General features: G+C 39.6%; 1 long non-coding RNA gene across 1 annotated transcript; it reads right to left on the reverse strand.

Moving 5' to 3' along the window:
• Positions 1-44,980: 44,980 nt before the first annotated feature.
• Positions 44,981-109,162, reverse strand: LOC122800025. The gene is made up of 2 exons (XR_006364520.1): positions 109,005-109,162; positions 44,981-45,364 (listed from the first exon to the last, which is right to left on the reverse strand). It is a non-coding gene; the product is annotated as an uncharacterized LOC122800025 (long non-coding RNA).
• Between the last annotated feature and the right edge of the window lie 35,017 nt (positions 109,163-144,179).

Here is a 144,179-nt window from a genome sequence, read left to right on the forward strand (position 1 = left end):
AGGCATTTGTTTTACACAAATCAGAAACCAAGGAAAATATTTGCAGCTTGTATAACTAGAAACTGAGCTAAAATGTGTCTGCCTGATCTAAAAGATGAGCTGATACAGGTTTATATGGGGTATTAACAGTGCTGCTGTAAAAGTTTACTTTGTGACAGTGATTTTAACTTTGAGTAAAGCAAGAGGTTCATCAAATCCATGAGGTGACCAGCATGGTTTCAGTCCAGAGCAACTGTAGACTGTGTGCAACATGTTGCAAATAAGAACAGGCCTAAGCATGTGGCAAGCTACAGGATTTACAAAGAAGCCACAAGGTTTTCTAAACTTCCAGGAAGAGTAGATCTTCAGTGCCAGCTCAATGCAACAAAAACATTAGTCAGCAAAACCCAAATCAAGCTTTTATTAAACATTGCAATTTTGCAAATCATGAGTCTAAAAGCGAAGTGCTTAGCATTTAGTCAGCAATGTCACAAGAATCCTTTCCAGACTTTTTTTGCAAACAAAGTAGCAATTGCACAAAGAGCAAGTTGATCAAATAGAACCGATGCAGTCTGCTTTCTATGTAGATGGTGCATCAGTGATTGGTGAAAGAGTTGATGCAGTAAACCTAATGTGAATTTGTACCATCCGGATCAATGGAAAATTCAAAGTGTAATGTTATATCAGCAGACACATTTCGAACAACTCCATGTAACCAGCACTGAGACTTGCTTATGGAGGTGAAGAAATTCAAACTGAAGGTTCAGTGATCACCTAGAAATATCTCAGAACAGCTCAATGAGAGACTCTTGACTTTGATGTCAAGTGTCTAATTTTTCCACCACTAGACACAAATGATCACACTCCTCACTAATGTCAGATGGCCGTCAAAGCAATCTAGTGCAGGCATGTTTTCCTTGCAGAGATGAATTGATGGAAGATGGCATTATTTTCAAAGGTCTTAAAATTGTTGTTGCTGCTTCCTTACAACAAGAAATACATTCAGATTTTGCATTGTGGTTACCAAAGATCCACATCCACTAAGAGAAGAGTAAGAATGTTGTATTTTGGCCTTCATTATCAAGACATGTATGCAATAGTACTAGATCATACTTGCAAAAGAGAACCACTTCAGCTAATTCAATTCCTGAACTACCTTGGTCTACTGTAGTATTGATATCTTTGAGTGGAACAAATAATACTACTTGGTTTTGGTAGACTATAATCTAACAAACGTAACCTCAACTACTGTTATTACTAAATTGAAACAGCATTTCTCAGTTCATGGTAGTCCACACAACTTTTTGACAATTATACTCCATTCACTGGCCAGTTGTTTCAGAAATTTGCAAAAGAATGGGACTTAAGTAGTCCTGAATAATATGTAGTCCTGAATACCCTCAATCCAATGGTATAGCTGAATGTGCAGTACAGGGTGCAAAGCAATTTAGTCAAAGCATAACAATACCCATACAGGGTGCAAAGCACTTTACTCAAAGCATGACAATACCCATGTACTCTTGAATCTGCTTAATCTCAAACATACCCTGTGATATTCTGAGCTCGCCTGCTCAACTACTTTCCAGGCAAACAACTACGCTATCTATTTCTTGGTTTGTTGCCTAAACCAAAGAACAATAAAACCATCAAGGCTCAATTGTTTAAGAAGCATACTATCTAGAAATCTAGTTATGACAGATCGAGCAGATTACTCAGTCTGAGGGGAAGGAGAGACTGTGAATCCATATAACAAAAGGTTTTGATCAAATAGGACAGATTGCAGGAATTATATACCAAATAGCATCTCTGCTCGGCATAATCAGACATCTTCCTGTACTAGAATCATTATTGTTGCAGCCCCATTGCATCTGTGATGCAAACTCATTCTAGTCGGACACTGTTTCTAAACCAGAATGTTTTCAAAAGTCTGATTCTGTTCCAGAAAGTGTTTGACATTCTATGACATTCTATAGGTCAAACATTTTGTGGAAACTGTCCCAGTTTATGTCCCACAATACATTTACCTGGGATTTCTGCATGCCAAATTAGTCTCATATTGCATCATCTACCCCTCGGAGGGGGGATATAGATCAGTGTGTAAAGTGTGTGTGCTTTATCCTTGTAGAACCATGTGAGGCTATATATGCACGTATAATCCCTAGTGCCATTTTGTAGAAGCAGCCAGATAGTAAACTTGCATGATCGCATTTGTTTGCATATGTTACTTTATAGTCAGTAAGCCTCTACAGTGATGTTTGTATGAAATAAAGCTGCTTGAATAGAACCCACAAAGACTTGTTTATTTCTGTCCTAACATGAAAACGACACTTGGTGTCTGTTTAGTATTTCCCCAGTTTATTAATACCCATATTGTCCATTGATGCTGCAAAAAGTGTTAACCCAGTGTGATATCTATACTATGTAATGCACCAGTCTATTCAATTCTTAGCAAGCAGCAGCCATATATTAATGGTAATAGCACTGCAAACAAAGAATGCAAATTGCGTCTGGATAACAGCAGTAGTCACTAACCAAATAACCTCTCTATTCTTTATAAGAAAAATAGTACTACATTTTTAAGTACACTTGCACAAGTGCTGTAGTGGAATATCTACACCACTGCTACCAACTAACATGTTGAGATGCAGCCTTTAAATGTTCTCCAGTGACTTGATATGCAAGAGCTTGGTTGTAGGTACAAACCCATGTCACCCGGTGGATAGCCAACTGGCTCACAGGACCCAGGAAGTTAGAATTGGGAAGTCCACCTCTATATAAAAGAGGCCAGTCACAAGTGGAGTGACTCGGATATCAGTCTTTGGACAGCTCCTTTTTGGCATTTACTTCTCTGAAGTCAAGGCCAGTGTTGGTGGTCTTTGCAGATGATGGCAAATGAGCTGTCATTGAATGTCTGTCTGTGTGGGACTGGGACACATGTTCTCCAGGAGGGGCTGGCACAGACAAATGACTGAGCCATTGACTAAAACTAAATGCCAAGAAATGCATAATAGTACACAAAGTTGTCTAACCCTGGCAACTATAATATTGACAACACACCCCTTAGAGTTGACCCAGTAGTTTGGGACTTGGGGATACGCAAATCCCAAGATGGTCATTGTTCCACTGTATTCAGCAGCCATCAGACCTAGCATTGAGTAAAATGCCCCTTTTGGTATGTACCTAACCAGGCATAGCCAACAACTGGAACATCCACAGAGGTTCCACACTAGGAAGACTGGGCTTAAAATGTCCTATGCAGACCACCTCAAGACAACCTCCTGCATATCCACAAAACAAACTGCACTATAATTACCCATTCTAAAGACTTAAAGACCTAAACCTTGCCTGCGATATGTGAGGCAGGGATGCATCCCAGAGATTACCCTGTCTGTAACAAGCTTCCCATCCACGTGAAGCCGAGGTCAAAATGCAACTTGGACAATTCAATGGGGGAAGAGGAAATTCATCCCTGGTTTGGCACCTCTGTCTCTAATGGACACGGGCAACCTGTAAATGGTTCATCTGCCAGGCCTGAGTTTGTAAATGTTTCATCTTAATCCCCATCTGACCTTTAAGTGTATCAGAACTTGCCAGAGAGTTGGGATGCATGGCTAGGCTTAAAAAGGCCTTTGTGGTCATTGGCCTAGTAAACGCCTATGAACTATAAAAGAAAAAACAGTTTTAGAAGTCCAATGGGCTCCAGTCTGAAGTCCGTTCTAGAACTTTTGAAATCTTGAAAGAATGGAGAAGTCCTGAAATGAGAAACTGAAAAACCCAGTTAATGTAGTTCGGATAATTGTTCTAGTGCCATATTAGAAATTTGAAAGTAACATTTCCTGTTGCATCATTCCTCAGTATGGGGGTGGGAGGAAGTACTGTTAATCCATATGAGTGTGGAGTATCTGAATGCTTGAAATCAGTTTCACGGGCAATATTCAGTAGTATAGAAAATACTTGCATGATTCCTGTACATTCCTTTGCAACTTTGCTGCATGTTTGCTATTGGGATAATTGCATTTTATTACAGGTGCTTTTTGTTTCTTAAAAACAAGCATATGACGTTTACTGGGACAGTCCGAATGGGTATGAGCTCCTTTTCAGTAAAAGAAAAATAAGCAAAATATAAAAGCAAGCAGTAAAAAACCTACATGCTTGTAGTCCTCTAAAGCTGTGTTGTGTATTTTTTACTGTCTGTAGTAGTTTAAAGCTGTTTAAGTGTAGTTTTTACTGTTTTTGCCTTGTCTTTTCAAAAATATTTTTTCCTTGTTTCCCCACCTTTCTAAGCTAGTGTAGTCCAGTTTTCAGGCTAGTGCTGAATTCAGGGCTGTTGCAGTTTTCTGAGTTGCCCATACCTTAGTTGGTTAGAGGGAGGTTTCTGAGTTCACCTGTGAGTGAAGGAGCTTTGAGCAGCCATCTGTCCCTGGAGGAGTGGTTCCAGCCCAGACGTTTGTAGTTTGTGGGCCATTTTGGGCTATTTCTTTCCCTGCTGTAAACCTGCATTTGCATGGTTTTGCACGTTCGGGCAGCACCGGTTAGCTAGGGCTAAATATATCCCGGCTGCAAGTTTCCTCTTCAGTTTTTCCCTTGAAAGTAGTCAACTCTTAACCTAAGCACTTAAAAGCATCCTACAGTCCAGCACCTGCTCAGACCTAATAGCAAGCACTAATATACCCCGACACTTGATTGCCGAGCAGGGCAAGGCCCATTATTCACCCCTCACCAACCAAGTGACTAAGCAGCTCACCCTACTATTCAGACATAACCAAAGGGCAATTTCAGGTATACTCTCCAGTCCAGCTGGTGAACCTGGGTATCCTGAGGCAACTGCCTCATGTACACAAGACAACCCTCTCCTCCTACATTAACATATGTGAGAGATGCAATTGTATAGCTAAATTGGAGGCTAAGCTCTCTCCACCCAAGACTGGAACAAGCAGTCATGAGGAGAAGGTTAAAACTTGCACCACACCTCCAGCCTCAGAGACATACTAAACCAGCACTGGCAAAAATAAACATAAATACACGAAATCTTTACTCTTGAGGCTCTAAATAAAAACCTACAAAAGCATTACAGACCTCCAAAGCAGACACCCAAAAAAACCTGCCCCTCCTGTCCCAAACCAGACAACACATCGGTGTGCCGCACAATCACAGCCCTTAAGGCAAAAATAACATGCCTAACACACTAGTAATAGGTGACTCTATAGTCGGGCACACTGACGTCCCACTCACTAGGCTGGACAAGGAGGTTACTGTTAACTGCCTGTCGGAAGCCAGAATCCGCCACATAACACAAGCACTCGGGTCACTCCTGAACAAGTACAAATATGACTGTCATTGTTAATGTTGGTGTGAATGACCTGAGACGTACCTCCCTGGACTACATGGAAAAGAGACATGGAAGAGCTCTCTGATGGCCCAGGTGGGTATGACCCTGACCCTGAGTAGCATCCTGCCCTTACCAAGAATGATACCACAGTATAAAGAAAATATCAATTTCAACAATTGGCTAAGCTTCTGGTGTCATTCAAAGGGGATCCAACAATTAGCTAAGCTTCTGGTGTCATTCAAAGGGGATCCAGTGTCTGTCAGCCTGGAACGACATGCTCGTCAGGTCTCATTGCTTTGCAAGAGATGGCTTGCACCAGTCACCCCTAGGCTTTCGAATACTGGCCAAGGCTCTTGCTGCCCCCATAGTGCCTTTTTTAGGCAAGGCTCAAAAGTCAAACCCAGCTCCATAAGGGTTATGCTACTCAACGCCAGGAGTTTAAATCTCAAAATGCATGCACTTGAAGCACTCCTCAGTATCAACATCTGTGCAGTAACTGAAACCTGGTTCAAGGCTCCACAGAGCACCCCAGCACTACCGGGCTAAAACTCCTACCACACATTTCAGCCACAGAACATGGACCGAAACACTAAAGGAGGGGGTGTATCCATATTCATTAAGGATACCTACACCTCCAGGTTGGTGGCACAGCATGATGCATCCGAGATCATCCATGTGCAACTGACATCAGGCAACTCTGCAATGCAAATTGTGGCCTGCTACAGATCACCCTCCATGACCACCACACTGCCTTTCTGGGGACACTGGAACATGAAGGTCCTACCAAACACCCTGATATTGGACAATTTCAATTACCCTAGCATTAACTGGAAAACTACTAAGAGTACAAACTCCCAGGTCCAGCGCTTCCTGGAATTTATCAACTCAAATGCCCTGGATCAGCTGGTAAACTCCCCTACCACAGGTGAAAACATATTGGACCTGGTCATCGCCAACATGGGCAACAGGTGTTCCACACACCAGATCACTGGTTAGATCAGACCATAAGCTAATCACTCTGGATGTCCACACCCCACCACCACTCCCAGCTAAGGAAACCACAGTAAAAACTTTCTAAAGCAAACTTCACCTTACTTGGAGGTGATAAGTTTCATAGCCCCCACGCTAAAGCATAACTCTGCGCAAGATGCAGAAACCTTTACAAATGCACTCTGAGCACCTACAAGGATGCATGGATCGTGTCATCCCTAGCAAAACCAAGACCATCTCCCCTAAGAGAAGAAAACCAGTCTGGTGGACCCCTGCCATAAACAAGCTATACAATAGGAGGAGGAAACTAGTTCAGAAAAAAAAAAAGCAAATCCCAAGAAGGAAAGACATCCTGGTCAGTATTGGTAAGAAACTAAGGTCCCTCATAAAATCCTCCAAGGCTAACTTCGAAAGATAAATAGCCAAGGATTCAAAAGATCACCACAAAGCCTTTAGCTATGTCAAGAATCTGAGGCAACTCGCAGATATGCTCTGAGCTAGTGCAAAATAACGCAAAATATACTGAACCCACTGATATTGCCAACATCCTGGCAGATTCAGTGCAAACTTCACCCCCAAAAGGGCCCACAACAATACCAGAAAAGTGTAGTATCCCGGAAATCGGACGCACAGGTGAACAGCCCTTCCAAAAGTACAGCGTCAATGGGGCCAATGTCCCAGGCTGCGTTTTGCACAAACTAACCTCCCACCTAAAAACGCTGTTCAACCTCAGCCTCTCCACATTCTGCGTGCCCATAGAATAGTGCACAGCAATGGTTATTCCACTCCACAAAGGAGGGGCCACAACTGACCCTGGTAACTATTGCACCGTAAGCCTGACTAGTCTGGTCTGCAAGACTATGGAGCGCATCATCGTGGAACTCCTTAAAGACCTTGGGAACCTCCAAACACTTGACCCGACCCAGTTTGGCTTAGAGCAGATCATGCCTACTAAACCTGGTTAACTTCTTCAGGACTGTCACAAAGGCCATAGATGAGGGGAAGGTAGTTCACACAGCCTACCTTGACCTCGCCAAGGCTTTTGACACCAATCCCCAGTCGGGGAATTATAGAAAAACTCACCAGCCTGAATATAAACCCCCTACATCACGAGATAGGTTGCCAACTGGCTTGCAGACCTCGCACAGTAAAAATAGCGAGCTCCAGGTCCGACACTAAACCAGTCACAAGTGGTGTCCCACAAGGCTCAGTCCTGGGACCCCTACTGTTTGGCATATACTTCTCAGAAGTACAGGCAAACACAGGAGTACTATGGCTAACCAAGTTCGCCGAGACTGCAAACTGGGAGCCATAACTGTCCGTGTCAGCCAGAGCCCTTCTCCAAAAGGGCCTTACTGAGATGGGACACCTGGTGTGAAGTCATGGTCTCAAGCTAAATGCCAAAAAATGCATAGTCCTCCCGTTTGGGAAACAAAACGCCCATGAATTGCCACATAGGGGGAAGCCCCCTTTAATACAGAAGAGGTAAGGATCTGGGGACCCAGGTAGATAGTAATCTCTCCTTTGACAATCATATTGCCAAAGTAGTTTGGGAAATCCTATGTAACCCAATCTAATTACTAAAGGGTTCGCATCTAGAAGTTATAGTGCCCCTCTACTCGTCACTCTGAGTACAATGCCCCGTTTGGGATGTACCTCACAAGACACTTCCAACAGCTGGAAAGACCACAAAAGTACCTCGCTAAGAGGATTATTATGTCCAATGCAGCCAGACTGGAAAAACTCCAGCTGTACTCAGTGGCATATTGCTTACTCAGAGGTGATCTCTGCCTGACTTGCAAAGCCATGTGCAAATCAGAATTGATGGACATGCACCACCTAAAGATATCCAAGTCACTGTGAGCCACTTGCTCCTAGTGAGTTAAACTTTTCCACAACAATAAATAGAACATCCAATGAAAAATGAGACGTAGATGGCTGCAAAATCCAGAATAGGCCTTTTACTTGGTGCAAACACCTGAAGAAGCTGAATTGTGAAAGCGCTGGTGTTTGCACCAAGTAAAAGGCCTATTCTGGATTTTACAGCCGTCTACGTCTCATTTTTCATTGGATTTTATTCACTTTTTTTGTGGAGACGCATTGGTGGGTTATCTTCTGTTGGAAATTTTTTCTTTGAATAAATAGAACATGCTGGAGGGATAGATTTCTGTCAGGACTCCCCATGCTTTGGAACAAAATTCCTAACTACATTAGGCAGAGCCCCTCACTAACATTCAAGACAAACCTTGACTAGTGGATGGATCACAGAAAATACACCCCTGGGATCACTTCATTGGCTCTTCTTGAGTGGCGAAAGCTGAACACTCTGGCAAGGCTTATAAATGCCCTCTGGCAGCCTAGTACCTACCTATAAACATTATGTACAAGGTGAGAATTGTAGCAAAGTGCAGTTTATTTACTTGGTTGGATGTAAGTCATTCTTTTAGGCAGTCAGAATTTTAGGCAGTCTGAAATTGTGTATTGGATGTCTCCATTGTGCAAAAGAATGGAGCCCTGACAGCAGCCCAGAAGAACTAGGTTTGCCTAGTGGATTAGACTCCTGAAGAGCCAGTGGGAGAAATGGAGGAGCAGCAGTTTTGACAGATCCCTCCTTAATGGGGAGGGATGAGCTTTCCAATTGTAATGCCTTACAGTGGATAAGTCTGCTGCAGAAAGTAATGTGGAACACTTGCCAGCAGACTGTGCGGCTTGCCTGCAGTGGCATATGTTTCGCAAGGGACGGCTTGCACCTGTCACCCCTGGGCTTCCGGATATTGGCAAAGGCTCTTGCCGCCCCCATAGTGCCTTTTTTAGGCAAGGCTCAAATTCTAAACCTACCACCCTAGAACACCAAAAAGGAAAAAAACTAAGGGTAATGCTGCTCAATGCCAGAAGTCTCAATCTCAAGATGCACGCACTCGAGGCCCTTCTCAATATGGAGAACATCTATGTCTGTGCTGTGACAGAAACCTGGTTCAAGGCTCCTGAGAGCACCCCAGCACCAACAGGTTTCACCTCATATCATGCGTTCCGGCCCCAAAATCCGGACAACACCAAGAAAGGAGGGGGGGTGTCCATATTCATAAAGGACACCCACACCTCAAGGTTGGTGGCAATGCACGATGCATCGGAGACCATCCAGGTGCAATTAACCATAGGCAAGACTGCTCTGCAATTTGTAGCATGTTACAGGCCACCCTCTCAAACTCGGGAACCTCACATGGCCTTCCTGAAAACATTGGAGGGGATAAATGTATCTCCAAACACCATCATACTAGGTGACTTCAACTACCCTAATAGACTGGGAACACTACTCAAGCCCGAACACTCTAACCCAAAGATTCCTGGAGTTCATAAACTCAAATGCCATGGAACAACTAGTCACCATCCCCACAAGAGGAGAAAACATAATCTCATCATCACGAATATGGGATCAAAATGTTCAACACCGGAAGTATACCCCTCACTGGTGAGATCAGATCATAAACTAATCTCGCTGGAGGTCCTCATCCCGCCCCAACCTGAAACGAAAAAGACCACAGTGAAAAACTTCTCAAAAGCCGATTTCACACTTCTAAAAACTAGTGTGGTCTCCTTTAAGGCCCCTGAGCCAGTGGTAAACATTACTCAAACCGCTGAATCACTTACAAATGCCTTCTACCAGCACCTACAGGACTGCATGGATCAGGCAATCCCAAACAAAACTAAGACTCTCTGTACCAAAGGCAAGCGTCCAGTCTGGTGGACCCCAGCCATAAACAAGCTCTACAACAAAAGGAGGAAGCTACTACAAGATGGAGCAAAATCCTTGAAAGGTAAGACACCTTTGATCATTATAAGAGCTCTCATAAAATCATCCAAGGCAAATTTTGAGAGAAAAATCGCCAAGGACTCTAAAGACAATCATAAGGCCTTCTTTAGCTATGTTAGAAACCTAGGAGGAAACTCCCAGATATGCTCAGAATTAGTTCAAAATGATGTGAAAATTACTGAACCTACACACATTGCTAACATACTGGCTGACAGGTTCAGTGCAAACTCCCCCCCCCCCCCCCCAAAAGGAGAGAGATCTATTCCAGAGGATTGTAGCCCCCCAAACATCTCCAACGCCCAGGTGAGAACTGCCCTCACTAAGGCAAAAAACACAGCATCCATGGGACCGGATGGTGTCCCCGGCTGTGTGCTTCATGAACTCAACGAGGAATTAAACCCACAGTTAGGACAGCTGTTTAATCTTAGCCTCACCTCAGGATACGTACCCAAGGAGTGGCGCACGGCGACTGTGGTCCCACTTCATAAGGGCGGTGCCTCCACAGACCCTGGAAATTACCGCCCCATTAGCTTGACGAGCCTTATCTGCAAAGCCATGGAGAGGATCATAATGGAACTCCTAAATAAAGACCTAGGGAACTTGCAGACTTTGAATCCAACTCAGTTTGGCTTTGTCAAAGGCAGATCCTGCCTCTTAAACTTGGTTGACTTTTTCGAGACAGTCACCAAGGCCATTGATGAGGGAAAGGCAGTCCATACAGCCTACCTCGACCTGGCAAAGGCCTTCGACACAATACCCCACTCAGGTATCATCGAAAAACTCATCAGCTTGAATGTAAACCCATACATCACAAGATGGGTTGCAAACTGGCTAAGTGACAGAACCCACAGGGTCAGAGTTGCTGGAGCCATGTCAAAAGCCTTTCACAAGTGGTGTCCCACAGGGCTCAGTCCTGGGTCCACTCTTGTTCGGCATCTACTTTTCTGAAGTACAAGCAAACACAGGAGGGTTATGGCTGACAAAGTTTGCAGATGACTGCAAACTGAGGGTTATGGCTGACAAAGTTTGCAGATGACTGCAAACTGGGTGCCATAGTCGAAAACACATCTGACACAGATATCCTCCAGAAGGGCCTCACAGAAAACAGATAACTGGTGCCAGAGCCATGGCCTGAAGTTAAACACCAAAAAATGTATAGTCATACCCTTCGGGGAAAAACAAGGTTACCCCTAGCTACCATATAGGTGGCAATCCACTGAGCACAGAAAAAGTCATCAGGGAGCTGGGGACCCAAGTTGACAGTAGCCTTTCGTTTGACACTCATGTTGCTAAAGTAGTTAGGAAAACCTTCTATATCGCCCACCTGATCATGAAGGGATTCACATCTAGATCAAGGGAGGTCATCATCCCCCTGTACTCATCACTCATTAGACCTATGATTGAGTACAATGCCCCGTTCGGAATGTATCTGACCAGACACCTACTGCAGCTTGAAAGGCCCCAAAAGTTCCTCACCAAAAGGATAAAGGGTCTCAAAAATATGTCTTATGCTGCCCGACTGAAAGAACTCCAGCTCTATTCAGTCTCATACCGCTTGCTCAGAGGTGACCTGTGCCTGACATATAAGGCCATGTCAAACCCAGATTTGATGAATATGCTTCACCTCAAAAATCTAGATCCCTCAGAACCACAAGGGCGGAGACTTAAACCTTGACATGGTTATAAATAGAACGTGCTGGAGGGACAGATTCATCACCCAGAGACTCCCTATGCTGTGGAACAAAATCCCGGTACATGTGAGGCAGAGCACCTCGCTGGCCTTGTTCAAGAGGAATCTTGACCGATGGATGGGAGATCGCAGATATACCCCAGGGATTACTTCAGTGTCACTGCTTGACAGAGGCACAGAAAAATGATAGGCATAGTTTTTATTCAAACTAAAGGGGTGGCGAAAGCCACATAACTATGGGCTAGGCTTATAAATGCCCTTTGGCAGATAGCCTAGTATGAACCTGCATTCTAGATATGGCATGGGACAGGTTTGGGTAAAAAAAAATTTCTAGCCATACAAGGATGATGGGCTTGCTTCAATTTGAGTCTCGCTGCAGGTAGAAACATGGCTATGGTCAGCCAGTGGACAAGCAAATGGTTCAGAAGATGGTAAAGGAATGAAGACTGTTAATGGTCAAAGAATCTTAAGGACAACTATATATACAAAAAAAAAAAAATTTGGGAGTTTACTAAATTGTGGTCCTGTTTACCATCTGAGTTCTGATGTGCATTTTAAAGTTCATAGTATTTACTGTTTCAGCTGAAAGGAGTCCACCTGGACTATGTGGATTATGAAAATTGACAGACCTCGATCCAGTCCTTCATACAGCACATTTTTTCTTTCGTTTCTGAATTGTGTGCATTTTATCATTGGTTAAGCAGGGTTATTCATGTAATAAAGTGTAGGAAAGTTAAGTGGTTGAATGTGTGTGATTGAGTGAAGTCATAAGGATTCAGAACAGGCTGTTTGTCCTCCACTGTTAATATAGACGCTAATTACCTGCTGTATTTCTCATACAGAGGCAAATGGATAATACTTGTGTTGTGAAGGAATAACACAAAGAGCTCTGTTTTCTACTCCACAGTAGAAATTTAAATGCTAAGGATATAATCGGGGAGATCATCAGCGGCCTTCCATATTACTGTGCGTGTTTTAAATCTTGGTCTCTTCCAGAAATAAAGCATTACAAATGTATTTCTCTAAGGATTGGGGAAAGTTTGCATAGTCCATTCAAATTCTTTCAGCGTTAAAAATATATATATTTTTTCTGGCTTTGAGAAATCTCAGCCATGATTGTGGAAAATCTGGTAGTAAGAGTATAACTATTGGAGATATCATTAATATCCAGAGTCAAAGTTGTTGCTGAGCTGGAATTGTAATCACAGAGGTGGAACATGGGAAGTGCTGCCTGGATAAAGGCTTCTCACACTGGTGTCCTAGAGGCTATGACTCTCCCAATTTATGGCAATAGAAATTGACGTTTTGAAGTTTTTCAGACTGGATTTTTATATTCCTGTGATTTTATTACATGATTGGTATATAGAACAACTACTGTAGATCCCTTTGGTATTCTCTGAGAACTTCAGCAAATGCAGTTTTTTTATTGGGCTGTATTAGTCAGAACAGTGCCATTACATTCTGTTTCACTTGCAAAATGTGTTGGTTTTTGTACCATTACAAATACAGACAAATTAAATGGACTATAAAGCATCTTAGTGCCTTGGCACAAGCCAGAGGGTTAATAAAATGTTTAGTGTTTCCTACTTTTTCTACTTCACCTTGAATAGAGGGATATTACAGTTGGACTGTTCTGAAAGTGACACAATGTTTTGGTGATTTAGACTGGGTGGGGTTGTATGATTACATTTACAAGGAGATTGGGCAGGCAAATCATGGGTCTAGTTCAGTGTAGCAATGCTGCACCTATCATGACCTATCTGATGGAGAAAGCATGCCACCACTCACTAAATCCTAATAAGATGTATAAGGAACTGTAAATTAAGAACACTTGTCTTAATGTGCATAAAGACCCATTGGCATAATGGTTAAGGTCTTTGCCTCTGAGGTACAAGGTTTGATCCTGACCTCCAGCCAATACCTGCTTGGAGTTTGCATGTTCTCCCTGTGTCTCTGGGGTTTTCTTCCCACCTCTGAAAAAAAATGTTTCCATTTCATATTCGGCAATGAATGCTGCTGTGGGCAGCAGCACAGATGCTTCATGATGCCCTTTAGGGGAAAGAGACTTAACAGCATTGAGAATCTATTGTGGTGTGCAGTACCCTCAAGATAGGAGAACATGGATCACAGACTGTGTGCCATGGCTAGCCACTCAAATATGGTTTGGTTCTAGGTCGTTCAGTCATGAAAAGTGGGTTTGAAGACGCATGTTAATGGTGGAAGGGGTGTGTGCCTGCCATAAAGCCCAGCAGCCCTGGGTCAATAAGCTACTGGCTGGATGGTGTCCAGTTGCCCAGCCTGGGTTACCTGGATTAGCTCAGAGTGAAAGCAGCTGGATGTAAAACCAATCAACTTGCCAAATATGAACTAAGAATTGCTACACTGAATGTAGGTTCACTAACAACATGGAGCTTGGTAGTGGATGACACAACAGTACAGCATCCTATTTAGCCAAGAGACAAGACTGAAGGGCAATGCAGCAAAACCACTTTGCTTGGGATCCAGAGTTAGCTACTCAAGAGCAGGAGAGGCTAGATATGATGTGGAAATTGTGAGAGAGGCTTCAGAAGGCAGTGAGGGATATCCTCAGAATTGGGGACAGACTCCTGGCAATTGGACTCAAGTGTAATAAGGCAGTATTCATAATCTTCGCCTATGCCCCACAGCAGGAGTGCGATAGTGAGGAAAAGACTGCATTCATACAGAAGTTGAAGGACCTACTAGATAAAGCAGGACAACAGGAGTTGGTGTTGATAATGGGTGACTTGACTGCACACCGGGAAAGAACAGGATATGAGGACTGCCTTGGTCCATATGTGAGTAAATGGGAATATAGCAGAAGCCATTTCAGACTGTCTGGCAAAATGACTTGATAGTAGCCAACACCTAGTTCAGAAATGGGCCACACTTTTTTATGATCTTGTGACTAACATGTAACTCTGGTGGACTTCCTCCTAGTAAGGCTCAACCGTGAAACAGTCTGCCCACAACATAAAACGACTGGCTGCCACAATCGGCTGCAAGCAATAGTCAGAGACCAGGCTGAAGATCTGTGACTGGAGAGAGTTCAGGAAATTACTCAGGACTCTAGCACCCCAAGAAGAGGATGAAATATCACCCCAAGAAGAGGATGAAATAGCTGGAGTTGGAAGAATGCCAGTGCCTCAGCATGGGAGAGGACTACAGAAGAGATGTGGCCAAGAAGAAAGAAGGTACACAAGGAAAGCTGGTGATAGAATGCAGAAGTCCAAGAAGTCATCGAAAGAAAGTGCAGGAAAAAGTAGGAGATTCTTTGTCAGCCAACCAGTATTCCTTCCTAGCCTGACCCATCATTTCTAAGAAGGGAGTTGATAGCAAAGGAGGCACTCTACTAGCTTCTGGAAAATGACTCTGGTGGCACAAAAACTAATATTAGGTTGCAAGACAAAGCTAGTCCGACACCTTTCATAAGGGGATTTTGGCAACAACCTGCTCACCAGTCCACAGGACATCAAAGGTAGCTGGAAGGAGTATTTCCAGCAGCTTCTGAAATGAAGAAAACCCACAGAGGCTGTACTGCCCCAGAAACAGCCTAAGATGAGAGAAGGAGCCCACCCTAGAGGGAAGGAACCCACCCTAGAGGAGGTAGGGACAGCACTAAGGAAGATTAAGTTAGTGAAGCCAGCAGGCTCAGATGAGGTCACAGCAGATGTGATAAAGATGCTGGGTAAGATGGGGGAGAAATGGCTCTGATACTCTTAGCAGTGTGGAGAAAGTCATATCCCCGATTTGAGAATAAGCATACTTGTGCCACCATACAAGAACAAAGGGGACCTCCACAACTGTGGGCAGTACCCATGTTGCATGAAAGTTTGAGTGACTGGATACACAGCAATAGAAAGTAAGATGTAAGATGAGAGAGGAGATTATCTGTTTAGAATTTGGATCCGGATGTAGCACAACTGACCTGATGTTTGCAGTGAAATATCTGAAAAGCTAGAGATGAAGAAAGAGTCCAACTGGACATTCCTACACTTGGAAAGTATATGGCAAGGTCCCAAGAAATCTTTTGGCATTAATGTGGTGGTTAAAGTCCCAGCCTATGTACAAAGTGTTCAGTCTCTGTGGCGTTCCCAGTGGGTGTGGATCAGGGTTCCGCTCTGAGCCCACTGCTCTCCATACTGGTGATGGATTACATTAGCAAAATGGGTCAGATGGGGCAAATCAACACAGTTGCATTATGCAGATGGTGTAGCATTACAGACAAGACTCTGAGCAAGAACTTCAACAAAGGATAAGGGAATGGAAAACTGCCTTTAAAGTACAGATAAGATGGTGGCAAATGGCAGGAAACTGGGGAAATCAGAAGAAACTGAGATAGAAGGGAAGATAGTGGAACAGGTTAATCTGGGAGGGGTGGTTGAAGAGGGAAGTCTGAAAAAAGAGGTCAAAGTTTAGAATCTGAGGGGCTGCAGCCAACTGGCCTAGAGTGTAAGGTGTAGTGTGACAGAAGAATCCTAAAGAAGCTGAAGTGCACTAAACAGTGGTGCAGCTAGTACTTCTGTATGGTACAGAAACCTGTACCGTAAAAGCTGAGCCGATGAGAAAGCTGGAGATAAGTGCCTGAGAAGGCTGGTAGGATGTCCATTATGGGACAGATGGACACTGGGAAAGATGGAGAAATTAGGACTTAAGAGCTGAAGACAAAGTGGATCAGAGAACAGATTATGGTGGTTTGGGCACATGAACAGAAAAGCAGAAAACCATCTAAGATTTTGGGACAGACAAATAGCAGTATGGGGAAATGAGGGTATCCAGAGAGTTGGATGGATTGTGAGAGAGATCTGTGACAGTTGGGCATGAGTGTCAAAGAAGGCAGGAGTGTGCCATTGAATGGCACTCCAACCCCATGTAGACAAATGGGTGGAGGGGTTGATGCCTTTTCCAAGGGTGCAGACTAAGGCACTCTACATCTCATGATGTAGGTCTGCCTTTGCCCCCTTAATCTGTACACATCATATATGAACTCCAAGGTTGAATAATCATATATAGATCAAGGTTGTGAGGGAAGACCTCCCCCTTAACATATGTGGAGTACAGGAGCACTATAAAATTCAACGTTAACATGCTTAAGAAGCGGCAGTTAGACCCAATGGTATCATTGTATGCTTCACCAAGGATGGCTGATCCCCATTCCAAGTTCTAATTCCCATGCATAAAAAAAAATACCCTCTCCCCAACCATTATGCCAAGGTCTCCATCCCTGACTTGAGTTAGTTCTAAGGGGTTTGAGTGTCAGCACTGGAGTCTGGGATCAAAAGAAAAACAGGAAAGCAACAAAGTCCTGTGTGTATATGTGCATGATTGCTTAAGTTAAATGACACAAACCCTGACTACCAAATGCTAACATTGACATATTACTATGCATGCACTGTGAAGCAACCTTGGTGTATGCAAAATTAACATTTTTTTGCAGAGGGTAACCCCCCCCCCCCCCGCACATCCCATATTTGCTAGATGTGCTCAAAACCATATGGGGGGGGGATGCACCCCCCCCGATAATTGTATACAGACTTTGATCTCACAAAATTGAGGAAGGGGCATATTCCTCAACCCTGAGAATTTTGCAGTCTTGCATACCTGTTGACATTTGTTTAGTCTAGCAAATATCAACTAAACAAATCCTGACCACAACCAGTTTCGCACAAAAAACAGTGCACCCATTTTGAGTGTGTGTGTCTTGCAGAAGTTGCTTCTAAAATACAACACTACTTTATTTGGTTCATGGAATATTTCCTGTGACATCATGAGACTCCTTTACTGTGTCCAATCCAAAAACACTTAACTACCTTCAGGCAATGCATTTTATTTTGTATGAACTGACATGACATATTTTTCTGTGTAACTTTCAAAACATGAAAGAGGAAAATCTCTTTACCATTGCAGCTGCTTTTGTGGTTATGACTTAGAGAGAATTTACATTTTAATACAACGTCTGCATATGGACTCTGTTCTATTGCGTGTAAATTTTAAAAACTGACAAAATAGAATTTGTAGGACCTCTGAAGTCACATAAGTTAAATGTATAAAGGCTAAACTTTTGAAGCACCAGGCTTGCCAACTTTGCATGGAAAGTAAGCCTCCCTGAAATCCATTTGCTTTTACTGTACAATTTAATATCTTCTGAAATGTAACTGTTTTAATACTCTTGTATTCATTTCACTATGTCTCCATGTTGTAATACTGGACTGACTCATCTTGGTTTCATTTATTATAGTATGAACCTCCCACATAGTGGTTGACAATTCTGTTTAGGGTCGGCACACTATCTCTTATCAAACTGCGAAATAAATGGACAAGCAAAATGTTTATTCAAAGTACTCCCGATCAATACATTCCAGAAAGCCAGAAAGTTTTTGGTGTAAAACATCCTTATGTTTTTCTTGTGCAATTTTGTATATGCAAGTAAAATATAAGATTATCCATAATCACCCCTAATAGTTTGTTATGAGAAGTATGAGAGGACATTGTTGCATCTAACCCCTAGAGTGACCTTGGACAGCCATCCCTAGCTGTAGAGTTTAAGATAAAGGGGGAGACGTAAGTTGCCAGTTCTTTTTGGGATACATTTACACAAACTAAAAATATTGCTACAAAGGTAATTTTGTAATGCAAGTGCCAAGTTGCATTTTAAGACAGAAGTGTACAATGACTATCTATAACCTGTGGCTGTATACATGGTAAGACTATTATGCAAGTTCAGATTATTCCGTTCCCAGTCTTATGTAAAAATTTGAACCTAAAAGATTTTTGAGCAGGCATTTGGAAAAAAAATTAGATTGCCAGACAGTTTGTCTGGACTATTAATGGATGTCAGTCCCAGCAATTTCTAGGAAATGCATGTATAGTACCCAATCACCATTCTAACCTAGAGTAGTGTCTGTGATCACACAAGACAGTATGTCTGACAAATGCGCTATTCTTCCCTACACTGCTATTACTATACAATAGTACTCTTCTGATGGTAACACAATCGTACTCCAACTCCATTGTGGCCTAGAATACTGTCATTGTTTTCTAAACATTATACCGGGAAAACCAGCTGGGTAGAAGCCCATTTTCACCAGAGGTCTGGTGAGAAAAGCTCCAAATTATTACAAAACATTTTAAAAACACTTTTTTAAAATCTCCAAAAATAAAACAAAAACCTCTGCTGTTTAAATAATAAATTCAACATAATATAAAAACGTTGGTCAAGAACTGATGCAAGGTATAAGGCAATTTTAATTCGAGAAATTTTACAGTTTTATAGACAAATGAGAGCCAGATTTTAGCTAGGACGTCTTTCAGAGTGGTTTTTGAAAGATGGGAGGGCGGGTATATACCTGATGGAAACTGATAAGGAGTTCAGGCCCTAGCAACCTTGTACACGTACAGACAATGCCCAGAAGATTTACTAGGCTTGTAAACCAGGAGTTTTTTGTGACAGACTGGGAACAAGTTGGCAGATGGATGCTGGATAATTTTATAGGTTGTAGGAAGTTGTGTATGTTGTGGTAGTTCTAACCAATTTAGGCTTCTCAGTGGTAGATTCTGAAATGGGTATGTGCTGTAAATTTAGCAACTTGGTTGTAGCATTGTTCAAGTTTTAGGTTTTGTGAAGCCTGGAGGTTTGTAAGGATGGAGGCACCATAAAAAGATTGGGAAGGAGAGAAGTAGTGGCAAGTGTAGTTTTAGTTGCATCAGTGAGTTTTTGGTGTAAAACCTTAAGCTTTTCTTGTGCAATTGTGTATATGCAAGTAAAATGTAAGATTATCCATAATCACCCCTAATAGTTTGCTATGAGAGGACGTTGTTTTTCCATGAGCGATGGATTTTGGGGGAAAAGTAGTAGTTTGCTCTTTGAGTTGAGCATGAGTGCGTTGCAAAGCCATGTTTCAGTGGCTGTTGCATGCCTTTCCTTTATGTAGAAAGCTTTATCACTTTCTAAATCTGTAAGAAGCTGAACATAATGCCAATTTCTTTACTTGTTTTGCTATCATTTCATTTTTCCATTAAGGAATCCTTGTTTCATGTGCCATATCCAAAGGGTACAGATTGCAATATTCAATAATGAGTCAAATCAGTGAGATAAAGTGATAGTGATCTTCTTGACTCTAAACACCCTTTAGAATTAGATGGTGTATACATTTCTAACCAGAAGTTTTAAATTATTTGCTCTTAGAGGTTTAATGATGGTGCTATTTTTGATTTCACTAATATATATATTTGTGCCTTTTGTCAAGTCATTGCTACTACACCACATACATTATTTGCAGACCATATTGGAGAATTATTGAAGTAATTTTGTTTGCTAATTTGCAGTTTATCAGCATATTTGGTTGTCCAATCTCCATTTCCTACTCTTTTATATCTAAGAAGAATAAATCAAAATAATTAGACTCCAGTTATGGGACATGATTGGTAGCCATCACTGGAAAGAGATGCCTCCTACCTTGACATATTGTATGCTAGTATTGCTTAAACAATATTTGACCCTCTGCATCAGATATGGATTGACAAGTAACGAATTTCAGTAATTCAGTTGTGAACAGTGCTGAATGCCTTACCAAGGTCAAAATATTCAATGTGATCTGTTAGCTGTTACCTCTTCAAAGAATGGCACAAGACACAGACAGATGGCAAGACCTCTATTTAAAAAAAAAAAAAAAAAAAAATTGTATTGTTCCATATGTAACATAACTAAATCCCATTTTTATTTTGTAGTGTGCATGAGAAAAGCTCCAAATTATTACAAAACATTTTAAAAACACTTACATTACAACTCTGACTTTGCATGGAATGTTGGCCACGCTGATGAGTCTTAGCATTCTTTGAATAAATGGTACCATTGCGACAGCTTATGACACAGGCATTAGAGAAATGTATCAAGACTGAGAAAGTTTTAGGTTTTCCCTAATTTTATCATGGAAAGCAAGCACATTGCCTGCTCTCAAAGAACGTTTTTTTTAATTTTATTTATGGAAGTAGTTATTGTATTTGGAATTATATAAAGGATCTCTGTGTGTTTACTTTCTCTCTATGAAGCTGAGACTCTGATCTCCAGAATGAAGCCTGATAGCAATCCATAGGCTTGTGCTTCTCTAGCACAATGTCGGAATGACACACTACATTGTGTCTGAATATTTTGTTTTTAGTGCCACTTTTGTTGAAAGACACAAAACATGCAGTTTGGGAAGTTCTGGTGATAGTAAATATTGTGAAAGGGATAAACTGCCGAACCCAGAATCTTGACTACTAAAATGATGACCCAAATGATCGACACATTTGAGACATTGTCACCATGTGATTATCCACATAGGAGCTGATTTTAAGTCAAGCTCCTATGACATATGTTTTTGCAGGGGGCAAGCCCCCCCCCCCCGCTAATATATTCCAACTCTTGTAGACCCCACTACAGTGGGGATATGGATGAATTTTCAATCCCCAGTGTACCACGATCTCCATTTTTGTCGAACACACACCCAAAATACATTCGGATAAGTGTGCAACACACCCAAAATACATTCGGATAAGTGTGCAACTTCCCCATACACTTGACAACAACAATCTACAGCTTTTTCTCACAAGTTTGATAGTAAACTGATGGTGATGTCTAATCCAAATATTGGTTTGTCAAAATATTTGTCCTTTGACAAATTTTGATACATTTCAAAAACATGATGCATAACTTGCAGGATGTTAGTATTACTGTAGTGGATTTTTGTCTTATAAAAACTTGCTTGGAAAGCTTGCATATTTGATCCAGACAATTCAGAGTACATGACAGCAAATGCACACTTCAGCACATTAAGTGCCAGTATTTGCAGCTGGTTCTCACTCATTAGTGTGGCACCTTAAACACCGGAATTTTAAACCAAAGAGGCAGATTGCACACTTTCAGGAGTTTAGACAGATCACATAGTCCAAACGGTATCTATGTACATACAGTTGGAGAAGGTTGACCTGACCTTAGACACTCAAGCCTGAGTATGGACATCAGGTCAAATAAAGACTATTTACATTATTCAGGACAATCGGAAGGTATGTGCAGAAATGTTAATAATATTTAGCAACACTGTTCATGAAGACAGTATTCAGATAGTGTGAACATTTAATAAAACCTTATTTGAATGAACTACAGTGTTTGGAGAATTCATTCTGAAAAGTACACAAGACTTACAAGACTTGGTCCGTAAAGGAGAGACAGGCACCTGTTCAGCACACGTTTGCGTAATTAACAGATAAGACTTACAAGTCTCGTATCAGTTTTAGTTTCCATTTAGTTACGGTACAGTATCAATTTTTACATTAACTATTACAAGGCAATAGTTTGTCTTTGATCGGAAGGATTTGATTAAAATAAGATGTTGCATGATTTCTGATCTGGCAATAAACTGTTATTTGAAGTTTTGTCATATGCAACTGCAGGTATACAGGAAGCCAAGTATCCCAGAGCTTTGAAACGCTGCCTAGCCCATTCGTATTATTTAGTATTAAGTTATTTCAAATATTTAAAGATGTGAATTGTTGTTCTTTCGTGGGGAAAGACCTTGTGCTTTGACATTCCCTGACTGTTCCCATTGAACTAATTAGAATGTTCTAGCTGAGATTTCTTGTTTTAATATTATACTCTGGACTTTGAATATTTAGAGAAGCAGATTTCAATTTTACTTTAGTTACAGAGGAGAAAAGATCTGAATAAAAAAAAGATCTGAATACTATTGTGAGCTAGGCATTTTGTACAGATCTTTGTGTCTGTATCGTATCTTATCCAAACTGCAGGGCTGTAAACAGTGATTTTTTTGACCCACCTTGAACCTAAGATATTTAGTGGGATGATCGAGGTATATGTTCACTCACTGAATAAGAATTACAGTGAACCTCTTGTAATCTAACATTAAACAGTGGAAGTTTAAACTACCGAACATGCTTAACAATGAAAAGTAATTCATCAAGTGGCCATAGACTGCCAACAACCAGGAAGTACCATGATGCATAAGGTAAGTGAAGGAAACCTTTCTTGCCCTATTCCCCACTGTGTGTGATCTGAGTTGATATGTTGGCAAACTATGGCCATTCAATGAATTATTTTACGATGTTAAGTATGTTCAGTAGTTTAAACTTTCACTGTTTTAATGTTTGATTTTATACGGCATTAATTGCAATTCCTATTCAATGCACAAACATAGACCCGGATGGCTGAATAAGAATGTGAAGGTGGGTATTCTCCATGTTAGCTTCTGTCATCCAGAGTACGTTTTATTACTGGTAGCAAAGGAGGTATATTTTTTTTTTTTTTTTTTTTTTTTATTGCCGTCTTGGCTGTGTGAAACACAAATCTCCTCTTCCCTGTATAGGAAAAATGGTGCCTTCTAGCTTTCCAAGATCAAAAACTCCTATAGCAGCAACAGAAAGATAAAGAAACATTTAACATTAATTGAATCATTATTGACATATGCAAATATGTTAAAATGAGGAGAGGAAGAGAGAACTAGTACACTTCATCACTATATTTTTATTTGAATAACTTCAACCATAGTTGTACTGAAATATTGTGGTGGGTTTTTAAATACCTGACTGCCTAAAATTTTCGACAACCATACCCACATTTTCTTTTTTTTTTTAATCTAAAATATAGTTGATAACTGAAGCATAGGTTTATGTACCTAGTTGTCAAATTAATGAGAATGCAATGTGGTTTTGCAAATTAGCATTATTTCATGGCATTTTGTATTCCTAATATCTTTATTATCAAATTTCACTACTGATAGGTATTGTACTGATGTGAATGCTGACGCTATTATTGACTGTGCTGTCTTGTTTGTTTTTGTCTCCCTTTATCTAGGAGGGCGAAAGTTCTAGCAGCAGTAGTAGCAGTTCTGATAGTGAATGTGAGGTAAGAAATCCATAAAAAGAACACATCTTGCATGTGTGCTACTTGCTCTAGTGAATAATTTGTATATGAGATGCTCCGATGTGAAAAACGACATGTTGGGATAAGGGGAATAAAAGAAATGTTATGGAATAAATCTTTAGTATATCCTGTCTGACTTCTCAGAGATTTGTGCATAGTTTAAATTAAGATCAATGTGAGTTACATTTTTAGTTTCTCTGGATTTTTAATTACTCCTCTGTAACCATTTATAATGAGACAAAATGAGACCATGTTTAAAAATGTATTGTGTACTCCACTTAACAACGTTGATAACATGTTTGTCATTATGACTTGTAGAAATATGCACTCTGCATTCTTTTTCCCCATCTTCCATCCCATGCCTCTGATCTAGCGTAATTGTTTTACAGTTGCATGGCATTATTATTGTTAGCATTTAAATCTGAATAATAGACTACATTTTGTTCAACATGCTAAAATTCGTTACAATGGATTCAGGGAATTTACTCTACATTCCTAACTGCTGTATGCACTCACTCTTGCCTGGAAAAGATAAAAACTTCCCTTCCTCCTGTGGGCTGACACTTGGGAGATTTTAAAAAAAAAAAAAAAAAAAAAAGAAATGCTCGTCTGATTTAAAATTGAATTCATTCTCTGTAATGAGAGACATGGGAGCTGTACCTTTGTGCCCCAAACTAATGCAATACATTCTGTAGTCTTGGGTAAATTATTAGAAAGTATTTGGTTGAGACATTGCTGGTTTTATTTTTGTGTATTCTTTTAAGCTCTTGCCCAGTAAGTCTCTCCAAGTAGTGAGTTTGAGATTTGTCATTAACAATGCCTTAAGTGGGTACTGCAGCTCTGCAGGGAAGGATTGTCTCCACTAAAACTTTAAATATTAATTATGAACTCTCTATGTGGCACAGAGTAGCCCAACTTATTTCACACAAATGAACAATAGTGTTATGAATTTTAGATTGTCTGTAGCTCAACATGTAGCACACTCTTCTTGGTGCAGGAAGATCAGAAGCTTGTGAGTTCTATTCCCACTCTTTCCATTTCTGACACACTGTAGTGCTACATATGAGGTACTACACTTCTGAGTATGCCACCTTTTAAATTCTAACTTGAGGCCTCATCTGCCAAAGTTGGTGGTAGCTCAGGCAGTTACTTTAAAAAGAGTAGGGGAATTTCCCTAGTCATTGGGCCTTAACTGAAAAGGGGGCACCAGCCTTGTGATCCTAACCCACTTAAAGGATAGATGGGGAGAGAGAGAGAGATGAACAGAGAAATTTGATCTGAGCAAATGACTATATCTGGTAGCTTCATCCACACCCAGCAGATGTTTCCACTTTGAGTACCTTGTTTCATTGTGATAATGAATAATGCCTCTTGAGACCTTTTTTGGCACAAGAATCTGGGGGGGGGGGCAAACAATGAGGGGACAGTCCAAAGATGGTGACAGATTTTATCTAAATAGGTCTCAAGATTTTGTATTGGCATGCAATTTTAGAAGGATATTGCATCTGAAGCCATTAAGTGATTATAATCATTTGCCAAAATTACACAAGTAGTATGAGAAAGGGACCAAAAATGAGGCAAAATCAGAGGCATTTTAGAAAATCACTGCTAGCTGAGAATGATAGAATTTCAACTTTAACTGAAATGGCAGCTACAAATATTCTACCTTATTTTGCACAAATACACCCCAGTCCTGCAAAGCCAGACTAATGGCTGTTTAAGGTGATTGTGATAGCCACAGTTGGGAATTCTCATCCACAGACAGCACCTGTACTCTGCATTTATAGCCCCACTGTCAGGTGGGCATTTCAGATGCCTTACTGCTCAAAAATGAACAAAATTGAGTACAATAAGGTAATTTGTCTCTCAAACACAGCAGTAGCCTGTTCAAACTTATTCATACACATGCGCACTAGTCTTGCAGTGCAACTTGCATCACAGCCACACCCAAAACCTACTCAGCAGTTCTAGCCACTTTGCTGTGTATACTGCTTAGCCTCTTAGCACAAGAATTATTGTCAGAGTTTAAAAAGGAAGAGCAAAGGCCCAAAGTCAGACAGATTTTTAAATTCTTACAAAAATACATACATATATTTTTTTGCATTAGCATGTATTTAGGATCTGCAATATAGATTCATAGGTAGGTACTAGGCTATCTGCCTGAAGGCATTTATAAGCCTAGCCAGAATGTGTTGGCTTTTGCCACCCCCTTAGATTAGTTCCCTGTGCTTCTGTCCAGCAGAGCCATTGAAGTGATCCTTGGGGTAAACTTTGTTTCCCATCCACTCGTCAAGGTTCCTCTTGAAGAGGGTTGGCGAGGAGCTCTGCTTAATGTAGATTGGAATCTTGTTCCAGAGTATGGGAAGTCTCTGGGACAGGAATCTATCCCTCCAGCACGTCCTATTTATTGTTGTGGTGAGGTTTGGATTCCTGAAGCGTGTGGCTTGAGGGGTTATGGTTTTCTTTAGGTGGAGCATGTCCATCAATTCTGGGTGGGACATGGCCTTGTATGTCAGGCAGAGATCACCTCTGAGTAGGCTGTATGCAACCCAGTACAGCTGGAGATTCTTCAGTAGAGCTGCATAGGGCATCTGCTTGAGGCCAGTGATCCTCTTGGTGAGGTACTTCTGTGGTCTTTCCAGTTGTTGCAGGTGTTTTGTAAGGTACATCCCAAGTGGGGCATTGTACACTCTGATGGGTCTGAGTGATGTGTAGAGGGGCCCAATGACCTCTTTCGATCTGGATGCAAACCCTTTTGTGATTAGGTGGGCTACATAGAAGGATTTTCTAACCACTTTGGCAATGTGATTATCAAAGGAGAAGTTACTATCTACTTGGGTCTGCAGATCCCTTATTACGTTTTCTGTATTTAGGGGGCTACCACCTAAGTGGTAGTTTGTGGGCCCTTTGTTTTTTTCCAAATGGGATGACTATGCACTTTTTGGCATTTAGCTTGAGGCCATGGTTTTGACACCAGGTATCTGTCTCAGTGAGACCCTTTTGGAGGATGTCTGTCAGCCAGAAAGTCAATTATAGCCCCTAGTTTGCAGTCATCTGCGAACTTGGCCATAGTCCTCCTGTGCTTGCCTGTACCTCTGAGAAGTATATGCTGAACAGAAGGGGTCCTAGAACTGAGCCCTGGGGAACGTCACTTGTAACCGGTTTAGAGTCAGACCTAGCTCCTGCAATTCTTACCATGTGGGTTCTGTCCATGAGCCAGTTGGCAACCCATCTCGTGATGTAGGGATTTATGTTCAGGCTGGTGAGCTTGTCTATAATACCAGAGTGGGGAATGGTGTCTTAAGGCCTTTGCAAGGTCTAGGTAGGCATTGTGGACCACCTTTCCCTCAATAACCTTGGTAACTGTCCCAAAATCCACCAGATTTAGGAGGCATGATTTGCCCTGAACAAAGCCGAACTGGGTAGGGTCCAGTGTTTGGAGGTTCCAAGTTAATGAGATCCATGATGATGCGCTCCATAGCTTTGCAGGACAAGCTAGTCTGGCTTGTATGACAATAGTTCCTGGGGTCCATTATGGCTCCACCTTTGTGGAGCAGAATAACCATTTCTGTGTGCCACACTGTGGGCACGTAGCCTGTGGAGAGGTTGAGTTTGTGTTTAGGTGAGGGGTTAGTTCATCTTTGAGCTCTTGTAGGACGCAGCCTAGGATACCATCCGGTCCCATTGATGCTTCTTTTTTGGCTTTGGAGAGGGCTGTTTTAACCAGAGTCTGATTTTCGGGGGCACTACATTTTTCTGGTATAGTTATGGGCCCTTTTTGAGGGTGAGGGGGGTGAAGTTTGCACTAAACCTGTCTGCCAGGATGTTGGCTATATCTGTCGGTTCAGTGTTTTGTGTCATTCTGCACTAACGCTGAGCAGATCTGAGAATTGCCACTTAGATTCTTGACCTAGCTAAAGAATGCCTTGTGGTTCTTTGTCCATGGCATTTTTTTCTTTCGAAGCTAGCCTTGGATTATTTTATGAGGGAACATAGTTTCATGCTGATGTCTTCCCTTCTTGGGATTTTACTCTCTTCTGTACTAGTTTCCTCCTTCTATTGTATAGCTCTTTTTTTTTTTTTTTTTTATGGCAGGGGTCCACCAGACTGGTTTTCTTTTCTTGGAGTGAGTCTTGGTTTTGTTTGGGATAGCACAATCCATGCATTCTTGTAGGTGCCTGTAGAGTGCAATAGTAAAGGATTTTGCAGCTTGGACAGCATTATCCTTTAGCATGGGGGCTTTTGAAAGTTCCCACCTCAGTCTTAAGTAATGCGAACTTTGCTTTTGAAAAGTTTTTCAGTGGTTTCTTTGACTGGGGGTGGTGGCGGAATCCAGAGTGATTAGTTTATGGTCAGATCTAACCAGTGAGGGAGGGGTTGATCTCCAGTGTGTAACACCAGTCGCCCATGTTGGTGATGACCAGGTCCAATATGTTGCCCCCTTTGGTGGGGGTGTTGACCAGTTTATCCAGGGCATCTAGGAAGTGTTGGGCAAGGGAGTTTGTACTTGAGTAGTTCTCCCAGTTAATGTTTGGGTAATTGAAATCGCCCAATATCAGGGTGTTTGGTAGGACCTTTATTTCTCAGTGTTTCCAGGAATGTGAAGTGGGGGTCCTGGGACATGGTGGGTGATCTGTAGTAAGCTATAATTTGCCAAGCAGTTTTGCCCATTGTTAGTTGCACGTGGATGATCTCTGAAGCATCGTGCTGTGCCACTAACCTGGAGGTATGGGTATCCTTGAGGAATATGGATACTCCCCCACCTTTTGTATTTAGGTCCGGGTTTTGTGGCCGAAATGTATGGTTGTAGCCTGGTAGTGCTGGGGTGCTGTCTGGAGCCTTAAACAAGGTTTCTGTTGCTGCACATATATCTATTTTCTCCATACTGAGGAGTGCCTCGAATGCGTGCATTTTGAGGTTTAGACTTCTGGCATTGAGTAGCATTACCCTCAGTTTTTTGTTACTTGTGCTATTTATGGCGGTGGGTTTGTCTTGAGCCTTGCCTAAAAAAGGCACTATGGTGGTGGCAAGAGCCTTGGCCAGTATTCGAAAGCATAAGGGTGACAGGTGCATGCCACTCGGTGTAGAGAGCTGGTGCAGAGAATTAAAGGGGTGAATTTTGGTGCAGGGTTTGATTCCCCTAAGCCCTCATTTTCCTATTGTATGACCTTAAGTAAGTTGCTTAACCAGACAGGGTTGTCCTGGAAAAGGACTGTCTTCACTGAGTCTACTGATTTTTAACAAATATATTTATCCGTATTTAGTAATCAATGATTTGCCATTAAACCACCAGTTTTGAGGAACAACCCAAAAGTATGAGGCAAAATCAGGAGCATTGTGATGAATTGTGAACAAGTGAGAGCTGTGAATTTTCAGCTGTTTCATACAAATGGCCACAATTTCCATTCACACCAATGTAGTTCTGCAAAGCCAGACTGTTTAAGCTGAGCAAAGCCATATTGTTTAAGCTGAGCAAAGACGAGAAGGTAAGTTAATTTAATTCACAGACAGCACCGATCCTGCCCTCCACCCCCCAGCAGTTGTAACCACTTTCCTATGTATATGTTATCTGAGTTAGCCCAATGATCTGGGACAAATCCGAAAATAACAGGAGACAAAAGCTGAAAGGACTTTTGGTCCCCATCTGCTATATGGTCTTTTGCCCCACCTGATCTTGCTCTTTCACCCTGTCAACATCAACACTTTGCACAAGGAAGAAAAACAATATGACACACTAAGCTTAGACTGACACCCGAGGTCTTTGATTTGGCTACTTCTCTTATATTTCCTGTAACTTGCACTTGACTCATTGACTAGTTTTTAACAGGTCAGTATGATTTCTTCTCATCTTTAACTTTCCAATCTCTGCTAGAAATTCCAGGCATCTTACTAGCTGAACTCTTCTGCAGTATGCTTTCCCATGTTACACACACATTTTTCTAGCACGTGTGGCTGAATCTACTCACATGCATGGTGTTTCTAACCCTGCTACTGCCCCAAGGTTACTTTCCCTCTTATTTTTACCTTTAACCTTTTTTCAGTCCCCCTTTCCCAGGGTGATATCTCAGCTGACATCCAAGTAACATATTGGGACAACTTTACCATGAGGAAAAATATTCTGGTGTAAAAAAACTATTTTCTTAGATACAAGGTTATCATCATTTATCTATTATTGTGGTTCATATGACAGTACTTGCATATACTTTTTTTCTCTACCTCTTGTATTTGAGTGTGTTCTGCTACCTAACTTGTGTGGTTGATACTATGTCTGTTATACTTTCTTTTGTGGTGTTCCTCTTAGTCTTCCTATTTTTGTTTCATTTTATTCTCCTTCTTTCACACTATTATTCTGTATTGCTAATATCCTAATAAGAGCTGGTCATATTCTTTTATATTTTGGGTGTGTATTTAGTCATTTGGGGTTAAAATTGACAAAACCTGATGGTGTGTGTATACCAATCAGAATGTACTGAGAGAACTGAAAAAAAGAGAAATGTCTGGATTGGCAACCTGCAGTCCATATTGTACGAGTTATTGTTTGACAATCCAGAAGTTTTGTTTTGCGGGGTTAAAATTGGTTTACCAAATGCTGGAAGCTTTAGGAATAAATCTGATGGCACTGATATATTGCTATTCACTTAGGGTGTTTTTAAGGCAGCCTTGCGACCTTTGTCATGGCTGTCCTTCAGGAACTGCATGAACCTCCTGACCAAGCAGTATACTTCTTGTGGTGGTAGTGCCTGTCAGGATCTTAGCTAGGCAACCTCCCTTCCCAGATGGGCAAACAAGCATCAGTTGCTCACTGCTAGCCTCCAATACCCGGTCCCTTAGTCCAGCATAGATATGGGAAGCAGTCTGGGCTTTATGCCTCTGAGGCACAGGGCCAGGCCCATCAATTATACATTTGTGAGAGAACTATCCCCATCTCCATCTTGTAGGCTTCAGCAAAAAACATAAATTTCTTAGAGAAGGAGCAATTAAGATAGGCTATGAGAACAACATCTTGAAATGCTTGTTTCGAGGCATCTGTCTAGTTGACGGTCTGCGCTCTAACCTTGGTTAGATTAGACAGCAGAGGCAAAGTCGAAGACAATCTTATGAGAATAGTAAGCCAAACTCTGAAAAGCCTTGCCTATCTTTTTGTCATGGGTCTGAGCCAGATCTATACTGTATCTACATTTCAGCCTGAGGCTTGCCTATTCCCCTGTCTTTCATATAGCCTAAATGGCAACTTTTCATTGTGCCTGTCTTGTGTACAGTATAAATACTGGATTTTAAACCTTAAGCCCCATTTCCTGTATAGTACGTCTTGGTATGTTTGTGCCAGATTGAACATGTCTGGATAATTACTTGAGGAAAGTGTAATTATGCTAATGGACCTTTCTATTAACACCTTGTCTAACTCCACATCAGTTGATGAAATGTGGGCCTAATTACTTCCATGTTGGTGGTACTAATAAATGATTTCTTTATATTTCCCCTCCAGATATGAAAGCATTTCTGTAGATTATGCACCTGTGTAGGGAAATTAAGAATATTGTCACTAGTTAAAGATAAAGAAGCTTGTCCTGCTCCACTTGATTTGAGGAGGATTTACTCTTCATCTGTGACAAGTGATTACTGGCAATTTTTTTTTTTCATTCCTTTAAGAGGAGGATATCTGAAAATCTCTAAATTGCTGTACCTTTGTAAGAAATCTCTTACAATGGCAACTGATGATGTTTTCATGAAACAAAAATCCAATTCAAACATGAAGGTTCATCTTCCAGTGATATTCTGTTTTGAAGGTGACTTTTGACTGTAACAAACCACTTGTATTCCTTCTGGGATACTTTGAGGCTTGGTGCAGAGTGGGTGTTGCAAATTATTTGAGAAGCTGGGCAGCTATACTTTCTGGCTGTTTTAAAAAGGAGTTATTTCAGAACTTTTCCTTAAGACAAAATACCTGCTAGAATAAATTGCATTAATGTAACTGATTTTTTGGTTTATGCAGATATGCAAAGTTAGTATTTTCTTTCAGTTATTTCTGTGCTTAATCCACATGTGAACTGAGCAGCTAGCATACTAGCTGGGTAGCAGAGGTTGATGGAGAAGAGACGACAGATGGTCTAGGTGATCTTGATGCAAGTTTGTACACTGGATTAGTGACTTGTGTAGCTAGGATTTATGCTGTGGAGCTTGTTCCAAGACTGATATTAGTAGAATTCAAGGAGTTGAAAAGAATGGTGCAGCAACAGGCTTGGGGTAAGGGGAAAGAACAGAACTGCGTAGGGAGCAGGACTTGGGCAGAGGTGCTGAGAGGCAGCTGTATTTCTAGCTTGGTCTAGACAGAGGAAGAAAAGGGGTAAGGAAAAAATGTACATTTAAATGCAAGAGACAGCAAGGAAGGAAGACTTGGGTGATAGTGTAATGGATGCCAGAGAATGCATAAGCGGGCAATGCTATTAACTGCTAGGCAGAAACAGTAGGAACCTGGAGACCCAGTAGCAGATTGATGAGGACATGGGGATAGACAGGATCAGTGATTAGTGACTGTTACCAAAATGAGGTGCAGAATTGCAATAGGAAACTGCATTTTACTAGCCCAACTAGAATTTAGCCTTCCTTTAATAGTATACGTCTCAAAATAAAATTCTCATTCAGACACTCGCCAGTAAAATATACAGGTTAATCACATACTCTCCAAAGTTAATGGTAATCTTTCGGCTTTTCCCAGTTAGGGGTCGCCACAGTGGAACTCCGGTCCACTAATGATTGGCAGTAGATTTATATGTACCGACTTGCCAGGCCTGACGCACAACCTTCAACAAAGGTATGCTCATTTACGCATGTCTCCACACAAGACGCTTTAGCTGAGAATCTAACAGGGCAACGTCTTGCTGTGAGGCGACAACACTACCACAGCACCACCACTGCAGTCATGGTAAAATAAATGGTAATACATTTGTAAAACACTTCAAAAAGCAAAATGGCTTCCTGTTAAAGGGCAGATCTACTTCTCGGATCACAACTATTCAAACTACTACAAAATTAAAATTTCACATCTCATGGAGCCTCCACCTCTAAGCCCACAAGGCAAGCCACTCCACAGTCTAACATTCTGGTCATTGGTGACTCCATCATGAGACACTGATGTCACTCTTAGCATGCTGAGTAAGGAGAAAATTACAGTCTGTTGCTTATCGGAGGCTACGATCGATCACATTATGCATGCACTTGGGTCATTGCACCACAAGTAACAGTATGACTCATAGTCCTTGTGAGAGTAAATGACCGGAGATGTACCTCCCTCGACCTATCTGAGAAATCCATGACGTCTTTCTTCATAATGTGTCTCAGGCTGGTATGAGCCTAATATTGAATAGCATTTACCTTCTCCAGGGATGATGCCACAATACGAACAAAAGATTATTGAATTTTTTAATAATTGGCTTAGTTTCTAGTGTCATAAGGGGATAACTGTCAAATCTTCGATCAAAATTTCAAATATTACATGGTCGAGACCAAACGTTCGAAATTTTGAGTGCTCAAAGATGGACTTTCAACGCAACCGTATGGTGCAAATAGGGGGGAATTTCCCTTTTCTGTACTGAAGTGCAGTCTCTGAGTTGGTATATTTAAGTAGGGGGGGTGTGGGGGGGTGCAGGGGGAATCTTGTCCCCCCTGCCTACACTGTTATTTTCTGTGGTGTTTTTTTTTTTTTTGGACATTTGGATGTTCGAACATTTTGTCTCTATCATGTAATGTTTGACATTTTGGATGTTCGAGCATTTAACGTAGGCCCTTATAAGGGGGTGAAATATTTGTCCGAGTGGAAGGAGATGGTCAACGGACCATGCTACTTTGCCAGGGATGGTCTGCACCTCTCCCCGCTAGGATTTTGAATATTGGCTAAAACATTATCTTCACACATGTTGCCATTTTTAGGCAATACCAAAGTACTCCCGACATAGCAAATCAAAACCAAGAAAATCTAAAGGTATTACTCAATGCTAGGAGTCTAAACAAAAAAGCTCCACTCCCTAGAAGCTCTCGTCACCTAGAGAATGTTGAGGTCTGTGTGGTCACTGAGACTCATGGTTTAAAGCTGTGGGGAGCATACCAACAGGACAAGGCTTTAACACCTACACATTTAGACCAGCTACTACACAGACAGGAGCTAAAGGTGGAGGTGTCTCTATCTACATCAAAAATAAATATACTTCAAGGCTGGTCAAACAGTACAATGTGCTTGAGTGGATCCATGTTCAAATTCACCATAGGCAAAATTCAATATTACTTCTATGCCAGCGATAGGCTCCCCTCTATGAATATACCATGTGAACCATCCAACCTAATACCATATTCATGACACTTTAATTACCCCATTATTAACTGGGAATCCTATTTGACACCAGATGTACAGGCACAGAGATTCTTGCATGTAGTAAATGCAAAACTGCCTGAACCAGATAGTCAGTACACCAACCAGGGGTGCAGGCATACTGGATCTGGTCCTCCTCAATATGGGAGAGTGCTATGCACCTCCTACTGTAATATCTTCCCTGGTAAGGTCAGACCACAAACTGGTCTCCTTTTGAAGTAACAATAAACCCTGGACCCCAGCTAAACATGGAATATTCAGGAACTCCTCTCTAAGGATAGCCTCCTGCTACTAAGTGATAACCTGGCAAAATTTCAAGCCCCAATAAACCCCTGAACAATGCTGCCTATGCAGAACCATTCACAGAAACCCTGTACAAGCATGTTGGCTGCATAGAGGCAGCAGTACCTACCAGAGAAGTGCTGAACTAACAAACAAGGCACCCTGATGGAATTGCAAAATCAATGGACTGTATAACAGAAGGAAGAAAATCATGGCAAAAAATTAAGAGGTGCAGCACTCAGCAGGATAAAAGCAGTCTCGTCAAACTAAAATGCTTCTGAGGACAAAGTGTACCAAAGCCAAACTTGAGGTGAATTTGGCCTCCCAAGACCACCACAAGGCATTCTTTAGCCATGTCCGCAACCTCAACAGCAATACACAATTGTGTGCAGAGCTCATTGCAAATGGTAGCCACCTATACTGAGCCAGAAGATAAAGCAAACCTAACGGCCGACTTCAATTTTACCTCCCAACTTAACCCCTCTCTCCCCTCAACCTTCCCTTGGGAAATACCATCAAATATAACTACCCCTGCTATCACTAGGGAACAGGTCCTTAATGCTCTTAGGCCAAGAACACTGCATCAGTGGGCCCAGACAATATCCCATGATGCCTTCTAAATGGCACATGACCTCTCAGGGCTTCTGGAATTGCTATTTAACTATAGCCTCCAAACAGGTTTCATGCCTCCTAAATGGAGAATAGCAACAAGTCATCCCTCTGCACAAAGGTGGGGCATCTACAGACCCTGGAAACTACAAACCCACAAGTCTCACTAGTTGTGTAAGTTTCCATAATTCTTTCCATGGTTTTACAATCCGTAGAGATATAGTAAACCTCCAGACACTGGACTCAACCCAGTTTGGTTTCATCAAGGGCAGGTCTTGCCTAATCAACCTGGTGGATGACTTTGAGAAGGTCACCAAAGCAATGGATGCGGGCAAAATGGTTCACACACTAGCTTAACTTGACCTGGCAAAGGCATTTGACAATTACCCCACTCTGGCACTTTTTGACATGACAAACTCAAGAGGTTTGGTACAAACTCGTATGTCATCCAGACGATTACCAAATGGGTCAAGGACAGGACCCAGGAAGTTAGAATTGGGGAGTCCACCTCTACAAAGAAGCCAATCGCAAGTGGAGTCCCTCAGGAATAAGTCCTTGGACTGATCCTTTTGGCATTTACTTCTCTGAAGTTGAGGCTAATGTTAGTGGTCTCTGGCTGACTAAATTTGCAGATGACTGCAAATTAGGAGAAGTTAAATTAGGAGAAGTTATTGAATCCCAAACTAACAAAATGTTCTCCAGGAGGGGCTGACAGTGGTGCCAGAGCCATGGACTAAAACCAAATTTATTTACATTTGTTAACCAGGTATTGTCCAACTGGACCAGTAGCCAGTTTTCAGTGGAGACTCTGGGAGAAAAGCTGCAGACAAATTAACAAACTAAAGATTATAAGCAGAAAAATTTAATTACTAAGAACATAGTAGTTTAATATAGCTTATAATAAAACAGTACATTTAGTTAAATGTAACATTGCATTAATACAATATTCATAAAACAAATGGTTCTAGTTGTATATTATAGCAACTTGTAGCAGTATAAATGCGTTTGAGAACTCCACTAGCAAACGGCTGTAGTTGAGGTGAAAGATAGTAGAGTTGAGCCAAGAAATACATAATAGTATCCTCCAGGAAGTCCTCCACCCCTGGTAACCATCATATTGACAACACACTCTTTAGAACTGACCCAGTAGTCGGGTACTTGGGGGCATAGTAATCTAGCTTTTGACCATCATGTGTCTACAGTAGTGAAGAAATCCTTCTGTGCTGTGCAAGTCCAAGGAAGTCATTCTTCCACTGTGTATTTGACATTCTCACTCCTATCATGCAGTACAATGCCCCCTTTGGTATGTACATAACCAGGCATATCCAACAATTGGAACCTCTGTAGAGGTTCCTCACTAAAAGAATACAGGGCTCAAGTAAAATGTCCTATGCAGACAACCTAAAGTCTCTCTCCCTGTACTGTCTCCTACAGGCTTTTGAAGGGAGATCTATGCCTGACATGCAGGGCATTGCCATTGTCAGACCCACTCTGGAACTGCTGGAGAGACTGGTATGTATCCCAGAGATTATACCATCTTGGGAACAGGCTCCCCCATCCATGTGAAGCAGAGTTCCTCCCTAACCCAATTCAAGCATAACTTGGATAATTGAATGGGGAACAGGAAATTCATCCCTGGTTTGGCACCTATGTCTCTACCTAATGTGTAAAATGGTTAATCTCCCAAGCCCCTGCTTACACTTATCAAGGGTATCTGAACTTATCAGAAATTTGGGATGCATGGCTAGGCTTAAAAAGGGTCTTGTGGTCATTAGCCTATCAAACGCCTATGAACCTTTGCACGGTCATACACAATGAGACTCCCCAGACTACAACCTTGGAAACCTTAAGCATTCTACACCCTCCTTACAGGCCACTAAAACTAAACTCCAGTGCACTAATCATGGATGTCTTTACTAGGTCACAAAATGTTGGTCTCCTTACCAACCTTGCTTAAAGGCCCATCTTACACCAAATGTAGTTCTCAGCTGAAGCTGCATGTCCTGAAAATCATTTCAAATTTCCATCACCTAACCTAATCAAGCCATAAACTCTTACAAGTTTTCTTATGCCTTTTACTTTAACCCCTCTTAAATTCCTATCATGCTAATAAATTGGCAGGGTACTTCTAAGTCTGCATTGTAAGCAATCTCAGCCATCTGTCTCTGTCTCAAAATATTTGAGAGGTTTTATAAATTTCTCACCTGTCTGACTATTTCTATTACTGCATATAATTCTATATATTCTCAATAATTGTATATACTTTGACAATTACAGACATATTGCAAGTAAACTGTAATGCTACCCAGGTTGAGACTGGAATCGGCCACTTGTGATCACCTCAACCATGGTAGGATTGACTGCCATTAAAATGGTATTGGTATTCATTCTGGACGGGACTGATGAGCAGATAGTAAAAGTAGTGGTGAAAAGAAGGGCCCGACTATCCTGTTCCTTGTTGGGACCAATGAAATTGTAGGATGGATGACTGAGAAGGTAGCTGGGAGAAATAGGAATGTGGAAGAATGGTACTAGAACTTTTGGTTTGCGTTCTGCAATACCAGAAGCATCGTATCAAAGACCATAATGCCTGGCTTGAAAATGGACTTCATTGGGTCCTGGGTAGATATCTGGTATAGAACAAAGTTGTAAGGACTGTCATCACCTCAGTCTTATTGGGGTATTATACTTGAGGGGCTCTCAAGGTATGTCAGTACTGTCAAAGACCCTAATGGAGTATGCAGAAATTAAAGATTAGCGAGTCAAGGTTAGCGACAAGTAATATGTGTAAAAAAAAAAAAAAAAAAAAAGTCACTATTTTCAAATCCCAGTGCCATGCTTGGGGTAGGGACCTGGGAAAGAGGAAGAAACCTCTTACCCTGAATACTCAAGTTTCTCCCCTCCTCCCAAAAACCGATACTTAAACTGTCCATATTTATATATTGCATTTTCTCCTGACCTTATGCCCTAGGATGGGACTGAAAAAAGTCGGATGGAATTGCACTTATCTGGTTAACAGGTGATTAATGTTAAATGAATATTTACAACCTATGGATCGTACAGATTGAATAATGTTTATCTTGTTGTCATTTTGTTCTTTGACCACTGTCAGTTTTTCACTCTGTTCTTAGGCAGGTCAATTTAAGTTCTGTCATTCAGTAAATTTAAATCTGAACTTTTTTTTCTGACCTGCATTTACTAGGGTGAAACCAGTTTCTAGACTGGGTCCCTGCATTTTTGTATTCGGAACATTTGTATGCTCTGAAACAGATTTATTTGGCATTTGATTACTGGGGAAGTCTGACTGGGTAGAAGCCCATTTTCAGCCAAGGCCTAGGGAGAAAAGCTCAATTTATTAAATTATCTTCAAAAATAAAACATTTGCAATTTAAATAATTGTAGCAAATTAGACATAAAATAAACACACTGGTTAAAAATTGATGCAAGGTATATGACTATCATTTAATATTTGGAGAAACTGTAGACAGTTTGTAGAGAAAGTAAAGTTGAGACTAATACAAATAGGAATTGTAATATGAGGTGTGGAAAAACAGGCTGATGGTAGAGAGAGAGTCAGGGAAGACAAGTAAATTGCAGTTAGGAAGTCGGTGAAGAAGGGTAAATTGCAGTAAGACGTCTGTGAAGAAGGGAGCGCAAGTATAATGAATGAAAAGATACTTGTTCACATTTGGGGGTATAGTTTATCCTGGATTTGAGCAAGAACAGAGCCAGATTTTAGCCAGGAAGTATGGGAGGGTATAGACCTGATGGATACAGGTAAAGAGTTCCAGGCTTTAGCAACCTTGTAGGAGTACAGACCATGCCCAGCAGATTTGCTAGGCTTGTAGACAGACAGGACTTTGGTCACTGGATTGGAATGACTGGGAGCATAGTTTTGTGTAGAATGTGTCTAGTGCTGAACAGGAATATGGATGATGGATAGTTTTTATGTTAGTTGATGGAGCAGTTCTAACCAATTTTAGACTTTTCAATGCTATACACTGGTGGGTTCTGAAAGGGGTATGTGCTGCAAATTAACTTTGTTATAGCATTGTTCAAGTTTAATTTTTGTGAAGCCTGGAGGTTAGTAAGGATGGGAGCATCATGGGGAGGAGGCATGTAGTGGCAAGTGTAGCTTTAGTTGCATCAGAGTGTTTTTGGCTCTGTAAAGCATCCGTAATTTATGCAATTTTATATATGCAGAACAAATGTATCATCCACTATCACGCCTCCTAGTTTGCTATGAGAAGGGACTTCAATGGTTTTATTATCAAGAGAGTGGACTTAAATTTTGTTTCATGAGAGAGGGATTTGGGGGGTAAATAATAGTTTGGCCTTTCACGGGTTGAGCAGGAGTTATGAATTATGAAGCCATGTTTCAGTGGCTGTTGCTTCCTGAGTAATATTTTGTGGAGGTAGACCATGTTGTCAGCTGTGCAAATGAGAGCAGAATCCTCTACCTATTGTATTATGGTAGCCTGTTGTGTGGAAGTGTAGAGGTTGTTGGGACCAAGGGTAGAGCTTTGTGGAAAGCTGGTGGTGACTAAGGTAAGGAGAGCGCATGGAGTGCCACTTTACTGACAGCTGGACAGGTAGATTTTGAACCACAGAATAGAGATATTGATAGTGCTGGGCAAGTGCCTGCACCATGGTGGAATATTCAGTAGTAGTGGTTCAAAGGTAGCACACTTACCTTTGGTATAGAAGGCTCTGGGTTGTATTCTCACTCCTAAGTAGATTGTTGGCAATACAGTGCAGCGTAAGTGGGGATGCTGCACTCCTGAGTGTGTTGTCCTTTGAGATGCTAAACGGTGGTCCCACCCGTTTGAGTTGTTAGCACAGGTGGAATTAGATTATAAAAAAAATCAATCTGAGGAAATTGGACGTGATTGGAAAGTTGGGTGGACAAATTGCAGACTAGCATTGGGTAGAGACTGTGCAGGGCTTGCACAACTAAATCCAAGTAGGCTCAGGATATTTGCATGGAAATGCGTGATTAGGTATTTTTATTTTATTTATTTAAATTTGTTGACTGGGCATGTCTGACTGGACGTAGGTCCATTTTCAGCAGAGGCCTGGGGAGAAGCTCCACAGTTAAAATAAACATTGGATTACATAGCGATTTAACAATTTAACATAGCAATTATACAACTATTTACAGATGAACATAGTATATCAGTAGATGTATATCAGTAGATGTAGACAACTAGAATCTTTATCTGAAGTACATAACAGACATTAACAAATGTGTTCCTGCTGTGTAATAAGTACTAGGCTTATGAGCATCTGAGCTTGCTATAATCAAGGTAGTTAGTGGAGTGGAAAGAAGGGTAGTGGTTGGATGGGGTGGATGATATTAGAGTGGGAGTTGCAAAGGCATAGCCAGCTAGTCTATTTGTTTTTTATTTAAGAGTGTGCAGAGCTGACTGAGTTTAACGATGCATTGCAGAATGCCCTATGGTAGATGTAAGTGAACAAGTGGAAGTTACCAAAGAGACTTTGGTAAACTGGAGTATGGGAACTAAAATCTTAGGAAATAAGGCCTCATTAGTGTTGCTTATGTTGGCAGCAAAAAAAGATCTGAAAATGGAAATCTGAGGGTTAGACTGATCTTGGAAGATGTGTTAGGTATTACCAAGGAAATATAAAGCAGGTGGAGTGAGACTTAAAAAACAGGGAGAGTAAAATGAATGCCCTCACATGAAATCTATAGGACTGTTACCTTCACAGCGGGGATCCGAATGATGGGGGAAGAAAGGAACATCAGAGAGCTGAAAATGGCACAAAGTAAGAATAGTGAATTATTTAGGTTTTCCGTTGGAAAATGTTTATAGTCTGAATTGAAAAAAGTGAATCTGTAAACTTAGTAAGTGTATGGTTGCTCCAGGTTTATTTTTTCGGGACTGGACCCCATTCCTAAGTCAAAGTAATATTAAGTTCATGAAATTAGTGTTTAAATCTTTGATATTAGCCAAAAGTGCTTTTTGCAGCTCTTGCAATGTGCCCAGAATTGACTCCTTTGGTAATTCATAAAGAGTTGTATGTACATGTAGCATATCTAACACTGTAAGTTCTTATGAGACCCATTGCTCCTCCAGCTATTGAAATTGTCTGGGTATCCTACTTCCACATTGCCCTCTTCTGCCTGGAAATATTGCAATTTTATGACTTTACAGTGCCTCGTGGAGAGAGAGAGAGACTATCACTGGGTAAAGCAATTTCAATGATCAGTGCTACTTTGTCTTTTCATGGACTACTAGATCATTTTCTTGCATCTATTTTTTGAATTGTTAATGGGCAATCCCATGTAATATAAATCTTTTAATTCTCTAATGGTTTGTGTCTCATGTTTCCACTGCTTTGCAGCTACTTCAATACTGTAATGCTTACACAATCCCCAATGTAACGGTCTTGCCACATTATTATGCCCTTCAGTATACAGGCCCACCACCATTCACCCAGCAATAAGATGTGCAACTTTTTCCAGTTCTGTTTTATAGAACTTGCATTTTTCTGTTTCTCCATTTTCAGTGTACTTTGTAAACCAATGTGTACATTGTCCACTATCCTACACCATTATTGACCTTTTATCCTTTGGTTTAAATTCACCTCTCCTTAATTCCTGCATTATATCTGTATCGCTATGAGTTGTTCCAGTAGTTTTCCTCGCAACTTGCCTTTTCCACATTTCTTCCCTTTTCGTCTGATCCTTCTTAGTCTTTTTGTTTGTGTTTTTGGCTCCTTCGATTGCTGCCTGATTTGTCAACTTCTAATTTAATTTCCATTCCCTCTTGACTTGGCTAAACTAAGCAGTGAAGCCATCTTAGACTTGTTCTACTCGTTTATTATGTTGGATTCACTTAAACACCGAAAGCTCAAAATATAACTCGACACAAACTTCAAAATCTTAAACTCAAAACACATCATACATATGAGTTTAAACAACATAAATCATAGCACTTTCACCAAGTGTAAATAGGGGGGCAAGCCCAGCTGCACACCCCCTGCTACTATCGACTCCAAGATTGCACTCACTACACTGAGTGCAATCTTGGAGTTCTTCTATTTAAGAAGCAGGGGGTGTGGAGGGTGCAGCTCCCCACATGGGGGGTGCAGGGGGGCTTGCACCCCTGCTTACACTTGGTAGAAAGTGCTATGATTTATGATTACTCAGCATATGTATGATGCGTTTCCAGTGTGTGTTGGAGTTTGAATCCATTATGTTTAGATATGGTTTGGTCAACACGTATGTATGCAATCTTAAGATTCTGGATTTATACATGTAATCAGTTTCAGAGACCCATTCCCTTTCCCTCTTCAGAATGAGGACTATATAATCTTGGCATACACTGATAAGAAAAAAAATCAATCATTTAAGAAGAGTGAAGCATTTTTCTTGGTTTCTTGCCCAACTGATCAAATACCTTTTGGGGTCAGTCATTCATCTCAAAACTCTTTGTTCCTAAATGTTAGGACTGTTTCAGTATTAATTTTCTAAAAATATTCCTTACTGAGTTTTGTCTGCATTTGTTCATGTTTTATTCCTTTAGTTCCCAAATATATACACTCCCTACTGCTTCATTTCCTTATATCACACTCTGTCCCAGACTTGAGATTTTCTTGGTGCTGCAGCTTTCCTGCTTTAAATGTTGCTTTTGCATATTTATCAAGACCAAATTACTCTTATCTGAGAGTTTTGACCACTTGCATTTGTGCTTTCAGCTCCATTTGATGAACTATGCAGTTTTAAATCCTGTACAAAAAAGTTTTGTCACCACTGCTTTTTTTTGTCTTGCCTTTAACCCATTAAGCTGTCTACTTAACAGGGTAGGTCATGGTTACAATTTGGAATTTGGCTTCGAGAAAACAGTCACCCTGGAATACCACCCTTTGCATCTAAGCCATGATAAAGGACAAATTATCCAAGGAATAAAAATTCAAAGTGGTTTTGTCACTGTAATGCAATTATCAATGTATGGTGCATCTGGAAGCACTCCTTTATCCTAGAATGTGGGATGCATGATTGTGATATGATTTTTTTGGAACAGGTTTGATAAACTGCAAGTTCAATAAAACTGTGTCATAAGGAATATCTAGACCAGTTATTGAATGGTAGAAAGATGATTTAACCAGGATCCCAAGAGCAAGTCTTATCTGAATCTTGTAGCAGGAAAGTGAAAAGGGGCAGACTGTATCTGAGTTTTGCAACCAGTTTTGTGTTTCTGTAAGACTGTGTAATATCGTATTAAACAATGTTTTGCATTTACTTAACTTACTGCTTTATTTAATTTAGCAATATTTTTATTCACAGGGACCTGGAGGTGAAAAATTTAAGAAGGACAAGAAAGACAAGAAAGACAAGAAAAAGAAAGACAAGAAAGATAAAAAGTGTGAACATAAATGAGATGTTCATTTCAGCACCATGCTCTCTGCCATTGGCACTGTTACCCACAGTAATGCATAGAAACACTTACATTAGTTGCACTGGAAAACTTTTAGATAATTTGATATTGTGTGAGTGGATGCTCCTAATTTATGCTTCTTTTGTTTTCCTCTGCCACTGGGGACATCCAGTCCCTAGTAGGTCTCATTTGTCTTCCCTTAGTGTCCTACAAAATCCTTTTGGGGGAGGTTGAAATTTGGGTGATTAGGAATTTAAGGCTATAATACTGTGGTCAGTGAAGGCCTTTTTTGTTCATGCACTGCAATGTCCAGTACATTGCCACTGTACATATCTATGTGCATCTATATGCTGCTGCATGCAATGCTCTCTTATAATTGTTGACCATAGACCTTTTTTGATCCCAGCATTATATTGGCTCCCTGGCTTTCAAAATGTGTTTGATTGGTGAATACGCTGGGTGGACTTGTGCTCCCACACAGAGAAGGCAGGCAGGACAACACATTTCCATTTACAAAGGGATCATTTTAACACTTAAGCTTGCTTGCCAGTATCTGCAGTACTGAAAATTTTCTGTGATAAGTAACAAAGATTAATGGACTTTCCTCTGTTGTTGCATACTCAGTGTTTTTGTTGTGTTTTTTACATGACTGATTCCAAATGACTGATTCCAAATTAATAAAATGGATTCTTACAGAAGTTGATCTGCATATATTTCTTAAATAAAAAATGGCTACAGGTGACTGGATTATTGCATAGACTGGCATAATCGAGGATTGCTCAGGTTTCTAATTCATAAAGATTCTCTTCCTGCATATGACGAGGGTCAGTATTGAATGTGTATATGAATGTACATTGCTATCCGGTGGGGAATGGCTTACATTTTTAGACCAATATCTAAATGTCATTAACAACACGCCCACATGTCCAAGTCCTCTGACCACTTCTAAAAGGTCATGCAGAAACCAAGTACACAAACAATTCCTGAATCTTCTTGGACCTAACATTGATTTGAAAATGCCACAAATGTGTTGGTAATTTTCAGATGTGGATACCCAAGTTTCACACATGAATTTGCACGCAACATTGAAAGTAAATGAACCAACCTCAGGTTATGGTGGTGATGCATACACAATGTTTTTCTCTACTATCCCCAGATGTGGGGTTATATTTCAGATGCATGCACAAAAATGCTATCAAGTAAGTTTTCAAAAAGTGTGTGGCATCATAGATCATAAGTGGTGGAATGGAGTGATTTCTATACTTTTTTTTTTGCCTCCATGCTTGCTGATCATCGAGCTGCCCCCAGTGGGTCTTGAGCCCTTTCATTCCCTTCTGGGTAACTCTCTCAGTACAGGGGTGAGAGCCAACTGGAGAGGTCATCTGGGCAACCATGGAGAGTATTTTGCTTCCAGTATCCCAGCAATGACAGCATTTTTGATAGAACCTAAAGTATCTCCCCGTTGGCTTACATAATGATCTCCCCTTGTGTTTAAGGATACAAAATCTGGGTGAGAGTCAAAAAGAATGCTTGGACAAAGACTCTTATCAGTGACAGAGCTCAAATAATGCACTTAATAAAGTTAAAACATTGCTAGAAGAACAGATTTTTTATTGGTACTCATATTTTGAAGAATATGATGTGTGAAATGCAAATGTATGTCATAATTTAGTGACTTCCTCAGTGATTTGCTAGAAAACCACTTATTTCACGAAGGACAGACCAAAAATGTGAAGAAAAAAATCTAGGCCTTCTGCAAACCTCTGGACAGTTTTGAGGTATGTCCACTGTCCTGACCATGTTTGACCAACCAGAACTGCCGCTGCTTCTCCCCAGGATGTGTGCGAAGGTGTTGCTTTTCATTTCCAACCTCCTCTGCCTGGCTGTTCCATCATGTGATACACTGGCTAAACATGGGTTGTCTGGGCTGTAGTTGGGGATTTATTCTTCTGTAACACACACGCATCCAGGAAACTGTAAAGAAGAATGAAAGTTGCCTATTATCTGTTTTTATTTTCATATACTTCTGTATGTTGCATAAGTATATTTAATAGATAAAATCAATGTATGCTTAAAGATAATGGAAGTTGTTGAGATTCTAATTCTTAGCCTTGTATCGCCTCGCTGTGCAAGTATGTACTTAAAGCTATTAATGGGATGGGGGACTTTGTGGTTATGCACTGAGTGGAAGTTTTTTGTATTTAAACAAACATTATTAAAATATGTATGACATAGGCAATTTATACAAATGAAAACTAACTATACTGATATAAATTTAGTTGCAAACATTATTCATCACTACATAATTGTAGTTGCAAATATTGTACATCACTTGTAGTCTATTCAGTCATTGTTAGTCAAACATTAAATAGCTTATTCAAATCCTGCCTCCTTTTTAAACCTCGTTCCTCCTCTGCATGTAGTTTTATCTCCGTTACTATATTCACTACTTTGGTTTAGAATTTGATTTGCATTTTTGTCAACCAGCATAATTAGACTCTGCAAGGCCTTACTATGTCTAGCAATACTCCGTATCCTAGCTCAAAAAGTAATTTCCTTAGTTACACCAATTTGCCCACCCAATAGTACTACTACTGTCTGTAGAGAATCAAAAGTCTCAACTCGTTACACTCTCAGAAAATATGTTCCCAGTTACCTCCTTTCTTCCCCATCACACCTTCAACATTTGCTGTCTACCTGAGGAATAACTGAGTCCACTTGGGGTATGTAAACACTTCCAAGCAAAGATCCTAAATCTTCTAGAGTTTGTTGCATATTTGGGAGATGTATATCTCCATTGTTTCTTCGTGACTTGTTTATCCAGTCTCTCTTCACAATGTTTTCTAACCTTGATTCTTGGTTATTATGCAATATTTTGTATGCTTAACCAATTATTCCTTTAACGGCAGCTTCAGTTCTAGATTCTACTAAAAACTCCCGAGTGCTGGTCTTTCATTTATGATCCCCTCTTTTTTTTCTTTTTGCCTATACTCCGATATTAATTCTTGATTGGGAAGGCAATCTCTCATGCAGTCCAAATATATTCTTAGCCCCATCCCATTCTCTTCCCTTTCCCCCTCCAATTATTTGCTCCCAATACCTTGGTTCTTTTTAACCAGTTTTCTCCAATAAATTTCAGCCTCCTATTGTCCGTATCCTTAATTGCAGTCCATCCCTGTTGGCAGAATCTCCTTTCTGCATTCCTCTGTTGGCTTAGATCTTAGAATACATTCTGCTACTTGATAAATATAATATTCTGCATGGTTATTCTCCTTAAGGATCTGCATCCATCTCGGCCTCTCCTTGTTTCTTGAGCCCCCCCCCCCATTTCATCCTCATTCCTTTCCACTTTGAATTATAGGTTTCTGCTTGTGTGATGTATAGGAGCCTTAACTGTGTAGCTCTGAAATACACCTTCAAATTTGGTAATCCCATACCTCCTTGCTCAATTGGAAGAATTAGCTTATCCCACTTGACTTTTTTGCTGTGTTCCCCTCCAGATAAAATCCTTCAACTCTTTATTGCTATCCACAACTTCTCTGGTTGATAAAAATATGCCGTCTTCCCCTCCAGATAAAATCCTTCAACTCTTTATTGCTATCCACAACTTCTCTGGTTGATAAAAATATGCCTGGTCTGTGTATAAAACTAAAGGGACAAAAACCTTCTAACAGTTTGTTCAGTCTCTTCCCACATATCCTTAGCTACCACACAAGAATCCTTTTTAATCCATACTAAAGTGCTTCATTTTAATATGTCCCCATAAGTGTGGATATTGCTAAACCAGTTCATGTGGGGGTACATATAGCTATTGCCTTTGTTTTAGCTTTATTAATTTTGTATCCCGAAAATATTTGAAACTACCTTAAAAAATATTCCACAACACTGAAATGTCCTTTACTGATTTTTATAGAGTATAAACTAATATCTGCAAATAGCCAGTTTTTCTTTACTACCATACCAGTTATATCGTTGAATTTCTGAGTCTCCTATTTTCTTTGCCAATGGCTCTAAATATAGTGCAAATAACAAAGGGGAAAGAGGATACCCCTGCCGGATTCCTCTGCTCAAACCAGAAAGGAACCCACCCACTTTAAATTTTGCCTTTGATCCTTAAAGCATCCAGTTGATTAGGAGGATGTATGATCAGGAAATGCAAATTTTCCATTGCTCTGCTCATAAATTCACAGCAACAGTGCTATTTTCTTACATTCACCTTCCCTCTGGATAATCAATGTTCTGTTTGATGGCAAATGTTTGCTTCCCCTCCACAAAACCACATCAATCCAAGTCTGTTAATTTTGGCATTAAATTTAACATTCTTTTTGCCATTATATACATAAACACTTTATAATCATGGTTTAGGATTAAAATGGGCCTGTATGAAGCTGGGTGTGATGGGCCTTTACCCTCTTTGGTTATTACAGCCACCACTGCTTTCTTCCATGAAGTTGGTGCGACTCTCCCTCTTAAAATACAACCTTGCAGATATCTGTTATTTTGCACCTAACTTCCACAAGAATGTCATCTATTCCTGTGTACTTTCCTGTTTGGTTATACATGACCATTTTTATATGCTCTCTTCCTATCCTAACTATTAGCAATTGAGCCTCCTCTGCCTCTAACATTGGCATATTTAATTCTTCCATAAACCTTTCTTGATCTCCATATTTTTCTGCTTTATATAGACTTTCATAAAAATTTCTGATACTTCTAGTTACCTCTACAGGATCTCTTATCTTCCTTGTTATAGGCTCCCTAAGCTTGGTGACAACCCTTTCTACTTTCTGTTGCCTGATTCATTGAGCTAAAAGTTTCTGTGCTCTACCATTATAACAGTTGCCCAACAGCAATCTTTCTAAACTCATGCATATTAGTCAGGTAATCCTTTATTTTCTGCTTGCCACTCTGCAATTTTCCTGTTCTTGTTCTTTGAGATTCCCTCTAGGTTCTAGAATACTTTAACATTTGTCAGTCCCTTTAAATAATTCTTGCTGCGTCTTAACCACATATCTCTCATTTCCATGCCATTTTAAACTCCACTTTTTTATCCCACTCCCTAGCTATATTTTCAGAAGAAATTTGTCTTCTCTAATAACTCCTGAATAATTTCCATAATCCATTCCTTAAATTCCTCCCCAACAGTCTCATTTTTATTTCATTACCATACAATTTTATTTTCATTATTGGCACTTTAGTTATTGGATGTCTATCAAAACTTTCAATTAAATGTACATGTTCCTGTGAAATGATAGCCCAGTTTTTGTATCTTGGGGAATATATAAATTCACTCTGAACTAGTACTGAATTCACATCTTCCATGCCAAATATTTTCATAACTTTCTTCAAAAATCTGCCCTTCTTTGTTGTATCTTTCCTTCTGGGCTCAACAGATATATCTGCTGCAAATCAAAATTCCGGTCCCCACTGATAAGTAGTATCACCTGCTGAAAAAATTCCAGTCCCCACCGATAAGTAATATCACCTGCTGAAAATTGATTATTTTTAAGCTCCATTATTAGGTTTAATATACATATATGGCAGTGTAATACTCTTCCCTTGCCAGTAGCCCCTTAGTACTAAATATCTACCATTATCTTGTTTTTATCTTCTATCATTATTGGAGCTTCTCTTGCAATTAATATATGTACTCTTCCTTTGCCCCAGGTATTCCGTTGAACAACCTTCCTGAATTTTTTTTTTATCAAATTCACATGTTCACTTCTTTCCAAATGTGTCTTCTGTACCATAACTGTTTTCACTCTGCTTTTAAATGCATTGCACTACTCTTGTATACATCTGTGAGACATTAAAGATGATACTGAAAGACTTGCGTTATTATTCCCACCTTTTGTAACTTTTTTATTAAGTATCTAGTTCCAGCTTTTGTATTGCATGCTTGCACTAATGTTTGACAGGTTTACCTTTTATACAGTTGTTTATTGTCATATCCATTTGAGCCTATGTCACATCTTACAGAATTTTTTGTTTTATTGAAAGCCCTTACACACAAACTATACCTCCAATATACCCCAAAAACCTATTAACTTAATATTAGCACACAAAACTATGTACAGCTTCAAATATTAAAATGTCACCTTCCTAATGAACAATTGTCCCAAATTGACAACACACTGAGTAAGGTTAACCTAAAAGGAAGGTTCTTCAAGCGAAGATGCATGGTACAGCCTGTGCTTCTAAGTGTATTTGGGATTGTCTTGTCCTTCTTGCTGTTTCAGAATGAAAAGACTTAAATGCTTTCAGAAAACATTTTCTCCTAGCCGTTTAAAGCCATTAAAAGAAGTATTCTGTTTTTTGTTTACGAATTGTCTCCATGGAGACATGAGAACTAGATGCAGGGTTGCTTCTACAAGTATTTATTTGCTAGAGAAGAGCTTTATTATATTCTATGTTTGCTTTCTTAAGTCTGTCAGTCATTCTCCTATGCAAGAATGAGAAAAAAGCACAACTTTTTCTTGTATTATACTCTTGAACAGAATTTTCTTTACATTGCCAATATTTCATAACGAGGAGTAAATGAGTAAACAACAAACAAGGAGAAAAAGAAAAGCAGGGAAAATGGGGGCAACTGTTTACTTGGGTCTATATTATATCAAATGGAGAATGGCTGAAAAGTTTACTTTATACATGCAGATGTCCTGCACTATGTAAATATTGGTTTATACTGAAAACCTAGAAACTGCATCGGTTGACCGGCATGTGGTTGACTTGCAATTTTCAAGTCAGCAGAATGCTGAACCAAAATGGATTGATTACACTACAGCAAATAAAGTCGAGCAGTTGGGTTCGACATTGTGCAGGGGGATCATGGGAATTGGCCCATTTCCTCACTGTAGTGCAATCTCAGAGTTGGTATATTTAATGTGCAGGGGTGTGAAGGCACAAGGGGCCATAGCCCACCTGCAAAATAGTAGAATTAACATACCATTGACTGTACAGTTTAATGGTACATTAATGTGCATAGCAGGGTGAGAGTGACGTCCCCTCCTATGTTGAATACATCAAACTGTGGTGGTCTATGTATTCATTTTCATTTAGGCTTACTTTTTGGCTTTCCGACTTTAGCATTTTGGGTCAACATTCTAAATGGTTGACAAGCTGATTCAAAATGCCAGTGGTAAACCCTAAAATATTACTAAGACTAAAAATTACTTTTACTTGAACTCCTTCATTCCTCTTCCTCTCTCCTAAGTGTACCTCCAAACAATGATATTTTATTTCCAGTTTGATGACCGGGGAGGTCCACTGGGCTCAGAGCCAGTTTTCAGTGGAGGCCCGGAGAGAAAAGCTCTGCATTACATAGTTAAGTTACATTTACAATCATAGTAAAGAAGACACAATTGCAATTTCAGTCCATGCTAGAGAACAGGAATAAGTTATTTGGTTACATAGTACCTAAATATTTAGGATGGCAGTGGTAACTTAATTGAGAGGGAGAATAAAGACTTGGAAGGAAAACAGAGAGAAAAAAAGGTGGGATGGATTATTTATAACATGTACGATTATGTTTACAATATGTACGTTTATGTTAGATTAGCTTGTACTCAGAAGTTTAAGGGGCAGATTGATTATTAGGCTAGGTGGGGAGAGTGCAGAAGTAGGGCATATGCTTTAGAGTCCCCGACAAGTTTAACAATATCAAAAAAAGTCCAATATTTCCAAGTTTTCTTGTTTTGACATGTTTCACAAACACAATGCTTTATAATCCCACATTTATTTGCCATTTTTAGAGTTGCTGGTTTTATCTCCATCCTCCTAAATCCAGTCTCTTCCTTTCCAGAGTACCCTCTAGTCAACTCCTGTGCTTTTTATCTGTCTCAAGCATTTTCTGTTGAAACACTGGGAAAGGTTTCACTGGCACAGTCTGTCTATGGTCTTTATTACTGGAAGAACAAGAAGCAGAATCTCCTTCTGAAAAAACTTTTGTATTTCCTTCTCAGCATGTTCTGCATCAAAAATGATTTTGTCCCTCCAGGAAAGAATATTCTGAAGACAGCTGGATAAAGCAGTTTGAATCTCATGCTTGCTTCTCAACATTCCCTGATTAGTGGAACAAATTTAGTCCTCTTCTGCCTGGTGTACAGTGAGTAATCATTTTTCACAAACATTCTTCTGTCTCCCACTTTTAGTAATTTGTCCTTCTGCTGCAGTTTTGTCAAACAACTCCTCCTGCTGGTAGGATTGCTATTAAAGGTTTTGGTTATTTTCTCATGGCCATGTTTGGTGCACACACAATGTGCCCTTTCAATTAACAACTTTTGCTGTGGAAGGCCAGTCCAGTTGCTTATTTGTGCTTTTATAAAATTAATACAGTCCGTTCTCTGTTACAGCAGGAAATCTTAGATTTTCCCTGTGTGCTCTGTCCTCTTAATTGTATTATTTTTTGAAACCTCTCTTCTTGAGCATCTTCATAGGTTCATAGATTAATACTAGGCTAACTGCCCTTGGGGGGGCTATTTTAAGCTTTGCCAATTACCCTATGTGAGAATCAAACCCTGCACCTTTGTGTCTGTAAGGTAAACACCTTCACCATTATACCAACCTCCCACGCTAGGTAACCTTTTCTTCATTTCAGCAGATTTATTACCTCCTATGAAGATCTATTTAAAGCTTCTTCCATTTTATTCAGCCTTTTGTTATTTGAGTTGATGTACTCCATCAGTGTTTCATTTATTTTAATTAGCTGTGAGTACATTTGACTTATTTTTTCCTCCAGGTTACCGGAAGTCATGTCTTGGCACCAAAGTTAGAGCTTGAAGAGTTGCAGAATTTGAATTTCTTTTTTGCTGGCATCCAGGCAGTGCACTTACTAGGCAATACTGAAATTTGCCTCCAAAATGAGTTCACTGGCTCTCTTCTGAGTTTCTGTTTTCAAAGTGGGAGAGCTTTGATTAAGCTGTTACTCAGTGTGCAGCAATATTGGAAGTCCTGGGTGGGAGCTTTTAGGATTAGGGCTCTGGGAGGGATGGTTAACATTATGGAAGAGGAGTTACTGGGGAGTTGGAGCACTTGCTGAAGGAGTGGCAGTGGGAACATGTATCTCAAGCTCATATAGACGCACTATTAATATTTCATAAAGAACCTGGAAAACAAATATTTGCTCCTATAGTTGAAATGGATTTATATAAATGCTGCTTAAAATAAGGGAAAAGAAACTGTCAGAGTAAAAATACAGCTGAACACCATCACAAGCACAGAATATTCTTAAGCATTTTACACTGCATTACTGGTTGTAGACTGATAATATACATACATGATATATTTTGTAAACCAGGTGTTGGATGTCATGCTGATTAATTATAGGAAGATTAACATACAAGTTACTGGAAAAAGTTTGAGCTTCATCAGTACCACATGTTAAGAAATTTGTCCAGTGAAGGTTAATGGCAAAGTGTACCTGTACATTGTTTTCTACAAACTGTCCAAGCAATAATATCTTCTCCTTTAGTAAAGTAATTTCCATGTGCATGTCAAGCTATTCAATAAATTATCATGCACATGCATGTGAGCTTGCTGAGCAAGAACTAACAGTATATTGAAATTATTTGCTTCATCTTACATTTTTTTTATGTTTAATTAGCTACTATAACCACACAGGAAGAATTATTTTCACAGTAGACTTCATTTAAACACTTGTTGCATGTAATTTAAGTGCCTAAATAGCTTTAATTAATATAACATCACAATATGTTTGACACTAATTTTTTTTATGGAAATTATAGTCTATGATCAGACACTACCCTGTCTAAGAGGGCTATTGTCCATGCAGCCGTAACAGAGCTTTGCATTTTTCCCAGCTAGTATCCTGGGGAACAGAACATTTTCTTTATTTTTAACCTATGCCCCAGTGGTGACATGAGCACATGTATCCCTGCAGGGGCTGCCTATACCCCCCTTGTCTATGCATACGTGCACCCTCACATGCACCAACAGGGGCTATCTTTAATGGGTTTGGCAGCCATGCCCACATGGCACCAAGTCCCTACATCTTGACAGGCATCTGCTCCCTAGCTAAGGCCCTGACATTAAGATAGCTGGAACATACCAGGTGGGAACCACCATTCTCCCCCTGTGCTGTAGTCAGCGTTTTTATCCCTTTATGGCAGTGGTTCAGACAGTATATTATGTTTTAACTGATTCTATTTGTTTTAATCCTGTTTGCTGAAATGTGGTTTGGACTGTATGAACAAGACAGGACATTCCACTCCATGATGACATGCTGTACACCCAACTTCAGTCCTGAAGCTTTTGGGTTAGCCACATCAACAAAAACTCTTAAGTACTTATACATGCTATACCTGTGTCTTCATCCCTGGTAATCCATTTAATGCAAAGAAAAACAAATGCCAATCTTAGCCTTGTTTAGCTCTAGAATTACACAGGCAATTTCCATCAAGTCTGTGAGACTATAAGTGGCAAAGCTTCTTTCTTTGTTGTTCTGGTTACCTCATGATGTGAAGGGCAGTTTCTTTTTGTCTTTACTTTGCCAGTGGAAATTCAGCAATATATTTGTATGTAGTTTGATGATGCATGCACTATGGCAGGTTGTGCCAACATTAGAGAATGCATTTTTTTTTTTTTTAAAAGTTTGGTAATTGGATAGCATTCACTGCACACAGATGAACAGCAAAAAACACTGATGAGTTTTAAATGAATGCAGGCACTCCTAAAGAAGTAACAACATGTTATGTTAAACCCATCTCTGTTGTATGTTATACTTTTTTTTTCCTAAACCTGCATATTTGCACTTTTCAGTGTTGGAAAATATGTTTGATTCATTTCACCAAAGCAAGCTACAGTAAAACCTACTTCAGCCAAGCAAACCCATGCTATGTTTTCTTGAAACAAAGCAACTTTTATAGAGAATTAAAACTCCACATTTTCTGTGATGGACATAGCCACTTCCCTGCATACTCCAGCAGATGTGTACCCTAACCCACTTACTTTATGTAATCAAGGCCTAAATTACTGCACCTCAGAAATATCTCCACTACCACAGTCTCAGAGTATTTAGACACATAGACACATAAACACATACACCTTCTAGTCACCTGCCAAGAATGCCAGAACTTGTCACAGCTGCTACAGATTGTTGTCTCAATTTGTATTTTCTGTCCCCCCCCCCCCACACACACACTTTTAAAGTTAGATCACAAGTATGGGCATTTTAGTGAGTTTTGGGTAATCGGATATCAGTGTACCTTGAAGAAAGAGAGACCGATATTTCAGTACCTATCAATGACCTCTCTCCAATATGCAGTGACCTTGGAGTGATATTAGTATAGCAAAGGGAGTGAAGGACCTGCTATTTTTTTTATATTACTTTTTAACTTTTCACACTGGCTCATAAAATATCAAGCCTGACTACACACCTTGCAAGAGAAGGTTATCTGGTTGCCTGTGGCCATCTGCAGTTTCCCAAAAATGGCACCTGCCACCTCCTCAACTTAAAGTTGAGGACATGTGCTCCTGTAACCATGTAATTGTAGCCAGCTGCTTGCCACAACAGTAACAAGTGGCTTCCTATAATTACCAGTTGGTAAAACACACACACCCACACACACACAGTGAGTGCTTCAGCTGTGAACTTAGATACAGTATTGGCATTTATTTATAAAGCCGTAATATGTAAAACTATGTTATTACAGTAACTCATCATCACCTGCCAGTCATACTCACTAAGAGCTTGCATCTAGGGTAGCCACCCCTTGGTTCTACCCTAATTATGTCTCTGCCCAACAAGAACATGTGTACTGTAGCTATTGTTTATGAGCTGATGTCAGAGCTTATGTATTACAAGGTTTGGTGTAGTGAGCAGATGAATAAATGGAGTGAATTCCTCACGTGATATATATTTTAGCATGTATAAGACACTGGAGACTCTATTATTTAAGTAAAGTTTGTTTATACTGCAACTATGTCATCTTAAAGTTATTTCCAACCTAAAAAAAAAAGCACATTGTCAGTCACTTACATCTCATCGTTTAAAGTCTGTTAGAAGAACCCAACAGTTGATGCAGTGATTTTTTAATTAACTTTCAGCTCAAAATAAGCTGCCTATGACTGTTAGGTATATCCACAACTTAGACTTGTACTCCAGCAGTGAATCCACATGCAAACATATGGTGCTCCACAGGTAAAGCTACAATTAGTCTTCTAGTACTCTGCAGGGTAAATCCACAGCTCCTTCTGGTTATGTTCCCCCTAAACATATTCACGCTTGGTCTTACAAATCCCTCTCCTAGAGGAGCGAACATCTCTATATGTTTGGGTTGCAGGGCTTATTAACAGCACTTCAGCAGGTATTTTACACTTGACTGTTACAAAATTAAATTACTGTATTATATAGTATATACATAGCATGGCTGGTTATTACAAGATTTTACCACCATAATACATAGTATATGAGCACTTTTACACAAGTGAGACAATGATTACAATGCTTCATTGAGATAGTCACATTGATCTCCTACCCAGTGAAACTCCTGTATGAGCTCTGACATTGGTCTCCTACCCAGTGAAACTCCTGTATGAGCTCTGACATTGGTCTCCTACCCAGTGAAACTCCTGTATGAGCTCTGACATTGGTCCGTAGGAGAGCAAGTTCAACATCATTTTGTTTCTTCACTTCTAGAACTCTGGAAAATGTTTTAAAATGGTTCCTGAAGCATACTTCTCAACAGTCCAGATCAGAATGTTCTGATTTTTGCCTCATATTTTTAATATGTTCCTCATAAAATTTAAGGTTGTCTGGCAAATTATTGAGGACTGAAGTCTGAAAACCAGGACACATTTGAGTTTCAGACTTTTTAGAATATGCATGCTAATGCAAAACCTGCTATTCTAACAACATTCTAAGTTTCTAGTAGCAATAATTAAACATCTGTTCCAGATTGTGGACCTTTGCCTCCCCTGTTATTTCTGGCTTTGTTCAGATTTCTTGCATTAAGAGGTTGAGAGGTATGTCCTGCAGGCGGATGATTTTCCTTTCCTTTGTCTTGCTTAAATGAGAAGTTTGCCTCAATGATCTATGTGTTATGTCATGTCTCAGCCACTTCCATGGAGCATTTTATATATGTGTGTGAGGATATTGGATGTTGATGTCTGTGCTAGCATGACTGGCTGAAGTTTGTAAATTCTTGCAAATAATTGTAAATTACCCTGTATTATATGTGCCAGCATGACTAGCTAAAGTTTTGTAAACAAGTTTATGTTTTTGATTATTACTTTGATTTATGTAAGATGTTTGAATCAAACATCATTCTTCTGGCTGATCAACTGTACAATGTTTTTTTTTTCAAGAATTCAGAATGTAGGTTGTCAGTCAGCTGAGCTAGATGTGATGCCTCCATGTGCCAGAGCTGAAAGAAATAGAATCTTCACAGCAGCTGTATTGTTTACTTTTTAAAGTCTGATATGAGAGAGTAGAATTCTCATAACAGCTTTCTGTGTCTTTAAACAAAAAAACATTCTGCTATAAAAGCAGCTTTCTGTGACTTTTTTAAAAAAAACATTCTGCTATAAAAGCAGGTGCTGAGTCAGTTAAAGTTCAGTTGTAGTTGCTCAGTTGTTTTCCAGATCAGTAGTTATCACTCCGTTTGTTTTCCAGAGCTGTTCAGCAATAATAGCAAGAGTTGTTGTTTCAGTCACTGAGGACCATACAACTGCCTGAAGAGTAGGCATAAATTCTTTTACTTCTGCCAGGCAAGATGAGTTAATTAGATTAGACAAGGACAGCTAATCTTTAGATAGTTAGGGAGCAATAGTTAGATAGTTACAGGTTTTCTACATTCAGTGTGAAACCTATCCTACAGTTTTATTTTCATAATTCCTGTGTGTGAAACTCTGTGGTTTATTAGAATCAGTTATTCAGTGTATAGATGTTTTAAATAATTTTATTTATTATTAAATATTTTATTATCTTTTATTATAGCTGGTTATTTAGAAAGTACTTTTAGTGACCTGAGAGTGTTAATGCTTTTTGTGATAACGCCAGGCCACTCCAAAAAGCCTTTCTGCTTTGATTATATGCTACCCTTTATATCAATATTTATTTTACCCAATATAATGGAACGCCCCTTTTGAAGTGTATTGTGATATTTGACTGGTGGCAGCCATTACCTTGTAATTTGGGAAAGAGGACATGTAAATCTCTGCCAGTCTTTTCCAAGTGTGTACGTTTGTGTGAGCATCAAATATTTAAGAGTGAGTGTGTAAAATACCTAAAACTGGGACACAGTGCTCTGCAGTGGTTAGTGTGAACACCCATTTGGGGAAGTGGAGTGAATCATATAGTCAAGTCCCAGGTTTTCAGCCTGTTCCTGGTGTACTTTTAGGGGAAATTGTGCATTTCTATCCCTGCGTTCAGTGACACTCCCTTACTGGAGGCAGTGGTGAGGACTGATGCTCCTTAGTTACTGCTCTAGGTTTAAGTGGGGTCATCACATTATTTGATACCAGTGATGTGGGATTTTAATTGAGCTTTTGTAGCCTGTGGGTAGTTGTCACTGAGGTGTGCACTCTTGACAGCCACAAGATAAACATACAGAGTTTCATTTCACAGCAGTTCTATTTACTTTTTAGTCAGTTTGGTCAGGGACAGCAGGCAAAGATGTCAGAAGAGGATTATAGCAAGCTGACCAGGAGCCAGTTGACCAAGGTGTGTGAAGCCAAAGGACTGGTGCATGCCAGCCTGGCTAAGGAGGCAATGATCCCAGCCTTAGTCACAGCCGCAGAGACCTGTAGTTCGGAGGATATCCAGTTTGGCATTGTCTTGTTTATTGTGCCATTAAAGACCAGATTGTCTTGACGTCCTTGTATCTCTGCAAGTCCAGTATCTGCACTAGCAATAGAACCAAGGGCCTAAATGTTCTACACACAGATAAATAAAAACAGAGAAGGGTCAGGTTTATAACCCAGTGCCTCATAAACCACTGAAATAAATGTTTTTGTCTGTTAAACAGTGCATCTCACTATCTTCCTTTAGACATAACTTAGATGACTAGGTTGATATCCACAATTCTACTTCAATTTTGACTGGTATGACCTCCTGCAGAAAGGAGGTGTAGACTGTGGGAGGGTACTGATAATGAATATATAAAATAAGTTATCTTTTTGCAATCACTTAAGGGAAAAAAATAATACCAAAAAGTAACAATACCGTTAGACCAAATGTGTCTGAGCAGTGATACCATGAAGGAAAGTTTTTTTTGTAAGGTAATGTGTAGGATTGAGGTTAGGGGCAGGGTTAGTGTTAGCACATGAATAAGGTAAGCAGTGGGAGCTTTTCCCTGACATGACACTAGAGCATGTGGAGAAGAATATATTGTTTTCATAGACAGCAAAGGAGAGAACCACCACCACTATGTGGGTCTTTTACAATGCAATTCATTTGGATGAGATCCTGTGATCCACTGACTTTGTCATCAGGGCACAACCTGCTCCATATGGTATCCATATATCAAACAGAAGGGCTTCCACTTCACTAATAGCCAGGTGGTATGCAATGCACAGGATATTACATATGTAATGTGTCTTGGTCTGTCCAAGGATAGTCCATGATTCCCACGTCCGGCGCACACACAACATCTACCAGTGTTTTGCGCAGGGTGACTTCCCACTGAGTCATCTAGTTGATAGGTGCACATACTGCCAGCTACATGGGTTATAATATGATGTTCCCACTGACTGAAGCAACAGGTTATTCATAATGGTGTCCATTGTTCTGTGTTACAGGTGATGCAGGGTATACCTTAGAACTGTGGATGCTGACCCTAATCCAAACTTCCCAGACCATGGCTGAGATGACATACAACACCATACACTTACAGGCACAGAACATATTCAAATATATGTTCAGACTCCTGAAGGCATGGTTCCAATTGGATATATCTGGACACTGCAGTATGTACCTGAGACCTGCAGTCAGTTATTCATGGTGTATGCCATGTTAATGCAGTAATATGGATGCAGTTACAAATCAGGAATGTCGTAGGCAATGCAGTTATATATCCCATTTTATAGCTGCTTCCATACTACTCCATTATGGATAGCACACCAGAACTGTAGCAGGAGTGGAAATTGCGCTGGGCACAGAGTTGTCAGATGAAATGGGTGCAGAAGTATTCCATGCAAGACAGAGTTAAGCTAAATATGTTGTTGCACTGGTGTGTGATCCATAACTATTGCCCATAACAAGAACAGCACAAAATAAAACTGAAGCACAAATTAACAAACGCTGACTATGGATTACAGTTAACTTACTGGCTATGTTGTGCATCAGACTTTACTTTACCCAGACAAGCCAGGTGGGTAGGGCGCAGTCATTATCATTTGCGTAGGTGGTGTGAGACACAGTGACAGGTGATAACAATCCTCTCATTGGTGTGAGGGTCATGGGAGGTGGATGTGGTAGCAAGTGTCAGGGTGGAATTTCCAGGTAGTGAAAATTGGCCAGGTGTACCATATGGCACTGCAGTTCCAGGGCTATAAGCATTCTGCATGAAGGGTTGGTGTACTACTTCTGAAGTGTGTATGAAATCCCTGATGTGGCTCCCCATGTTGGGAAAAATAGATGGATGCCATGTATGACCTTCTAGATGATGCATGGCACTCAAACTGACACCAGGAAAGAATGATGGTGTTGAACTGTTGGAACCAGAATGGCTACCCTAGTCATACCTCTCAACCTCTTAACACAAGTATTATGGACAAAGTCAAAGCAATGAGGGGTCAAAGGCCCAAAATTAGGGACAATTTTTAAATACTGCTCTTACCAACTTAGAAGGTTGATAAAATAACAGGTTGTATTGAAATACATTTTCTGAAGGGTATAAAGTCTGAAACTCAAATGGATTTCATTATTTACTGACTTCAGTCCTCAATGACTTGCCAGAAAACCACACATTTTATGAGGAACAGACCAAAAATATGAGGAAAAGATCTGAACATTCTGTGAAAATTTGGATAGCTGAGAAGTATGGGCCCACTATGTCTTCGCAGTAGTACAGCCAGCAGAGCATCATTGGCCTTGACACTAAAATGGCCATGCTCAGGTGTAACAACTGCTGTGGTTGGTAGTGACAGTGGTGCAGTCTAGGAAACAGTGTATACTTTCTTCATAAGCCTGGCTTAATACTGGTCATCGCACATCTGTACACTTGCAGTACCATGGCCATGGGTGCCGGAAGCTGTTGAAGACTGGATAGGGGCGGAGGGTGAGAGGGGCTCTTTGCGATTAAAAAGGGCAATTTTTTATAACTATTTACTACCACAACATATGTTCACTTGGAGGACATTTTAAGCTTAGCCAATTCCCTTTTGTTGCTTGAATTAACATTTACTGATTGGTGTTACCTATCCCATGGTTGATAATTGTATATTAACTCTAGTGAGAATAAATGTGATCATACCATAGATAATTTGAGGGGACCCATGTAAGGGATGCAGCATTTATGAACTGCCTGTATCCATTAGTGGCATGAGGGGCAATCCTGGAGTACATTTTCTATTACCCATCCATAGATCCAAGTTGCATTTGAATATGGACGGATGAGCTTTGTTTTGTTTTTTATGGATAGTCTGTTCTGGAACAGTGGTAGCCTCAGTCATATATATCCATCTCTCCACAACATTCAGTTTAGATAAATGGACTGAGTATTTCTGATGTCATTTGACTTGCTGATGTTCAATAGGTCCATCTGTATTAGATCAGAGGATGCCTTGTATGCCAAGCATGTCACCTCTAAGCACTCTGTAGGATACTGAGTATAGGAATAAATCTTTGAAGTGGTCCATGCAAGACCTATTGTTTAGGACTTGTATTCTTTTAGTAAGGTATCTCTGAAGAAATTCCAATTGTTTCATGGGGCTGGACAGATACATGCCAAAATGGGCATTATGCAAAATTATTGACCTAATGAGAGCTTTGTAAAGGGGGACAACAGCATCTCTAGATCTAGTCACAATTTGTTTATAAGCTATGCAATATAGAAAAGCTTTCTTACAACTCTGGGCACATGTTGGTCAAAAGTTAGGCCACTGTACACACAAGTTCCCAAATGCCAAACAACTGGGTCAGTTCTTAGAGGGCATTGTCATGATTTTGACACCACTTATTATTTGAGACAAACCTTCCTGTAGGATGGTTAAGTCATTTGGGGATTCAATAACTACTCCTAGCTTGCAGTCATCTCAGACTTGGCCGGCCAAAGCCCTTTGGCATTTACTTTTACTTTTGAGATGTATATGCCAAACAGAAGAAGTCTCAGCACCGAACCCTGGGGGATTCCATTGATGACTGGTCTGTTCCCCTATTTTGATCTCCTGTGAGCAAGTTGGCAATCCAGCTAGTGATGCAGGTGTTTGCTCCAACATGATTCATCTTTTGTACTATACCTGAGTAGGGGATTGTGTCAAAAGGCTTGGCCAGGTCAAGGTAATGTGGTGTGAACTGTTTTACCTTCATCCATTGCTTTGGTAACAAGAGTAAAGCTTAAAATTTGCTCATGATTATGAGCCTTTCACACTTTCCTCTGGGCTGTTTTCAAACACATTTTTAGGGCCATGCATACATGTATGCATTCTTTGATTCACCTTCCTGATTGCAGTAAATTATATTCCTTGTGTAATACAGCACCAGTTGTTTCACATGAGGTACTTTCCTAATCAACCAGACCAAAAACTAGACCAGACAATGGACTCACCACACTAAACAGTCAAGACTCAAGTTTACAAAACTAAGATTACCATTACTAACTAGCAGCTTGGCTGTCCTGCTAGTACCTGGACAGTAACTACTAAACAAATCCTAACCACAATGTGTTTTAAATTTGTATTTTTGAGCAGTCTTCTAGTAAGCAATGAAACAAAATGCATGAACCAATAATGACAAAACGACCCACTTCAGAAAATTTCAATCATAAAAGGCCACTCAAACGTCTGTCATTACAATCCATCAGTATCAGTAAATATACAACATCTCTGCAGAAGTAAGTCATCTAAATAATTCCAAATGAAAGTGATTTCTAACTAATGAACAGGTTTCTGCTAAGAAACACTGGGAGTAGAACCCATAGCCTTCTCTATCTAAAGTAAGGGTACTACCTGTTGTGTTACTAACAATACAAACTGACTTGGAATAAGCAGCACTAAACTTCTCTTCCCCTGAAGCTCTCAGCTCCTTGAAAAAAAATTTATTTAACATTTGTTTACCAGGAAAGTCTGACGTGGAACAAAGCCAATTTATGGCAGAGGCTCAGAGAGAAATGCTCAAGATGCATGTCTTTGTAACATGGAAGAAAACCCACACAAACACAGGGAGGACATGCAGACTCTCCAGAGAAGGCATCCCAGCTACGAATCAAACCAGAGAACCTCTTGCTGTAAGATAACAACAGTACCACTGCACCATCCACTTGACACAACTAAATATCAATTTCACAACAGAAGAAATCTGGAAAAAGGAAAATTTTATTTGGGGGGGGGGCAAAGCCTAAAACCATGGACACATTTTAAATATTGCTTGTATAATCTTAGAAAGTTGCTGAAATAGTGTTTTGTGTTACCGAAAAAGATAGGAAGACTGAAACTCAATGGACTACCATTATTTAGTGAATTGACACAAAACCACACATTTTAAGAGGAACAGACCAATGTATGTGAAAATCTAGACAGTAGAGAGCTATGGATTCTGTGGTGGTGTGGATAGAGAATGCAGGTACTTATACCTAAGGCTCAAGGGTCGAGGCTGGGCAATCCTAACCACCAGTTATATGTAACTGGGGCATTTTACACAGACACACATGCTTTAATAAAACATAAACAGACCTGCTTTAATAAAACATAAACTACTTTAAAAAAGCATAAATGGACCTGCTTTAATAAAACATAAACTACTTTAAAAAAGCATAAATGGACCTGCTTTAATAAAACATAAATGGACCTACTTTAAAAAAACAAACGGACCTGCTTTAATAAAACATAAACAGACCTGCTTTAAAACATAAACAGACCTTTTATTGTGACAATGTGCTTTCAGCAGTTTAAAACCACCATGTAGGTCTCACAGCAGCACAACATTAGACTAAAAAGAAACACAAACTTTGATACGTTACCACAAGGGAAGAGCAGTAAGAATGTTCACTCTGAAAAATGTTTGAAAACGTAACATTTGCTACCTTCCAGCAGAAACTCCTCTGTTCTACACAGAAATAAGACAGAGTTCAACCGCTCTGCAGCTCAGGAAAGCAAACCCTCTGTTTCCGTGCTCACAGCTATTTCATTCAAACAGCCGGAACTGATGTCAGCACAGCAAACCCTCTGTTTCCGTGCTCACAGAGTGAAAGAAAAGAAATTTAAAAGAATGCTTGCAACTGTAAGAAGTGTGTGTGTGTGTGGGGGGGCTCAGGCACCCCCTCGCTCTATGGTTCCAGTGCCCATGACCATGGCCAGTATGGTCTGTAAAGGCTCAATGGTAAGTATTTGCCAGAAACCTCATGGATGCACCACTGGACGCCATATGAGCTACCGATAAACTCAGCAAGCATGTTTGCTCCAGGTTCCTATATTCCTTATCATTCTGCATGTACTGATGGTTATCCTGCAGTCCCTGCAGCAGTTGCATGTCCTCACTCAAGCCATGAAGCATGCAAGCTGTCTCTACTGTGTTGTGTGTAGTAGCTGACTGTGCCTGGATTCCGGACTTGCACATCCACTGATTGATGCCAAATGTAATAACCAAGTTAGGGAAAAACCTGAAATCATGGTGGCAATGAACATCAACACACTTTTTCTCTATGTTAGGTGCACACACCTCAAAGGTAGTACAGCTAATGGATGCCATTTGTGGTGGAGATTCATGAGTAGCCTGGGTGGAGCTTTCACTGACAGGACAACCATTGCTAACACAGGTGATGCTGGATGCTTAGACTACTCCTTCACAATCACTTCATATAAAGAGTGTGCCAAACTGTTATGCTGGCCCCCCACTAGTAGAATATGTGAAAGTATAACAATAATATACATGTGTCACTGCTGGAACATGTGCCTAAACTCCCCCAACCCATGGGACACAGACTGGTACAGGACAATTATTTGAATAGCATGTGACCATATACATACCTTGTAGCAAAGGTGCAGCACATGAACTTTGTCTCCTGCTGTAAAGTATCATTCACAGCAGCGAACAGCTCAAATTTGCCACTTTGACAGATAAGAAGGGGAGGTGTTAAGAGGGAGGGGAGATGAGATTAAGGACTACAACTCAGACATAACAAAAGAATAAAAATTGGCCACTTTAGAAAGAAAAATATGCAACAGGCACTGAGAATACTGTTCTGTATGATTATGCCTGTTTGCCTTTTAAGTAGTCATTGAAAAGCAAGACATGGTAATTAAAAAAAAAAACAAGATATACATGAAAACACACATAAAGTCAATGCTTTGACAGGAGCTTAGGTGCTATGATATAATATTTTAAAGCGAAACACTGCAATGTGGGATACCTAGAGGTAGACTAAAAAATCAAGATGCCGGACCCCATGTGGGCAGACTCTGGAATTACATTTAAAATTATTTTTAAAAGTATATAGAGTCCAAAAGTGGTGTTAAAATGTAGGAAACATCAAGACATGATGAAATAAATGTTTTTTTTCAGTTTGTAGGTGCGGTTCTCCTTTAAACATATAAAATGGACATTTGTCTCAAAAAATGTCTGTCTCCCTCCTGTCTTGTTACCCTTGTGTATTTTTCTGTGCTTGTTCTTGCTCTTTTTCTGCCTTTTTATTTCCCCATTTATAAGACAAATTGTGGTAGCTCTTTGCTGTGCTGACCCACTGTGGCCTGCTTACAGTGCCTGTGGTGCGCAATTACATCTTCAGTATTTATTACTGTACTGATGCATTATGGATCTTTCTGAATACCTCTATATCTTGCTGATAACAGTTAAAGTGAAACTCTTTTCCTAAGAGTTATTTTTGTGTAATTCTCTAAGTGAAGAACAGGGATGATCTCGCGATACTGCAACACACATACACATACTAGTAAACATTCTTATTCTTGGATATTAGACTATTGCTTTCATGTATGGTTAAAGAAATGTATGAAAATAAAATAAATGCTACAAGCTTTCCTATTTATTTGAAGTGACAAATGTCTGCCACAGATGAATGTAGCATGGCTATTACACTGAATGGACAAGTTTGACACCTTAGTGAGAGTATGGGAGAAGCTTTGGGAATTGTTTAAGAACCATGAGTTTGATTACTTCAGGAAAAATGTTGGTCTTTTAGCTAGCTTGCTTTGAAGAAGGTTAACTGTATAAAGCAGCCATCGGTTAGCACAAATCAGGGTAATTCAGTGAAAAAAAGTTGCACTTTTTCTAGACGTTGTGAAGTCTTTAGCAAAAGACACTATCACTGTATTTAAATAAAGAGAAATGGGGGTGTGGGTGAAGGTTCAGAGTGATTCTTCCCTCCTGCACTATCTGGCTAATGAGGGTTAGTCAACTAGTTTAATAGAGAGAATCTCTGATTTAGAGACAAGATAAGGCAAAAAAGGAAACTTCATTACTAGTTAATTGCCAAATCTCTGAGTCGAACCTTGTGCTGTCAGACCTGACCATGCACTATTTTCCCTACTAACCCACTCATTTTATTAGCATAGGCAAATCCCAACAAGCACCCACACACAAACACACACACACACACACACTTCCATGCCTGTGAAAAAACACCTTCTGACATGCTCACACTCATGGCACTACTCAGTCACACACAAACATATATCCATTCATCCACATTTATGCCCAGACACACAGATCTACACACATAAACAAACAAACATTCGCCAAAAAATTCCTCTGTACCTGGGTTTGCTTGAGTAGACTGAAAATCCATTAAAACGAATCATACATGTTCGAGACAACACCAAAATCTGACTTTAACAAACTTTCAAATCACCAGAATTTTAATTTGGAAAAAAGGCAGTTGGCCAACATTAAAAAAAAAAAACACCCAAGTGGGGGGCTTTGCCTCCCATACCCCCCAATCAAGGGGGCTGTGCCACCCACACCCCCAACTATATATACCAACTCTGAGATCCCACTATAGTGGGGGAAAAGGGCAAATTTCCCCATGTTGGTCAACTGCCTCTTTTCCTGGATTAAAATTACAATGATGTGAAAGTTCGTTAAAGTCAGGTTTCGGTTTTGTCATCTGGATCAACTAAGATTTGGTATAATGGATTTTTGGTCTACTCAAGTAGACTCCTATACCTACTTGTAGTTGCTATATGAGACACAAGCAGTCTCATAGGGATGCATGCCATTAAAAGATTGTGTACACTTCTTTGCTGTGAAAAAATAACTCAGCAGAGTGATTCTCTTAACAGGTGTGCCAACTTTATCCAGAGCTGCCACCATTTGCACGGGGAGACCACATATCTAATTTGTATTTGTCACTTCCTCATTTGCATGTGGCTTCTTTAAGTACTTATTGGTTATTGGTCTTTTTTGTACCTCTTTTCTGACTACAGTGTTTTACATGGTTTTCCAGTAAGATCACTTTCCTCATTATGGCCGCCATCAGTAGGAAAATGTAGCGAGAACAGTCTCTGAATTGGACAGTCTTACTGAAATGGGGAAATTTTCTGAGTTTAGGCTCCTGCAAGGTGGTAAACCTTTCTGAATTCAGACTCTACTTCCTTATATCTAGGATGAGTGATATAAAGAGGATACAGCCTGCACTGAGGAACAAAGACAAAAATCTATAAAAAAACAAAATCACACTGCAGGGTAAAAGAAATCAAAATGTAATACAAAATACTTATACTGATTCTGGTGCATCAGTATAGCACAAATATGTCAAGCTATGATGAAAAAACATACTTCTGAAGCAAAAGACATCTTAGGCTAATGTATCAAGTTAAAGAATATGTACTGCATGGTTTGATTTCCAGTAAAAAGCACAGTCTGAAAAGCATAGAAATTAATATGGGTACATACCACTCATCTCTTTCTCGTTCTTTTGGCCATACTGATAAACCATACTGATCATACTGCTATCATACTGATAAATCATACTGATCATACTGATAAATCATACTGATCATACTGCTATCATACTGATAAACCATACTGATCATACTGCTATCATACTGATAAATCATACTGATCATACTGCTATCATACTGATAAACCATACTGATCATACTGCTATCATACTGATAAATCATACTGATCATACTGATAAATCATACTGATCATACTGCTATCATACTGATAAACCATACTGATCATACTGCTATCATACTGATAAATCATACTGATCATACTGATAAATCATACTGATCATACTGCTATCATACTGATAAACCATACTGATCATACTGCTATCATACTGATAAACCATACTGATCATACTGCTATCATACTGATAAATCATACTGATCATACTGCTATCATACTGATACATCATACAGATCATACTGCTATCATACTGATAAAGCATACTGATCATACTGCTATCATACTGATAAACCATACTGATCATACTGCTATCATACTGATAAATCATACTGAACATACTGCTATCATACTGATAAACCATACTGATCATACTGCTATCATACTGATAAACCGGTTCCACTTCACATCATCAAATTATCATTTCATCGAATTTCAAATCATCGAGACCAAATCGTCGAAAACTCATTTCATTGAAAACTCATTTCATCGAATCTCAAATCATTGAAAACTATAAAGCAACTAAAAATAACATCCCAGACACTGTTTACTATGTTTATGCAGGGGGGGCAAGCCCCCTGCACCCCCCATGTGGGGGGTCTGCCCCACATACCCCCGTAATTAAATATACCAACTCCAAGGTTGCACTACAGTGGGGTTAGGATATTACCTTTTTCCCCCACTGTAGTGCGACCTTGGAGTTGGTATATTTATTTACGGGGGGGTGGGGGGTGCAGGGGGGGCTTGCCCCCCTGCATAAATGTAGTAAAAACTTTGTGGAATGTTATTTGTAGTTGCTTCATAGTTTTCAATGATTTGAGATTTGATGATATGAGTTTTCGATGAAATGAGTTTTCGACAATTTGGTCTCGATGATTTGAAATTCGATGAAATGATAATTCGATGATATGAAGTGGAACCGATAAACCATACTGATCATACTGCTATCATACTGATAAATCATACTGATCATACTGCTATTATACTGATAAACCATACTGATCATACTGCTATCATATTGATAAACCATACTGATCATACTATCATACTGATAAATCATATAAGTATAAGGAAGCACAGAACTCCTCCATAATAGGACTGCATGCATTCAGACAGTAACACAACTACAGATATAGCATAACATTTTTATTTATTTTATTATTTATTTACATTTGTTAACAGGTAGTGTCCGACTAGGTTGAAAAAAAAAAACATTTTCGGTGGCGACCCGGGGAGAAAAGCCCCACAACAAAAAGAACATTATTAACATACAAGCAGTAAACTTAGTTTAAGTAGTACATTGCTAACAATATGTAAATGAGCTTAACAAAAATATTATAGCAACATACATATAACAACAGAAATACAGTATAAACATGCATGTTTCAGGCATACAGGAATACTTTGTTTTAATACAATATATATAAGGTACATAAGTCATGTAGCTTTATAAGGTGAGTCACTTCTGAAAGACCAAAATTAGTCATGTAGTTTCTGTTATGTAGCTAGCTCTGTGGAAACATGCTAAAATGAGCCCTGTAGTCATCTTTCATTGCCAGTAAATATGTATTCCAGAATCTAATAATAACCAGTTTACACTAAGAGATTATGTGCAGGTGGAACACCCCTCTTCTGAGTTTGGGCTACTGCAATGTGGTATACCTTTCTGAATCCAGAAATATCAACTGTGTTCTTTGAGAATATACAGGTATGAAGGCCCCACAATGTCCACAGGACTGGCTCTTTCATACCGCACCAAGTCCACGGTTTGCCAGGAGCACAAACAGGTGGTGACACCCCCCTGATATCTATTTGATTGAATTTATAACACTGAGCAAGAGCACAGTGAGCCAAGATCATATATATGTGGCATGCCCAAGCATCCATGAGACTATATGCATATCATTGTAGTATGTGGCCAGTGTGCCAAGATCCTACATATGTGGCATGCCCAAGCAATGATGCTAAATGCATATCATTGTAGCAGTTGCCATTGTGCCAGGTGGACCCTCTCAATATCCATGAGAATGACTAAATAACACTGTAGTAGTTGCAGAGTGTGCAAATACACACACACGACACACACACACACACACACACACACACATATATATATATATATATATATATATATATATATAGATAGATATATCCATCTATCCACAGCCCCTTTTTTTCCATTTTTGCACATGAGGTCAGGGTGTCACTTCAACAGTGACAATCATCAAGAGCCAAGTTTCAATCTGCTGGGTGGCTAGCCCTGCCATGGTTGTTCTTTCATATTACACACACACACACACACACACACACACACACACACACACACACACACACACACATGTGTGTATATATATATATATATATATATATATATATATATATATATATATATAGTGTAACCCCCCCCCCCAAGATCAGTGAAGGCTGAATGAATAACAGTTCAGCAATATCTTGGTGTGTCAAGAGAGCATACTTGTGGTACTCTGGATGCAGTACACTGCAGAAAGAAAACTGTGCCAAGAGGAAACACTGTTGGATGGGACTGAATGCATAACACTACAACAAAATCACAATGTCCCTAGAAGATAAACCACTGGATAATCTCTGTATCTACTGGCAATGGGACTGTATGTAAAACACTGTAACATGAGCACACTGTGACAAGAGAACACTAAGCTGGAGATCCTCCCCTGTATCCCTAGGACTGGATGCATAACACTACAGTAAGAACACAGTCTTTCAAGAGGGCCAAATTATCTATGGGACTGGATAAAAAAATGCTGCAACAAGGGCACAGTGCACAATGAGAATACAAAGGTGGAGGACCCCCCACCCCCACCCACTATCTGGGGAGCTAGATGCGCAACTTTCATCAAGAGGAGAAATTGACAACAGGACACCCAAGTGGAGCCACCCCTACAGTATCAATAATTCTGAATGCATAAAATTGCAATAAGAGCAAAACATACCAAGAGCATACAAAGTTTGAGCCCCCACCCCCAATATCCAAGGGGCTAGATGCATAACATTGTCACAATAGTAGAGTTTTCCACAAGGCAAAACAGGTAGAGCCCCTTTCTTCAGTATCCACCAGACTAGATGCATAACACAGCAGCCCCCCTCTCTATCTGGGGGACTACATGCATAATGTTTCAGAGCACAGTTTGCCAAGTGGAAAAACAGGAGTAGTCTCCTTTTCAGAATCTGCAGGGCTAAATGCATAATATTGCAAAAACAGCACGTGCAGCCCAGGGGGAATGCAGTTGTAGCCCACCAGTATCCATGGGACTGGATTCATAATACTATCAAAGAGTACAGTGGGCCAAGTGGGCCCACAGGTGGACCCCTTCCCCTAGTACCTACAGTACTGAATGCATAGCACTACAACAAGAGCCCAGTGTGCCAAGGGCACACAGATCCATATGCCAAAAGTATAAATTCCAGGTATAACAAATAAAAAAAAAATCTGCCATCAATGCCCCAAGCATACCTCTCAACTGTACAGATTTCCATCTCATATTTTTGGCCTGTTACACATAAAATTGTGGTTTTCTGGCAAATCATTGCCAAATCTTTGAGGACTGAAGTCAGAATATAATGACAGACATTTGAGATTCAGACTTCATACTCTTCCGAAAATACATGCTAATGGAAAACCTGTTGTTCTATCAACTTTTTAAGTTTGTACGAGCAAGATTTAAAAATTGTCCCTATTTTTGGGCCTTTGTTCCCCATTATTTATGGCTTTGTCCAGATTTCTTGCTCTAAGAGATTGAGAACTGTGCCCCCAAGTGCACTTATAATACATTACATTTTTGAGCATAGACTCACCTACAAACGTGTCTGTGTCTGAACGTGTATATATATCTATATATATATAGTCTCAGTCAAATGAAATTCAGTATTTTGAGATTTCAGTCAAGTGAAGTAGACACACATATCTATCTATGCATATATATATATATATATATATATATATATATATATATATATATATATAGGTCTACTTTACATGACCAAACTTTCAAATGTTCAATTTTCATATGGCCGAGACCATATGATTGAACATTTAAACGTTCAAACATGTTAAAAAAAAATAAAACAAAATAAAATAAATAAATGACACGTTCCTAGCAGGGGCACCCCCCACACCCCATGCTATTTAAGTATACCAACTCCGAAATCACACTATTTATTTCATTTATTTATTTATTTATTTTACATTTTGTTTACCGGGATAGTCTGACTGTACACCTGGACACAGGTCCATTTACAGCGGAGGCCCGTGTAGAAAAGCTCTGTACAAGTAACAATATAGTTAACACATGTAATATGAGTTACAGATAAATTATAAAAGCCATAAAACACTTTTAAACAGAAAAAAAGCAATTCTTAATTAAAATGCATATAGAAAAACCACATTTTTGAGGTTTGCAGTAAGTATTCCTGAGTTTGTAGCAGAACAACAGAAATCTATTAGAGTAGCTAGTTGTTTGTTGTTACATGAGGTAGGGGTTTTATTTGATGCATGGGCATAGCCAAGAATTCATTTGGTGTGTTTTGAGGGAGTTTTTAAACAGAGTAGTTGAAGGAGCAGTGGTCAGAGTGGGGGGAAGCTTGTTACAGTTTCTGGCTATGTTGTGGGAGAACAGAGCTTTCCCAGCAGAGTTATTGGCTTTAGAGATACAGAGGAGAGATTTTTCAGAAGAGCGGAGGGGTGATTTGATACGTACTGGGTTAGTAGTTGGTTTAGGGATGGGGTTTTGTTAGGATAATGTACAATATTGTAGGCAAGTATTAATTGGTGAAAGTTGAGTAATTAAAGAAGTTCTAACCATTTAAGTTCTCATAATGCCTGACAGTGATGGGTTTTGAAGGTGGAGTTAGTAGCAAATCTGACGATTTTATTGTAGCATGACTCAAGTCGTTCAAGGTACTGTTTTCTTGTGTGAGTAAGGATTGGTGCAGCGTACATAACGGTCGATAGTAGGTGTGTTTGGGCTAGTGTAATTCGTGCCTGATCAGATAGGAATTTTCTATGTCTGTATAGTGTTCCCATTTTTTGTGGACCTTTTTGATTGTTTGTGATATATGGACATCAAATAGTTTATTGTCATTTTCTACACCAAGGAGTTTGGTGGTGGTCAGTGGTGGAGATGATAGTACTATTTTTGGATGTGATTGTAAAAGGTTGATGGTTGGATTTAGTTTTGTTGGGAGCAAATATGAGTAATTTGGTCTTATTGGGATTGAGGATTAGTTGGATCTGGGTAATCCAGCTTTCCACTGAGGTAAAAGACTCCTGTGTAAGTTTTCGTAGGGCAGTGAGTGATGGTGCAGAGCAAATGAGAGTTGAGTCATCTGCATATTGTATAAGTGTGGCATGTTGGGTGGATGTATGAAGGTTATTATTAAATATGGAAAAGAGTAGAGGGCCCAATACTGAACCTTGTGGGACTCCTATAGTGGTTGGAAGTAGGGGAGATAGTATGTTTTGCCATTGGACAGATTGTTGTTTGTCTGATGGGTAGCTTTTAAACCAGGCTATAGTGGAGTGGGCGAAGGATAGGGAGGTCATGGAGTCTAGTAGTATGGTGTGTGGCACCATGTCAAATGCCTTAGATAGGTCTAAAGATATTGCAGATACAAAGTTGTTGTTATTTCTGTGCAGGTTAACTGTATTTGTAAAAGAGATGAGAGCAGTAATTGTGCTATGGTGTTGCCAGAAGCCATGTTGTGTGTGTGAGAGGAGATTGCCAGAGTTCAGGAATTGCATAACTTTGAGAGTGAATACACCTTTCAAGTATTTTAGATGGGGGGGGGTAGGATGGCTATGGAACGGTAGTTAGAGAATTCGTAAGAGTTTCCACCTTTGTGAAGAGGGATAATATATGATACTTTCCATATCTGTGGGATGTAGGATTCCTGACTGGAGACGTTAATAAGGATGGAAACAGGGTAAGATGGCGAGTCAGCTGCTATTTTTAAAAAATTGATTGGTAAGTTGTCTGCAGCAAGGATGGTAGGTTTAAGTTTTTGTAGCAGTTTTTTAATTGTAGTGGTAGGGACAGGTGAGAGGGTAAAGGAGGGGATATTATTAAGGGGTTGGTTTGGAGTGCATGAGTGGTTGCTTTTGGAGAGTTGAGAAAATAAGGATAGGATAGTTTTAGTGAAGTGGTGGTTAAATTGGGAGGCAATGTCTTTAGTGGTATTGTTGGTAGTGGGAGTTGGAGTGGATGTTTTACCTGGGTTAAGTAGGGACTTGATGGCATGCCAGAACTTTTGGGGGTCTCGTGTGTGTTTGTTTTGGATGTTAAAGAAATAGTTTTGTTTATCGAGTTTGTTTTTTTTTTTTTTTTGCTTGATTTCTTAGTTTTTGGTAGTTTTGTTTGGATAAGTTTGTGTTATCTCTTTTCCATGTTTTCCAAGACTTATCTCTAGCTTTTAGTAGGGCTGTTGCGTCCCTGCTTAGCCACCATGGTGCATAGTTTGCCTTGACTTTGATTCTTCTAATGGGTGCAATTGAATTGAGAATGGCAGTGAAAGTGTAGTCGACGGCTTAGTCTAAATCTAATGTTAGTAGTGGGTCCCATTTACATTGTCTTAGGATGTGGTTAAGATCTTGTCTATTCAGTTTACTGTCATCTCTAACTTGTCTAAAAAATGATAGGGTTGGAAATATTGGTGCATTTGCCTAGAAGAAATGTGGGGAGGTGATCACTTAGGCTGTCTGGTAGACATCCAGTGTGATATTTTTGTTTTGGGCAATTAACTAGTGTCCAATATAATATAGATTGTTTGTGGGATATTTTATCTACTCTAGTGAGTTCATGAATGAGCTGGGTAAAGCCATACAGATTGATATGGTTAGTGGGGTTGTTGGAGTTGCAAGCTAACCAGTCTGTGTTTAGGTCACCTAAAAGAATGGTTTCATGGGGTAGTTTATTTGAGATCCATTGCAAGATTTCTTCTATGGTGGGAGAGTTGTTGCTTGGGGGGATGTGACAGCAGATAATACTGATCTTTTTTGGTGTCATTTATGAATAGAGTTGAGATTAAGGCTTCGACATTTTGAAATGTAGGTATAGGGGTTTCTAGGGGTATTATGTTGAATGTATTTTTAAACAGTATGACAACTCCACCTCCGTTCCTGCCTATTCTATCCTGCCTTAGTATGCTATATCCTGGTGGGAGAATTTCCTCGTTTTGGATGTTGAGTTTTAACCAGGTTTCAATCACGGTTACTATGGGCAGTACATGGGCACTACATTGCAGAAAAGGGAAAACTTCCCATTCCACGCTGCATGGAGATCTCCATTCAGATCGTTCAAACTTTTAAAAGTTCGATCATATGGTCTTGGCCATATGAATGTCGATCTTTCAAAGTTCGATGATCTGAAGGGTACCCATATATATATATATACACACACACACACACACACACAGATATATATGTGTATATATATATATATATATATATATATATATATATATATATATATATATATATATATATATATATATATAAAACAGTCTTCATAACTTTTTAGTAATGGCTTTATCCTTTCCACTTCATTTAAACGTGATTTTTATACTTTCCACTTCATTTAAACATGTGATTTTTATCTACATAACTGTCTACATTTTCTCTATCTGAATTACAACTTTATGTTGCTGCATCTCTCATCATGCCTTGATACATCTATAGTCGACTTCACCTTCAGTGCACTAACTAGTCATTTTCCTCCATAAAAGCTGTATTTGCTCTTCCTGTTCATCACCCCTTTTCCTAAATATGCCACGCTATTTGTATATCACTTCACAGTAGTTTTGTTCTGTACTGTATACAGTTCATTTCAGTTCTCTGTTTTAGCTGGACACTTTTCTTGTTTATATTGCCAAAGTTAAATTCTACATGATGTTGTTTAGTGTTTTTCAACTGTTGCTTGATCCTTTTGTTGTTGCGTATGAAATTAATAAAATGTTTAGACAAAAAAAAGTATTGATACAGTAATGCAGAGTAATTGATTCTTTATTCATCTAATATGTTCTTAATGTGAACTCCAAGATTTAAAAACTTTGGAGGTAAGGCAGGATTCCCATAACCCTCAAGGTTAAACTACCTTGGAGATAGAATGTATAGAGTCATGAGGTTGTGTGGGGGATGCAGGATGGTTACTACCTGGAAAAAATATTTTCTTGCGTTTTCATTATTTTTACAAGAGTAGCAGTTGATGTGTCACTTTTGATTAGTCAGGAGTTGACTACTTTTGCTTCAGTTTGAGGCATGAATCTTTTTTTCCTCATCTACTTTCAATGGTACCTACTTTCTGCTATCTTCAAGTCTCTCGAGTGTGTAGCTCGATGGGATTTGGATTTTCTGAGGTGCAGCATGTCCATTAATTCCGGGTTGGACATGGTTTTATACGTCAGGCACAGATCGCCTCTGAGCAGGCAGTATGCCACTGAGTAGAGCTGGAGTTTCTTTAACCGGGCAGCATATGGCATCTGTTTGAGCCCTTTGATCCTCTTGGTGAGGTACTTTTGGGGTCTTTCCAGTTGCTGCAGGTGTCTGGCAAGGTACATCCCAAAAAGGGCATTGTACTCAATTATGGGCCTGATGAAGGATGAGTAAAGAGGCACAATGACCTCCCCTGATCTAGATGTGAATCCCTTCATGATTAGGTGGGCTATATAAAATGTTTTTCTAACCACTTTGGCTATGTGGTTGTCAAATGAGAGATTGCTATCATCTTGGGTCCCCAGGTCCTTAATTACTTCTTCTGTACTTAATGGATTACCACCTATGTGGTAATTTGTGGGCACTTTGTTTTTGCCAAAGGGGATGACTATACACTTTTTGGCATTTAGCTTGAGGCCATGGCTCTGGCACCAGTTGTCTGTTTCTATGAGGCCCTTTTGGAGGATGCTTGTGTTGGCTGGAGAGTCGATTATGGCGCCCAGTTTGCAGTCATCTGCAAACTTAGTCAGCCACAGTCCTTCCGTGTTGGCCTGTACCTTCGAGAAATATATACCGAACAAGAGAAGTCCCAGGACTGAGCCTTGTGGGATGCCACTTGTAACTGGTTTGGAGTCTGACATGGCTCCAGCAATTCTAACCATGTGGTTTCTGTCCAATAAAGGCGGCCAAAAAACACTCCACGGCTCCAAATATGTAAAAAACTTTAACACGGACAACATATAAGATTTAGCACTTTCATTCCTCACAGGGAACTTCATCAGAACACCTGAACATAATTACCAATCATTTAAATAGCACACTCAATTAACAATTTACAATTTCTACTGGTTCCTATCATAAAAGTGGTGATGACATATTTATTGTGTGGAAGGGCTCTGTGGATGTTATAGAACCTTTTGTCGACTATATTAATCATGCCACAGATTTTTTGGTGATTAGTTATAACACAGGATGTACAGAAATGCATTTTTAGAATGTCAATATTAGGAAGGTCGTGGTGAAAGGGAGGTATGCTTCAACACTGTATAGGAAAGAACATTTCTCCAATTCCTATTTACATTTTAAGAGTGAACATCCCTTGTTTCAAAAAAGAAATATTATAAAAGGGCAGATGGTGAGGGCAGCCCATATGACCACATTAAGGGATGACCTAATCCAAGAATTAAGTTATATTGCTGAACTCTTTGTGACTAGAGGTTACTCTAAGCACCTGGCAATGTCCATTAAGAATGACATTTTGGAGGGTTGGGGTACTAGATATCTTCCCCTACTGGTCAGTTCAGATGACACTGCTATCCAAGGACCGCCTGTTGTAGGACAATCCCAGGATAGATTGTTGTCCATGAACTGTGATGGGTCAATATCCAAGTCAGAACAAAGCATCCTATTTTGTCATTGATTTTCACAGGGACACCCTGGAAGTAAAAAATATTGTACAAAGGTACTGGGATTTATTTTCCAGTATGCCCAATAGTTTAGATGTATTTTCAAAGAAGTTAAAATTTGGGCTAAGAAGGGGTTCCAATTTGAAAAATTGTTTTGAAAGGGTTAAAAATTATAAAGAAGATAGTGGTAGGACTGGCACTTTTAAGTGTGGGATGTGCCACCAGTGTCCTTATATAGTCAATTTACAGGCATTAAGTTTTTGGGGTACCTTTGGTAAGTTAAAAGCCAAAGGTTACTATAGTTGTACACAAAAGAGGTGGTGTACATTGCTTACTGTATTGTCCGTTTTGCATACTATGTGGGCAAAATGGAGAGAAGAAGCCTGGGAGAGCCTGGGTGAAAGCGCTTGATTTAATTGTGGTTTTTATCTTTTCTTCGTTGTGCTGAAATTAATTAATTAAAGTTCTTTAAGTAAAACAAAGAGCCTGAATTTCGTGGATTTTACAGTTGGTTACCAGTAGGTTTTTGTGGTGCTTTGCGCTTGAACTTTATTTCAAAATGGAGAGAAAACTAAAACAAAGGATTTACAAACATGCATACGATATTAGCAGAGCTAAAGAGACCGATGCTCTGTATAAATATTCGCTTGTGTGTCCTGAGTCTAGCTTTAAATTTGGGGTTTTGGAACAGGTTAAAGTATTTGATAGAGAGGGAGATTGGGAAACCAGACATGAGTATAGTGAACTTATGTGTCAGCTAAGAATAGAGGCTTGTTCTTCCCCTGGTTTAAATGAGCATTATTCCATTGTGCCTGCCCTTAAAAGAAGAGCTTTGAAATAATGGGTTGATGAAAGTATTAACACATTATAATTATTGTTATTTTTTGTAAATATTTGTTATTTAATATATGAGTGCAATTTAATTTTAGTTTTTGTTTTTATGTTTTTTCTATCTCTATTATGACTGGATGGAATATTTAGTTGGAAGTAATTTAGGTAAGAACCAATAGAAATTCTAAATTGTTGATTGAGTGTGCTATTTAAATGATTATTAATTTTGCTCAGGTATTCTGATGAAGTTCTCTGTGAGGAATAAAAGCACTAAATCATATGTGTTGTCCGTATTAAAGTTTTTTATATATTTAGAGCCTTGGAGTGGTTTTTGGCTGCCTTTATTGGAACCAGTGTGCCAGACTGAGTGGTTTTTCCACAATTTATACATTGGCAAGATGCATAGAAAATTATCAGACCAGATCAAGGAACACACAAGAGCAATAAATCATATGGATTACAAGAATGCTCTTGCCAAACACAATGCAGTGTGCAACAATGGTTCATTCAAATTCTTTGTAATCGAACAGATTCTACCTTTTGTTGGAGACTTCAGTACCTTATTAGAAGTTCAAGAACTCAAATGGCAACATCTACTCTTTGCAGAAGCAACGCTGGGACTAAATGAAAACTTGATCTTAAAATGTGGGCTTAGATGGCACAGATAAAAACCATCAGCCAAGTTATTGTTTATGCATCAAGTTTTAGCAGTACCAAAGATCTAACAATTTGTTAAAGTTTCTGCAATCAGCTTTAGCAAGTTTCTGTTTTTTAAAGCTCTTGCAACAGTTTCCATTGGTCAGTGTATTAGCTCTTGAGTACTAATCCTGATTGGTTACTGTATCACAGTCACTATTTAAACATGCACCCGTACATCCAATGCCTTATGATTCATGTTACTCTTCCTGGTTAATTTACATTGGTTAATGTCAATTAATTATTTTAAAATGTCTTTGGCAGTTCTAGAATCTCTAAATGTTTGTTATTTATTACCTGTGTCTCTTAATTTATCATTTTCTGATGAAGTTCTATTAAATAAAGAATGAAAGAAAAATATCACAGGTCCAGTGTCCTTTCTCAAAGGGTCTTAGAAGTTTTCTTAGTTTTCATGTATATAAATGGGTATAACTGAAAAAGTGGAAAGGTTTATTTATTTATTTATTTAATTTATTTGTGTTTGTTTACCTGGGTAGAGCAATGATCTTCACAGACCTTTCTCACATTCAGTCCGGGAGCAGTGTCTGGTTAAGTGGTTTGCTCAAAATCACAAAGTTGCACAATGTAGGCTAACAGAATCAAACCTTGCACAACTGGATCATATGAAATAGTTCAGTACCTTGTCGGTGTTAAAAAATAGAGAATGCCCAAATGAGTAAATTCTGATTTTGAGTGAATCACATATGGCTGAATTTAGTTTTATATAGTGTACATAAGCAGGAGGGTACAGGAAAATTAATGTTTGAATGAAAAAGTGGTGTATACCCCACCTAAGTACCATGTTCAATCATAGCTTCACCTCAGGCTTTGTGCCCACTGAATGGCGCACAGCAACAGGTATCCCACTCCACAAAGGTAGAGCCACCACGGACCCCGGAAACTAGCTCCCCATTAGCCTGATGAGCCTGGTCTGCAAGGCTATGGAGCGTATCATCATGGAACTTATAAACAATGACATTGGTAATCTCCAAACTCTGGACCCTACCCAGTTTGGGTTTGTAAAAGGCAGATCATGTCTACTAAACCTGATAGACTTCTTTGAAGTGGTCAACAAAGCTGTAGATGAGGGTAAGGTGTTACACACAACCTATCTAGATCTTGCCAAGGCTTTTGACACCATCCCCCACTCTGGAATTATAGACAAACTCACTAAATTAGGTATAAATCCCTATGTCACAAGATGGGTTACCAACTGGCTCACTGACTGAACCCACACTGTGAAAGTAGCAGACCCAAAATCCAACTTCAGACCAGTGACAAGTGGAGAACCACAGGGTTCAGTCCTAGGTCCTCTCCTGTTTGGTATCTACTTCTCTGAAGTACAGGCTAACACAGAAGGTCTTTGGCTAACAAAGTTCACAGATGACTGCAAACTAGGAGCCATAATCAAATCTCCTAACAATGTGGACATCCTCCAAAAGGGCCTCACTGAGACAGATGCCTGGTGTCAAAGCCATGTTCTCAAGCTCAATGTCAAAAAGTGCATTGTCATCCCTTCTGATAAAAACTCTGTACCCATGAACTACCACATAGGAGGTAGTCTACTTAACACCGAAAGTGTGATAAGAGACCTTGCGACACAGGTGGACAGTAGTCTCTCCTTTGATAATCACATCGCCACAGTAGTCAGGAAATCCTTCTACATGGCACACCTCATCCCAAAAGGTTTCTCATCCAGGAAAAAAGAGGTCATTGTTCCCCTCTACTCATCACTCATTAGACCCATTATAGAGTACAATGCCCCTTTTGGTATGTACCTCACAAGACATCTACAACAATTGGAAAGGTCACAGAAATACCTCACAAAGAGGATTACAGGCCTCAAACAATGCCCTACGCAGACAATCTCAAAAAACTCCAGCTTTACTCAGCCTACTCAGTGGCGATCTCTGCCTAACATACAAAGCTATGTCAAACCCAGAGCTGCTGGACATGCTCCACATAAAGAAATCCCAATCCCTCCGAGCTACACGCTCTAGGGACCTAAACCTTGTCACCACAATAAACAAAACATGCTGGAGGGATAGATTCCTATCTCAGAAACTTCCCATACTCTGGAACAAACTACCTATCTATATCAAACAAAGCTCCTCATTAGCACTCTTTAAGAAAAATCTTGATGACTGGATGGGAGATAGTAAATTCACCCCGGGGATCACTTCTGTGGCTCTGCTTGACAGGGGCACAGGAAAATAATTTTCTTGGGTGGCAAAAGCCAGGGTACTATTTGGCTAGGCTTATTTAGGCCCTTGGGCCAATAGCCTAATACCTACCTATGAACCTATGATACAAGACTATGCTATGAATATTTAAGTGTCTATGGGTTAGGCTTAGAGTTAAGGGTTAGTAAGGGGATAGAGTCAGTGTTGTACATGTTTTGTATTGTCTGTATTCCATGTCCTTTTGTCTTAAGTAGTAGTAAAGATAGGGAAAGGTGTTTGTAATGCAATGTGTAGAGTTAGGGTTATGGTAAGGGTTTACAGACAAGTAAGATGGTGCAGGGGGGCAAAGCCCAGCTTATTCATGTGTGCTAACCCTAACCATAACCCTAACCTTATACTGACCCTTACCCTTCACATTATGTTATTAAAAACCCTTTCCTTAATAATATCACTATCAGGATGACAATTAATCTCAGTTTTGTAGATGCAGTTTAGTGCTATAGTTTTCTTTTTTCTAGGCGAGAAGTACTCAATGGTTTGTGCCTCTGTCTTATGAGTCATTCAGTGTTTTATAGGTTCATAGGTTCATAGGTTCATACTAGGCTATCTGCCCAAGGGAATTTATAAGCCTAGCCCATAGTTATGTGGCTTTCGCCACCCCTTTAGTTTGAATAAAAACTATGCCTATCATTTTTCTGTGCCTCTGTCAAGCAGTGACACTGAAGTAATCCCTGGGGTATATCTGCGATCTCCCATCCATTGGTCAAGATTCCTCTTGAACAAGGCCAGCGAGGTGCTCTGCCTCACATGTACCGGGATTTTGTTCCACAGCATAGGGAGTCTCTGGGTGATGAATCTGTCCCTCCAGCACATTCTATTTATAACCGTGTCAAGGTTTAAGTCTCCCACCCTTGTGGTTCTGAGGGATCTAGATTTTTTGAGGTGAAGCATATTCATCAAATCTGGGTTTGACATGGCCTTATATGTCAGGCACAGGTCACCTCTGAGCAAGCGGTATGAGACTGAATAAAGCTGGAGTTCTTTCAGTCGGGCAGCATAAGACATATTTTTGAGACCCTTTATCCTTTTGGTGAGGAACTTTTGGGGCCTTTCAAGCTGCATCAGGTGTCTGGTCAGATACATTCCGAACAGGGCATTGTACTCAATCATAGGTCTAATGAGTGATGAGTACAGGGGGACGATGACCTCCCTTGATCTAGATGTGAATCCCTTCATGATCAGGTGGGCGATATAGAAGGTTTTCCTAACTACTTTAGCAACATGAGTGTCAAGCGAAGACTACTGTCAACTTGGGTCCCCAGATCCCTGATGACTTTTCTGTGCTCAGTGGATTGTCACCTATATGGTAGCTAGGGGTAACCTTGTTTTTCCCGAAGGGTATGACTATGCATTTTTGGCGTTTAACTTCAGGCCATGGCTCTGGCACCAGTTATCCGTTTCTGTGAGGCCCTTCTGGAGGATATCTGTGTCAGATGTGTTTTCGACTATGGCGCCCAGTTTGCAGTCATCTGCAAACTTTGTCAGCCATAACCCTCCTGTGTTTGCTTGTACTTCAGAAAAGTAGATGCCGAACAAGAGTGGACCCAGGACTGAGCCCTGTGGGACACCACTTATGACAGGCTTTGAGTCTGACATGGCTCCAGCAACTCTGACCCTGTGGGTTCTGTCGCTTAGCCAGTTTGCAACCCATCTTGTGATGTATGGGTTTACATTCAAGCTGATGAGTTTTTCGATGATACCTGAGTGGGGTATTGTGTGAAGGCCTTTGCCAGGTCGAGGTAGGCTGTATGGACTGCCTTTCCTCATCAATGGCCTTGGTGACTGTCTCGAAAAAGTCAACCAAGTTTAAGAGGCAGGATCTGCCTTTGACAAAGCCAAACTGGGTTGGATCCAAAGTCTGCAAGTTCCCTATGTCTTTATTTATGAGTTCCATTATGATCCTCTCCATGGCTTTGCAGATAAGGCTTGTCAAGCTAATGGGCGGTAATTTCCAGGGTCTGTGGAGGCACCGCCCTTATGAAGTGGGACCACAGTCGCCGTCGCCACTCCTTGGGCACGTATCCTGAGGTGAGGCTAAGATTAAACAGCTGTCCTAACTGTGGGTTTAATTCCTCGTTGAGTTCATGAAGCACACAGCCGGGGACACCATCCGGTCCCATGGATGCTGTGTTTTTTGCCTTAGTGAGGGCAGTTCTCACCTGGGCGTTGGAGATGTTTGGGGCTACAATGCTCTGGAATAGATATCTCTCCTTTTGGGGGGGGGAGAAGTTTGCACTGAACCTGTCAGCCAGTATGTTAGCAATGTGTGTAGGTTCAGTAATTTTCACATCATTTTGAACTAATTCTGAGCATATCTGGGAGTTTCCTCCTAGGTTTCTAACATAGCTAAAGAAGGCCTTATGATTGTCTTTAGAGTCCTTAGCGATTTTTCTCTCAAAATTTGCCTTTGATGATTTTATGAGAGCTCTTAGTTTTTTACTTATAATGATCAAAGGTGTCTTACCTTTCAAGGATTTTGCTCTATCTTGTAGTAGCTTCCTCCTTTTGTTGTAGAGCTTGTTTATGGCTGGGGTCCACCAGACTGGACGCTTGCCTTTGGTACAGAGAGTCTTAGTTTTGTTTGGGATTGCCTGATCCATGCAGTCCTGTAGGTGCTGGTAGAAGGCATTTGTAAGTGATTCAGCGGTTTGAGTAATGTTTACCACTGGCTCAGGGGCCTTAAAGGAGACCACACTAGTTTGTAGAAGTGTGAAATCGACTTTTGAGAAGTTTTTCACTGTGATCTTTTTGTTTCAGGTGGGGGCGGGATGAGGACCTCCAGCGAGATTAGTTTATGATCTGATCTCACCAGTGAGGGGTATACTTCCGGTGTTGAACATTTTGATCCCATGTTCGTGATGATGAGATCAAGTATGCTTTCACCTCTTGTGGGGATGGTGACTAGTTGTTCCTTGGCATTTGTGTGTGTGTGTGTGTGTGTGTGTGTGTGTGTGTGTGTGTGTGTATATATATATATATATATATATATATATATATATATACACACATACATATGCATTCTGATTCTGTCTTTTCTGTTCTACCATTTGTGATTCTCTTTTTTGAGTTTCTACGTTTCCTGATGTAATTGTGTGTGTGTGTGTGTGTGTGTGTGTGTGTGTGTGTGTGTGTGTGTGTGTGTGTGTGTATATATATATATATATATATATATATATATATATATATATATACATACATATACATATATATATATATATATATATATATATATATATATATATATATATATATATATATATATATATATACAGAGAGAGAGAGAGAGAACATGATAATGACTAGAAGTTACATGTAAAAATCATGGCTGTATATTTCCCAGCAACCTTATGAAAAATGGACTTTCATTTAAGAATGCTAAAACAGTGCACCCATCTAGCTAACAAAGCTTAACAAATAAACAGTTCAAAACCTTGGAACCTCTAAACTTGGATGAAACTATTAGTATATTTATTTAAGGGAGTCACATTATGAAATGTTCAGCCATTGTTATATAATTTAGACTGCAAGTAATGGAAGGTTAGCATAATGGTTAAGGTGTTTACCTTACAAACGCAAAGTACAGGGTTTGATTCTCAAAGCCGGTAATTGACTAGGCTTAAAATGGCCCACAAGAGCAGTTAGCCTAGTAGTAATCTATTTTGCAAGTCCATTGAGAGTTACCATTATTAGAATGAATTTTAGGAATAGAGTTGTATCCTATTTAATGAGGTAGGTGTCCTACAGATTTGTAGAGAGTATCATGGTTCAAATAGCTTGTATTCATCTTTTGGGAGAAAATTGACTAAACTGGATTACCAGAGAAAGTTATAAAGTCTGTCTAGAATGGTTACAAAAGGAACACTATAGCTTTTTGTCAGATGGGACTATTTGTCGGTAAATTTTGTTGAAAGATCAGTGAAAATAATGTAAAATAACATGCTTACCTCAGTTTCTGATCACCTTTCAAGATGTTCATGTGCATTTCTTTTCCAGGGAAGAAAGATAGCCCCGCTGTTGGATACAGGTTATTCTGGCTCAGATCTTTTAAGTTATGGTACTTGAAGTTTTTATTGTATCATGATAGCTGGAAAATTTATCAGTGATGAGTTATTTGGAATTCTGGCCATTTAAAGGTCTGGCAGCAAATGTATTTATTTATTATCCATCCTATGTTGACCAGTTTAGTCACACTAGGCTAGTGCCTGCTTTTCTGCAAAGACCTGAGATGGAACTTATATTACTAGGAGAAATTTGGCCAGGGCATTGGGGAACTTCCCCTACTCTTTTTACTTAATGCCATGGGATATTTTACATCCACCTGAGCTATCAACAACTCAGGCAGATGTGACCTTGGTTTAACATCTCATCCAAGGGCTGAATGCATAGCATTAAGGCTGTGAACTGTTTTCTGTTTTCAAATGTGCAGAGTCTGCATGTCCTCCCTGCGTTCACGTGGGTTTCCTTCCACATTCCAAAGACATGCATCTGGAGCATTTCTCCCTGGCCCTCCACTGAGAATAGGCCCTCTCCTAATTGGACATTCCTGGTCAACAAATGTTAAATAAATAAATAAATGGACAGAGTTTGATTCTGTCTATCTCCATTTGCCTACTGTGTGATTAAGAAAGTAGCTTAACCAGACAATTCTCCCAGGCTGCCCATGAAAAGGGGCATTCATGCAGTGAGTTTACCCGGTTAACAAATGAATAAAACAAAAATTATGCTCAAAGTCAGTTCTCGGAGAGTGGAGTGAATCAGGAATCTAAGTTATCTTAGAAATAAATAAGATAAACATGTCACCATTAAAATAGCTGCCCCTCAACACTGACTATACCATTTACCAAGATGTAGTTGCTTTACAGATGGTATATTTAGTTGGGAGGAAGAGTGGATAGGTCTTCTTCTCTAGTATGCACTTAGTTTTTGATGTTAAGTTAAGTTAAAATTAGTTGTAATCACCTTGCAGGAACTTACCAAAGCATCATACCAAAAAAAAAAGCTTGCTTGCATGCCTTGCTTTTTTAAATACATTATATACCTTTTCCACACCTTCCCCACATTGGAGAAGTATCCCACTGCTGGACAGTATAGCAGTGCAGTTGCACATACTGTATGGCTATATATCTTTGAGGAGCTCTGTGTTACCCTGCCAAGAGGTGCACTAACACATGCAGTGGAACTACTACATGGAAAACTTTATGTTTTGGATGTATCAGTCTGTGACTTTACATTGTTATTTCTCATGAGAGCCATACAATGTCGCACATGGTCACTCTACACATTGCCATTAGTGCTTTGGTGTATGCTTCATTGCACGGATGTTTCTGTTTGGTCATTTATGTATCCCAGAGCACAGCTAGCTGCACAAAAACACTGCCTGCCTCACTTTGAATCCTTAATGACTTCTTAGGGTGCCACGCAGCACTGCCATGCTGTGCCAAGCTTATATAGAAGTGCAGCACATCCCCCTGAACCCCAGCCAGGGACTTAAAGACTTCAGCATGCCAACTGTTCCCACTTCACCCTTTCAGAGACTTAAAGACTTCAGCATGCCAAATGTTCCCACTTCAACCTTTCCCTCAAATATTTTAAAGGCAGGCTACATGACTAGCACAGCAAGAGGACCTCTGCCTGATACTGGCAAACTTTTCTTGTACTGAATCTTGCTATGTGGTAGACAAGCCCAACCTCTCAACATACTCCCAAAAGTGGACATCATCAACCCCAAGCACAAAAGGTCCATCACTTTGGGCAATGAGTAATGTGCATGCAATGGTGCTTCTTATAAAATTCCTTACTCTGCTATTGCACCTTGTTCCCTAACTCTTTATCCTTTGCATTGTGAGCTGAATGAGTAATGTGCATGCAATGGTGCTTCTTATAAAATTCCTTACTCTGCTATTGCACCTTGTTCCCTAACTCCTTCTCCTTTGCATTGTGAGCTGAATGAGTAATGTGCATGCAATGGTGCTTCTTATAAAATTCCTTACTCTGCTATTACACCTTGTTCCCTAACTCCTTCTCCTTCTCCTTTGCATTGTGAGCTGAATGAGTAATGTGCATGCAATGGTGCTTCTTATAAAATTCCTTAATCTGCTATTACACCTTGTTCCCTAACTCCTTCTCCTTCTCCTTTGCATTGTGAGCTGAATGAGTAATGTGCATGCAATGGTGCTTCTTATAAAATTCCTTACTCTGCTATTACACCTTGTTCCCTAACTCCTTCTCCTTCTCCTTTGCATTGTGAGCTGAATGAGTAATGTGCATGCAATGGTGCTTCTTATAGAATTCTTTACTCTGCTATTGCACCTTGTTCCTCCTTCTCCTTTGCATTGTGAGCTGAATGAGTAATGTGCATGCAATGGTGCTTCTTATAGAATTCCTTACTCTGCTATTGCACCTTGTTCCCTAACTCCTTCTCCTTTGCAGAAAAAATATGGAAACAAGTGTTGTAAACAGCAAACCTCAGTCAAAAAACACTTTGAGGAAATAAGGCTGCAGATAGTAGTTTGTAGAATTTAATGAGGCAACAAAAAGTACATAAACGCTTTACACTCTCCACACTGCGTTTTGTTTCCCTTTTGACTTCTTCAGACAGCATAAACAAACCTCAATACTAAACCCTTAAATACTTAAAGCACTAGATCAATCACGCAATTAAAAATCAATTAATTGAATGCAGGTGCTTGCTTTAGAAATTTTGGTCACCTTGGTCTCCTTTGCATTGTGAGCTGAATGAGTAATGTGCATGCAATGGTGCTTCTTATAAAATTCCTTACTCTGCTATTGCACCTTGTTCCCTAACTCCTTCTCCTTTTCCTGTGCATTGTGAGCTGAATGAGTAATGTGCATGCAACGGTGCTTCTTATAGAATTCCTTACTCTGCTATTGCACCTTGTTCCCTAACTCCTTCTCCTTTGCATTGTGAGCTGAATGAGTAATGTGCATGCAATGGTGCTTCTTATAAAATTCCTTACTCTGTTATTGCACCTTGTTCCCTAACTCCTTCTCCTTTGCATTGTGAGCTGAATGAGTAATGTGCATGCAATGGTGCTTCTTATAGAATTCCTTACTCTGCTATTGCACCTTGTTCCCTAACTCCTTCTCCTTTGCATTATGAGCTGAATGAGTAATGTGCATGCAATGGTGCTTCTTATAAAATTCCTTACTCTGCTATTGCACCTTGTTCCCTAACTCCTTCTCCTTTTCCTGTGCATTGTGAGCTGAGTGCCCTAAGTAAAGGCAATGCAGACAATATCACTGCAGGCCTCTCCAATCTAACTTTATTTTCTTGTGCTGTTGGAGTAGCTGGGAAGTTTCCCCTCTACAATTTCTCTCTCTTAACACGAATAAATGAAACATATATACCATGGTGTATTGCACAGTACCTTATAACTAGAGTTATATCTAGTTAAGCAGGAATTCATTGGTCATAATTAATTGAATTCTCCTTTCACAGTTTCCCGCATTACAGGACATCTACCTCCCCTACCCTTTATAAATTAGATAAGAGCAAACTTTGATACATTCACATTCAAAACTCGGAAGTCTGATTTTCTCACATTTTGCATTCGAGATGAATTGAGAAATCATCTTCTGTATGTGACAAAAACGCACTAGGGAATTTTAGGACCACTACAGGCAAACAATGAAAAAACATATATTTTTTATCTTGCCATGATTTACTGCACTTCCTAAAGCTGCCTGCAGCAAAATAAGTGCTCTTTCCTAATTTTATTTTTTTTTACTCTTGTCTGCCCTCATCGGGGCAGACATTGTGATTCCTTTGGAAAGCTAAATCTGTCTCAACGCACAGACTGTGAGAACAAATAGCCCTACCATTTGTTGTCATACTAGACTTCCATTCACTTAGAATGGACCACCTGAAAAAAAATGCCAAGTTTGAGAGTCTGCAGCTCATGTGTCATTGACTGGTATGTGCTGAGTTTTACAAATGTTGTTCCCATTGATGTATTATACATTCTCTGAAAGAAACGTGCAAAAGTGTCAACAAATTACTGAGATAAGAAAGACTTTTCACAAGGAGCAGTTTTGCAAGTTTCAATTCCTGGCCAGATTACTCCTCCCATCTCCCCTCCTTCAGTGGGCTACAGTCTCACATTTCCAGCTTTACTACATTTAACTATTTAGTCAACTTTTTTCCCCAGGAATAAAAAAAAAGCACACACATCAGTCCAGAGTTTGGGCCAATCTATCCATTTCTTATTGTGCACAGTAAAACATTCAGTTTATAATGCGTTCTGGCTGCTGACATGGTTATCTTTCCATAGTTATTCTCTTATAGCATAACCTGAACTTATGGTATTCAATGCTAAGCTTTACAACAGTTCTCAGAGTCTTAACAATGACCTTCCAAGCCTCTGATGTGACCCAGTACTTTGTCAATATACTGTAAATACATAGATTAATACAAATATTTGTGCACATATGACACATACAATAATACACACATACCATCATTAAAACAAGATAAATCCAATATAAATCATATCAATATAGTTATGCTTTCTAGTTTAGGACCCTGTTTATCTACGGAAACTTCTTTTTGAATTTATGTTCAAGCAGTTGTATATTTGTTGTATATTATCTTGTTTAATTGTTTCTCAATATTCTAACCACTGTGTATGCTGCATCAATTCTCTGATTTTACTCCTTTTATATTTTCTATGCTCTTTGTACAAAATAGCTATGTTTGTATAATTTATTTTTATTATTTTTTATAATTGTTTACTATGTATCTGGAGCTTTTCTCCCTGAGCCTCCGCTGAAAACGGTCACCTTTTGTCCAGTGGGACTAACCTGGTAAACAAATGAAAAATAAATAAAAAATAAAATATACTAAGAAAATCAATCAATATACCAAGAAAAATCCAAAACTTAAGAAAAAAAACACAGAAGGAAGGAAAATGTTTCCTTGATGCTGTCATGAAAATCCCACTCACTTATTCAGATATTATGGGCAAACATATACATATATTATAACATATATAATATATTAGGCAAAACAACGTACCCAACACACTAGTCATAGATGAATCTATAGTCAGGCACACTGATGTCCCACTCACCAGGCTAAACAAGGAGAAGGTTACTGTCAGCTGCCTGTCGGGCGCCAGGATCTGCCACATAACCCATGCACTCAGGTCACTCCACAACAAGTACAAATATGACTCTGTCATTGTCCATGTCAGTGTGAATTACCTGAGACATGCCTCCCTGGACTACATGAAAGGAGACATGGAAGAGCTTTCCGATCTTGTAGCCCAGGGAGGTATGACCCTAGCCCTGAGTAGCATTCTGCCATCGCCCAGAATGATACCGCAGTACAAGGACAAAATGATTGACTTCAACAATTGGATAAGTTTCTGGTGTCATTCTAAGGGGATCCAGTATCTGTCTGCCTGGGATGACATGGTAGACAGACCATGATGCTTTGCCAGAGATGGCCTGCACCTGTCACCCATGGGATTCCGGATACTGGCTAAGGCTCTTGCTGCCCCTATAGTGCCTTTTTTAGACATGTTTCAAATGTAAGAGGAACAGGCAAGCAAAAACTGAGGGTAATGCTACTCAATGCTAGAAGTCTAAATTTCAAAATGCACTCACTCAAAGCACTCCTTAAAATGGAGAACATCGATACCTGTGCAGTGACTGAGACCTGGTTCAAGGCTCCAAAGAGCACCCCTGCACTACCAGGCTATAACTCATACCACATCTTTCGGCCATGTAACCTGGACCGAAACATCAAAGGTGGAGGTGTGCCCATATTCATTAAGGATATCCACACCTCCAGGCTAGCTGCTCAGCATAATGCATCCGAGGTTATCCAGGTTCAACTAACTCTGGGCAAAACTGCAATTCAAATTGTAGCTTGCTACAGATCCCCCATCATGCCCCAACATTCCCACTCCTCTTTTCTTGATATACTGGAAAATATTAGGGTTCAAACACCCTAATAATGAGCAATTTCAACTACCCCACCATTAACTGGGAAAACTACTCATATACCAACTCCTTCGCTCAATGCTTTCTGGAATTCATAAATTCCAGTGCCCTGGATCAACTTATCCACACCTCCACCAAGGGCAACAATATCCTAGACCTAGTCATTATCAACATGAGTGACCGTGTTTCACACCAAGTCAACTCCTTGTTGGTCAGATCCGACCATAAGCTAATCACCCTAGATATCCACATCCCGCCCCTACCCCACATTAAGGAAACCACGGTAAAAAATTTCTCCATAGCCAACTTCATGCTTCTTAAGACAGAAGTGACGAACTTCATGACACCCATGCAGATAGCCAATACAGTTACAACTGCTGAATTCTACATAAATGCACTCTATAAGCACTTACATGAGTGCATGGATCATGCTATCCCAAACAGAACCAAGAAGCTATCCTTCAAAATAAAGAAGCCAATCTGGTGGTCCCCTGCCATAAACAAACTGTACAACAGAAGGAAGAAACTGTTGCAAAAGAGAGTAAAATCCCATGAGTGGTGGAGCTCCCTGGTCAGCCTCAGTAAGACAATGAGATCTCTTATAAGATCCTCCAAAGCTAGCTATGAAAATAAAATTGCCACTGACTCTAAGGACAACCACAAAGCATTCTACAGCTATGTCAAGAATCTCAATGGCAACACCCAGATCTGCTCTGAGTTACAGCACAACGGCATGAAAATTACAGAACTAACTGATACTCCCAACATTCTGGCAGATAGGTTCAGTGCTAAGTTTACCACCCTCTCACCCCCTAAAGGGCCCATATCTATACAGGAAGAATGCAGAGTCCCTGTAATCACAACTACACAGGTAAAAGCTGCACCCTCTAAAGCCAAAAACACAGCATCCATGGGACTGGACAACATCCCAGGCTGTGTTTTACACTAACTTCAGAACATACTGGCTCCCCTCCTAAGCACCATGTTCAATCATAGCTTCACATCAGGCTTTGTGCCCACTGAATGGCGCACAGCAACAGTTATCCTACTCCACAAAGGGGGAGCCACCACTGATCCCGGGAACTATCATCCTATTAGCCTGATGAGTTTGGTCTGCAAGGCCATGGAACGTATCATCATGGAACTCATAAACAAAGACATTGGTAACCTACAAACTCTGGACCCCACCCAGTTCGGGTTTGTGAAAGGAAGATCATGCATCCTGAACCTAATCGACTTCTCTGAGGCAGTCAATGAGGCTAAGGTGGTTCACACAGCCTATCTTGACCTCGCCAAGGCTTTTTACACCATCCCCCATTCTGGAATTATAGCTAAACTCACTAAACTAGGTATAAATCCCTATGTCACAAGATGGGTTGCTAACTGACTCACTGACAGAACCCACTCTGTAAAAGTTGCAGACTCCAAATCTGACATCAAACCAGTGACAAGTGGAGTACCACAGGGTTCAGTCCTGGGACCTCTCCTGTTTGGTATCTACTTCTCTGAAGTACAATCTAACACAGAAGGCCTCTGGCTAACGAAGTTCGCAGATGACTGCAAACTAGGAGCCATAGTCGAGTCCCCAAATGATGTGGACATCCTACAGAAGGGCCTCACTGAGACAGATGCCTGGTGTTAGAGCCATGGCCTCAAGCACAATGCCAAAAAGTGCATTGTCATCCCCTTTGGTAAACACTCTGTACCCGTGAGCTACCACATAGGTGGTAGTCTACTTAACACCAAATGTGTGATGAGACCTTGGGACCCAGGTGGACAGTAGTCTCTCCTTTGTTAATCACATCGCTACAGTAGTCGGGAAGTCCTTCTACGTGGCACACCTCATCACAAAAAGGTTCTCATCCAGGAATAAAAGAGGTCATTGTTCCCCTTTACTTGATACTCATTAGACCCATTATAGAGTACAACGCCCCTTTTGGAATGTACCCCACAAGACATTTGCAGCAGCTGGAAAGGCCGCAGAAGTACCTCACAAAGAGGATTACTGGCCTCAAACAGATGCCCTACACTGACCATCTCAAAAAATTCCAGCTTTACTCCGTAGCATATTGCCTACTCCGAGGTGATTTCTGCCTAACATATAAAGCTAAGTCAAACCCAGAGCTGTTGGACATGCTACACCTAAAGAAATCCCAATCCCTCTGAGCTACATGTTCTAGGGACCTAAACCTTGTCACCACAATAAACAGGACATGCTGGAGAGATGGATTCCTGTCCCAGAGACTTCCCATACTCTGGAACAAGCTACCCATCTATGTCAAGCAAAGTTCCTCATTAGCACTTTTCAAGAAAAATCTTTGAGTGGATGGGAGATAGGAAAATATACCCCGGGAATCATTTCTGTGGCTCTGCTCGACAGTGGCACAGGAAAATAACTTTCTTGGGTGGCATAAACCAGGGAAACTTGTTGGCTAAGCTTACTTAGGCACTTAGGCTGATAGCCTAGTACCTACCTATGAACCTATTATCAGACTAAATACAATATTATGTAGCACTGAAATGTGCTGGCATAAGGGTGACAGTTCATTATTTACCCATAAAGCAAATGTCAGAGTGGAAAAGTTCAAATAGTGGATAAAGAGGAGGAGGGGAAGAGAAGAAAGAGTGAGGAAAAGTATTTGTTAGAAGTAATAATTAGGGTAGATATGGGAGGCAGGAGAAAAAATGAGTAAAAGCAACATTACAAGTAAGAGAAACGAAACCAAGGAAAAGAATAAATAACATGGACAACAAGATTTACTGTGTGTGTGTGTGTGTGTGTGTGTGTGTGTGTGTGTGTGTGTGTGTGTGTGTGTGTGTGTGTGTGTATCGTGTGTGTGTGTGTGTGTGTGTGTGTGGTGTAAAAGAACTATAAAGCAAATCTGCACTGATACCTGCTTGCTGCCCTGCTGAGGGGAACACTTGTGCAAGTGTAGTGGACTGGCTCCAGTAGGAAGGGATGGCAGCATAACTCTCAACATTATAGAACGAGAAATCTGGACAAGGCCATAAATAATAGGGGACAAAGGCCCAAAAATGGGACAATTTATAAATATTGCACTTACAAACTTAGAAAGTTTATAAACAGGTTTTGTATTAGAGTGAATTTTCTTAAGGATATGAAGTCTGAAAATCAAATGCCTGTCAACTTTCTGACTTCAGTGTTCAATGATTTGACAGAAAACTGCAATGTTATGAAAAACAGACAAAAAATCTGGACTTTGTCTTTCTGCAAAAATCTGTACTGTTGAGAGATATGGGTGGGAGTCTTGAACCAACACCCATCAATCATTTTCATTTCTTTGCCAAAGCCATTAGAGCAGTGTTTTGCAGAGAGGTGGGAAAAGCCTTACATTTGACTGGTATGTTGTGTGGGTATGGGTAGCTGTGTTTGTGGAAAGTGGAGGTGTGCCTTTGAAAGTGTGGTGCGAATGTTATGGATTATGAAATAGAGATATTAAGAGTAAAATTGTGCTCAGTGAAGTCTCTAGCAATTTCATCACTGCTTGATTCAGACGTACATTCCCCTGTGTTTGTCAGTACTAGGTTTGAGTGCATTGTTTTGGAGTGTGGTATCACTGCTACAGCTGCTGCTACTCTTTCAATACAAATATCTGCTTTGGAAGTTTTCTTCAGGAGTCTGTTGCTGAAAGGATGAGAGACATGCTACAGGTATACAACTAAGACAAACTGGATAAAGCAATAATAAGAACAAGTACTAGGTCACATCAGAGGCTTGGGAGGTCATTGTTAAGAAACTGAGAACTGTTGTAAAATGTATCATTAAATACCATAAGTTCAGGTTATACTATAAGAGAATAACTATGTAAAGATAACCATGTTAGCAGCCAAAATGCATTATAAATTGAATATTTTACTGTGCACATTTTAAATGGATAGACTGGCCTAAACTCTGGACTGATGCGTTTGCTTTTTTTTTTTTTTTTTATTTCTGGGAAATGCTATTCAGAAGTGAAGAGACACAGACATACAAGGGAACAGATTTAGTGTCACACCAGGCTGTGATTTTTTTTTTATGTCTATTGTCACGCAAAGCTGACTAAATAGTTAAATCTAGTAAAGCTGGAAATGTGAGACTGTAGCCCACTGAAGGAGGGCAGATGGGAGGAGTAACCTGGCCAGGAACTGAAACTTGCAAAACTGCTCCTTGTGAAATGTCTTTTTTATCTCAGTAATTTGTTGACACTTTTGCAAGTTTCTTTCAGAGAATGTGTAGTACATCAGTAGGAACAACATTTGTAAAACTCATACCAGTCAATGACACATGAGCTGCAGACTCACAAACTTGGCAGTTTTTTTCAGGTGTTCCATTCTAAGGGAATGGAAGTCTAGTCTGACAACAAATGGTAGGGCTATTTGTTCTCAGTCTGTGCATTATGGGACAGATTTAGCTTTCCAAAGGAATCACGATGTCTACCCCCATGAGGGCAGAAAAGAGTAAAAACAAAATAAAATTAGGAATGAGTATTTATTTTGCTGCAGGCAGCTTTGGGAGGTGTAGTAAATCATGGCAAGATAAAACATATATGTTTTCTTTATCACTTTCCTGTAGTGGTCCTTTAAGCATGGAGAAAAAGTTCATGCTAATCATATTAATTTGTTTCTAGTGATACTAGGTACTTCCATATAGTTAAGGTGCTCCTGAATGTTTTGTTTTTTGAACCATTCTAGATTCTACATCTTCATTTTGTTATAGTTCAGTCACATGACTAACTCGATTTTTGAATCTCAGTCCAAATGGGTTTTATTGGTGTGTCCTTTTCCCACCCAAGTTGAGTCTGAAATAGATCCATATGGATCAATGCTCAACCTAACTGACAAATGTAAATAGTGTCTCTCATAATACAGGTTAGTGGATAACTGCCTTAGCCAGATGATTAGAACATTCTCAGAGTTCTCTTCCATTTCTAATACTTTGCAGTGGGCTCACTGGGTTTGTCCTGTTTCTGTGATTTATAGGGAAGGGGCCCTTAGCTCAAGGAGCAATGTATTGCTGGAAGATCCAGGCAGGAGAGGGTGAGAATGAGCAGCTTATGACAGCTCTTGTGTCCTGAGGGGGGGAAATGCTGCTTCCAATCAGCCATACTTGCTCTCATGTATGACAACTGTAGCCCTAGGACTGGGGGACTTGGACTTGACACTTCAAGCCAGTGATGGTAACCCTCATAGGTGTATGTATGTGTGTGTTGGAGAGCACATGCATGCCAGGGGAGGGCATAGACCAGACCTGCCATGATGTGGATGCTCCATCTGTCAAAAGGGGGTGGGGTTGGGGCATAACTACAAACTCCATGATGGCTGTCTGAATGACAGCTCCTTAGTCAGGGAGGGGTGATAATTAGCAAGTGGGGGGTATGCTAAATCCTCACAATGTTTCAGTAACAGTAGTGAGTCACTGACATAACCAAAGTATTTACTGTGGAATCTGACCACAAGTCTTCAACTCAGACATACAGTAGATACTATCTACTACATCTGCATCCTGCCAGCAGCTGGTGCATTTCTCCAGAGAGATCCTAAAGTGTGCCTGAGGTGTTACAATCTAGGTATCCATATCAGTACTAGTAGTCATGTGATGCCCTCTTTCCCAGTACACATGTTTTGCGCTGTAATTGGAAATATGTATTTATGGTGGAGTTTTCCACTTTTTTATGCCATTAGGGATTGTGTTGGAATGTGTATGCAGAATTTCATAGCTACACAATAAACTTTATTTAGGGATCCATACAAGACACAGATGCATTTTTCTTTTTTTATTTAAAGCTTGGTGATATATGATGACGACAGTCTGGTCCTTTTTATGTCTAACAGACAAACGCCAAGGTTTTCTACAAGGGAAGTTTTCAATTCTCCATGGGAATTACGCCGGCTTAATTAAATGACTCCTTTGCATTTTGAAAAGGCAATCTTCGTTGCATCATTTGCCTGAGTGATTTATGATTCCTGCAATTTTGTCTGGTGTTAATAAGTAGCTAATTTTGACTAATCTGCCAGAACATTACAAATTATAAGAGGTGCACAACAAACATTTGAGGTAAAGATTTGTGTCCACGAACCCGAACCTACTGCTGCAACAGACCATTGACCAAAAGCAAACAAGCTTCACTTATTTACTCAGACCACTGTGCTCAGCTCCTGCCTGTAACCTACTGCTGTATGTCTTGTAATTGCTATACAATACATATTACCTGTTGTTGTTGTTGTCTGTCTTTCAGCTTTTCCCGGTTAGGGGTCACCACAGCGGAACTCCGGTCTGCTAATGATTGGCAGTAGACTTTCACAAACGCCGAGGTGCCAGCTCGATGTTCAACCTTCAACGAAGGTGCACCCATTTACGTATGTCTTTTGAATGCCCACCCAACCACGGGGAGGACATACAGACTCCACACAAAAGGCACTCCCCGCACTCCGGCCGAGAATCGAACGGGAGAACCTCTTGCTGTGAGGCAACAGCGTTACCGCTGCACCACCGCGGATAATACTGGCTGTCCAGCACATCACCGAGATCCACTCACTACCCCTTACTGCTTTCCATTTTTCCCTTCTCTAACTATTATTATTCCTCACCATAGACTTCTCCCCTGTTGTACTATTTTCTAGTTATTTTTTTTCCCCTCAGCCCACCTTATTCCCTGTTGTATTCTCTGGTCTCTGCTCTTACTTACTCTTAACAACCCCTTTTTTGTTGTGTGTCCTTCCTGCAGTCTATCTAATCTGCACCTGTAATTCTCCCATGTTCAGTAGTTATAGTAATTATCATTAAACCAAAATTTAGCTTGTCCTTACTGATTGTTTTTCTTGACACTCATACATTTATGATTGGGTTCCCCTGTGGTTTTTAATTATCTGAACTTTAAAGTAATATTAAAAACAGCGTACATAGCTCATTTTCACCTGCATATCCCATAATGCTTTGCAACATTTAAAAACGCTTCTAGTTCAGGAATAGGATCATAGGATCATAGGAAGTTACTAGGCTATTAGCCCTGAGGCCCCTATAAGCTTAGCCAAGAGTTTAACCCATGTTTAGACAAGTCAGCACCTAAAACCCCTGTCCAGCATGGACACAGGTGGAATCCCAAGGGTGTATTTTCTCTTTCCCATCCAGTTATCCAGGTTGCTCTTGAAAAGGAATAATGAGGTACTGTGCTTGACGTGGAGATGGAGTCTATTCCACAGATGGGGGAGTCTCTGGGACACAAATCTGTCCCACCAACAAGTCCTATTGATTTCACAGACCAGGTCGAGGTCGCAAGTGTGGGTTACTCTAGTGGAGCTTGACTTGCCGATATGCAGCCGTCCCATCAAGGCAGGGTCTGAGATTGCTTTGTATGCCAGACAAAGGTCACCCCTGAGGAGTCTGTATGAAACTGAGTAGAGGGATAGGGCTTTTAGCCTATCTGTGTAGGGTAAATATTTGAGGCCCTGGATTCTTCTGGTGAGGAACCTCTCTGGATTCTCCAGCTGCTGCATGTGCCTTGCGAGGTACATGGCAAAGGGGGCATGGTACTCAATAATTGGCCCTATAAGGGAAGAATACAGGGATGCTACGACCTCCTTGTCCCTGGATGAGATAGCCTTACTTATGAGATGGGCCATGTAGAAAGCTTTCTGTACAATGGAAGCAATATGGTGGTCAAAAGGCAGGTTGCTATCAAACTGGGTGCCCAAATCCCTCACGACTCATGACTGCATGCTTAGGACATTGTTATTAATCTGATAATATGTGGAGACATCACTCTCCCCAAAGGCAATGATGATGCATTTTTTGGCATTTAGCTTGAGGCCATGTTTCTGGCACCAGTCATTTGTTTGGGTGAGAACCTCTTGGAGGATGTCCACATCACTTGGGGAATTGCTGATTGGTCCCAGCTTGCAGTCATCTGCAAACTTGGTCAGCCATAGCCCACTGGTTTTAGCCTGCACTTCAGAGAAGTATATCCCTAATAACAGAGGCCCCAGGACTGATCCCTAGGGTATGTCACTTGTTATGGGTCTAATGCTTGAGGTGGCTTCCCCTATTTTGATTAGGTGGGTTTATCAGTGAGCCAGTTTGCTACCCATCTGATAACATATGGATTGATGCCTAGTTGAAAGAGTTTATCTATTATGCCCGAGTGGAAATAGCGTCAAAGGCTTTGGCCAGGTCAAGGTAGGCGGTGTGCACTATCTTCCCCTCATCTGTGGCTTTGGTGACTGTCTCAAAGAAGTCCATCAGATTTAACAGACATGATCTCCCCTTGACAAAGCTAAATTGTATGGGGTCGAGTGTTTAGAGGTTGCTAATGTCCCTGTTAATGAGGTCAATGATAATCTGTTCCATGGTCTTGCAGATCAGGCTAGTTAGGCTGATGGGTCCACCATTGTGTAAAGGGATGACAGTGGCTGTCCTCCACTCTGCTGGGACAAAGCCAGTATTCAGGCTTTGGTTGAATAGCGTGCCTAATGGTGCTGTTGTTCATGCCTGAGTTCATGTAGGATGCAACCTGGGATGTTATCAGGTCCCATGGAGGCTGTATTTTTTGCCTTTGAGAGGGCACTGATGACCTGTTCCCTAGAGATAAGGGGAGGGGGGGGCAGGTACTGGGGATGTTCTGAATTACTGGTGGGGGGAACAGAGGGGTGAAGTTTTCTCTTAATCTGTCAGCCAGTAGGTTGGCTACATCTTCATCATTTGTGTATGTGATGTCCTTGGCCACCAGTTCTGAACAGATCTGAGTGCTTCCTTTACGATTGCAGACAAATGTGAAGAAGGCCATGTGATTGTCTCTAGTAGATGTGGCCAATTTGGACTCAAAGTTGGCTTTAGAGGATTTCACTAGTGCTCTTATTTGCTTGTTCAGGCTAAGGAGAGATTGCTTCCAATTGGGAACCTGTTCCTTCTTGGTCCTGAACAGCATTTTTTTCCTTTTGTTATATAGTTTATTTATTGCAGATGTCCACCAGACAGGTTTACTCTTCCTTGCAGGGGATGATTTTGTCCTGTCAGGTATTCTTGATTCCATGCATCTATATAAGTGCTCTTATCGTACTTTGGTGTAGATGCGGACATTGGTGCTAGTTCCAACCAAGGGGGAGGGGGCTGTGAAGCTGTTTATACCATCCTTCAGGAGGTTGTAATAAGCTTTGGAGAAGTTTTTTGTTTGACCCTTAGCTAGAAGGGGGTCAGGGGAAATGCTGACTTCAAAAGTGAACGCTTTATGGTTGGATCTTACCAGAGAGGATAATACTGTAGGGGTGCTGCAGTGGTTACTCATGTTGGTTAATACCAAGTCCAAAATATTATCACCTCTTGTGGGGGTATCGACTAGCTGTTCCAAGGCATTTGCATTGATAAAATCAAGGAATCTCTGGACATTTTCATTCTCTCATGAGTAGTTTTTCCAGTCTATGGTTGGGTAGTTAAAGTCACCAAGGATCAGGGTAAAAGGTTGAATCTTGATAGATATAAAGAAGTCCAGATAGGTGGAGTGGCCATCTTGAGTCAAATTTGGAGGCCTGTAGTTGGCTATGATTTGAATAGGGGTCTTGTCAACTGTTAACTGCACCTGGAGTGTCTCCTGTGCATCATACTGTTTGACAAGCCTGGAGGTATGTGTGTCTTTAATATATATCGAAACTCCACCTCCTTTGGCTTTGCTGCCCACAGTTTAGGGTCTGAATGTATGATAGAATGAGTAACCAGGTAAGGCTGGGGTGCTCTCCACAGCTTTGAACCAGGTTTCAGTGACTGCACAAATGTCAGCATATTCCAGGGTTAAGAATACTTGAAATGAGTGCACTTTCATGTTTAGACTCCTAGCATTTTGCAGCATGACCTTTAATTTGCATTTTGTTGAAATGTTTATGTTGGTTTTATCCACTTCAGAACTTTTCCTAAAAAAGGCACTATGGGGGAGGCAAAGGCCTTTGCCAGAAACCTGAAGCCCAAGTGAGAAAGATGCAAGCCATCTCTAGCAAAGCATTGTGGTCTGTTGAGCATATCTTCCCAGGCTGTCAGGTACTGGATCCCCCTGGAATGACACCAGAAACTAAGCCAATTGTTAAAGTCAATCATTTTCTGTTTGTATTGAGGCATCATTCTGGGTGACAGTAGAATGCTGTTTAAGGCTAGGGACATACCTGGCTGGGACCCATATTCAGTGAGATCAATCATATCTCTCTCTTCATATAGTCCAGGGAGGTACGTCTCAAGTCGTTCACCCCAACATGGACTATGACAGAGCCTTAACAGTACCTGTTGTTGAGAGACTTGAGTGTGTGTGTGATATAGCTGATTCTGGCACCTAATAGACAACTAACTGTGACTTTCTCCTTATCCAGCCTGGTGAGAGACACATCTATGTGACTCAAACTGGAGTCACCTATGATTAATATGTTGGGTTTATGGTTAGGCTTTTGTGGTTGTGAGACACAGGTGTGTGGACTATGTATGGTATGTGGTGTGGAGGGTTGTGGAGTTCGCGTGTGTTTGTGCCTCTGAGGTCTCCTTTGTTAGGGTATGCTTTTGTTGAGAACCTCCACATATGTTGTTTTTGTGCTATTAGTTGAGGGTGGTGTTTGAGGTGCAATGATTGTGTTAATAACCTTCTCAGTGCCAGATATACTGGCTTGTGAGAGAGAGAGCTTAGACTTTAGGTTCTTAATTTAATTGCATATCTGACAAATTGTGTTCCTAGTTGGCAATAGTAGATGGTTGTCTATGTACATGAGGCAGTTGCTGCACTCTCAGGATGCCCATATCAACCAGGCTGGCAGGAGAAAATGTAGGAAATTGTCCATCCATATTTGTCAAAAGCTGAGGGAGAGAGGCCAGGGAGAGCTAAGGGGCAGCCCTAAAACCTAGTTGCTTAAACCAAAACTAAGAGGATTAGAAAAACACAATTTAAACAGGCTAAAAAAGCAGTAATAAGATGCAATCAAACACTTTAGAGAACAAGTAGCTAAAAAGCAAGATGAAGTAAATAGTAGGAGGAAACACAAATCCTGTAAAAGCAACTGAATAAAGTATTTTTAGAGTGGAGAGGGAGAAAGGATAAACAGAAGATAATTCAAGGTTAAGAAACTAAGGGGGTTGGCCTTCCCAAATGTTATTTCTGTATTAAATAGAATGAGCTAATGAGACTGGACTGGAAGGAGTGTCCCAGATCAAATTCACAGTAGAGGTGGACAACTGCAAAGCTACCATGTTTAAGAACAACACAACAATAAGGAGGGAGGGTAGGGAACTATGCTACAGCTACTAGCTACACTATTTTAGGCAGAAAATACTACAGAAATGTTTATCACAGCAGGAAAACAGCAGTGAGACACTAAATGAAAGTAGTTTTAAACAGAAAAAGGACCAAGGACACTCTAGAGAATGCTTCTAAATGCAAACAAATCAGTTGTATGATACACTCCTTGGGAGGAAAATCAGAACAAACAGATGCTTAACAAATGGAGATAATTTCCAATTAATACTTTTCACACAGTAAAACTAGCTAAACAAGCTTTATAAAAAGTAAGGCAGTAACAAAAATGATTTAGCAGGCCCCAGTAAGGCAGACATTTACAGTACAACAGTGGAGATTAGTTTATAACAACAAAATGCAGTAAAGTAGTCAGCAAACAATAAAAAGTGCAATACAAAGTTGGCAGCAGACAATAAAAAGTGCAATAAATGGTAAGAATAAGCAATAACTAATAAAAATAAGCACAAGAACAGGATACTTATTGTTATATATCACAGGTCAGAGTTGTGGTAAGTGCCCCACCTCCATTCAGCATAGTGTAAAATAGCAGAAACCCACACAAAGGTAGGTCTTAAGTACCAGAAGGTTGGAAAAATTTGAAAAGAACCAACAAGGTACTTATTATAAGCCCTAGACCAGCTAAGCTTTACCAGCCAGTTGCCAATCAACACTATACTCTCACTAAAGTGAAGAATGGCCTCTGCTAATCCAAGATGGCCTGGAAAATGTGCTCAGAACAAACAACCACTGCAAACAAACTAGACCTAGAGACAAAAATCCTAAAAGTGAACAATGGTACAGCTACAAGCTAGTCTATTTTAGGCAGAAAAAACTACAGAAATGTTTCTCACAGCAGAAAAAAGAGCAGTAATACACTAAATGAAAAATTTAAAATGAAAAAGGAGCAAGGAGACTCTATAGAATGCTTTTAAGAGCAAACAAAATGGTTATATGATACACTTCTTGGCAGGAAAATCAGAACAACAAACAGATGCTTAACAAATGGAGAAAATGTCCAATTAATACTTTTCACACAGTGAAACTTGCTAAAAAGCTTTACAAAAAGAGAGGCAGTAACACAAGTGATTAAACAAGCCCCAGTAAGGAAGACAATTGTATTATAACAGTGCATATTAGTTTATAGCAACATAATACAGCAAATGAGGCAGCAGACAAAAAAGTGAAACAAATAGTAAGAATAAGCATGAAAACAGAATACTTATTGTTATACATCACAGATCAGAGTTGCGGTCAGTGACCCTCCTCCGTTCAGCTCAGTGTGAAATAGCAGAAACCCTCACAAAGGTATGTCTTAAGTACTAGAAGGTTGAAACCTGAGCTAACTTAAAAAATGCTAAAAAGAACCAATGAGGTGCTTACTCCAAGCCCTAGACCAGCCAATATTTACCAGCCAGTGGCCATTCAACATTATACTCTCACTAAAGTGAAGAATGACTTCTGCTAATCCAAAATGGCCTGGAAAATGTGCTCAGAAAAAACAGTCACTGCAAACAAACAACTAGGCCCAGAGACAGCAATCCTGAAAATGGACAATGCTACAGCTACTAGCTACACTATTTTAGGAAGAAAACACTACATAAATGTTTATCACAGCAGAAAAAGATCAGTGAGACACTAAATGAAAGTTTTAAACAGAAAAAGGAGCAAGGAATCTCTAGAGAATGCTTATAACTGCAAACAAGTCAGTTATATGATACGTTCTTTGACAGGAAAATCTGAACAACAAACAGATACTTAACGAATGGAGAACATTTCCAATTAATACATTTCACACAATGAAGCTGGGGAAAAAAGCTTTACAAAAGTTGAGGCAGTAATAAAAGTGATTTAGCAGGTCCCAGTAAGGCAGACAAATGCAGTACAGCCATTCAGATTAGGTTATAGCAACAAAATACAACAAAGTAGGCAACAGACAATAAAAAGTGCAATAAAAAGTAGGCAGCAGACAACAAAAAGTGCAATAAATGGTAAGAATAAGCAATAACTAGTAAAATAAGCAATAAAACAGAATACTTATTGTTATATATCACAGATCAGAATTGTGGTCAGTGCACCTCCTCCATTCAGCTCAGTGTGAAATAGCAGAAACCCTCACAAAGGTAGGTTGTAAGTACCAGAAGGCTGAAACCTGAAACAACTTAAAACAAAAGCTCACAAGAACCAATGAAGTGCTTACTCCAAGCCCTAGACCAGCCAATCTTTACCAGCCAGTGGCCAATCAACACTATACTCTCACTAAAGTGAAGAATGGCTTCTGCGAATACAAGATGGCCTGGGAAATGTGCTCAGAACAAACAGCCACTGCAAACAAACAACCAGGCCCAGAGACAGCAATCCTGAAAATGAAAAATGTTACAGCTACTAGCTACACTGTTTTAGGCAGAAAACACTACAGAAATATTTATTACAACAGAAAAAACAGAAGCGAGACAAAAAATGAAAGTTTTAAAGAAAAAAAAGAGCAAGGAGACACCAGAAAATGCTTTTAACTGCAAATATATCAGTTGTATGATACACTCCTTGGCAGGAAAATCAGAACAACAAGCAGATGCTTAACAAATGGAGAATGTTTCCAATTAATACCTTTCACACAGTGAAACTAGCTAAAAAGCTTTACAAAAAGTGAGGCAGTAACACAAGTGATTATACAAGCCCCAGTTAGGCAGACAATTGCACTATAACAGTGCAGATTAGTTTATAGCAACAAAATACAGCAAAGGAGGCAACAGACAAAAAAGTGCAACAAATGGTAAGAATAAGCATGAAAACAGAATACCTATTGTTATACAAAACAGATCAGAGTTGCAGTCAGTGCTCCTTCTCTGTTCAGCTCAGTGTGAAATAGCAGAAACCCTCACAAAGGTATGTCTTAAGTACTAGAAGGTTGAAACCTGAGCCAACTTAAAAAAAAGCTCAAAAAAACCAATGAGGTACTTACTCCAAGCCCTAGACCAGCCAATATTTACCAGCCAGTGGCCAATCAACATTATACTCTCACTAATGTCAAGCATGACTTCTGCTAATCCAAGATGGCCTGGAAAATGTGCTCAGAACAAACAGTCACTGCAAACAAACAACTAGGCCTAGAGACAGCAATCCTGAAAATGGACAATGCTACAGCTACTAGCTACACTATTTTAGACAGAAAACACTGCATACATGTTTATCACAGCAGAGAAAGAGCAGTAAGACACTAAACAAAAGTTTTAAAATGAAAAAGGAGAAAGGAGACTTTAAAGAATGCTTTTAACTGCAAGCAAAACAGTTATATCATACACTTCTTGGCAGGAAAATAAGGACAACAAACAGGTGCTTATCAAATGGAGAAAATGTCCAGTTAATACCTTTCACACAGTAAAACTTGCTAAAAGCTTTGCAAAAAGTGAGACAGTAGCAAAAGCGGTTAAACAAACCCGAGTAAGGCAGACAACTGCAGTATAATAGTGCAGATTAGTTTATAGCAACAAAATACAGCAAAGTAAGCAGCAGACAATAAAAAGTGCTATTCAAAGTATGCTGCAGACAATAAAAAATGCAATAAATGGTAAGAATAAGCAATAACTAGTAACAATAAGCATGAAAACAGAATACCCATGGTTATACATCACAGATCAGAGTTGTGGTTAGTGCCCCTCCTCCGTTCAGCTCAGTGTGAAATAGCAGAAACCCTCACAAAGGTATGTCTTAAGTACTAGAAGGTTGAAACCTGAGCTAACTTAAAAAATGCTAAAAAGAACCAATGAGGTGCTTACTCCAAGCCCTAGACCAGCCAATATTTACCAGCCAGTGGCCCAGTGGCGGCTGGTGACTTCAAACCAAAGGGGGGCTGCAGGGGACAGCTAAATGAGTGGGGCCAATGGGAAGGGGTGTGGCCAACTAAAAAGGGGAGGGGCTATGCTCAAAACCACAAAAACTGTCACTTTAATTAAATACGCTGCCCTGGGTGCCAAACCGTCAATATGCGAGTCCAATCAAGATAAAATGAAGTGTAGAAGAAAAAAAATATTTCCGTGCATTCGCTGCATGACAGCTTACTTAAAATCTAGATGGAAACAAAAGGTTGTGAGGCATGAAAAAATAAATTACTTTTTAAATACATTACTGGAATGCCATTCAAAATCAAGTACAAGAAAAAGAAGCAGCACTCAACTCAAACCACTTCTCCTTGCACTGCAGTTCTAATTATAATTTATATTCAGCTTTGTTAAAGTACCAAGTAACATGCGGAAAGTAGTAATCTCTGTGATATCCCCACTTGTAAAAATGTTTGTTATCCAAAAAAGACCTGCTGCCTGACAACTATTTACTTGTATCATGGGGAAAACATGATCAAAGTAAAAAATGAAAAGCAAACAAGAAACAAGCTCAAGATACATTGCGTAAAGGATTACTGCACAGGTAATGGACCACACATGATAGATTGGCATTCTGTTTGGTTTACAGGTAAAGCTTGCAAAGATGACTGCAATTCTCCAACAAATGTAATGAGCTTTCTTAAAATAATGTAATCCTGTCCTTTATTACAAATACTGTAATATGCATTTCAATACCCAAGGCTTATACATTATCTAGTTATGAAAGTATTCTGTGCATGGCAATGGCAGAAAGGCTTTCAATGTTGGCAATTATTTAACAATATGCTTATTAAAGCTTACTTGCATCTTACAGTCTCAGACAAGCTTACCTGATGGTCATTAAAGCATTGCTACTTAAACACAGAGCAGCAGGCATTTTCTGAGTAATAATAAGCATAAATCAACAGTATAAAAATATGACAGAAACCAGAACATTCTGCAAAATCAAGGACTCTGCACATTTACACTGCATAACTGCTCCTTGCCTTGCTTGGACACATCCAGAGTCACACTACATCGGGGAGTGGGGTGCAACAAGTATGTCACAATTTGAAATGTCTCTGACTGACTGTGATGGCCCTGACACATTTGTCATACCTCTCAACTTCAGAGCAGGAAATCTGGGCAAAGCCATACATAGAAGTGAGACAAAGGCCCAAAAATAAGGACATTTTTTAAATATTGCTCTTATAAACTTAGAAAGATAATAGAATAGTAGGTCTTGCATTAGTATGAATTTTCTGAACGGTATGAAATCGGAAACTTAAATGTCTGTCATTTTCTAACTTCAGTCTTTAATGATGTGCCACTAATTTGCCAAAAAAACACAATTTTATGAAAAATCGAACAAAAATGTGATGCAAAAATATAAAATAGCCACACAACACAGCTGGAAACCTGTCAAAGAAGGGACACTTTTTTAATATTAGTACTGCTAACCTGAGCAGCTGACAAAATAAAAGAATCTACATGCATTTCTGAAATAAAAGTAATCTATAACTCTGATTAATACAGTTATTTCTTAGTTGTAAACCCTCTACGTTTTCTTCCAAAATTGCCATTTTGCGTCGAGAATATTAGGGAAAGAGCAACATTTTGAGCCAAAATCAGGGACAGTTGTAATAGTATTGGGTAATATACATTTCAGAGCTCCAGGTCCCATATCTTTTCAGTTATCAAATGGAAATGCTCCTTAAATTATTTCTAGTTAGTATTAGTATGCATTTCAAAACAAAAAAATATAAACCTTTGAATATCCCTAGGTGCTACAACTCCCTTTGTATGAAACAGCTCACTATAGTGAGTACAGATTGTTTAGCTCCCATACAGTGTGTGTGTGTGTGTGTGTGTGTGTGTGTGTGTGTGTGTGTGTGTGTGTGTGCACATTTTATACGCACAAACACTTTTATATAAATATTCATATTTTTCTGGGGGAGAGACTGAGAGTACACATTTCAGATGTGAAATGGTCCATGAATTCTTTTACCCTTAAATTACCCATACTCAATTCTCAACATTTTATGCAAAATGGGTCATTATTGCAGAGGATCACATGCTTGTTTTAGCTACTAAACCTGTCCATATCTTGTAACCATTTTCATTTTCCCCACCTCTTTTCACCCTGCTCTCACAACTGATATAGATGAAGCATGTTATATTATCTTCAAACTAAAGTATGTTATTTATTGTTTAGGCAATTTTAAATGTCATTAGTGCATCTGTAGCTTTGCACACATTAACAGACATGATTTAGTTAGATTTATAGCTAATCTCATTGTGAGCTTATGTTTTTTTCTTTAGCGATAGGTTTTCATGACATTCTCTCCCCAGGCAGGGACTGAACAACCTGATATCCCATCCTTAAACTGGTGAGCTCTGCACCACAGCAAACATCTGTTGTTTACACTGTGTGTCTTACAAAGTGAACACCCAAATGTTAAAAATTCAGTGCCAGAACTTTATCACCAATATACAAAATTAACTACTAACAAAATGCTGCTTCATTCATGGCCTATTGCTGATTTTTAAGCTTCTTTTTCATTGTGCGAGTGCTAAAGAGTAGACAAACTCTACAAAAATACTGCTTAAATCCCTGTGAAGCACACACTGCTAACTTACTGTTCTGCAAAACTGTGAATCATTTGTCTTTTCTTCTTGATACTAAAGAGCATACATTCACTCACTGGCAAGCTGCCAGCACTGAATCTGCTGTTTCATCAGAGCTTCTGCATTCCCGCAAATTTATATACAAGGAGATTCTTTGCCCAAGACTGGGAATAGAGTATTTAGTCCTCTGGTCACTCGTGTGTACTAAATGTAATTTTTGCCTTATGCATGGGTCTGTCTGCTTAACTCCCACTCTTAAAGTGGCAATGCCAGTAATGCAAGTGCCTAAAATAAAAACAACTCTATTTTAGGTAAATGAAACCATTTCTTATTCATCATTCCTTACCTAATCTTTCTTAAGGAAAATGCTCCTTCTAAACATAAGTGTTAATGCTTTAAATAATGTCTTACCTCTTCTGTGTCAGGACTTAAAACAGACTTGACTAAAGATTTTGCAAGTTCAAGAACTATACAATCATAGTTACTCTTACAGCTATCAAATCAGGAAACAAGACTATAGACTCTGTAGGCTATCCTTGACCCTCCCCCACACACAGCTGACACTGAAAGCAGTCCTAGATAAAAAGACCTTTTACACTTCCTATCTGACAGGACATTTGGCACCTGCAATACTTTTGCTTAGGTAGTTAATAACTTATCAAAAATCATTTCATACCAAGAAATATACAAGAAAACTTTACTGATTTATAAACGAGCATCTGGAAACATGCAACTCCCTTCTCAACCAGCTATTACCAGAATAATAAGTCTTAAACAATTAGAACTAGATACTGCTGGATTTAGGTTCAGCTCAGTGGCCTGGAATTACTTTAGCTAAAAACTAAAACTGAAATCTGCACTGACAATCAGTTATGCATCCAAAAGGATAGTTATAGTTTGAAATAACATTCCATGGAAAACCGGGACATGGTGGCACTAAAGGACACTGCATTCAAAGAATAAAAGACAAGAAATATATGACTGCTTTTTCTAAAAGATACATCACTTATAGTGAAAGATACACCATCATATATAATGTATATCACAAGCACTGCTGACTTTTATATACTAAGAATAATCAGGCTTGGACTTCTCCTTTTAGCTGCTTTCATAACTCAGTTCATTTTAATACTTTGTCTAGGTGGCACAAATGATAAAGGTAGATACTAGATACACCAATCATTAAAGTAAAACAAAGCTGAAGATGACTGTGACTCCCTATATGATCTATGCCTTTTGAACTCCTTAACCTTACCTTTGTAACATTTGTAGAAATTTATGATCTTAGGGGTACTCACTGTACTCTACTCTGTTCTTCTTCTTCTACTTCTTTCTTCACTTCTTCTTCAGCACAGCACCAAAATATAGGCCGCCCAAAAAAAATATATAAAAATAGGTAAATCCTTCCTTCCCTTGTCAGTCACGACTCACAACTGAAACTGTTTGATTCTCACTCTTTTCCCAACACATAAAGCCCGGGAAGAGAGCGACAACCAATCAGCAGCATTTAGCCCAGCAAGCACGTCATGACGTACCTGCGGACGTCGCAGTCCGAGCCCCTTCCAATTCTATGTGGTTTGGAACCGCATAGACTTCTGGGCATCACAATGATGCCTTCATTACTCCTCCAGGCTGCAATGAAAACAAAAAAAAAAGCTGTTTAAAAGCGCCGCAGCCCGAGGCGGTTAAAGTGCGCAATGCGCATGCGCGTACTTCCGAGTCGCGGACTTGAAATTTGTTTTTAAAGTACAAAAAAAAGGTATTTTTGTTTTTACATTATTTTTTAAAACATAAACAATTACTACTATTTAGCTGAGGGGGCTGCAGTCCGGCAGTCCGATGCCACGAGCCACCCCTGCAGTGGCCATTCAACATTATACTCTCACTAAAGTGAAGAATGACTTCTGCTAATCCAAGATGGCCTGGAAAATGTGCTCAGAACAAACAGCCACTGCAAACAAACAACTAGGCCCAGAGACAGCAATCCTGAAAACGGACAATGCTACAGCTACTAGCTGCACTATTTTAGGCAGAAAACACTACATAAATGTTTATCACAGCAGAAAAAAATCAGTGTGACACTAAATGAAAGTTTTAAACAGAAAAAGGAGCAAGGAAACTCTAGAGAATGCTTATAACTGCAAACAAGTCAGTTATATGATACATTCTTTGGCAGGAAAATCAGAACAACAAGCAGATACTTAACGAATGGAGAACATTTCCAATTAATACCTTTCGCACAATGAAGCTGGTGAAAAAAGCTTTACAAAAACTGAGGCAGTAATAAAAGTGATTTAGCAGGTCCCAGTAAGGCAGGCAATTGCAGTACAGCCATTCAGATTAGCTTATAGTAACAAAATACAACAAAGTAGGCAGTAGACAATAAAAAGTGCAATAAATGGTAAGAATAAGCAATAACTAGTAAAAATAAGCAAGAAAACAGAATACTTATTGTTATATATCACAGATCAGAATTGTGGTCAGTGCACCTCCTCCATTCAGTTTAGTGTGAAATAGCAGAAACCCTCACAAAGGTAGGGTGTAAGTACCAGAAGGCTGAAACCTGAAAAAAATTAAAACAAAAGCTCACAAGAACCAATGAATTGCTTACTCCAAGCCCTAGACCAGCCAATCTTTACCAGCCAGTGGCCAATCAACACTATACGCTCACCAAAGTGAAGAATGGCTTCTGCTAATCCAAGATGGCCTGGAAAATGTGCTCAGAACAAACAGCCACTGCAAACAAACAACCAGACCCTGAGACAGCAATCCTGAAAATGATCAATGCTACAGCTACTAGCTACACTATTTTAGGCAGAAAACACTACAGAAATATTTATTACAACAGAAAAAACAGCAGCGAGACACCAAATGAAAGTTTAAACAAAAAAAGAGCAAGGATTCACTAGAAAATGCTTTTAACTGCAAACAAATCAGTTATATGATACACTCCTTGGAAGAAAACCAGAACAACAAGCAGATGCTTAACAAATGGAGAAAGTTTCCAATTAATACCGTTCACACAGTGAAACTAGCTAAAAAGCTTTACAAAAAGTGAGGCAGTAACACAAGTGATTAAACAAGTCCCAGTAAGGCAGACAATTGCATTATAACAGTACAGATTAGTTTATAGCAACAAAATACAGCAAAGGAGGCAGCAGACAAAAAAGTGCAACAAATGGTAAGAATAAGCATGAAAACAGACTACCTATTGTTATACATCACAGATCAGGGTTGCAGTCAGTGCTCCTTCTCTGTTCAGCTCAGTGTGAAATAGCAGAAACCCTCACAAAGGTATGTCTTAGGTACCAGAAGGTTGAAACCTGAGCCAACTTAAAGAAAAGCTCAAAAGAACCAATGAGGTGCTTACTCCAAGCCCTGGACCAGCCAATATTTACCAGCCAGTGGCCAATCAACATTATACTCTCACTAATGTGAAGAATGACTTCTGCTAATCCAAGATGGCCTGGAAAATGTGCTCAGACCAAACAGTCACTGTAAACAAACAACTAGGCCTAGAGACAGCAATCCTGAAAATGGACAATGGTACAGCTACTAGCTACACTATTTTAGGCAGAAGACACTGCAGAAATGTTTATCAAAGCAGAGAAAGAGCAGTAAGACACTAAACGAAAGTTTTAAAATGAAAAAAGGAGAAAGGAGACTTTAAAGAATGCTTTTAACTGCAAGCCAAACAGTTATATCATACACTTCTTGGCAGGAAAATAAGGACAACAAACAGGTTCTTACCAAATGGAGAAAATGTCCAGTTGATACCTTTCATACAGTGAAACTAGCTAAAAAGCTTTGCAAAAGTGAGACAGTAGCAAAAGTGGTTAAACAGGCCCAAGTAAGGCAGACAATTGCAGTATAATAGTGCAGATTAGTTTATAGCAACAAAATACAGCAAAGTAGGCAGCAGACAAAAAAGTCTTATTCCAAGTATGCTGCAGACAATAAAAAATGCAATAAATGATAAGAATAAGCAATAACTAGTAACAATATGCATGAAAACAGAATACCTATTGTTATACATCACAGATCAGAGTTTGGTTAGTGCCCCTCCTCCGTTCAGCTCAGCGTGAAATAGCAGAAACCCTCACAAAGGTATGTCTTAAGTACTAGCAGGTTGAAACCTGAGCTAACTTAAACAATGCTAAAAAAAAACAATGAGGTGCTTACTCCAAGCCCTAGACCAGCCAATATTTACCAGCCAGTGGCCATTCAATATTATACTCTCACTAAAGTGAAGAATGACTTCTGCTAATCCAAGATGGCCTGGAAAATGTGCTCAGAACAAACAGCCACTGCAAACAAACAACCAGGCCCAGAGACAGCAATCCTGAAAATGGACAATGCTACAGCTACTAGCTACACTGTTTTAGGCAAAAAAACACTACATTAATATTTATTACAACAGAAAAAACAGCAGCGAGACATTACATGAAAGTTTTAAACAAAAAAAAAGAGCAAGGAGACACTAGAAAATGCTTTTAACTGCAAACAAATCAGTTATATGATACACTCCTTGGCAGGAAAATCAGAGCAACAAGCATATGCTTAACAAATGGAGAAAGTTTCCAATGAATACCTTTCACACAGTGAAACTAGCTAAAAAGCTTTACAAAAAGTGAAGCAGTAACGCAAGTGATTAAACAAGCCCCAGTAAGGCAGACAATTGCATTATAACAGTGCATATTAGTTTATAGCAACAAAATACAGCAAAGGAGGCAGCAGACAAAAAAGTGCAACAAATGGTAAGAATAAGCATGAGAACAGAATACCTATTGTTATACATCACAGATCAGAGTTGTGGTCAGTGCTCCTTCTCTGTTCAGCTCAGTGTGAAATAGCAGAAACCCTCACAAAGGTAAGTTGTAATCACCAGAAGGCTGAAACCTGAAATAACTTAAAACAAAAGCTCACAAGAACCAATGAAGTGCTTACTCCAAGCCCTAGATCAGCCAATCTTTACCAGCCAGTGGCCAATCAACACTATACTCTCACTAAAATGAAGATTGGCTTCTGCTAATGCAAGATGGCCTGGAAAATGTGCTCAGAACAAACAGCCACTGCAACCAAACAACCAGGCCCAGAGACAGCAATCCTGAAAATGGACAATGCTACAGCTACTACCTACACTCTTTTAGGCAGAAAACACTACAGAAATATTTATTACAAAAGAAAAAACAGCAGCAAGACACTAAATGAAAGTTTTAAACAAAAAAAAGAGCAAGGAGACACTAGAAAATGCTTTTAACTGCAAACAAATCAGTTATATGAAACACACCTTGGCAGGAAAATCAGAACAGCAAGCAGATGCTTAACAAACGGAGAAAGTTTCCAATTAATACCTTTCACACAGTGAAACTAGCTAAAAAGCTTTAGAAAACGTGAGGCAGTAACACAAGTGATTAAACAAGCCCCAGTAAGGCAGACAATTGCATTATAACAGTGCAGATTAGTTTATAGCAACAAAATACAGCAAAGGAGGCAGCAGACAAAAAAATACAACAAATGGTAAGAATAATCATGAACACAGACTACCTTTTGTTATACATCACAGATCAGAGTTGTGGTCAGTTCTTCTCTGTTCAGCTCAGTGTGAAATAGCAGAAACCCTCATAAAGGTATGCCTTAAGTACCAGAAGGTTGAAACCTGAGCCAACTTAAAAAAAAGCTCAAAAAAACAATGAGGTGCTTACTCCAAGCCCTAGACCAGTCAATATTTACCAGCCAGTGACCAATCAGCATTATACTCTCACTAAAGTGAAGAATGACTTCTGCTAATCCAAGATGGCCTGGAAAATGTGCTCAGAACAAACAGCCACTGCAAACAAACAACTAGACCCAGAGACAGAAATCCTAAAAGTAAACAATGGTACAGCTACAAGCTAGTCTATTTCAGGCAGAAAACACTACAGAAATGTTTATCACAGCAGAAAAAGAGCAGTAATACACTAAATGAAAGTTTTAAACAGAAAAAATGAGCAAGGAGAAACTAGAGAATGCTTTTAACTGCAAACAAGTCAGTTATATGATACACTCCTTGGCAGGAAAATCAGAACAACAAGCAGATATTTAACAAATGGAGAAAGTTTCCAATTAATACCTTTCACACAGTGAAACTAGCTAAAGAAGCTTTACAAAATGTGAGGCAGTAACAAAACTGATTTAACAGGCCCCAGTAAGGTAGACAATTGCAGTACCACAGTGCAGATTAATTTATAGCAACAAAATGCAGTAAAGTAGGCAGCAGACAATAAAACGTGCAATAAAAAGTAGGCAGCAGACAATAAAAAGTGCAATAAATGGTAAGAATAAGCAATAACTAGTACAAATAAGCAAGAAAACAGGATAGTCATTGTTATGTATCACAGATCAGAGTTGTGGTCAGTGCCCCTCCTCCATTCAGCTCAGTGTGAAATATGTAGTTAATTTTTCTCCTACATATTCCATAATGCATTATGATTTTTAAACTCCCCTTCCGGTCTCTGTGTTATCTTTTACTTTGAGTTTTATGCTAGAATGCTTCCCCTGTGTCTGCTGTGATATGTGTGAGGTAATTGAGATAGTATTGTACTGTTTGTGATGCAAATTCATGTATTTCTAAAAAGCTTATGTTTCTAAAAGCTGGAGAATCATTTTCTCTTCTTCTAATGCCTGTTTGAACCGGATGAATGTGCTATAATCTTTAATGATATTTTGAACTATTTTTAACTGCAATATTTTATGTACACTTTTGAGCCTGCTTGCATATAATGCCTATTGTTTTTCTGACATATTCTCCAATGGTATTGATGGCTCATATTTGATTTTAGCCATGCTATCTAATGCTGATACACTTTACAGTTACTAGACATTCTATATCATGATATTGTATATTGGTTTTAGCTGATTATGCTGTCACAGTAGTCAGTTTTTTCTGTATTGTTTGACTGCTGCTGTATTTAACTTATATTACTACTGTCTCTCATCCTTCTCTGATACTGTTTTACTATCATAACTGACTCTATTATCTACATTTCCTCTCTTTCCTGGCTGAACGCTATTAGGCTTAGTGTTGGCCCTTCTGTACCTTCATGTAGCTTCTGCAATACTTCCTAATTACTTTTCTTCTCTGTTTGATCACCTTAATTTATCCATTTATGTTAGCTCTCTCTCATTTTTCTTAGGTAAAGACTTGCATCCACCACCCCAAACCAACTGCTGCAATAGACCATTATACAAAACCAAACAGGCTTCACCTATTTACTTGGACCCCTGTGTTCAGCTCCTGCCTGCGACCTACTGCTGTATGTCTTGCAATTGCCGGTAAATCCATATTACCCGTTAATACTGCCAATCGGCTCTCCAGCACATCACTGGGACAAACCCCTTACTGCTTTCCATTTTTCCCTTCTCTTTCTACTGTTATTCCTCACCATAGATTTCTACACTGTTGTACTATTTTCTAGTTAATTATTTTCCCTTAACCCATTTTATTTCCTGTTGTATTCTCTAGTCTCTGCTCTTACTCCAGGTAACCATTTTGTTTTTGTGGCACCTTTCTTGCAGTCTATCTACCTAATCTGTACCTGTAATTATGCCATGCAGTTGTTCAGTTGTTCTAGAAGTTACCATTAAACCAAAATTTAGCTTGTCCTTAGTAATTTTTTTTCTTGACACTGGTGCATTTGCAACTGGATTCTTCCCACTCCATTTGCCCTCTCCATGCTCAGGGTCACTCTGCTCCCCTACGCTATATCCAAATTTCATCCACCCCCACTACATCTACACTTATACCTCTCAAACTCCTCCCCCTAATCAAACTAACCAATTAAAACATTCTCTTGCCTATATATCACTGCCCCTCTCATCCTTCTCTGATACTGTTTTACTATCATAACTGATTCTATTATCTACATTTCCTCTCTTTCATGGCTGAACGCTGTTAGGCTTATTGTCGACCCTTCTGCACCTTCATATAGCTTCTGGAATATTTCCTAACTACATTTCTTCTCTGTTTGATCACCTTAATTTACCCATTCATGTTAGCTCTCTCTCATTTCTCTTAGGTAAAGACTTGCATCCACCACCCCAAACCAACTGCTGCAATAGACCATTATACAAAACCAAACAGGCTTCACCTATTTACTCGGACCCCTGTGTTCAGCTCCTGCCTGTGACCTACTGCTGTATGTCTTGCAATTGCCGGTAAATCCATATTACCTGTTAATACTGCCAATCGGCTCTCCAGCACATCACTGGGACAAACCCCTTACTGCTTTCCATTTTTCCCTTCTCTTTCTACTGTTATTCCTCACCATAGATTTCTACACTGTTGTACTATTTTCTAGTTAATTATTTTCCCTTAACCCATTTTATTCCCTGTTGTATTCTCTAGTCTCTGCTCTTACTCCAGATAACCATTTTGTTCTTGTGGCACCCTTCTTGCAGTCTATCTACCTAATCTGTACCTGTAATTCTGCCATGCAGTTGTTCAGTTGTTCTACTAGTTACCATTAAACCAAAATTTAGCTTGGTCTTAGTAATTTTTTTCTTGATACTGGTGAATTTACAACTGTATTCTTCCAACTCTGTTCACCGTCTCCATGCTCAGGCTTACTCTGCTCCCCTATGCTATATCCAAATTTCACCCAGCCCCACTACATCTACACTTATACCTCTCCAAACTCCTCCCCCTAATCAAACCAACCAATTAAAACATTCTCTTGCCTATATATCACTGCCCCTCCCCCATAAGGCCTTCAATCCTTACACTACAATCTACAATGAAAACTACTTTTTTTACCCTTAGGTACATCTTCCTCCTTGTATATTGTTACTGCCTCTAATCACAACAACATTTTTCAAAATCCCACTACACCCCACTCTAAGCAAACACCATGCCCCCTCAACACTAACACTCTTAATATAGCTTTGGCTTTTCTTTTCCTACTTCAAGAAACAAACTACTATATATCCAATATCAATTTCTGTATCACTTCCATAACATCAATCACAGCCATTCCTTACAAAACAAAATGTTTCTCTAACATATCACCTAGTCTACTTCAAACTTATACTTTAGCCTCTCCAGAAATAAAACTGTCACAATATAATTCCAAAGTCACTAAGCCTCATTACTATACAAGTAAATTCCCTTTTATACTCAAATCACTGTACACCTACATTTTGTTAATCTCTCACTCTGGTGTTGTTCATCCTCATCCAGGCACAACCTCTACCTCTTAACTCCTCTAATCCTACAAACTCATCACATAGCAAAAATCTGAAATGTATTATCCTCAGTTTTCAAAGCATTTGCAACAAATTCTCAGACTTTCATGCTTGGGTTGCATTACGTTCACCTGATTTCTTAGCTGCCACAGACATCTGGCTTAAACATAATATAAACGATGTTGAAATACTTCCCCCAGGATATAATTTAATCACTAGACAGATTGCATAAAAAAGCAGGTAGGGTTGCCTTATTCTAGAATAGTCATGGGTGCCAGAATCATAGAGCCAGGGGGAGGGGGAACCCCCCCCCCACACTTTTACAGCTGCAAGACCTATTTGGCAAAATTAATGAAGTGGAGTTTTCACACTAACGTGGATTCATGCATGGAAGTTAAACTAACGAAGCCAGCTGTTCTTGTTCTCTTATTGCTCTGTCTTACCGCAGTTAATGCTGCCATTGTTCTGTTGGTGCTGCCAGAGCCAGAGTCATGCCCGTAAGAACAGTTTTGTTCTTTTATTTGCAGGAGTTATGCAGCTCCCATGTGTGTGTGTGTGTGTGTGTGTGTGTGTGTGTGTGTGTGTGTGTGTGTGTGTGCACGTGCGTGCGTGCATGTGTGTGTGTGTGTGTGTGTGTGTGTGTGTGTGTGTGTAAAATGCACCAGTTATGTATACCTGGTGGTTAGTGTTACTCAGGCTCCAACAAGAGCCTGAATTCTCTACCCATACCACCACTTGTGATTCAGGAAGTTGAGTCCATAGCTCTCCACTGTAAAGATTTTCACAGAATATTTGGCTCATACTTTTGGTCTGTTCCTCTTAAAATTTGTGTTTTTCTGGCAAATCTGTCACAATATAATTCCAAAGTCACTAAGCCTCATTACTATACAAGTAAATCCCTTTTATACTCAAATCACTGTACACCTACATTTTGTTAATCTCTCACTCTGGTGTTGTTCATCCTCATCCAGGCACAACCTCTACCTCTTAACTCCCCTAATCCTACAAACTCATCACATAGCAAAAATCTGAAATGTATTATCCTCAGTTTTCAAAGCATTTGCAACAAATTCTCAGACTTTCATGCTTGGGTTGCATTACGTTCACCTGATTTCTTAGCTGCCACAGACATCTGGCTTAAACATAATATAAAAGATGTTGAAATACTTCCCCCAGGATATAATTTAATCACTAGACAGATTGCATAAAAAAGCAGGTAGGGCTGCCTTATTCTACAATAGTCATGGGTGCCAGAATCATAGAGCCAGGGGTAGGGGGAACCCCCCCCACACACACACACACTTTTACAGCTGCAAGACCTGTTTGGCAAAATTAATGAAGTGGAGTTTTCACACTAACGTGGATTCATGCATGGAAGTTAAACTAACGAAGCCAGCTGTTCTTGTTCTCTTATTGCTCTGTCTTACCGCAGTTAATGCTGCCATTGTTCTGTTGGTGCTGCCAGAGCCAGAGTCATGCCCGTAAGAATAGTTTTGTTCTTTTATTTGCAGGAGTTATGCAGCTCCCATGTGTGTGTGTGTGTGTGTGTGTGTGTGTGTGTGTGTGTGTGTGTGTGTGTGTGTCTGTGTGTGTCTGTGTGCGTGAATGTCTGTGTGTGTGTGTGTGTGTGTGTCTGTGTGTGTGTGTGTGTGTGTGTGTGTGTGTGTGTGTGTGTGTGTGTAAAATGCCCCAGTTAGGTATACCTGGTGGTTAGTGTTACTGAGGCTCCAACAAGAGCCTGAATTCTCTACCCATACCACCACTTGTGATTCAGGAAGTTGAGTCCATAGCTCTCCACTGTAAAGATTTTCACAGAATATTTGGCTCATACTTTTGGTCTGTTCCTCTTAAAATTTGTGTTTTTCTGGCAAATCAGTGAGAATTGAATTCACTAAATAATGATAGCTTTTTAAGTTTAAGTCTTCCTGTCTTTCAGGAAGCACATGGTAACACAAAACACTTTATTTTAGCAACTTTCTAGAATTATGCAAGCAATATTTAAAATGTGTCCCTGGTTTTGGTCCTTTGCCCAACCCCAAATAAATTTTAGCTTTTTCCAGATTTCTTGTGCTGCATAGTTGAGAGATTTAGTTGATCGTCAAGTGGATTTTACCAGGAGCTGAGAGCTTCAGGGAAAGAGAAGTTTAGTGCTACTTATGCTAAGTTGCTGGCATTGTTAGTAGCACAACAGGTAGTATACTTGCTTTTGATGCAGAAGGCTATGGATTCTACTCCCACAGTATGCAGATGGATCGCTGATATTGTAATGTGTTGTACTTTAATTGGAGTGATTCTGTAGTCCTATGAATGTCCTTCTTTGGAGGAGTTACCTAGTAACTATGACATCCGTTATAAGTTTGCCATCCATTCCCCATTGCAAAATTACTAGTTTATCATGTTTTAATGTAGCATAGGCAATTTATTCTTCAAGGGCAACAGGCACTTCATTTGTAGATAAAACAATGAAATATAAAGTTGTGTGCTAGCTGCAACCTCTTCATTAGTTACAGATCTCTTTAATGTGGAATTATTTAGATGACTTTTACTTCTGCAGAGATTGTGCATATTTATTGATATTGGTGGATTGTAATGACAGAAGTTTGAGTGGCTTTTTATGGTTGAAATTTTCTGAAATGGCTAGTTTTGTCATTATGGGTTTATACATTTTGTTTCATTGCTTACTAGAACACTGTTCCAAACTACAAATTTAAAATACATTCTAGCAAGTGGTGCTGTATTATACAAGGAATATAATTTAATACAATCAGGAAGGTGAATCAATGAACGTATACGTGTATGCTTGCTCACAGGATGCAGGAAATCAGAATAGGGGAAGAGACCAGTCACCAATGGAGTCCCCCAGGGTTAGGTGCTGAGACTTTTTCTGTTTGGCATATACATCTCAAAAGTAAAAGGAAATACCAAAGGGCTTTGGCCAACTAAGTTTGAGATGACTGCAAGCTATGAGCAGTTATTGAATTCTCAAATGACTTCAACATCATGTAAAAAGGTTTGTCTCAAACAATAACTGGTGCCAGAATTATGAATTGAAACTAAACTCCAAGAAATACATTATCGTATCCTTTAGGAAGTCATCTACTCCAGGAAACTGCCAAATTGACAATGGCCTCTGAGAACGGACCCAGTTGTTTGGCATTTGGGAACTTGTGTGTACAGTGACCTAACATTTGACCAACGTGTGCCCAGAGTCATAAGAACATCTTTCTATATTGCACAGCTTATAAACAAATTGATTGTGATTAGCTCTACTGATGTTATTGTCCCCCTTTACAAACCCCTCATTAGGTCAATCATTTTGTATAATACCTACTTTGGCATGTATCTGTTCAGACCCATGCAACAATTGGAATACCCACAGAGATATCCTACTAAAAGGATACAAGTCCTAAGCAATAGGTCTTGCATGGACCACCTCAAAGATTTATCACTATACTTAGTATCCTACAGATTGCTTAGAGGTGATGTGTCTGGCATACATGACATTCTCTGACCTAATACATACGGACCTACTGAACATCAGAAAGTCAAATGGCATCAGAAATAGTCCAGGTATCTAAACTGAATGTTGTGGAACGATGGATATATATCCAGAGCAGACTATCCATTCAAGTAAAACAAAGCTTATCCCTGTCCATATTCAAATGCAGCTTGGATCAAAGGATGGGTAATAGAAAATGTACTCCAGGATTGCCCCTCATGCCACTAATTGATAGAGGCAGTCCCTAAATGCTGCATCCCTTACATGGGTCCCCTCAAATTATCTATAGTATGATCACATTTGTTCTCACTAGGGCTAATATACAATTATCAGCCATGGGATAGGTAAGATCAATCAGGAAATGTTAATTCAAGCACCAAAATGGAAATTGGCTAAGCTTAAAATGTTCTCCAAGTGAATCTATGTTGTGGTAGTAAATGGTTTTAAAATATTGCCCTTTTTAGATCACTAAGTGCCCCTGTCACCCACCTCCCCTCCAGTCTTCAACAGCTTCCAGCGCCTCTGAAATAGTCTTTCACTGCTTCTAATTATTCTGGCCACATCCCTAAATTTGATAATGCTGAACTACTCATAACTGTCCTAAAATAAACAACACAAAGAACCTGTCTATAGTAGTCATTTACATCCCCAGGTCAAAACACCCCAATACTTGAAAACATCCTATCTTGGATTTCTACAAATATCTCTTACAAAACGATCATTCTTGGTGATGTCAACATAAATTGGCTAGCTCTTACATCTTCCTCTCCCACTGCCTCCATAAATTATTACAATATCTCTCAACTGGTAGCAACCCCTACAAGGTACAACAAAAACAGCACACAAGGATCAACGTTAGACGGGTTTCTAGTATCCAGTCCAAGTAAGTATAGACAGCCAGGTACCCTTCCTATCAGTCTTAGTGATCACCTGCCATCCTATACCATTAGAATATCAAAACATACTCCTAGTACACACATATACAAGACTATCCATAACATAACAAACTTCAGTATACAGACCTTCCTGAACATATTAAAATCCACTAATTGGGCGACTCTAAAAACTCTTCCTTTCAATGAAGCAGTATATGTCTTTAATACCAAATTCCTAATCATTCTAAATAGCTTAGCTCCCACTTGGACTAAAAGAATCAAAACCAATCATGCCCCATGGCTCTCATGTGTCTCCAAACAATTAATGTCACTAAGAGACAACGCATGAAATGAACGGCAAAAATCCAAAACCCCTGACAGGCTACTATATTACAAACAACTCCATAACAAAGTCAAAAATCTCATTATCACTGATAAAAAAATTCTGTACCAACCTGAAAAGTAACATCTCTCATAACCCCCCAAAATTCTGGCCATCAATTAACTCACTTCTCAAACCAGGCACAAAACATAATCATAGAACTTACCCTGATAAATCCCCTATTGAAACTGACACACTATTTAACTGTCATTTCATCGACAGCATCTCTAAGCTTGTGTCATGCAATACATTTAATCAGTTCCTTGCTTCATCTACCTCTATAATGAGTATAAATACTGCTGTCCCTTCTTGTCCAACTGCTAATATTTACACTCCACCCAGTCTCTACCATCTTCATAAAGAAACTTCTGCTACAACTGAAGCCCAGATCAATCTCTGCAGATAACTTCCCCTGCAGAATATCTCAAGCTTGCTGCTGAGGCCATAGCTTACCCTGTAAGTATTCTTATGAACAGATTAATCTCTGAATCATATGTCTCATGCATCTGGAAAAAGTCATATGTTATCCACTAGTGACTATACAAAGAAGGAACTCCTCTGATGTATCTAAGTACTGTCCCATTGCACTCCTATCACCTTTGTCCAAAATACTTGAAAAATTTATCCATTTACAACTAATTAATTATCTTGTCCTCAACACAGCATGGCTTCAGACCACATCACAGCACATCAACTGCTCTCTTATCCATCATGGATACCATAAATTATTCTAGACACTCTAGTCAACTTAGCTCTGCACTGTTTGTAGACCTCTCTAAGGCATTTGATACAGTCTCACACAGTAAGCTATTACACAAACGCTCCTCTCTTGGTCTCACATCATCTTCCCTTGCATGGTTCAAAGTTATCTCACAGACAGACAACAGTCCATTACATGGCATGGCTCTCTTTCTCCTTTTCTATCAAACATCACAGGGGTTCCCCAAAGATTCTTCCTTGGGCCCCTTCTGTTCAACATCTTTATAAATAATTTTCATTTATCCTCTAAGGAATCCAAATTAATCCAATATGCTGATCACTCGCGTTTATATCATGCTATCGAATGATGAAAATAGCGAACGCTATTACATCGAACCTAAAACATCTAAACCACAAAATATCGAACAATCAGAACAGCAAATATTTTCCCATGGAAAAAATTTGCTATTCCGAAACACATACACACAACACAAACACACCAAAAAAACAGCAATCCACACACATACACTTAAGATTCTACATCTAACCCTACACTAAACTGTACATACACTACTATCTATCCACTTACTTAACCCAAACCCTAACCCTAAGGTCCGTCACTATCACACACTCACCTAACTCACGCCCTAACCCTAACTCACTTAACCCGCCCCTAACCCCAAAGTCTGTCACTATCGCACACTCACCTGACCTGCGCCCTAACCCTAACGTCCACACAATTGCACACTTACCTGATCCCGAGCCATATCTTTCCACCACAGCACTGAAAATAGCGAAGCCACATGAACTGGCCAACCGAATTCTTTCCCTAGGAAAAAATTTGGTGTTCTGCAGCTTCACTATTTTTAGCGTTCGCTGAATAGGGGGTCGATATTAGAACATTCAATGTTTTAAAACTTCGATGTTCTGATATAGACCTGATGACTCAGCTCATCAAATAACCTAACTGACCTGCAACTCATGACCCAAGAAGGGGTCTATATTAGATTGCCAAAAGTTATTTTCAGTGTACCCCTTTCTGTCGATCCCTATTCAGTGAAAATCACTTCTGTGATTCACTGAATTTACCAAGGGCAAGGAAGTAGTTGGCTAGCTACACAACTTTGCCCTTTTCCCCACTGTAATGTGATCTGGGAGTTGGTATATATAATTTGGGGGTGTGGGGGTGAAGCTCCCTGCTTGGATGGGTTTGATTTAGTTAGTTGTGGGTTCTGTTCTGCTGCAGGGCAATTGTTTCCTTGCCCTTGGCAAATTCAATGAATCATGGAAGTAATTTTCGTTGAATACAGGTTGATGGAAAGGTGTTCACCAAAAATAACTTTCGGCGAACTAATATAGACCCTCAAGAAGCTTTTTTATCTATTAAACTCTGGTCAAACAACTCCCAATAGCTACTTAATTGCAATAAAATAAATCTCACACTTTTTCTCCCAAAAGGGCAAATAGTAAATAAACCACATTTCAAAATTCATTCCTTAAATAACACTCTAATTGAAGCAGTCCCCTACACTAAGCTGCTAGGCATGATCATTGATGAAAACTGAAAATCTGATCTCCTTATCCAAAGTAACATAAAAAAAACCCCACCAGAAATTAGGCATGCTCTACAGACATTCTCCTTTTCTTAACCTATCCACCAGAATCACTCTCGCTAACACATACCTATTACCTTCCCTACTATATGGCGCAAATATCCTTACCAATCTCCAGATCTCCCTCTTATCTAAACTAGAAGTTCGCTACAATAAAATTGCAAAATTTGACATTTTCTCTCAATTCTACTCACCACCACACCTCTCTCCGATCATTAAGATGGCTAGAGCTACCACATCTCTTCTTCAAACGACTCTTAATTGCCCATAACACTATATGTAAACACACTGCATGCCCTGCTCTAACCTCCATTCTTCCTAGCTACCTTCCCACTAGATCTCTAAGATGCAAAGACAAAGAATTTCTATCAGTTCATAAGCCCAATAAAAATGCTGGAAAATGCCTCCACTCCCATCACATAACCAAAGCCTGGAATGATCTTCCAACAAATATTAGAAACAGCTCTAACTTTCTCTCATTTAAATATGCACTGAAAGATTTCTTAAGCAAAGCATGGATCTGTTCCTGCTCTAAGCCCACTTAGATCTATACCCCTCTCCCTTTGCTACCTTTTTCAACATCCTTTTATAACAACCTTCACGTCTCTGACTACCTTCTCAACAACCTCTGCCCCTCACTTATGCTTTCACTACATTTTCTCTCTCCTACTTCATTTTTTATTTGTACTTACATGTTGACCCCTCACATATCTCCTCTCTTCTCTTCCCATGTCTGCTACTCTTGCCGCACACCCTGATTCCCTTCTTCACCCTCTCGTCTGCTCCTGTGCTCCCCCTTGTGCTGTCTGTCCTCCCTTTTTCCTATTCAGGTAGTTAATCAGGATTGCAGTGGAGTTCCTACTTCTGTTGCCTTTGTGAAAGTCCGGCATGTCTCTTCCACTGCAATTTTTGCCATGTATATTTTATTTGTGTAAGACTTTCCAAGTAAACAAATGTCAAATAAAATAAATAAACAAACAAACAAACAAATAAATAAATAAATTATCTCTGGGAGATGTTAATTTTAAAATTTCTTCAAAAGGATTTTCAAAGTGGTTACCTTTATTAAAAATGTACATATTGAAGAGCTGGAGCATAAAAAGCGTCATTCTGTGCAATGTAAGTGGATCATTCTTACTTACCAAGGACAAAATACATTAAAACATCCTGCTATGCATGAACACTCCCTTACCTTTAAACTCCAGAATAGGCCCTTAGCAGCCAGGTACATTTCTTCTGCCCAAAAGCTGGTTTGTGTAGTAGGCATGTACTCATTTCAACATGCTAAAAAGGGTATGATCAGACACCATCACCTCACTTCTGTCACTTAAGCTTAGGCTTGTTGTATGTATTTTACATTAAGCACATAATTCAGTGTTAAAATCCCATAATTCCCTTTATAGTCTCCTCAACTCACCAGTTCTGTAACTAGAAGATAACTCTGCAACACAGGAAGTGTTATTAAGTTTTCCACTTTTCATACTGAAAATATTTTATTAGCAAAAAAAAAAAGATAGATTTTTATTAACTCTGACATATTGTTAATAAAATGTACACAGAGTAACTGGTAATGCAGACTGCTGCCCCCTCTGCTTATTTACTCATAGGAATGAGTCTCAGGAGATGAAATCTATAGACACATTTATGTAGCTGACATATATATTCTTGTAGAGTAAGTTAGGTTACCTCCAAACTTTGTGCTAGGATAGTTTTGATCATTTGGACCCCAGCAAGATCAGTGATAATGGGATTCCAGAAATGTATTAAATATTTTAATTATGCAAACCTTCTAAGCACAAATACCACTTGTGCTGTGTGTGTGTGTGTGTGTGTGTGTGTGTGTGTGTGTGTGTGTGTGTGTGTGTGTGTTTGGTGGGGTGACCCATGAACACACTGATCTAGTTGAAAATTACTAACAGCCATGCATTTAATGGGTTAACCACATCTTAAAAAGCAGGGCCTCAGATGAAGGAATGAAAAATGCCTGCACAGACTCAAGGTCAAAGGGCTCATCCAACATGGCTGAGATGTGGTGGCCATATCAGGAATAAGAGAGTTGTATATCCTGATTTGCTGTTGTATTTTGATAATGTACTTTATCCAAAACTTAAAGATTTATTGTAATACACAAGTCAGAATCCTGTGATCTGATTATTAGGACTCATGCTTGAGACTCCAAATTGGAGTCTACTGTCCATTAAAAATAATTCTTTCTCCAAGGTAAACTGACCTTAGAGTTACTATATTTTTATGATGAGTGTGTCTAGTTTCTTTTCTGAAAAATCCTGGTCTTGATACCTATTAACCAGGAATTCATCATTAGACCAGGCAGGCAGTTTGACAGTTAATGTGTAACCTTTAATATTCATTGTATCTGTTATATTGTCCTTATCATATACATGTGGACAGAGAGAGGAAAGGGGGTGCCCTACATAATCAGGGTACCTACAGCAAGTTAAATAACTAAATGGCTCTTATGACAATGACAATCATGAAAATCCAAGCTATTAATAAAATCAAGTAACGCCCAGTAAAATGAATGCATTCAGGGAACCTATACTAGGATTAAGCTGTAGACCCGAGAGCCTCAATAGGAATAATAGATTCTGGAGCCCGTATCAAGGCAGGATTAAGGTAGGTAATGACTTCTGGAAAATGTAATGGAGTTGGGATGTGGGAGGCAGTAGCAAGTATAAAGGTCATGATTCACTTGAGGATTAATCAGCGTACACAGCAGGGACTAGAATGAGCTGTAAGTCAGGATGTGCTGTTCGGTTCAAGCTGAGATGCATTTGGACGTATGGCTATATTTTTGATATCTTTTTCATATTTTTGCTTCCCTTACTTCTCTTGTTTAAAATTAGAGACTAGTAATAAACATTTAGTTTTGAGAAAAGTGAACAAAAATATTAAACTAAGAAGTCTTACTCTGACTGGAGGCCTCCCTTGAGAAAGGGCCGACAACAACTTCAGGCTGCGACTACTTAAAATCACACATACATAACTTCCATGTCCATTTCTGTTAGTCCTCTTACAGGACATACTCCCTCACGTTGCCTCAGCCCTTGTTTCATATTTGTGACTATTAGAATTTACAGTTCTGATAAAGATGTTGAAGATTCCTTGATTAATATATAGTTACATTTAACAAAATGGTTCTTTAAGCTCCATTGTATTTGCAATAGCAAAATGCAGAGTTCTTTGGGAGATTCTCCTCAAACTTGAGTCTGTATTGCTGAGAATAGCTGGTAAAACTGAGGCATCACTGCACAGAGACTGAAGGTAGTGACCTTTTTGTTCTCAGCTGTCTTTATTCCTGCTCCCTAACGTTTGCATCCCAGGCAGAGATGCAGAACTGCTGATAATACAAATGCAGTACTCAGAAAAAAAAAACAAAAAAACCCAGACACCTGTAAAGGAATACATAATTCCCTGCTCAGTAAATGTAAAAAATGACATTGGATTAAGGTTGCCAAAATGATACCTAAAATTGTTATCAAATTGCAGTGAACCCTGAGATGGCTATATTTATTTAAAAATACTTCTAAAAGCATTTTTTTTTCTCTGACAGAAATACCATGAATGCTGAAAAGTAAATGCTGTTGGTGGTGTTGTTTCATTTTAGGTTGCCTTTGATTCTGCTGCCCTCTGCTGGACAGCTAAAGAAATATGCAGGTTATTAGAATGGAACTGATACTCTGGTTAAGCAGTGTGCGTGTGTGTGTGTGGTTGTGTGTGTGTGGTTGTGTGTGTGTGTGTGTGTGTGTGTGTGTGTGTGTGTGTGTGCACGCGCGCGCACGCATGTGTGTGTGCGTGTTTGTGTATGTGCTATATTCAAATGAACTAATTAACTTTCTGAACACTGCATTTTCTTCTATTGCCTTGGAATGGCAGGTTGACAGTTTGGAAGCTGGTATCAACAACTTTATTTATAACTGTAAATATTGCAGAACTACTATGTATACTTCAATCATGACATTTTTTGTTGAAAGATGCATCTCTCTCTTTCTGCCTCTGTTCACCTACCCGGCTGAGACAGAAATTGTTTTTTTGTGATCAGTGTTCTACCCCTTTTAAATTTAAAATAAAATAAATACAATTTGCCAGACCTTAAATTGCCATGGGTGGCATTTGGCTACAAATATGTACATAATATGCATGTTATGGGTCTGGCATTATATCCACCTCACTCATGTTTTTTCAGAAGACAAGAAGAGATAACATCCTACATCTCCATGTAACTTCAGATTTTAGCAGAGATGCTGTATCTGATCTTCACTGGCATTAGATTCTCTCGTAGGGTCATCTGGATCAGTCTGTTCTCCATTATGTCTTTTTGTAAAATTCATTCTGCATCTAGATGCTACACAGTATTCCTCTGTAACATTAAAGATCCGTTACAGCAATGTTTTGCATTGGCATATGCACACACACATAATATTTGACAATTCATGTAGTTGCTTTTCATAGTGAGAAAATAATGAATGCAAGCTAACACAAACATTCCACAATTTTGGAATGCATCTTCGTTACTTTTATAGATGCACAAACCCTTGGAAAGCAAATAGCTGAAAAATAGAGAAAAATATGCAAGTCCATGATGCAATGTCAAAAGCCAGACATCAGGACTGCTTTTGGTGAAATGAACTTTAAAGGTAGATAAGTATTTTTGTAGGTTGCAAAAGCTTCTCCCTATACACTTCCACTATTAAAACATGCCAGTTCAAAGATTGCATAGATTCAGAGAACCGAAAATTGTTGATTTATGGATTTCCTTTCTCCAAGATTTCCTCACTGGCTCTGATTTTTACCATTCTTTGACCTTGTGTATGTTTTACTCTTGTAAATCTTCTGAAAAACCATTCTGACTTGCAAGTTAACAGTTCAGACCTGTGGGCAACGAATGCAAACTAAAGTGTGGCATGAGAGTGACTCGTTTACATATTTTGCATTCCTTATGATAATACTGAAATGGACAGTGTGTTCATGTAGGGAAGACTGACAAACAGCAAAAATGTGATAATTTAGTGTTACCAGTTGAAGAAGAAGAATGCTGTTAAATGTCTGCAGGCAAATATCCAATGGAGTATTAATTAACACATTTGAAAAAGTATGGAGTCTTTCCAGAAAAAAACTAGCACATGGTGTGCCAAGTTTGTACCATGTAATCCCTTGAAAGTACAAGCTGTAAAACCTTCCTGCATGACATTTGTAGCAAACAATGTGAAGGGTAACTGAAGCAGAACAGCTAAAATAGCATATTTATATTTACCTGAATATGATGTAAGGAAAAAACTGATTTGTGCTCTCTCATTGGCTTATATTTAGGTTGTGGTGTGTAACACATTTACTGAGGATGTTGCCTGTAAGTTTTCAGTGAAACATGCTGCAGAGAGCACATGTTCATCATGACACACTCTGAGTCATCTGCCATCTCGGCAGAAGACAAAACAGTGGGGCAGAGCAGCCATACCTCTTAACTGCCCAGATTTTGAAGCGACACCCCTACATTTTTCTCATGCTTTTGTTCCTTTCCTCCTAAAACTTGACATTTTGAGAAGTCCTATTTTAACAGAACCACCATTTAAAAGTGTCCCTTACTTGGGGCAATTTCCCAAATTTTTTGTTTTGTTTGTAACCCTGGAGGTAATAGTTGAGTGGTATGCTGGGATGGTGTAATTCACCACTGTACTGCAATAACTTTCAAGTACAGTACCATTTAAAGTCTTAACTAGAACTATGGGACTTCTCTGGTCGAAGATTGTATTGTAAGAAGACCTGGTTGCACTCCACAGAAAGACATGTATCCTAAATGTGAGAACCAAGGTTGTTTAGCATGTGATACAAAATCTTACCAGCCAAGTCTAATAAGGAGTTACAAAACATTACATTTTGTGCAGTATGAATAAGTACACCCCCTTCATCCAAATGACAGCATAGAAACTTTCATCAGTTAGTGCCACCATCTTGTTCTCTGTCTGAGAGAGAAACGGCATTCACTAAAATGATTCCACTTTAAACATTGCAGAACTCCTTGATTCAACCACAGGCTTGTCTGACAGCACTGTGGTGTTGATGTATTACAGGAAAGCTTTATTCCACGTTAGACCCCCAAGGTGTGAGTGACACTGGTCTAATACCGTGCAAAATGACCTTTGAAGAATATTGGATATGCAAATGTCACAACCTGGAGTGGTGGAGAGCAACCAAACATGTTAAGTATGTTTGAAAATTGAGTGGATGCTTCTTTAAGAAGCCTTTAGAGGCTGTGTAGATATTACTCTTAGAGGCCATGTAGAGGCTTCTGACAGCTGCTACGTATGGAGTATTCAGAGAAGTGCTGTTGGTTTAGCAGTTGGGCCAAGAGGAATAGAATAAGACTTACACACATCAGGATGACATTATTTAATGTTTTTTATTTATTTAACATTTGTTTACAGGGAAAGTCCGACTTGGAACAAAGCCAGTTTTCAGTGGGGGCTAGGGGAGAAATGCTCCAGACACATGTCTTTGTAATGTGGGAGGAAACCAGAGCACTCACAGAAGATCCACATGAATGCAGGGAGGACATGCAGATTCTGGACAAAAGGCATCCCAGCCGAGAATCAAACTGGAGAACCTCTTGCTGTGAGACGACAACACAACCACTGTACCACTACACCATCCAGAAGGTGTATTTTAAGTAAATAAGTGTGGTAAACAGGTCCAAATAACCCTGAAATGTTTCCAGTGAAAAAAATGGAGAAACAGAATCACATACAAAGGTGCAGACACATAAGAAAATTAATTTCCTTGGGTAGTATATTCCACTCTGGATGCATATTGCCCTTGTTTACTTTTGAAACCCTGAGTGCTGTCTCACATCCTAAACCCAGAGGGTCACTACAATATGTTACCTGAATATGAGGCCGCATGTGTTTGCAGTAAACTAGATTTATTCAGAAGTTAAGCTGCCTTGTGTTCTCAAAGACCTTTCTACAGTACAGATGCTTTAATGCTGCAGCAGAGCTTTCTAGCCCATACCTTAAACTTCTGAAGCCCTTTGATTAGGATGGAGTGCATTAGAAAGTTCAGAATTTGTGTGGTGAATTTTTTCATCCTTTTATCTTGAACCTTATATTTCCATGACAGAATGGTTTACCACACCCATCTGCACAATTCATTGTCCATGCTGTTTGGGACTACATCCTTTGTAGCCTTAAGTGTTAGAGTTTCCTCTCTGACAGATATCTAACTGTTGCTATACAAGTTCATAGGTTCATAGGTAGGTGTTAGGCTATCTGCCCAAAGGCATTTATAATCCTAGCCGGAATGTGTTGGCTTTCGCCACCCCCTTAGATTAGTTCCCTGTGCCTCTGTCCAGTCCAGCAGAGCCATTAAAGTGATCCCCGGGGTAAACTTTCTTTCCCATCCACTCGTCAAGTTTTCTCTTGAAGAGTGTTAGTGAGGAGCTCTCCCTAATGTAGATTGGAATCTTGTTCCAGAGCATGGGAAGTCTCTGGGACAGGAATCTATCCCTCCAGCACATCCTATTTATTGTTGTGGTGAGGTTTAGATCCCTAGAGCGTGTGGCTCGAGGGGATATGGATTTCTTTAGGTGGAACATGTCCATCAATTCTGGGTTGGACATGGCCTTGTATGTCAGGCAGAGATCACCTCTGAGTAGGCGGTATGCAACCGAGTACAGCTGGAGTTTCTTCAATCAAGTTGCATAGGGCATCTGTTTGAGGCCAGTGATCCTCTTGGTGAGGTACTTCTGTGGTCTTTCCAGCTGTTGCAGGTGTCTTGTAATTTACATCCCAAATGGGGTGTTGTACTCTATGATGGGTTTGATGAGTGATGCGTAGAGGGGCACAATGACCTCTTTTGATCTGGATGCAAACCCTTTTGTGATTAGGTGGGCCACAAAGAAGGATTTTCTAACCACTTTGGCAATATGATTATCAAAGGAGAGATTACTATCTACTTGGGTCCCCAGATCCCTTATCATGTCTTCCGTATTTAGGGGGCTACCACCTATGTGGCAGTTTGTGGGTACTTTGTTTTTTCCAAAGGGGATGACTATGCACATTTTGGCATTTAGCTTGAGGCCATGGTTTTGACACCAGGTATCTGTTTCAGTGAGATCCTTTTGGAGGATGTCTGTGTCAGCCGGAGAGTCAATTATAGCCCCTAGTTTGAAGTCATCTGTGAACTTGGTCAGCCATAGTCCTCCTGTGCTTGCCTGTACCTCTGAGAAGTATATGCCGAACAGGAGGGGTCCTAGGACTGAGCCCTGGGGAATGCCACTTGTAACCGGTTTAGAGTCAGACATAGCTCCCGCAACTCTTACCATGTGGGTTCTGTCTGTGAGCCAGTTGGCACCCCATCTCATGATGTAGAGTTTTTGTTCAGGCTGGTGAGCTTGTCTATAATACCAGAATGGGGAATGGTGTTGAAGGCCTTTGCGAGGTTTAGGTAGGCTGTGTGGACCACCTTTCCCTCGTCTATAGCCATGGTAACTGTCTCAAAGAGGTCCATCAGGATTAGGAGGCATGATCTGCCCTTAACAAAGCCGAACTGGGTAGGGTCCAGTGTTTGGAGGTTCCAAATGTCTCTGTTAATGAGATCCATGATGATGCGCTCCATAGCCTTGCAGACCAAGCTAGTCAGGCTTATAGGGTGATAGTTCCTGGGGTCTGTTGTGGCTCCACCTATGTGGAGTGGAATAACTATTGCTGTGCGCCACTCTATGGGCATGTATCCTGTGGAGAGGCTGAGTTTGAACAGTGTGTTTAGGTGAGGGGGTTAGTTCATCTTTGAGCTCTTGTAGGACACAGCTTGGGACACCATCCGGTCTCATTGATGCTGTGTTTTTGGCTTTGGAGATGGCTGTTTTATCCTGAGTGTCTGTGATTTCAGGGGCACTATATTCTTCTGGTATGGTTATGGGCCCTTTTGTGGGTGTGAGGAGGGTGAAGTTTGCACTGAACCTGTCTGCCAGGATGTTGGATATATTGGTCGGTTCAGTGTATTTTGTGCCATTCTGCACTAACTCTGAGCAGATCTGAGAATTGCCACTTAGATTCTTGACATAGCTAAAGAATACCTTGTGGTTATCTTTGACATCCTTGGCAATTTTTCTTTTGAAGCTCGCCTTGGATGATTTTATTAGGGATTGCTGTTTCTTGCTGATACTGATCAGGGATGTCTTCCCTTCTTGGAATTTTACTCTTTTCTGTACTAGTTTCCTTCTTCTATTGCATAGCTTTTTTATGGCAGGGGTCCACCAGACTGGTTTCCTTTTCTTGGAGGAATGAGTCTTAGTTTTGCTTGGGATAGCACAATCCATGCATTCTTGTAGGTGCCCGTATAGTGCATTAGTAAAGGATTTTGCAGCTTGGGCAGCGTTATCCTTTAGCATGGGGGATTTGAAACTTTCTACCTCGGTCTTAAGTAACGTGAAGTTTGCTTTTGAAAAGTTTTTCACAGTGGTTTCTTTGACCGGGGGTGGGGGCGGAATGTGGATATCCAGAGTGATTAGTTTATGGTCAGATCTAACCAGGAAGGGGTTGACTTCCCATGTTGGTGATGACCTGGTCCAATATGTTGTCACCACTGGTGGGGGTGTTGACCAGTTGATCCAGGGTGTTTGAGTTTATAAATTCTAGAAAATGTTGGGCAAGGGAGTTAGTACTTGAGTAGTTCTCCCAGTTAATGTTTGGGTAACTGAAATCACCCAATATTAGGGTGTTTGGTAGGACCTTTATGTTTCCGGAAACATGGAATGGGGGTCCTGGGACATGGTGGGTGATCTGTAGCAAGCTACAGTTTGAATTGCAGTTCTGCCCATTGTTAGTTGGACATGGGTGAGCCATGAAGCATCGTGCTCTGCCACTAACCTGGAGGTGTGGGTATCCTTGATGAATATGGATGCACCCCTGCCTTTTGTATTTTGGTCTGGGTTTTGTGGCCAAAATGTATGTTATGAGTTGTAGCCTGGTAGTGCTGGGGTGCTCTCTGGAGCCTTAAACCAGGTTTCTGTTACTGCACATATATCAATTTTCTCCATACTGAGGAGTGCCTCAAGTGAGTGCATTTTGAGGTTTAGACTTCTGGCATTGAGTAGCATTACCCTCAGTTTTTTGTTACTTGTGCTATTTACGGTGGTGGGTTTGTCTTTTGAGCCTTGCCTAAAAAAGGCACTATGGGGTGGCAAGAGCCTTCAAAGCCTAAGGATGACAGGTGCAAGCAGTCTATAGTGAAGCAGCGTGGCTTGCCAAGCATGTCATTCCAGGCTGACAGACACTGGATCCCCTTTAAATGACACCAGAAGCTTAGCCAACTGTTGAAATTGATAATTTTTTCTTTATACCGTGGTACTATTCTTGGTGAGGGCAGGATGCTACTCAGTGTCATACCAGATTGGGCTACGTGATCAGAGAGCTCTTCCATGTCTCTTTTCATGTAGTCCAGGGAGGTACGGCTCAGGTCATTCACACCAACATGGACAATGACAGAGTCGTATTTGTACTTGTTCTGGAGTGACCTGAGTGCTTGTGTTATGCTTGAATCCTTGTTTGATAGTTAAATGCAGTTGATGGTATTTTGGTAAATTTCATTTGCATTTTACCTAAGTGCATTACTGTATATGAGCAGAACCAAGAACTATCCAGCATTGAACTTAACAGTGCTTTATTCAAACTAACCTACTTAAATTAAAACTTTTATTTATACATGCAAGAGTTATCTAATGCAGGTCTTAAATATTTTATAAAAACAAACCAACTTTATTTATTGATGTACTTATGCATTTTATTTATGTATATATTGTCAAGAAATATCAAGCTCGGAGTTTCCCATTTTCAGTGGAGCCCCTTGGAGAAAAGCACAAATTTCTCCAAGGACAAAACAATAAAAAATATAGAGACAAAAATACAAAATTAGAGCATAAAGGTAGTGATGCATGAAAGAAAATTGTGGAAACTGAATCAAAACTATGTCAAACAATATTTATGAATAAGCTTGACAATTAAAATATAAAAATGCAATTAACTAAACTGCAGAATTCACCACATAAAGTGAGATAAATGTAAGTAATAGTCACAATAGTAGATAACTGTAAAAAAGATGGGTTCCCTATTAGAAGACTAAAGATGCATTCTTTCGAATGCGTCTTGGTCAAACTCAAAAGCCTGAAATGGCAAAATATCAAAGCGGCTTTTAAGCGAATTCTTTCCCTGGCAAATAATTCACTTGGCCTTTTTGTTACTTTGCCATTTTTGGCATGTAGTGCCATCTCGGAGTTGGTATATTTAAGTAGGGGGTGAAGCCCCCCCCCATTTAATGTAATGTTTAAAATGTTTTATTTATTTATTTATTTTGTTGGAACAGCAATTTTTTTCCCTAGGAAAAAAATCGCTGTTCTGACAGTTCAAAATGATAAGCTTTTGCTTACATAGGGTCAATTAATCACCGTTCACTTTTTTAAGCGTTCAGTGATCTAATATAGACCCGAGAGACATTGGTTTGGTTGCATTAATTACATTTTATCATTACTGTTAATTCTAAGTAGTGCAAACAATTTATGATAGATATATCAGTAAAGGGGAAGTGTCTTTCTCTTCATTTTTTTATATACTGTTTGTATATCACCTGTATATTTATGTAACTATCTTGTTGTTTCCACAAGGCCCAGAAAGTGGCTGAAAAAGGGGTCTTGTACCAGCCCATACTACTGATTGGATGTACTTCTCAATATTGAAGTATCTAAACAGCAGACTTTAAAATGTTGATCAAAAAGATTGAATGTCGAATGTCAAAACATTGAAAAGAAAAAAAAAATGTTTTTTGCAGAGGAGGAGAAGACCCCCTTGTGCCCCCATATGGAGGGGGGTCTGCACCCCAAATGCCCCTTGCTAATTATATATACCAAGTCTGAGATCGCAATAGCACCAGGGTAATGGAAAATCCCCAGAACCTGCTGCTCCGCAACCTCCTACATAGTGATGCCAGCTGAGTTGATGAACTGTTTCTGTGATCTTTACTTTATTGCAAATTTGTTGGGTTATTTTTGTGGATTACAGTATTGTAGGACTGCTGATGTTGACCGATATTATGAACGTTCAACAATCTGAACCACTATCCACTGGCTTATATATATATATATATATATATATATATATATATATATATATATATATATTCAGAATTTGGAAAAGTATAAGGAGAGATAAAGAGCCATTGTATACCGAAGTAATATAGTGATTAATATGTTATGCATAGATATACTAAAATAAGAACTTGTTTAGATTGTGTTACAGAGACAGGTTCATCATGACAGATAGTAATTTTTGAAGGTGATTTTGAATCAGTATTTGTTTGGAGTGGCCAAAAACAGGCTGCCAGTTTTCCAGAGTTTGCTGACATAAAGCGGGTAGGTTGCATCACTTGAGTTTTTGATTTGTCTGGTGTAATGTTATTGTAGTGTACGGAACATTGCAACTATACTCTGAAATCTGTGAAAGACAAGCTTATTAAGAATCTGTCTCATGTTAAAAAGGTATTCTACAATTGTTACACACCCTGACAGTGCTATTAAGCACTAGTCTTGCACTTATCAGTGCTCAGTGGCCAAAGGAGAAGAGCAGTGGGAGCTCCTGATTTTGCCCTAATTTGTTGTCCTATCCTTTGATTTTCTTCTAATAAATCTCCGAGGATTACAGTCAGTCACTGTCAGACAGAATTTCATACCTAATCATCAAAGCCACCCCCTCTTTATCATTTTCTACATGGGGTTCAGGTGTAATGCCAGTTATCAACACCTTTTCACTTCTGTGCCACTCTTACCTTCTGTGACAGTCATGTCTGGCTGTTTCAGGTTTTCTCTCTCACAACCTATCCATCTCTTTGCTGGATGCCCTAGTTTTTTCTTACCTTCTTCCTGTCTCTCCCAAATCATCATCTACTTTCCTGTACATGTACCTGAGCCTCGTAATATGTTCTCTTTTACCTTTCCTTCGGTTGGACCTACTTTGCCTTCTGCTCTGATGTTGTCATTTCTTCACCTGTCCACATGGCGTATCATACAGACCATCTCATGCACTTCACCACCATCACTTCTTGCTTCCTTAGCCGCTCTGCCTTTACTACCTAACTTTTTATACTGTAGTGGTTCTGGTCACACCCCTGTTGTGTATACCTTACTTTTCAGCTCCACTGGCATTTTTCTGTCATACACTACCCGTGACACTCTGTGCCAGTTGATTGCAACCCCTCTGCTTGTAGCTTTGACTTCTTCACTCAGACTTTCCTCTTCCACAGTCTCCCCCTGATACTTGAAGACTTGGAGATGTTAACCTGTTTCACTGGTTTCCCTTCTATCTCAGTTTTCAGCTTCTTCAGATTTCCCTCATTTATTGTTGTTACAAATGTCTCATCTGTACTCTATTCCATGCCATATGCCTTCAGGTTTGTATTCCATTCTTCTATCATTTTCTGAAGTTCCTCTTCAGAGTCTGCTTGTAATGGCACATCCTCTGCAACTGTTCTCTCCAAACCATTTGCTACTGTAGTCCATCAGCAGCATGAACAGCAGTGGGTTTAGAGCTGGACCTTAATGCACACCCACTCCAACTAGGAATGCCTCTGTGATACCAAACCCTGTTCATACTTTCATTGAATCCTTGTACATAGCCTGAAAAAATTCTATTAATGCTTCATGGACTTCAAACCATCACAGGACTGCCCTAATCAGCTTACTTGGGACCTTGTCATATGCTTTCTCTAAGTCTAGGAGCACCTATTTAGATTCTTTCTACATCTCTAGCTTATTCTCCACTATCTTTCTTACTGCAAATATCAGACTAATTATGCTGTATCCTGATCTGAATCTGAACTATTATTCTCCCATCTTACTTTTTACTACCTTATTCATTTATCAATCACCCTCTTCAGTAATTTCAAGCAGTGAGACAGGAGTTTGGTACCTCTCTGCTGCCCACAGTTGTAGTTATCCCCTTTATTCTTGTACATGAACACTAGAATGCTTATTCAAATGTTATTTAGGATACATCTTTCTCCCCACACTGCTGGGAAAGGATCCGAATGGAGTGATGATAAAATCAGCAAGCAAAAGAGAGTAGTATTGCTGGAACTGAATTCATTCGCAAGTCTTGGTGAGTACCTTCATGAGCTCGACCCTGTTTTTACAAAATCTCACCAAGACAACACTGATATATAGACTGTTTTTTTATATATCATATATCATGGACAGAAGTCAGTTAAAAACTAAAAAGACAGCTGGGTGCACAAGTCCCAGGATGAAAACATGCACAGTCCTGGTAGCTGCAGTGATGCTAGGACTAGAAAAAAATGGCAGTGTAGAATCTGTACAATGGGGTTAGGCCAGGCTCAGGGGATGACCCTCACCCCATTGTAGAAGGAAGTAGTAGTCCACAAAAATGACAAAACTGGTAGGTCAAAAAAAATCCATATAGATGATAGAGTAAACTATTGAGGATAAGAAAGAAATGTTGTATTGTTACTATTATGCAAGAAGGACAGCATTTCTGTTGGAAGATATACAAAGAGATTAAGAGAGAAATTGGAGGAAAGAAAAATACTTGCACAAAAAAAACTGTCAAAAGCTTCAAATGCAAATTTGTGTTTATTACTACAACTGATTCATGAAAAATATTATATAGACCAAGAAATTTTGGGCTGTTTGGAAAAACAAGTGACCGAGAAAGTAAGAAAATGCAAAGAACAAAATCTAGAGATTTCTGAAAGGTATAAAAAGAAACATGGACATTGGAAAGAAAGAGAGATTTGATATGATGTAATATTTATGCAAAGGAGAAAGCCAAACTAATCAATACCAAAAAGCAGACAAAGACATTTGAAGAGAAATATAGGCAAAATGACCCAGATATGGAAAATTTCACAATTCAAAAAATAAAATCACAAAAGGAATGAAAAATAGAAGATTAGTAAAGTAGAAGCTAAACAAATAGAAGTTGAAGTTCTGGAATACCTGTGAAGTGAAGAATTTAGTATAGAAGGTCTAACACAGGTTATGTCACAGCATGATGGAACAGTAAGGCCCCAAAGTAAGGAGAAACAGAAGGAGCAGGAGACATCTGAAGAAGACATTTGGATATGGGAAGGAAAAGAAAGCAAAACTGATCAATATAAAAAAGCAGCACCAGAGATATTTGCAGAGAAACACAGACAAAGGCATCTGGATATGGAAAATTTTACAATACAAAAAATATAAAAAAGGGGGGGGGGGTAAAAAAGAGGATTAGTAATGGAGAAGTAAAATAAATAGAAACTGAAGTTATGGATTACCTGCTAAGGGAAGGATTTATTGTACAAAATCTAACACTGGTAACACTACAGCATGATAGAACAATGAATCCCCAAATTAAGGAGAAACAAGTGGAGCAGGAAGCATCAGATCAGTTGCCATATGAAGATACTTTTGAGCCTTCAGAAGGAAACCAGTATAGAAGCTCATTTGGATTGCATAGTAAAGAAGGAACAGGAAATGACAAATCTAATACAGTCAATGATGTGGAGTGAGAGGCTAGTGAGCTGGCATATGAAACAGCAACAGACGACACAGGATGAACCTGAAGAGAATATGTCACAGGAAGATGTTCTGGAACTTTCTTTAGAATGCCTGCAGGAAACAGAGAGCAAAGAATGTGTCCTCAGTTTAGAAGAAAATGATCTAAGGGAAGAGTTGCTTGGTTTAATAGAGATGGACAGACATATTAAGATTGATGAAAGAAATAAATTACAGAAAGAAAATACACAAAATGTTAGAAGTCTGGTAAAACAGATGAACGCAGTAATCAAGACTATTAACAGAAATTCATATGATATAACATAAGTAAACAGGATATATTAGTGTGCAGCTAAATTAATAATAGATAAAGTCTTAACACAAAAATGCAGAAAAATAAGGAAAAGGAAGGGAAGAAATCAACTGCCACCATGGAAGCATCAAATGGAAAACTCTATAAAGCAATTAAGACAAGACGTGTCACTGTTAGAGGAGCATAGTGGAGGGAACAGATCAACAAAAGATAGATGTCATTAAAGCAATGTACAGTATCAGAACAGACCAGGATCTATCTTGCACTATTGCAAAGAATATACTAAAGACATCAGCACAGGCAGAAAAAACTTAGAAGATATGCAGATAAATATAAAGAGAAAGCGCAAAATAATGACCCATTGATGACCCAAAATAGTTTCATAGACAACTGGAAAACAAAGCAAAATAATGGAAAACACCCAATTTGGAAACAAAGCAAAAATAATGGAAAAAACACACACAAAAAAGAAGAAATAGACACATTTTGGAGAAACAGCTATGAAAATCTTGTGAAACATAATAAAGAAATTAAATGGATAGAAAAGGTAAAAGAAACAGTAAGAAGTTCAATTGTACAGGACTTGAAATGGGATGATGTAATGGGCAGGGAAACTGAAACAAAATTAAGAAAAGCTCCTAAATGATAAGCTCCAGGGGCCCAGATGCAGTACCAAATGTCTGGCTAAAAATATTAACATCTTTATACAAGGATTTAGCTCTGAGTAAGAACTCCCTTATATGCACATCCCAAACAACAGGAAAAAATGATACTCCTCCTTAAGAGTGAACTTGCAAGTTATCCTAAAAACTATAGACCAATAACTTGCCTTCCGACGATGAACAAACTTTATAATGGCATTGATGCTGACAGAGTTTATAGTCAATTAGAAGAAAACTCAGTCATGGCAATAGAACAAATGGGTAACAAAATAAAGTCATATGGAACAAAGCATCATTTGTTGTTAAATAAAGTCATAATGGAGAATTATAAAAAGGGGAAGACTCTAAGTATGACATGGATAGATTACAAAGAAACATTTAACAACATCCCACATTCATGGATAAAGGAGTGTTTAGAGATGTATAAGATACACCCTACATTACAGTGACCAAGAAACACTTTGCAACTATGTCATAATAATTCAGAGGAGGCTATTATATGGTGACTCTCTGTCACCACTCATCTTTTGCCTTGCTATTAACCCCTTAAGCTGTCTACTTAACAGATCAACTCATGGTTACAATTTGGCTCCCATGAAAACAACAAAGTGTATAGAATTCTCATCTTCTTCTTGTGGATGATTTAAAACTGTACAGTTTACCAGATGAGGATCTGAAAGCACAACTGCAACTGGTTAAAACTTTCATTGATGATATAAGAATATCATTTGGTCTTGATAAATATACAAAAGCAACATTTCAAACATGGAAGCTGTACTACCAAGAAAATTTCAGTCTGAAACAGGAATGTGATAAAAATGAACTTGAGCAGGAGGGAGTGTATTGATATTGGGAAACGACAAAGGATAGACAATAAAATATGAATAAATGTGTACAAACTCAGGAAGGAATATTTTAGAAGACTAAAATTAATACTGAAAACAGCCCTGACATCTAGTAATAAAGTACAAGCTATAAACCAGTTTGAGTTTCCTGTTCTAACTTATAGTTTTGGGGTGATTGATTGACCCCAAAATGTACTGGATCAGTGGGACAGGAAAACAAGAAAAATGGTTTCCGCTTATCAAATGATTTTTAAAAATCAGTGTATACCAGGATTATATATTCATCATTCTGAGGGAGGTAATGACCTCCTTAGAATTGAATACATGTGTAGATTTGCAATTGTAGGTCTGCATACCTATCTGCTCACCTCACCAGATCCGAACATAGTAAAAGTTTTAAACATGAAGATTAGTTTAGCAAAAGCATATGGATGTCAAGAGGGAATGGAATCAAACCAGATGTAGAAAAAAATCAAGCAGCAAATGAATGTATAAAAAAACAAAATAATATAAGGAGAAGGAGCAGATGAAGGTAAGAAATGTGGAAAGGGCATAAATATAGCTGCAAGTACAAAAAACGTCTGGAACAAGCTCATGTTGATCAAGATGTGATGCAGGCATGGTTTAGGAGGTGAATTTAAAACAAAAGATAAAAGGTTAATCTTAGTGGCCCAGGATGGTGGACTACGTACATGTTGGTTTACAAAGTCCATTGAGCATGTGGGAGAAACAGACAAATGCAGGTTTTGTAAAACAGAACTGGAAACAGCCGCACATCTTGTTGCTCGGTGTGAAAGACTAATGGCAGAGGGGCTATATACTGAAATGTATAACAATGTGCCAAGACTGTTGTACTGGGGATTGTGCAAACATTACAATAATATTGTAGCTGAGAAGCATTGGAAACATGAGCCACAAAACAAGTTTATATAAAACGGGATGACCCATTATCAACACTTCAGAAAATAGATATGAAAAAATCAGATATAGTAGTCCATGAAAAGAGCACAAAATTGAAATTGCCACATCCAGTGATTGCACAGACAAAAAGTCATAAAATACCAGGATTTGCAGGCAAAAATGAGGGTGATGTAGAAGAAGGATACCCAAACAGTTCTAATAGTATTAGGAGCAATGGGTTTCATAAAAAAGAATTTACAGTCATGTTTAGATATGCTACAGATACGTGTAATGCTATATGAAATGCAAAATAAGTCTATTTTATGCATATTGCAGGTGCTGTAAACAGCACTGTTGGCTAAAATCAAAGACTGCAACAATATTAATTTCATGAACTTTAATCATACTTTGACTTGGGAATGGGGTCCATTCTCATCATGGTACTAGCCAAACAAAAGACTTGGAGAAATTAAAACTGTGTATTCCCTCAGGAGCCATTTTCACCCAATTTCTTGATAATATATGCTGTGACCTCATCTGAACTTGCTGCTTTCCCTCACTTTGTTTTCCTGGGTGCTGTGCTTTCAGCTTCTCGAGTGGGCTATTCTTTATCTTTCATCATAGGCT

Source organism: Protopterus annectens, chromosome 4.part0 (assembly GCF_019279795.1).
Source record: "Protopterus annectens isolate FY-2018-M chromosome 4.part0, PAN1.0, whole genome shotgun sequence".
NCBI classification, from domain to species: Eukaryota; Metazoa; Chordata; order Ceratodontiformes; family Protopteridae; genus Protopterus; species Protopterus annectens.